This window comes from Budorcas taxicolor, chromosome 12 (genome assembly GCF_023091745.1).
Source record: "Budorcas taxicolor isolate Tak-1 chromosome 12, Takin1.1, whole genome shotgun sequence".
Lineage (NCBI taxonomy): Eukaryota > Metazoa > Chordata > Mammalia > Artiodactyla > Bovidae > Budorcas > Budorcas taxicolor.
Window position 1 is genome coordinate 33069667 of NC_068921.1, and position 136133 is coordinate 33205799.

Sequence of the window (136133 nt, forward strand, 5' to 3'; positions counted from 1 at the left end):
AGGCGGCCGTCTGCAACCCAGGAGAGAGGCCTCAGGAGAAACTCACTCTGCCCACACCTTGATCATGGACGTCCAACCTCCAGAACTGTGTTTAAATGTCTGCTACTCTGCATGTTCCACTAAAGCAGGTAGGTGGTGGGTGGAGGCACCTGGTTTCAGCTGTCTCCAAGGACAGAACACTAACCCAGCCACAGCAGGCCTGCTGCGCTTGCCCCAGTAAAAGCAATTTCAACCTAAAAAAAAAAAGAAAAAAAGGCTGCTGTTTCAGCCACCCAGCCTGTGGTATTTGTTACAGCAGCCCTCGCTGACTCACACAACCAGCACTTGCGAACAAGCATCCCCACTGACAAGGAGGTTAAACGTCTGGATACCGCTGAGCATCTCTTCTCTACCCGTGCATCCCGCCTCCCACAGGGCTGACGGCCGTCTAACTTCCGTGAAACCCTGCCAGGTGCCCCATGAGGCGGGTGGGCCCCTCGAAGAGCTACATGGTACCACCTGCTCTCACGCCAGCTGGCTTCCTCGTTGATGTCCACACACCCTATACGTGGGTGTATGACAAACATGTGTAACACTTGACATGGCAGAAAAAGAGGCAGATCCGCCAAGGGAAGCAAATGCGTCCAGTGCTTTCCAAAGTAAAACCTACATAAATGTGAATACTCTGTTTTATACCTCTGGGTGCACTTTCACTGGGGAATCTAACATGATTGATCGGTAATGGATGCATGTTCAGGCCATTTCCTCACCTGCCACCTTATCAGGGAAGCGCTATTTTCATGAACTGCCTTCCTTTCAGAAGGGTGATGCTTCCTGTATCAGAAACGAGCCATGACCCTGTGGGTGAAGCCAAAACAAGTGATGATAATGTGGGTCCCACGAACATTCCAAGGGGACTTTTCAAGCCACCTGTGCCAACAGCCGATTCACTTGTCCCTGGTCCCGGCTCCTCTCTGTGGTCACCCCTCTCAATGTCTCCTTTCCAGCCTCAGCATCCATCTGTGAACTCTGGTTGGGCAACACCTCACCCTCCCTCCAAATACACGTGCTGGACCCACTTCCCTGTGCAGGCCCTGCTCGCTCCTGGGGTTGGGCTCTGCCCAGGATCCAGGACACCTTGGCCTGGGAGGCTGGGGAGGCATGTTAACTGTGTGTAAACACAATCACAGAATTGAATTTGACCCTAGTCCAACTTTAGGAGATTGAAGTCCATTCTGAATCACTTTGCTTCCCAAGTGGCTCAGCGGTAAAGAACCTACCTGCAAAGTAGCAGAAGGGGCAGGAAATGTGGGTTTGATCCCTGGGTAGAGAAGATTCCCTGGGGAAGGGAGTTGCTACCCACTCCAGTATTGTTGCCTGGAGAATCCCATGGACAGAGGAGCTTGGCGGACTACAGTCTATGGGGTCACAAAGAGTCAGATACGACTGAGCACACACACGCCTGAAACACTGTAATTCAACAATACTTAAAAAATTAAAAATAAAAGTCAAAAAATTTTAAAAAGCATTCTGTTTAGATTATCAAGGAAATATGAACAAGTAAGTCTGGTGTCTCTGGCCTGAATGCTGGGTGAATCTGATGGGGATGGGGGAGCTGTTGATCAGAATGAGCCCCACTGAGTCCTGAGACGCCAACCCTGGGCCAGACATTGGGAAGCATTGAGTGACAAATGGCCCCTTTGACAATAGTCTTTCCTGCAGCAAAGGCCTGGGACCACCAAAGGGAGTAATAGGGGCTCCGCTCATGCAGAGGGAGTGCCCTCTCTGAGTTCTAACCTTTTCTGGTGACAGCCCCTCCTTCTGACCCCCAGCTCTGACCTGGGAAATATAACCACCCGACCAGACCTGGCAGAGGGACCGTTCCAATGTGCTGAGTAGCCAACCGAGAATAACTCTGTGTCTCTTTCACTATTACTTCACTGTCTAAACTCCCCCGGAATTTTCTTGAATACGTAAGTATTTCAACAAATGTGTTGCCCTCTCTTCCTCAAAAGGACACTGTAAGAGCCTAGCTTCATTTAGTTCAGCCAGAAGGAAATGGCAACCCACTCCAGTATCCTTGCCTGGAGAACCCCATGGACAGAAGAGTCTGGCGTGCTGCAGTCCATGGGATCACAAACAGTTGGACATGACTTAGCGACTTAACAACCAGGTGCTTATGTGAGGAATCATCTAAGGGATCTGTCTGTCTGTCTGTCTCTGTTTACAATGCTTCCCCCAGGCCTGGAGACTCCATCCTTGAAGTACAAAAAATGTAAAATGTCTCATCAGTAATTTGAACATATACTAAAATAATAATATTTCAGATACACTGGGTTAAATAAAATACATTAAAGTTAATTTCATCTTTTTTTTTTTTTTTTCTCTTTTTAGTACCACTACTGGAATATAGAGAAGTCCACACGAAGGGGATGTTTCTATAGGTCAGCACTGGTCTGCAGGGCCCTGCATGGTCTGACCCTGCTGGCTCTCCTGGCTTCACCTCCTCTGCCTCACCTGCTTGTCCCCACCATACTGGGCTCCTTGATGCTTCTTCAAGGCACCCAGCAGGTTCCTGCCCCAGGACCTTGGCACGTACTGCTCTATTCCATACCCACCCACATGGCTGTTCCCTTTCCTCCCATTTCTACTCCACGGTCACCTGCATGACAGTGGTGACTGTCTGAAGTGCCTCCCTCTCTAAAAGGTCACCACCACCTCCCAAATTCCTATCTCTCTCTCCTGCTTTACTGTTCATGCTTAATATATATATCTAGCCAAAGTCGTGCTCATCTATCTTGTTTATGATCTGTGTCCCCATCAACAAGAAAGCTGATAAAGGTGGGGCTTTTGTCTGTTTTGTTCCCAGCTGTACACTCTGTACCCAGAAAGAAGAACAGTGCTTTGAACAGAGTAACATGCGATAACTATTTATTGAATGAGTGACTACAGAATGCAGGCTTTTAGCCTCAGCGTTCTCACTCCAAATGTGAGAAGTCAAATATATATAACAGATTAAAGACGGTACCAAGGTGCAGGGAGGGGGGAAGCAAAGGAGAGAGGCGGGGGCAGGGGTGAGAACTTAGCCAGCTGACGAGGCCTGGCCCCAGCCAAGAGACTCTCATATCCACTCAGTCCTGCTGTCCGATGGCGGTGGGGGTGGGTGGAGGGCGGAGCTGGCTAGAAAGGGGGAAATGAAGAATTTATATTTCTCAAAAACTTTCTATAAGATTTGTGGGGCTCACTCACTGAGACCAGCCCTTGGGGCGTTGGCTTGTCTTTACAGTGTGATGGAACACAGTGGAGGAAGAATGGCCTGGCTCATAGGGCAAGTGGCCCAGAACTTGCTGCAAAGCCCACTGCAGAAACGCCGATTACAATTTGTGTTGAATCCCATCCCCAGCGAACCCTGCTCATATAGCACCTCAGAATGCATTCAGCTGAATCCGTGAATGAATGAACAGACAAAATGTGACCCATCCATACAGTGGAATATTATTCAGTCTTGGAAAGGCAGGAAAGTCTGACATCTGCTACAACAGGGATGAACTCTGAAGACGTTTCACTCGGTGAGAGAAACCAGACACAGAAGGACAGACACCGTACAGTTCCACTTACTTGAGGGACTAAAGCAGGTAAATTCACGGAGACAGAAAGCAGAAGGGTGGCTGCCAGGGGCTGGGGGCGGGGAGGATGGGGACTTGGTGTTTAATGGGGACGGAGTCTCCATTTGGGAAGATGAAGTTTCATGCATGGATGGCGGTGACGGCTGCACAAGTATGAATGTGTTTAATGCCACTGCATGTACACTTAAAAGCAGTTAAGATGGGAAATTTTTTTGTCTGTATATTTCACCAAATCTTACAAGTGCTTATGGGCTTCCCTGGTGGCTCAGACAGTAAAGAATTTGCCTGCAATGCAGGAGACCCATGTACGATCCCTGGGTCAGGAAGATCTCCTGGAGAAGGGAACAGGAACCTACTTCAGGATTCTTGCCTGGAGAATCCCATGGACAGGGGAGCCTGGTGGGCTACTGTCCATGGGGTCACAAAGAGTTGGACACGATTGAGCAAATAACACTTTCACTTTCACGAGTGATTACAAGTCTCTTGGCCTGGGGCCTGAGAATCTGCATTCCTAAGGAGGCCTCTGAGCAATGCTGACGTTGCCTTCCCCGGGGGAACCTCCAGCGAAGCCGACAAAAGTGAGTTCAGCAACACTGAATTCCTCGCCTCACAGCTTCTGGGTCCAGTGTCCAACCAGGGACCAACGTCGTGTCTGCTACACACAAGCTTAGTCCTCTTGGTTAGCACCAGTTTCAATAGTTCACACAAGGAGCGCCCCCCAGCTCCCCTCCCTGCCTTCAGGGAGGGACCTCTCTCCTTTAAAGACCCTCAGGAAGGAACCTGACTTCAACAGCATTTTCACGAAAGCATTCACTTAGGAACTTCTCACATGTGTTAAGGGGAGTGTTCTCTGGGTAGAGGTGTGTGAGAACTGATTGTAGAAAGCTTGAACAAATCAACAAAAAATGAGTAACACCCTCACGGGAAAAAGGCCAAGAGTAGTCTTAAAGAGGCATTTGATGAAATATTAATAAGAAATACAGATGGCCAGTACGTGTCAAAAGTGATAAATCTCATGGCTAATCAAACAAATGGAAGGAAACATTACAAGAATGCATTTTTCAAACGCTGGTTTGGAAAAAAATTAAAAGAATAATAACCAGTATTGGCATGGGTATGAGGAAAATGACCGCCTTTTCAGATTGAAGGGACCAGAAACAGGTACACTGAAGGAACAATCCGGCGAGATGCAGCAAAAGTCCCTGTAAGGAACACGATCTTTATAGTATTCTCTTTCTGGGAGTTGTTTCTGGGGAAGCAAGCAAACCTGTGCACCAAGATATACGCACAAGGTTGTTCAGCGTAGCAAAAATAATGCACGCCTCCTAAATAAGTGGTAAAATACACTCATCTGTCTATGGTTGTAAAGGGGTACTCCACAGCCATCCTAAAAGATACCGTGGATTCTAGTTCTCTCCTACTGGGAAGGATGTTCAGCAGACATGTGTTGGAAAAGCAGTTTAGAGAGCTACATGTATAATGAGAATGAAATTTGTTTTTAAAAAACATTCATATTTACATTAAGGTCAGGAATCCGGGTTACTGTGCTTGTCTCTGGGTGGAAAGATTTGGATTATTTTAATCAAACCTCTGGCTGTTGCTTATCTGTAATATCTAATTTTTCTACAATGATTATGTATTACAAGAGTTTGTTGTTTTTTTCATCTCCCATTTTGGCACATGAAGAGGAGCCCACAAAAGAAACCAGTTGCAAAGATGAAAGGTGTTTAACAAACTGAGTTCTCGTGTATCGTGTATCGTGGAGGGCGGGGATGTCACTGCGGGGGAACTGAAAGGCGGTAATTAGGCTGAACCTCAAGGGATGGGGCATTCAGGGCAGACGCAGAGTCGCCAGCGGCCAACGAATGCCACGGGGACCCCAGGAACCACAAACGCGGGATGCTGCGGGGGAGAGGCAGCCCGCCTCCTGCCCCCCCCCGCCCCACCCGCGGGCATCTCCGGGCGCGCAGCGCCCTCGGGTCCAGGCGGGGACCTGGGCCCCCGGGGACGCTGCCCCCGCGTGCGCTGGGTGTCCCAGCCTCGCCCGCCCCGAGGCCGCCTCTGCGCGCGCCCCCACCCCGCGCGTGACACCTCAGGGTGCGCTCCCGCCACAGGCGCAGGACTTCCCGCCCCCCGCCCCCGCCCTCCCTCCCGTGCACAGCCGGGTTTGGTTCCCACGGCAACCTGGACACCGCCCCGCGCCGCGCCGCGGGAGCCGCAGCCCAGCTGGGGGCAAGGTCACGGTGACGCTCCGCGCGGGGGGAGGGGAGGGGCCAGCAGCCGGCCCCACCCAGCGGCCTCTCCCCAGCCCCCAGCCCCGGGGAGGGGCGCGGGCGCGGGGGCGGGGGCGAGTCCGGACCCTCCCGGGCCCGCGGAGGCCACGCGGGGACTGCCACCCGCCTCCCAGGGGCGCGCGGTCCGCGCTGACCAAGGCGGGACTCGCGCCACGGCGGCCCCCGCTCCCCCGTGACGACCCCGCACCCTAAAACAGGAACGGCCTGCTGGGGACCCAAACTGCAGCTGGGTTACCCAGAACTCACCTTTTCAGCAAACTCCACCGAACCGAACACAACCAAGAACTGGTTGGGAAGCAGAAAAACCTGTCGTGGGAACAGGGATTTCTAAAGCCAGGCATGAAAAGCGGTGGTGAGCCAGGGAGCGGGGGCCCTTGGGGAGGGCCACCCCCCTGCTCCCCGACGTCCCCTGTTTGCTGAGACCCGCAGCTTCTCAGCAGCAGAAATTGACTTCTGCTGGCTGGGAACGCTGGACGTCTGGGATCCACGCGCAGCTGGGGGGGTTCTCATGAGGATCTCTTTTGGGTTGCAGGCCACAGACTCCTGTGTCCTCCCATGGGTGGTGGTGGGGCTCTCTCAGTTCAGTTCAGTCGCTCAGTAGTGTCTGACTGCGACCCCATGGGCTGCAGCACGCCAAGCCTCTCTGTCCATCACCAACTCTCGGAGCTTGATCAAACTCATGTCCATCCAGTCCGTGATTCCATCCAGCCATCTCAGCATATTGGGCACCTACCGACCTGGGGAGTTCATCTCGCTGTGTCCTGTCTTTTCACCTTTTCATACTCTTCATGGGGTTCTCATGGCAAGAATACTGAAGTGGTTTGCCATTCCCTTCTCCAGTGGACCACATTTTGTCAGAACTCTCCACCATGGCCTGTCCATCTTGGGTGGCCCTACACGGCACGGCTTGTGGTTTCATTGAGTTAAACAAGGCTGTGGTCTGTGTGATAAGTTTGGTTAGTTTTCTGTGATTATGGTTTTCATCCTGGGGTCCCTTTAATGAGACCGCGCCTCCCATTCACAAGGGCTCCACTCTCCTGACCTAATAACCTCCCAAAGGTCCCACCACATCAGACCATTACCTTGGAGGTCAGGATGTGAACATATAGATTTGCGGGGACACAAGAATTTGTGCATGACATCCCCCAAGCCAGTTTGGTTATCTGGCTTCCTGGCCAACACAAGAGCCAGGGGGCAAAGTGGAGCCCCTCCCAGACTCCCCTTATTGGGCTACACCCTGCCCCTAGCCTCCAGGAATATTGGCTGTTATGGACTCACAGGTGTCCCCTTCCTTGGAGACTTGTCTTTGGTCAAGCCAGATCTGACTCACCCTGGGGGTGGTTAGAAGCATCTGCCGCCCCCACCCCCAGGCAGCCCACAGCCAGTAACTGACAGAGGAGTGCCAAGGTTGGCTGCTTTGCGTCCGGGTGCAAGCTACTAGATGCAGTCCTGCTTCAGGGCTCCCAGCCGAGACTGCACCCTTCACAGTCCCCACAGCCCAGCCCTGCTCCTTTTCTGCCATCTCCTGAAAGCTGGAAATGAGAGCTTGGAAGAGACTGTCCAAGCCAGTGTCCCCAAATCTGTTGAAATGCAGCTTGTTGAAATGCAGATTCCAGGGCCCACTCTAGACCTTTGGTGGTGTTCGTTGCTAAGTCTTTGAGACCTCATGGACTGCAGCACGCCAGGCTTCCCTGTCCTCTGCTATCTCCTGGAGTGTGCTCAGATTCATGTCCACTGAGTCGGCGATGCCATCCAACCATCTCACTCTTTGTCGTCCCCATCTCCTCCTGCCTTCAATCTTTCCTAGCATCAGGGTCTCTTCCAATGAGACGGCTCTTCGCATAAGGTGGCCGAAGGATTGGAGCTTCCGCTTCAGCATCAGTTGCTCCAGATCTACCATGTCAGAGTTCAGTGTGGGAGGTTGGAATCTGTATTCTCAGCAAGTTTACCAGTTTATATGCTGCAGGTGGTCCTGAAACTGGCATCTGAATGAGAGGATCTCACCTCTGAAGGGAGGACCACACATGTGCTTTTTCAAAACGATGCCTCTGAGAGATCAAGACACTGTTCGAAACGTCAGAGCTTCAGAGACTGCCTTTCAGGGCTGCTTGTCCCTCAGTACAGCCAGCAGAGTCAGCCCTGCTGGGCCTCACATTCAAAGATGCTGCTGCTGCTGGGGGTTATTTCCTGCTCTTGCTCCTGAAAGGTCAAGTGCATGGGTGCTGGACCCTGGCAAAAGCTGCACTGCCGGAGTTCAGGGGGAGTCTCCTGGGGCCTGGCATGGCCTCACCTTGTGAGCACAGCCCTGGCCAGGGCCTGCCTCTGCCAGTGCTGGGGACAGCCCTGAACATCTGCTTCGCTCTTGAACTGATGAGGCTCTGGGTGCATCCTCAGTGCCAGTGCTAGGGCCGGGGGCCAGCGCATGACAACTGTTCCTAACTGTGAAGGAGCTCAGACCCCACCTCCACTGGGAGAATGGCATAGCCTCCTCTGCCTCACAGCCTGGGTTTGCCTTCCTTAAAGAAAAAGGAGTTTTGACCTCCCGTCATTAAGTACTTGAGAACAGCACCTCTCTATAATTACATATGGGCTTCCCAGGTGGCTCATCGGTAAAGAACCCGCCTGCAATGTAGGAGACACAGAGACGTGGGTTTGATCCCTGCGTCGAGAAGATTCCCCTGGAGGAGGACATGGCAAGCCACTCTAGTATTCTTGCCTGGAGACTCCCATGGACAGAGGAGCCTGGCGGGCTATGGTCCATAGGGTCACAAAGAGTCAGACACTACTGAGCACATACACACACTCATAATTACATATATAGATGGATAGGTGATAGACATATAAAATGTGAGTGTAAGGTAGTTCTATCTATCTGTCTATCTATGTCTGACATTTATCTGGCCAATTCCTAACCCATCAAGAACGACCACTTTTTTTCAATCTATCACCTGATACAAATGAAAGTATTTTCCATATCCAGGAAGAGGCTAGTAGCAACAGCATCACCCAGAGGCACACAGACCAGTTTTACTTCTTAGCGTTTCATTTCATCGCATGATACACTGTGACTCAGAGAAACAGCTACAAATAAACATGGACAACATTTTACTGAAGGAGCGCATAACAACTGGAGCTAGAGCTGCGGCAACCTACGTGCTGGGGGCAGAGAGAGGGAGGCCTGAGGGGGAACATCCCAGGGCTTAGATGTCCCTGGAGCTCTTTGTGGGAAATGAACCAGCGTCCAAAAGTCAGAAATCCCACGACAGCTGCTCGGGGCACTGATGTCCATGAAATCCAGCCGCTGTAAATCCTGCTCGGGGTTGCAGGGGGAGCGGGGCGGGGGAGGGGGGGGGGCGCTGGATGCATGAATTTGGAGGCAGAAGGAGGATTTTCCGATATCAAAGCAACACACCCAGAGAGTCAGAGACTCCTTGGCGCTCTTGAAAAATCAAAGGCATGTGTAGGGCCCTGATCGCCCAGCACGTGCAGGGCCCTGAAGTGTGGATCCCACCCCTCCCTCCACCCGCAATGGCCCTGCCCTGGAGCCCTGGAGTCTCTGTGGGGCCCAGTCTTTGGCCTCAGAGGGCAGCGGGGAGGTGTGGGGACGGTACGGGGCATACGTCACGCTGTCAGAGGCGCCACCAGCTGAGGAGTCAGCCAGGCGGGATTCCTGCCTCCTGGTCACTGAGGCTCCTTGGCCAGCACCCTGAGGCTGGGTGAATTCCCAGCCCCACAGGGCTGTGGTCACTCCTGCTCATGTCACCGGTGTTACAAGCCTGGTGTGTGAGTCACCGCACATCCCATTATCAGATGGGTAAGAGGGCAGCAATGGGGCTTTCCTTGTCGCTACCTCCTGCTGCTAACCTCATGCTGAATGTTGGAGGCGGGGACGGTGTGTGGACTGGACCAGCCAGACAGGCTGCCGGTGCCCAGGAGGACTCTGAGAAAAGCCCCCTTGGTCCAACATATCTTTTTCATTAGGAAACCATGGTGCCTGAGTTCCTGCCAGGAGAGTTACTTATTCAATTAAGTTACTCCATAAAGTACGGCTGAACAAGGAGTACGGAGTTGATGTAGCAACTCAGTGACCGGTTGTCTAGTCTCAGGGAGTTCACAGGATGAGCTAAGCAGCAGGGCAGGTGAGCTTGGGCAGAGGGAGTCAGGACCGTGGGTGTGGCTGGGAGGACGATGAGAGAATGAGGCAACTGGGTGGGCAGAGAATGCTCCGGGCAACTGGATGAGAGGGGGCGGAGGAGGCAGGGAACAGAGCTGGAGGGGGTGGGCAGAGCTGGGGCTTCCCATGTGGCATGAGTGGTAAAGAACTCGCCTGCCAGTGCAGCAGACTTGGGAGGCACGGGTTCGTTCCCTGGGTGGGGAAGATCCCCTGGAGAAGGAAATGGCAACCCACTCCAGCATTTCTGCCTGGACAGTCCCATGGACAGAGGAGTCTGACGGGCTACAGTCCATGGGGTCACACAGAGTGGGACTCGACTGAGTGACTCAGCACGTGGGGGAGAGCTGGTGGGAGCAGGACAGGAGGAGTGAAATGGGCCCTTCTAGGCTTAGGGTCTTCTGCACACATAATTTTCATACAAAGGGGATGTCACCTTCTGTCTGCAATTTCTGGCTATTAAAATGGGGTGGAAGAAATGCAAGCAGAACTGATCCAAAAAGCAGCACAAAATCACCCTGAAAAACAACTTGTTTTCATCCCCAGAAATCATCGGTTGATTGTTATGCTCAGGATCTGGACAAAAGAGTACTTTAAAGCTTGCCAATCAAAGACGGCTAAGTAGGACACAGACAGCAGGCGGAACACGGGCGGCGAGGCCACAGCAGCACGCGTAACTCTGGAATGCACAGCTGCACTGCGCAGCACGGCTGGGAAGGGCCGGGGCTGGCCCAGTCAGCCCAGCCTGCCCTCAGTCCTGGCGCCTTCAGCACTGGCCGGCTGCCGAGCCCTGCACCTGGAGTCTTGAGGTGTATGAAGATGAAGATCTGGTCCTTCTCAGGAAGGTCACCGTCCAGAGGAGGTTAAGGAATACACGCTATGGAGTAGAAAGAGCCCCGATGTGAAGGCTGCTATCAGCATTCAATTTCATAGCACCACTCTGAGCAACTGTTTCATTTTCTGTAACAAAGAGTAATAATATATACCTCCCGGGGTTGCATAAACCTTGAAGGAGCTAATAAAAAGTCTTAATGCAATGATCGATCTAATAAATGTTAGCTTTCCTCCTTCTTTCCACAAATGTGTCTAATACATGACAGAATGTGATGTATCACAAAAGAAATGTGTTCTGAGGATTCAGAGAATAGAGGTGTAATTACCTATAGCTGGGGAAGCTCAGAGCAGAGTTCATGTACTTGGTTTTGAAGATGAGTAGATTTAGAGATGGAGGAACAGGGGAGGAGGACTTCCAGGCAGAGCGACCGGCATCCAGGGACAAAGACCAGGAGCAGGTGACCACTGCGTGGGAGACAAAGTTGGAAGCTTACCAGGGTCATGCCATCGAGGGTCTTGATGCAAGGCTAAACCTTGGGGGTAACCAAAAGTATTTGAGCAGGGAGCTGAGTTTGGTCAAAGCTCTGCTTTATAATTATGACTGTTACAGCTGTTTCTTGTCAACTGGAAGGGAGACTGTTGAGGACAAGATGCTGGAAGCATGATCTTGTAGTCTTAGATGGGATAAAGGAGTGAATACATCCCCTAATCCGCCTGACTTAGCTAATGAGCTAATAAGCTTCGACTCCATAGCTCGGCGAAGAATAAGATTAGGTCAAACAGGAAAAACAAAAAAAATTATGCTTGGAGAAAAAAATACCTTTACTGAAGCTTGAAAATCATGCCTTCTCTATGGAAGGGCAAATCATTGAGTTGTGTCTATTGCTTAGAAAAGGCGTCATAGCCAGTATGAAGGCTCGTGGTGGATTCTCTGAGCTCATAGGAGCCCTTGGTCCCATCGCCAGGGGAGAAGCTCAAGCATCTGAACTCAGAAGAACTGGACAGGAAGGCTCCTTACTGTTTGGGTGAGCATGACCCCACATTTAACATGCTTTGCATTTTCTTACTCGGGGAAAATGGGCCATCCGTCAATCTTCAGAATGGGAGGTTCTGTGGAGACAGGAACCCTAAGGCCAGACTGGAAGCAGCTTTTCTCAGATACGATGTTTGAGGTTTGCTCTTTTTCTTATCGTTTAATTGGACGGGGTTTGCTCTTTCCTCATACACCTATGACACATTCCTTGACCTTTCAGAATTTTTATTTAATTTTAAAAGGAGTTATGATAAAAGTACATTTTATCCTAAACATGGTGGGTTTTATTAAAACGTTGGTCATACACACACATACACACACACACAGATACACACGCACACATGAAAAGGGGTTCAGAGAAAGAAGCAGAGAGATATAGAGAAGCACAGAACAGAACGCTCTTGGCAGCTCTCAGGCCAGGACCCAGTTGTGATTTAAGAGGTGCCTGTGGGATTTCCCTCGTGGTCCAGTGGTTAAGATCCACACTCCCTATGCAGGATCATGGGTTCTATTCCTAGTCAGGGGATTAAGATTCTGCAAGCTGCATGATGCAGCCCAAAAAAAAAAAAGGAGCTTTCTGTTTGTAAGGACATCGAGTCTCTCAGGTCCCCGCGTGGGCTGTTGAAAACAAAGGAATTTCACAACATTTCAGGGCTGAGTGGAGGAGAGGGCAACCAGCTGCTTCCTCACTTAATACGGAGTCCCACTGGCTCTGTTGCAAACGGCAGAAATGTCAGACCAACTCGCAGACAAATATCTGCAGAAAGACGTCCTCAGGGCAGCTGAGGACACTGGGCTCTGCTCTCCCCACGTCAGTGGTGTCTGTGACCAGCATGCTTGGCCCTCCAATGCTGAGCTCTCCATCGGGGAGTCTTCAGAACTCCACGTGACACGTCGTCTGGCCCATAAGGGAAAACCTGCTTTTCTCTCCTTTGAGGATAAACAGTGTCATCAGTGGGCCGGGGAGGGACTTCAGTTCCCATAGTAAGACAGAGCCCGAGATCCTGGGCTCAAAGCTCAAGGATGGACGGGTCATCCTCTTTGATTGAAAGTTTACATTAGGGAGAATTTGTGCCACCAGCTCAATGTGAATGAACTTGACATGTGACACGGTGTGAAAAGAAGTCAGAATGATATTGCAAAGAGGGGAATAACAGTCATAACAGAATCTGAAAAGACTCGAGGTGGGTGAGGAGAGTGGCACTGTTCCCAGGGAGGAGGCAGGGAGGGTGACACGTTGTCTGATCTCCTTGGCATTCTTACTGGTGTTGGTGTTTCGTGGATTTCACTGGCTGTAAATCAAAGCTTCCCACAACCCCCTCCATGGGTTCGATTTATTTGCTAGAGTGGCTCATAGAACTCAGGAAACCTGTTTACTCTTGAGATTACTGGTTTATTTCAAAGGATATTAAAGGATGCAAACCAACAGCCAGACATATGGCTGCAGAAGGGCGAGCTCCCAAACAAGGTGGCACATGGCAGGGTTTGGGCTCCCCAACTGAGAAGCTCTCCGAACCTCATCATTTGGGGTTTATGTGGAATCTTTGTTACACAGGCATGACTGATCAAATCATGATTAAATCATCTGCAACTGAGTCAACCTCCAGCCCTTCCTCTCCCTGGAGATCAGGGGGTGGGGCTGTAAGTTCCACCCCTTTCCTGGTTTGTTCCCCTGGCAACCAGAGCCCCCACTTCCAAGAGTCACCTCATCAAACCCAGCTGTGGTAGAAAGGGTCTCACTATGTACAAGATATCCATTTCACCTTGATGGCTCTGAAGCAATTTCAGGAACTGAGGACAAAAGACCAAATAGTATTATAACAAAAGATGCTCCCACGGCTCTTACTGATCTGGAAATTCCAAGGTTGTCAGAGCTGTGAGCTGGAAATAGATGAAGACCAAAATACATTTTTTTTTCTTTTGGTTTGTTTGTTTTAAATAAACCGCAGTATCACAGCAAGTAATGGAAGCAGGAGAGAGTTTGGGGGAGCAGAGCAGAGGGAGCCCCCAGGGGTGCCTGGCAGAGCCAGAAACTGTGGAACAGAATCAGGTTTGGCTTTGCCCGGAGGTGAGATCCTGCCTTTGAGTGAGAGGAGTGTGCAGGGTGATAGAACGAGCTGGACAAGTCTGCAGAGGCATGAGGGTCAGAGACGGCTGAAGGGCCATGGGGCAGTGGAGGGGGCCAGCTCGGGGGAGAAGGGTCTGAGCAGGGACCACAGATGTACACCTGAGGGTGGCCCTGAGGGTCCACTATTCCCCAAGGAACAGACGAGCCCAGCTCTGTTCCCATCAGCAAAGCAAACATCTATCAAGAGACCCGAAAGCATCACTTTGCTCTTTAAAGAGCCTGCAGGTAAAATCTTTGTCCGAGTCTTTTTGCCTTCCATCCTCTCCCGCAGCACCCTCGGACACCTTCTGTCCAGTTCCACTCCCTCCGGGCCTCTCATAAATCTCCCCTCTGCATCATGCTGCTCCACAGAACAAAATTCCTGGTTTATCTTATCTGGATGACGACAGTAGTCTTTGTTAAATACAAATTTTTTAAAAGGTTACTTTCCATTTACAGCTATTACAAAATACCGGAATTACAAAAGACTCCCCAGACATCCTTGAGCCCATCTTACATCCAACAGTTTGTACCTTCCCCTCCCCCACTCTGTTACCCCTCCCTCCCCTCCCCACCGTAACCTTAGTCTATTCTCAGTATCTGTGAGGCTTCTTCTTCTTCTTCTGTCTTATTAATGTTTTAATCAGTTTCTCAGCTTTTTTTATCTTGCTGTCCCCTCCAATCTGTCTTCCTCCCTGCCTCCAGAGTAATATTTGCAAAACCCAAAGCAGAATGTGTCTATTGCAGCTTAAAAGTATTCAGCGAGCTCTCTTTGCTAACAGGATAAAGCCTATGTGCTTTAGTACGGGGTACGAGACCCTACATGGTTAACTGCCAACCACACTGTCACCTCCGGACATGCTCTTCCTGGAACCTCAGGTTTTAACTAACCACTTGCATTTCCTAGAATCTGTCTGGCTATTTCCAGCTTGCGAGGTGTTGTTCTTCTGCCCTTGCTGCCTGGCATTGCTTTCCCTCCTTTAGTGTTTTTTAGTGTTATGTGACTCCATGGACTGCAGCCCACCAGGCTCCTCTGTCCATGGGATTCTCCAGGGAAGAATACTGGAGTGGGTAGCCATTCCCTTCTCCAAGGGATCTTGCTGACCTAGGGATTGAACCCAGGTCCCCTGCACTGCTGGCAGATTCTTTACCATCTGAGTCACCAAGGAAGCCCTTTATTACTTGGCAAATAGCTACATATCCATCTTTCAAGACTTGGCTCAAATACCCTTTAACCTGCTCTCCCTTCTCTGGTTAGAACCAGCCTCTCCATCCTTATACAGATCTCTATCTGCTGCACAGGGGAAAAGACTGCATTTCCTTCGGTCAGCTTTCTTGAAATATAACTTTCAGACAATGAAGTTCACCATCTTTATTGAAATAATTCAATGAGTATTGAGAAATACACAGTTGTATACCAGCAACACAATCATGAGAATATTTCCATCTCTCTTAAAGTGCCCTCAGACCCCTCTGTATTCATTCCTTCCTCCTAACAGCCTGGCCCTTGGCAAACCCTAAACTGCTAACACTATAGTTTTGCCTTTTGTAGAAGTTCATGTAAGTGAAATAAAATAGTCCATAACCTTTGTGTCCAACTTCTTTCACTTAATATATTTTAAGGATTCATTCATGCTAGTGCATATGAATCTAATCTATCCTTTTTCCTCTCTGAGTAGTATTCCATTGTACAGATATACTGTTCATTCATTCACAGGTTAATGAACATTGAAGGTATTGGGACAGTTATGAACAAAGCTGACCATATTTGAATGCGATTTGTTGTGGAGATATGGTGGGAGTGGAGATGCTGGATCCCATGGAAAGTGTATGTTTAACTTTATAAGAAATAGCCAGACTATTTTCCCAAGTGACTAAAACATTTTTCATTCTGACCATTGGTTCACAGGAGTTCCAGTCACTCTAGAACCTTTCCACGGACTTTACTCTTAGCTCTTCTAGTGGGTATCTCATTGATTAACAAGGTTACAGCATCTTCTCACATGCTTATTTGGCATACACATAGCTTTACCACTAAATATATTTTAAATCTTTTGTCTATTTTATTAAAATATTGGGTTATTTGTTTTCCTTTCCTTTAGTTGTATGTGTTATCTATTATGGATGTTGAGTCCTTTGTCATATACATGCTTTAGAAATGTTTTCTTCCAGCCTGTGGCTTGTTTTTAAGTCCTTTAGCACTTTTCTTTGAAGGAGCAAATGTTTTAAATGTTAACAAAATCTAATTTATTCATTTCTGCTTTCTGTGTACTATTTAATAGATCATTGCTTACCTTAAGTCACTAAGGTTTTTCTCCTTTGTATTCTAGTCAGTTTATAGTTTCAGCTCTTTTATTTATGTCTATGTTCCATTTCAAGTGAATCTCTGTAAATGGTACGAGGTAAAGGTATATATATATATACGTGGGCTTCCCAGGTGGCGTCAGTGGTAAACAACCTGCCTACCAATACAGGAGACAAAATGTCACACACGACTGAGCAACTAAGCACAACGCAAGAGGCTCGGGTTTGATTCCTGGGCTGGGAAGATCCCCTGGAGGAGGGCATGGCACCCCACTCCAGGATTCTTGCCTGGAGAATCCCACGGACAGAGGAGCCTGCCAGGCTACAATCTATAGGGTCACAAAGGGTTGAACATGCCTAAAGTGACTTAGCACATACACGCGTGCACACACACAAACATACATATATATATATATATATATATTGCTGTCTGCTTGTTCTAGCATCGTTTGTTGAAAGAGTATCCTTTATCCATTAAACTGCTTTGGCAATTTTATCAAAAACCCACTGGCCAGATATCTGTAGATCTGTTTGGGGGTTCACTACTCTGTTTCACTAAACTGTTTGCCTGTCTCTACGCCGATACTTTTTTACTATTGCTCACAACCTGGGGATGTGAGCTCTCTAAGTTGGTTCTTTTTCAGAACTGTTTTGACTATTCAAGGTCTTTTGCACTTCCATGCAAATTCTAGAATCTGCTTATTGATCTATTTTAAAAAACTTAAAAAAAAAACTTGCTGGGATTTTGGTTTTGCTATTGCATTGAATACATACGTAAGTCAATATGGGAAGAAATGACAAAACTTTAGTTGACTATGTGAACCCCTTCTACATACAAGGTGCTTAAACCCATTTGATTTTTATAGCCCTTGATAGTTTCCAAAGCCAGTTCACACACATTTTCCCATTTGATCTACTGAATAACCAGAGGGAAATGTGGGCCTCACTTTGCAAATGAGAAAAATGAACCCCAGGAGACTTGACTTGGTCAACTGGTGGATAGCGGTGGCGCCAGTTGGCCTGGTGTTTCATTTCATGTCTACGGTCTATTTAATACTTGATCTTGTAAATATTGATCTGGTGTATCTAAAAACGTTGGCATGTCGGCCAAGGCAAGAAGCCCTGGCAACACTGCCGATTCAGCCTTATACACTTTCACTCCCCCTTACTTGGGTAAAGACGTAGCTGGAGACCCAGTCACCCCTGCTTTCAGACCAGCCCTGGGGAGCTGGCTCCACCCTGTGAATCTCAAACACTCAAGGAGCTTTAAAAACACATGCCTCAGCCTCACCTCAAGGTTTTAATTCAATTGTGGGGACTAGGGCCCAAGCATACAAAAGCTTCCCAGGTGACCCTCATATACAGCAGGTTTGAAAACAGCAATTCCGATGTTTCCAGGGAAAGAGAGCAGGAAAGTCAGATTTCTGAGACTTGAGCAAAGCCTGAGGGTCAGGGGTCACCAGCATAACCGCCACTCCACTCAGAAGGGAAGAGAAATGAGAGAGCCAGACAGAGGATTTGCCAAATTCCTGAGCAGAATCAGAATGAGATATTAAACACATGACAACTTCCCTCAGGGACTGACCACCCCCTGCCATTCCTTTAAAAATATCCTTAATTCTCGGTGAATAATAAGAAATTCGGATCTCATGGGAATCAGATAAATTCATAACAGGAAACAGTTCGGGATTATTTCGTCCAATTTCTTATCTCTAGATCGGAAAACTGAAGTCCTCTGAGGCCGATGACTGCGTCACCACTGTTCCCTGCTCTCCACCCCCAGATGGGGCAGAGCCAGGGCTGGACTCCCCTCAAGGCTCTTTCCACTGCTTTGTGCAGCCTGAGCCATTCACTCACTTGTTTATGGGGCCTGCTGGGGTAAGGGGTTGATTTCTGGGGTGTTAGGACCACTGGCTGGGAAGAGTTGACTCATTAGAAAAGAACCTGATGCTGGGAAAGATTGAGGGCAGGAGGAGAAGGGGACAGAGCATGAGATGGTTAGATGGCATCACCAACTCAATGGACATGAGTTTGAGCAAACTCCGGGAGATGGTGAAGGACAGGGAAGCCTGGTGTGCTGCAGTGCATGGGGTTGCAGAGAGTCGGGCCTGACTGAGTGGCTGAACAACAACAACAAAGGGCCACTGGCTCCCAAGCCTTGGTGCATCTAATCACCGGGGAAGTTAAAATAGAGATTCCTGATAGGGGCGAGACTAGGAATCTGAGTCACACTGTCCCCCACTCTTTCTTTGCTCTTTCTGGGTCTGTTTTAAGTGTTTGTGAATTCCAAGGTCTGGAGGGTCTGACACTGCAGTCCTTGGCAACCCCTGGGTTTAGTGATTACCTGTGAATTCATTTCCCTGGTGGCTCAGACAGAAAAGAGTCCACCTGCAATGCGGGAGACCTGGGTTTGATCCCTGGGATGGGAAGATACTTTGGAGGAGGGCATAGCAATCCATTCCAGTATTCCTACCTGCAGAATCCCCATGGACAGAGGAGCCTGGCAGGCTACAGTCCATGGGGTCACAAAGAGTCAGACATGATTGAGCAACTAAGCACAGCACTGCCGCCACTGCCATTCAGTCAGTTCAGTCACTCAGTCATGTCTGACTCTGCGCCCCCAAGCACTGCAGCACGCCAGGCTTCCCTGTCCATCACCAACTCTCTGAGCTTACTCAAACTCATGTCTGTCTAGTTGGTGATAGTCGAGTCACTATCTGCAGTGATCTTAGAGCCCCCCAAAATAAAGTCTGTCACTGTTTTCATTGTTTCCCTATCTATTTCCCATGAAGTGATGGGACTGGATGCCAAGATTTTAGTTTTCTGAATGTTGAGTTTTCAACCAACTTTTTCACTCTCCTCTTTCATTTTCATCAAGAGGCCATTGTCATTAGAAGTGAACAACACTAGATTTACAGCCTGATGCAACCAGGATTTTCCCCTCATTTTCACAAGAGCTAAAATACAAACTGAACATGGCAATCATTTTAAGGCCACACAGAAGCTGATGCTGTGACTAGAACTTTGGGCAGCCACAGAAAGGGCAGGCCCTGCCCAGCGCTGTGTATCTGTTTTGCAAGGGGGACGGGTACTTCCCAGATGGTGGGCACCCCCTGCTTCCCACCTTGAGACTTCTGGGACCACCAACCCCCTTCCAGGCCCCTTGCAGGACACCCAGCTGGGGCCTGTGGGTGTTCACCCTGGGTTCAAGTCCCCACACTGCAGCTGGTCAGTGGCACCTCTCAGGTCCCCATCTGTGGGGGCCTCGCCTGTAAAAGGGGTGTTGAACTATAGCTGAGCTGTCAGGCTCGGCCATCACAGTGTCCTTGGAGCCTGCTCTTGAAGCCACCTGGCTGAAGGCCCCAGGGCCACAGAAGCAACGCATGCCTCCCTCCTCACACCAGGCCTGACCATGGTAGGTCTGAACCCACGTTCTACCCACAGTGTGGGGGGAGACACCATGTTCTACCCACAGTCTGGGGGGAGACAGGAGGGAGTACGGTCCACTATAATCCAGTGACCTGGTGCCAAACTAACAGGTTCGAAGATCAACACGTGAGGGGTGGGCATGCTGGGCAGGGGGGCCACATGTGACCCAGGACAGGTTCCTAAGGCGTGGGGGTTGAGAACGCGCAGTCCTGGGGCTCATGGTCCCTGCAGGCTCCGCCGGACCCAACGAGGGCGGCTGGAGAGTGTGCGTACCCGGCAGGCGGTGCTCTGTCATCCCCAGAAAACCAAACAGACAAACGGTTTAGCGGCGGGGCTGGGGGGTGGGGGCGGGCGCGGGGTGAGAGACGCTGCGGACTCGGAGGTTAACCAGGGCTGAAACATCACGGGAGCTCTGACTGGGACCTGTTGGTTCGTGGACGTGGATCTTGCCCTGTAACCCCCAGAGTTACAAGAAAGGGTGCTCTTGACAACCAGGTTAACCTAAGGGAAGGCCACCTACACAAGGAAAGCATCCCAAGTGGTTAAAATGGTAACTCTACTGTTCCATATGTTTTACCACAATGAAAAGGCGCGGGAAGGAGGTGCAGTCCGAGGGAGGCGGAGGCTGGTTCCCGGGCAGGACAGAGGGGAAGGCAGCTGCTTCCAGCCGGCCTGACTCACTGCTGCTCACCCTCCACACTTTCTCAGGGTCACCAGCAAAGCACCCGCAAAGAGGTACTGCCTGGGACGTGATGGTGAAAAGCCTCGGGTTATTTCCTTGATTCTGCGAGGTTCCTTCCTAGCCTAGAGCCTCATCTATGGGGGAAGAGACCTGTGTGCAGCAGCTGAGTCTGGCCCGCCCAGCGGGGTCCTTGCTGTCACGTCCCAGGTGGCACCTCTGTGGGTGCTTTGCTGGTGACCCTGAGCGCGCTGGGCTTTTGGAAGAGAAAATGAAGGGTGAGCAGCAGTGAGTCAGGCCGGCCAGAGGGAGCTGCCTTCCCCTTTGTCCTGCCCACGGACTGCACCTCCTTCCTGTGCCTTTTCATTGTGGTAAAACATACATAACAGAAAAGTTACCATCTTAACCACTCGGGATGCTTTCCTTGGGTAACCATCACCCCCTCCGTCCCCAGGACTCTCGCCAAACTGTAACTCCATCCCCAATCTCCAGCCCCTGGTGACCACCACCCTACTCTCTGTCTCTACATTTGACTTCTAACACAAGAAAGAAAGCAAATTTCCAATAAGTTTTTATTGACAAAATTTACAACGTCCCAGGGTAAACTGGGTATGTATACTCAATATACGAAGTATAATTTCTCAGTGAATGGGGCAGGAGTGACTGGATCTAGGACCCCAGCTCTCCATGGCCTTGTCTTTCTCCGGTGGGGGTGGGGGCTCTCACCCCTTCACCCCAAACAGCGAGCACTCAAAGGGAGTTGCCACTGAGTCCAGACAGGATCTCTTTGAAGTTCAAAAAGGCCAAACCCGTTTCCTTTCTTTTTTTTTAAATTAAATCACCTGATATATATTTTTAAAATGAGGAATGTCAAAACAGTTACAAAAATATTGGCATATTTTAGCATCTCACAGTTTAACAAATTAACGAGTTTGTCATGCCTGCACACATACAATGCATTTAACTGTGCCAGTCATAAAATAATTACTGCATTAAAGAGGGAAGAAAAAAACATTAATTCCTAGGGTCTGGTAGATGTGAGGAGTGGGGACAGAAGCAATTTTAAGATTGCAGGATGAGCAGTTTCTATCCTTCATCAGTTTCTTCTGGGGCTGAACTTGTGACTTCACTGGGAGAAGGGTGGAAGGGTCTGCACTGGACGCTCCTTGGGCACCAGGGAGCCTGGGGGGTGGGGGTTGCTGCAGGAGCCTGTGCACACCCTTGGTGAGCGAGGCCAAGAGACCAGAGGCCTGGCTTTCTAGCTGCCCTGGTTCACATACTAGTATCCCCATTTGGAAGCATCTGGAGGCCCTTGTGACCATCACATGTCATGTCTACTTCCTCCAGGAGGTCCTGGCCCTCTTTCACCTGCAGGGGTGTGGGCTGACTCTGGCTTCCGCTGGATGTGGCGGGACTTGGCACAGAGAGCAGGATTCACACTGAAGCCACCAGAGGGGCCAGGGGCCCGTGTGGGTCTGGCCCACACCTGCCGCTCTAGGCAGCCCCTCTGTGGGCCTGTTTCTCAAGCCCCCAGTGTTTAAAAACAGGATGAGTTTGCATCACAAAATTTCTCATTTTAGAAAGATGAATTATGACAACATTTCTATGAGTAAGAAGTTGGTTTAGAAAAACTTGAAGTATTATTCAACTTGCAACACAGACCATTTCCCCTCCACCCCCAGATACACACAGGTATTTGCCTTCATCCCGGGAACCTAACTCAATGTCTGGGTGGTCTCAAGGAAAGAATGGGGTTTCAAGAGCAGACCAAGGAGACTCGAACATTATGGATTTTGGCCATCTTCCATCTTCACCCTGCCAACTTCGTGGGAACCGGACCCTCTGAAACCCTCAGGGTGCGGGCACGTCGGGGCCATGGGCAGAGTCATCTCTCCTGGTCAAGACTCCATCAGGATGTCTGCCCCCTGAGCACACCTGTCCAGTTCACTGGCTGTCCTTGTCGCTTGACGAAATCTAAGCCACAGCTTGAGGGGACTTGGTCTTCTGTGTGCCCTGGGGCCTGAGGCACTCCACCCGCAGAACCCGAGGGTGCTGTGAGAACCTTTGTTCACCATCATCTGTAGGTCTGTCTTCTCCAGGCCGCCTGCACCCTGGGCACTACCCCCTCACGACTGTCCCCCCTCGCCCACAAGGACAATTAGAGCCACCTCGAGTGTCCCCTTCTGCAAGTGTCCAAGCCCTTTCCTGCCTGCACATGCAGTTTCCCAAGCAGGGTTGAGCAGCCTCCTCAGGAACAGGCTGGCCGGATACCAAAGCTTTTCAGCATTCAAGCCCACCCTCTCCCCAGCCACAGCTCACCTGGCTGTGTGACCACCCTCCGAGGGTGGCTGCCTCCGATCCTCGGGGAGGGGACACAAATCAAGTGCTTCCTGGTGGGCTGAGAAAGCGGGTTGTGTGTGAGGATAACAGCATCATTGAGATGTAATCAGGGATGCAGGGGAGACTTCGGCTGGGAAAAAGACAGACCTTTCTAACCCATCGATGCTATCTGGAGTGGCGGACTCTCCCCACAAGGCTGCGATTGTACAGCTTGAGAAGAAATAAATTACTTGGAAGGGACTGTGAGAGGGCTTTGTAACCAGAGAGCACGCTTGTGAGGCACCACCAAGAAATAAACGTTACCTCTTTCTCCACATAGAGCAGGACAGTCTCATAAACACCCAGGGGCAAGAGAGAAACACGGAAGTTAAAAGAGGGGAAAGAAAATATATATTCAAGAAAACAAAAGCGAGTGAACATTTAATCATCTACTGATATAGTTTGATTTTCAACTCGTACATGATAAATATCAGTGAACACTTCATTCATGTATATAACCCTGCAGAAATGAAGCACATCTGTAAATAATTAGTGAATGGAAGAGGTAGGATGGTAGGAGGGTCCCACACCCAGCTTGCCGGAGGACCCCACATGTGGCTTGCTGGTGTATTCAGAGTCCTTTCCGCTGCAAATAGCCAAAAACCAACTCAGAAATGGCTTCAGGAGTATATCTGTTTACTGTTTACACATGAACCTCTTTACGAAACAGAAACAGACTCACGGACATAGAGAACAGGCTTGTGGTTGCCCAGGAGGAGGGGGATGAAGGAGGGACGGACTGGGAGGCTGGGGTTCGCAGATGCAAGCTTTTATCTACAGGATGGATAAGCAACAAGGCCCTACTGCATAGAGCAGGGAACTATATTCAGTATCCTGTGGTAAATATAATGGAAAAGTGTATTTTAAGCAGTGTATATGTATGTATAACTGAATCACGTTGCTGTACAGCAGAAATTAACATACTGAAAATCAACTATACTTCAATTAAAATATAAATAAAATTTTTTAAAAAGCAGGAAAGCAAGAAAGAATTTCCTTGACTCAAAGGGAGAAGAATACTTTTGTTTTCCAACATGAAGGGACACAACATTTTTCTAGGATCAGAGACCAAAGCGACCACACCTAGATCAAGCCCTGAGAACCTGTGTGCTGTGGGGCCTTGTGAGGCGACAGGAGCAGGGGGAGTTGTGTCCCTAGTTATCTATTTTGAATGACGTGAGGGAAAATTCTTAACTGTGCTTGGAAATGTCCAATGTTTTTAGTAGATAGCGACAATAGAAAGATTTTTGATATCGAAGCAACGTCCCCCAGGAAGAGTAAAAGCAGTCAAAATCTATTTCAAATGACTGTAGAAGTGAAGACACTTGACCTCTCAGAATTTTTAGTTGCGTCTGCTACTCCCTGCTGCTTGTGGGGGGAACAGTCAACCAGAAACTAGCTGTCAGCACTGCCGTCACAGATGAACTCGGTTCACTGACAGGTAATCACCCAGTGCCTCTCTTGGCCCGCTGCCATGCGGGTCCCACCCCTCGGGGAGGCACACCAGGCTGGGTTCCTGCTCCGGTGAAACTCCAGGAGGTAGGCTGGTGATGTGGACTGGGGGTGCTGTGAGCTCGGGAGGGAGACCCGCTCCAGACCCTCTGGAGGCTCGGTTCACCCACACAGATGGTACCAGGGCTCTGGGGAGGTGCCAGCCGCAGCCTGGGGTTCGCCCGGCAGCCCTGGAGTTGCGGTGCATGTCTGTCACTCCCCACGCTCCCTGCTTCACACGGGGAAACCTGAGCCCCTCACCACCCACCCCCCAACACTGCCCCAAGAGCCCAGCACAGGTCAGAACACAGTTCCACGTTTCTTCCTCTAGAACGTGCCATTCCCTCAGGCACAGAGCCGATGTCCCATTTTCAGCCTGACTCTGGACCACGGGTCATCCCTCAGTATAAAACACTGTGAAAGAAATTAAGTTACAAAGGAGAGAGCCCCGGGCATCGTTTCAGGTTGGGTTGATAGTTACTGGATGAGAGGGGACGCTGTGAACACATCGGCCCTGGGCGCACTTTCCCTTAAGGACGGAGAAACCAGAGCCCAAGAAAATGCCATTTGTTAATGTTTCAAAAAATTATTTAAGAATGCTTGGCTCAGCACACATGAAATCTCCTTCCGTATAAAAATGAGTAACTGGTGTGGGAGAGGGTGACAAGGCTGGTTGAGCTCTGGTTAACGTCAGTTTTCTGGCCAGTAGGGAAAGAATTGTGCTGGAGAGGAGAGCAGGGATGTGCTTTAGGGACAGGAATGCGTTGGCAGAAATAACTTTTTAAGCCAGGGCATGAAGACATTCCTGGACCAAGCGCTTGACTGCCCCCACCTTGCACTAGCCTCCAAGGCAGGGAGCTCTCTCAACTTTTCCTCAGGACCAGAGGTGTCCTCTGCCAACAAGACCAGCGGCTGCTTTTCTACATTAAAAGGAGGAGGAGGAAGGGAAGGGGAAGAAGAGAGCAAACAGGGAAGCGAGAGAAGAAACACTGAATTACAGAAGGTGGTGGATATTTTCATAGTGTGGAGAGGATATTTCCAGCACATCTGGGCAAGATCTTAAACTCACAGACTGGTTAATCTAAGATTCTCATGCTTCCTAGGGATGCCTTATTGCATTACTTCCAAGTTTCATCACTTTATTTCCAATTTGTATCCTTGGGGAATGGAACAAAAAAGATCTTCTGAATCACAGGAAATGATTCCAGCTGGGTACAATTTGATATTAACGGAGGGTATCCAGGAGCCACAGATGAACTTGGCACTTTTTCGTGGATTCTAAAACAGGATTCAAAGTGGCAAGCATTATTCTTCCCCCCGCTAATTCAATAAAGTGACAGAATGAGTTAAGTTATTAAAGATCTGACACCCTGCCAGGATTCCACAGTGCTGAGGTGAATTGAATTACTCTTTCTAAATAATATAGTGAGGGGAAATGAAGGCATCATTGTTACCATGCCCAAGAAAAGAGCGAAGGAAACAAGTTTAGTTTTATGAAGAAATTCAGCCCTCAAGACTTCTGTTTTTGTAAATAAATAAATTTACAAAACTAAAACCCCATCAATTTCATTAAACAGATACTTTAATCCTACATTTCTTCTTGGATCCTAGGACTGCCATTTAAATTGTCTCACAAGCAGGTGTAGCTTAGGAAGGACCTGTACTCTGTGGGGTCAGGATGCTGGTGATAAAAATGACATTTGCCTCTGAAAAATGTAGGTGTGCCAAAGACTCAGGGAAAATGAAGCTGAAAATATGAAAAGAAAAATGAACATACTCACCCAGTCCAAACCCATGTTAAGCACATAATGTTTTTATGGGTTCTGGTAGCATATTCAGAGAACTGGTGAATTGAGTCTTCTCAAATTTTATTCTCTGAATTAATTTCCACCTTCCAATGAAGGAAAATGCTTGGAAATACATTTAAGAGGGTTTATGGTTCTATATACTCAGGAAGAAAATGATGGAGGAAATTAAAGCCGAAATATAAAGTCAAACTGTCTCTCAGTCTTATCCCTCAAAATAGAAGGAATCATCTGAAAAGATTAGTTGAGGCAGGCACTGTTCTCAGATAGGGTTGTCAGAGTTAACAAAGAAAAATCGGTATTCTTATTTTAACTGGGCATTTTGTATGCTCAGATAAATCTAAATTTCAGATATACAATATTTTTTTTAGTATGTTTCAAACAATATTTGGGGCATTATTACATTAAAATTTATTGGTTATTTGAAATTCAAGTTTAAGTGGACACCCTATAATTTATCTTGCAAGTCGAGTCTAAAATGACCTTAAAATGATAGTTTCGGATGGTTATAGAGGTCATTTGATGGAATGATTTTTAAAAACAGAGACAAAGAAATTGAACAGGTTTAGTATTTAGTAATTATTCTTGGGGTTGTAACACACTTGATTACAGTTGTCAGGTATACATATTGTAAACAAGCCTTATATAAATCACTTATGACCCTGTGGACTGCAGCCCATCAGGCTTCTCTGTCCATGGGATTGCCCAGGCAAGATTACTGCAGTGGGTTGCCATTTCTTTCTCCAGGGGATCTTCCCAGATTAGGGATTGAATCCATGTCTTCGGCACTGGCAGGCAGATTCTTTACCAGTGAGCCACCAGGGAAGCCCCGAGGATATCTATATCAATGTCTGAATCTCCATCTATATATCATCTATCTGTGCATCTAAGCTCTTCCTTTTGTAACCTTCTCACTCACTGGGAAACTAGAGGATCACATTATATACCAGGTTGCTTTATGTGGCACAAAGTACACAAGTTCTAGGAAAATGTATGGACTGTCTTATCAAGGCCAAACTCACTTATATCACAATACCAATAAATCCAGTCAATCTGCCTAATGTTCTACCTGCCCAACCATCTCCGCGTGCAGACCATGCTTCCAGCCGAGATGGAGTAATGGGACCAGATTTCTCCTTCTCCTTTACACACTCCAAAAATTGGACAAAATACATTTTAAAACTGGTTTTCAGACATCAGTGGACAGCACGGTACTGTTTCCCTGAGAAACAGAAGAGTTTTGCTGGTGCGTGAGAAGCTCCTAGTACAGGAAAGAAGAATCCATGTGAAGTCCAGTGGTCTTGGGGTTCTGAGCAGATAACAGCTACAGTGCATGGAAGCGGAGGAGGAGGGGATTTAAGAGCAATGGACTGGAGAGTGGGAGGGGCAAGGAGAGGGGGCTTTGGAGATCTGCATGGAGGGCCACTCAAGCCAGTGCGGGCCTGAGAGGCCTCCGCCAGCTGAGACTTGCACAGGCTGGAAATCGTCTGTGTTCTCACCAGTCAGAGCGGCAGCTGGGCCTCTGGCAGAATTCTCAGAAGGACATTTCTTTAGTAGTGGGGCCTAATTTGCTCTAGACTGAAAGGCATGCTAGACTTGATATACAAGCTTAGAAACAAGTGTCCAAAAGATACAGTTAATTTAACAGTGTGCCAAAACAAAATTTAACCCTAAGCAAATATAACCCTAGCAACCAACAGAGCAAAATTCAAAACATCCAGCATCCAATGTAAAAAACTACTAGGTTGAGAAATTAAGAAGAAAATTCCATTACAGTGCACCAAAAAGAATAAAACACCTAGGAATAAAGTTAACCAAGGAAGTGAAGGATCTGTATACTGAAAACTATACACAATTTGATGAAAGAAAGTTAAGAAAAAAAATAAATGGAAAGATACTGCATGCTCATGGTTTGAAAGGATTACTATTGTTAAAATGTTCATATTACGTGAGGAATCTGCAATCCCTGTCAAAATACCAAAGGCATTTTTTCCACAGAAACAGTAAAAAATAATCCCCAAATTTGTATGGAACCACAAAAGATCCCGAATTGCCAAAGCAATCTTGAGAAAGAAGAGCAAAGCTAAAGGCATCATACATTCTGATACATTGCAAAGCTACAATAATGACAGCAATATGGTGCTGGCATGAAAACAGACATAGAAGTAAATGTAACAGAACTCAGCAATAAACCCGTGCACAGTCAACTGATCTACCACACGGGAGCCCAGAATACAGAATGAACGCGGGAAGGACTGTCTCAACAAATGGGGTCAGGAAAGCTGGACAACCACATGCAAAAGAATGAAACTGGATCCCTACTGCCCACCAGACACAAATGATCTTGGTGATCATTTTTTGGATTTGACACCCACCAAAAGCAAAGACAACAAAAGAAAATGAAAGTGGACGTATACCACACTAAATAGCTGAAGCTCTGGTATTCTGCCCACCTGATGTGAGGAGCCAACTCATTGGAAAAGACCCTGATGCTGGGGAAGATTGAGGGCAGGAAGAGAAGGGGACAACAGAAGATGAGATGGTTGGATGGCATCACTGACTCAATGGACATGGGTTTGAGCAAGCTCCAGGAGACAGTAAAGGACAGGGAAGCCTGGTGTGTTGCAGTCCGTGGGGTTGCAGAGTCAGACATGACTGAGCGACTGAACAAAAACAAACCCTGTAAGCGTCAGCTGCCCCTCCCGAGTTTGGAGGGGGTCCTATGAGCGTTCTGTGCCGATGCATCAGAGAATTCATGGCAGGGAGGGAAGGGGGTCCCAACAGAGCACCTGTCCAAAATGTGGCTGCAGCCCATGTGGCCAGTCACTGTCGCAGCGGCTGGAGGAAGCAGCAGCCCACAGGGGCACAGGGAGTCCAGTATAACTTGGTGCAGTGAGAGCCTCTGACTGCATCAGAGACAAATTGTATTTGTCTGTTTTTGCCTATGTGGAGCCTCTTTTTGCCAATGCAGAAACTCAACTGGAAAAGCAATTACTGCTTATTAATCAAGCTGATTTTAGGGCCTATTAATTAAACCTGCCTCAGTTTTTAAAATCCATTATATTGTTGAGTATGCTTTCAAGAGACATTATCAGTAACTAGTAAAATACAAATCCTTTTTGTACTTCGTAATTTAAATGGGAAAGAACACTGAGAAATGACTTTATTTGAGAAAGCTCATTAATTTCATCTCTGGCTCCATGCCACAGGACATGTTCTGTGCTCTGGACGGAGTGGACACTTCAGCAGCATCCTGGGCTCATTCCTTTCTCTGAGGCCTGGAAGCTGAGAAAAAGCAAATCTGACTTTGTCACATAGTTGACTAGGAGCAGGGCATGGTCTCTCCAAACTTCATTTTTCTTATTTGCAAAATGGGGGAAATGATACTTAACTCACAAAACTTCTGTGAGTATATAATAGGCTTCACGCAGCACCTGGTACAGGGTGGGCACTGAGTGTTACTTTAGGGTCCAGCTGCAATAATAGAGATAATCGTGCAACTCTGAAGAAGTAGATGTAGTTTGCTTTACACGCTGCCTTCCAGCATTTCTATGACAGTGAAAGCATCGCTGTTTCTATGACTATTCTTATTATTGACAGGGGCTTGGGGAAGCTGAATGACTTGACCAAAGCCAGAGCCAAGACCTAGGTCTTCTGACCCCAAGCCCTCTGTTCTGCTGCTTCACACCAATCCTCGCCGCCCAGGACACCCCTCCCGCACGCTGCTTCCCCTCCTTAGGCGAGGACAGTTCGTTCTCGACCCTCCGTGCAGCCACTAACGGCTCCCACTGCCGAGTATTCTGACTCCTTGACTAAGGTGAGTTCCCTGAGGATTTGACGACGTTGACTACAGCCTGTTTCAGTTGTTTGGCTCTAAGTCCTTCCAGGCTACCAAACGTTCAAAAAATGTCTAATGAGTTCCATACTTCTGACCCCTCAAAGAACATCTGGTTATGAGAGAGCACACAGCTGTCCCCACATGAGAGAAAGACTATTAACTGTTCAGTGACATTTTTTAGCGTTTGGGCTGCGCTGTGTGGCATGTGGGATCTTAGTTCCCTGACCAGGGATGGAACCTGTGCCCCTGCATTGCAAGTGTAGAGTCTTAACCACTGGACCGCCAGGTAAGTCCTGTTCAGTAGTATTTCAGAAAAGTTGGAGCCCTAGCCTTTGCAGACTTGAAAAAGAAAACCTAATAAAAATTGAATTCAGGGAGATCTTTATATAATTTTGGCCTTGGGATTGTTCATGCACTAACTCCACATCTGCTCATTTAAACACTCTACTCTGATCATGAGAGGTGAGGAAATGATTGGTCATGAAAGGACTTCAGATTTAACTTACCTGTGAGAACTAGGTCATATTATAAGTCTTAAGAAAAAAATATTTCCATATGGAGAGGACACTAATAATAATTAACATTTAACGTATGCTTATAAATTTGGTATGTGTTAAAAGGTTTACAAATACTGGGTTTTAAGTCAAGTTTAAGGTGCAATTGATATACAAATCACCAATTTAAACTGTATTTTGAAGTGTTTTGAAAAATGTATAATGTGTACACAGAATCACCATACAGTCAAGATTCTACCAAATGCTCACTTTTATTGCTCAATATTTTATTTCACTGAATTTATCTTGTTGTTGTTCAGTCGCTAAATCGTGTCTAACTCTTTGCAACCTCATGGACTGCAGCGCACCAGGCTTCCCTATCCTTCACTATCTCCTGGAGTTTACTCGGATTCATGTCTATTGAGTTGCTGATGTTACCTAACCATTTTATCCTCTGCCACCCCGTTCTTCTCCTGCCCTCAATCTTTGCCAGCATCAGAGTCTTTTCCAATGAGTCGGTTCTTTGCATGAGGTGGCCAGAGTATTAAAGCTTCAGCACCAGTCCTTCCAACGAATATTCAGGGTTGATTTCCTTTAGGATTGGCTGGTTTTTTTCTCCTTGGTGTCCAAGGGACTCTCAAGAGTCTTCTCCAGCACTATAATTCAAAAGCATCAATTCTTCTGTACTCAGCCTTCTTTATGGTCCAGCTCTCACATCTGTACACAACTACTGGCAAAGCCACAGCTTTCACTATGTGGACCTTTGCAGGCAACGTGATGTCTCTGCTTTTGAATACACTGTCTAGGTCAGTCGTAGTTTTCCTTCCAAGGAGCAAGTGTCTTTTAATTTCATGGCTGCAGTCACTGTCTGCAGTGATTTTGGAGGCCAAGAAAATAAAATCTGTCAGTGTTTATACTTTACCCCCATTTATTTATCTATTCCTCTATAAACAGACATCCATTTGTGGGCTATAATATAAAGGTGTTTTGAACATGTATCTACAGGCTACTGTGGACATGCTTTGATTTCTGTTGGTTAAATTACTAAAGTGCGACTCCAAGGTCATATGGTAAGTATATGTTTAACTTTATAAGGAACCATCGAATTGTTTTCCAGAGTGACTGTTCTAGTTTATATTCCCACCAGTAATGTATGAGAATTCCAGTTGTTTCTTATCCTTGCCAACACTAGATTTGTTGGTCTTTTTTTCCCTCTTCTATTTAATTTTTATTAAGGAAAAATTTAGAACCACTAAGATGCACCTGCTCAGTTCTGCAGGTTTTCACATTCACTTGTGCTGCAGAAATCAGGACACAGAACAGTTTCATCACCCAAAGAAACCCCCACATGTCCTTTTGTGGTCCATCCCAATCTTGCCTGGTGGTCCTGTGGTTAAGACTCGTGCTTCCAAGGCAGGGATTGTGGGTTCAATCCCTAGTTGGGGAACTGAGATCCCACATGTGGCAGCCAAAAGTTAAACGAAAAAACCCCCAAAAAACAAATCCCTTTCTCACTCTTGTCCCTGCTAACCAGTTTTGTTTTCTGACCTCGTGCTTCTGCCTCTTCCATTATGTCATACAGGCGGGCTCATGGGCATCCAATCAAAAGACTGTACACTTCAATTTTACAGTGTGTGTGTTGATTATACTTCTATTGAAAAAAAAAAGCTGTCTTTGTAGAGTTTATCTTCAAGGAGTAGAAAAAGCATGACACAAGTATGTGTTGGTGACAATAAGTGCTATGCAGGAAAACAAAGCCACGCCAAGGGGTTGGGATGCTGGCTGGTGGGGAAGGCAGAGACAGGCTGAGTTTTACACAGAGAGCAAGTTGGGGGGGGTGTTGGGGGTGGGGGAGAGGGGAACCTCTGATAAGGTACAATTCGAGCTGACCTCAGAGAGGTGAGGGAGAAAGCCAAGAGGCTGGGGAAAGACAGATGCAGTGGAACAGGTGTCAAAGTCTCGAGATGACCCCTGTGAGGCAGGCTCCAGGGACAGCCAGGACTGCACTGGAGCTGAAGCAGGCAGGTGAGAGGCAGGGGGCACGCGGGAGGACGTGCAGGGCCTGGTGGGGAGTTAGGGGTCTGGCTGTCTGGAGGCGGTGAGCAGAGAAGACGGGGTGCAGGGAAGGGGAGGAGGTGTTGGCTAGGAGTCCCTTCAGGAAAAGTCACATGTGGGGTGGACAGGGCTCACAAGCGGGCACGTGTGTGTGTGAAGATGCGCCAAGGCTGCCGTGCTGCCCAGACAACTGGGCGGGGGGATGTGTCATGGAGGTGCAGGCGGGACAGTTGGAGGCGGAAGTCTGCACTTGGATGTGCTCAGTCCAAAGAGAACCTAGTAACAGCTCAGATGTGCTGGTGAGGTCTAGGGTGGAAACCTGGGCATCACAGCCAGGGAGCAAGTGTGAAGAGGGGAGGCCTGGGATGGAGGGGAAAGGGACAGAAAACAGCTATGTGTCAGAGGTGCTCTACAGAGACACGGGGCCAGGGGGCCAGCCAGAGAACCACGGCAGGCGTGTGTGTGTGTCATCTGTCACAGATGCAACGAAGTACAGGAATCTGCAGCCTGGGCAGCACCACCCAGAGAACCGAGGTTGATAAAGGAATAATGGCATCTGAGAACCGTGTCCACAGAGTTTCCAGCACCCAGAGAGGAACCTGTTGTCATGGGTTTGGCTTTTTGAAGTTCATGCAGGAGGAAAAGATAGCGGAGCTGCCTTCTCTCCGAGTCACTTAGCCGCTACATTTGCTCAGGCTTTAGGGCAGTCTGGGGGCATTCTTCTTCCTGTGCAACCCTCAACAAGGGCATCAGAACCAACTGGGGTCCTGGTTAAAATCAAAGACTCCGTGTTCCACCCAAGCCTACCGAATCAACCTCGGATACCAGCCCTGAGAAGACAGAAAGCTCTCGATGATTCTCGTGTGCATGAGTTTCAAAAGCACGGCACTGAGGGCAGGGAGAAAAAAACAGACCATCAGAGTAGAAGGGAAATTCAGGTACAAGGTCTATGGAAGTGACCCAGAGAAGGGGGCCCTGCTCTCAGATCTGTGGCTTGTGTGAGTGAAGAACTAACAGGGAAACACAAACTTAGCTTCCAAAAATTATCCATTCTGTGAGAGTCAGGCCACTCAGTTTTAGGATCCCTCAGTTCTTAAAATGTTCTAGAATGTTTTTATTTCAATGCATTGAGTTTTAAAGAAAAGAATATGTTAGTTTTTTAATCTTCTGTGTTTTGTGAAGGAGGTACTCCCTCTCAAATAATTATCTGGGATAAAACAAAATGGGCTCAGCGTAACATAGATTCTGGCATTATTCTAGAAAGGGAAGGCTCATGGTAATATCTTTCAGTTAGAAAAGTGTCTGTCTCATCTTATATCATTGCACCAAGTGTATAGAGAAACTAATTTGTATCTAAACCTTAGGCCACCACTTCATTGCGGAGGCAGAAGATACTATCAATGAAAACACCTGAAAAGGTTTCCTCAGAGGCCACTTGTTAGGGCACATTTTAAAATAAAACACCTGTGTGTACATAAAAATACTTGACTCCATATTTTGATTTATGAAAAATAAATTTATTACATAACACCTTGTTTTTAACAATGTTCAATTTTTTTAAATTCAGAATACTTGTGTCATTCATGTAAAATAGTTTGATACAGTACATTGTATGTTATAGGTTTTCTTTTTTCCTCAGAAACTCTAAGGCTCTCCTACTCCTTCTCCTTTGCTGAAGTAAGGGCACCCTAAACAACGTGCGAACAAGTTTTAAAAAAAAGAAAATGAACTGAACGAAATTTTAGTAGCACTACACCAACCAGCTTTAAAATCAGGACAAAATATCTGAATCGGATGCCGCACCTTTTTAAGGAAGTTATCACTCATGCTTTTTTCATCTTAAAGCATGCTCACAAATCAGCAACACCAACAGGAAAAATAAAACACTGTCTATGACAATCATTTTAGTTTGTTTGCTGAACCAAACAGGTTTATATCAATGACAACATATTTCATTACTATCAATAGCAGCTTTAATACCAGTCAAGTCATAGACTGAAAATAAAAACAAACTCAGAAGTTGGAAATTAATCTTTGGGAGTTTTGAAACCTTCCTGGAAAAACTATGTGGCTTCTTGTACTTTCCAAAACAATCCAAGCAATATTCTTGGTCAAAGAACACTGATTAATGTAGAAAATGAATCAACCCACTGATAAGACATTGAAATGAAAGGTGTACCGAAATAATCTCATGTTGAGTCTTGGTTACTTCGTTAATGTATACTGCATGTTTCAAGTACCAGTTAAACTTCTGTGTGTGTGTGTGTGTGTGTGTACTATTGGTCAGATAATGTTGTTACACTGGAAGAATTCACCACATACGACGACAAATGCTTGCCCCTAGCACGTTTCACAGCTTCAACTGCTACAGACTGTCACTGAAAAAAATGCATTGGTCAGTCTGAACCATGTCAAGTAAACTATGGAAGTAGCAAACCCACAACACAAACTGTGCTAGCACTTTCTTCTCAAGCCTAACTCCAGACAGCGACAACGTGGAAGCCACTACCCCAATCTGTGAAAAGCGGTGGAACTCGGCTACCGGACATCTGACTGCGTGGCTGCACAGTACATTCTCATGGCCCATCCCAGGCTCCCGCCGAGAGCTGCAGGCGGCCTGCGGCACCGCGACAGTGCATGGACGGTGTCCGACGCAGCTCAGTACCGATGTGTCTGGTGGGAGTACTGTGGAGGCTGCTGGGAGGTAGTTGAGTACCCCATGCTGCTCTGCGGCTGTGATGTGCTTGGTCCGGGGTTGGGGTAGGCAGCATGCGGATTGGAACGCTGCAAAAGCAGAGGAAGAGGAGACGTGACTTGGCATTGCTGTGGGCTGGCTGCACCCCAGGCCAGCAAGGTTTCTGTGTGTTTGAAATGTCACATATTTTATGGCAGTAATGTTACTTATTTTACGGTAATAAGAACTTTAAAGGTCTTGTGCTAGGTATTGGCTTTAGAATTAAAATGACAAAACCCTTAAAATTTTTTAGTGTCAGTCTTTCTTTGTGAAGGTCAGAAGTCCTGCTGATAAAATAACACTAAAGTGAGTCTTACTCCTGTGCTGTGTGGTTCATTCTATTCACAGGAACGCCCTTTCATGCTATTTGTATCTACCTCATAAATAAGTTGTCTGGGACACTTACTCTTGAACTCAATGATATATACATAGAAGAAATTCAAAGCTAATCTACATACTTGTTTTTTCAGTAGAAAACTCCCAACACCCATGCATGACTGAGGAATAAAAAATGAATAAGACAAGAAACTATAGAACTATTTCTTCAGCATTAGATATTTTTATGCTCTATAAATTAATGAACCTTGTTTTTCAGCTACAAGCGATACACAAAGGTAAAGCTACAGTCATTGAAATGTAGGAAGAGCGGTATTCTCAATTCTAGAAGCAGCACAAGAGGTAGGGTCAAATACCTCTAGTTTCAATCAGTTATATTCTTATTCTCAGCCCTGCACGTCTCTCTCATGCTATTAGCTCCCCAAAACACACACTATGGAAGATTAACTATAATTTAATACTTTCCTCTTTCAAAGATATCTAATAAATCATATAACTCGAAATTCCGCCAACCCTAGCAAAAACAACATTTTAAAGAGAGTGGACATGTAAAACTAGTCAGAAATACTGTTTTTGAAATCACTCATAAAAACCACCACAATAACGTCAACAGACAGACACACAGCAGCATTTCCTTGGTTTCAGTGGCAAAGGTTAGAGCCTGCCTGCCCCGCCCCGCTCAGGACGCATACCTTGTGTGCAAACACACCCATGTGCCAGAGATGTGCTCGTGTGCCAGAGATGTGCTCGTGTCCCAGGTGGGGAGGGAAGCAGCAACCATGAGCTCGCAAGACGCCTGCCTTGGAGCCCCTGCTCGCTGAGCTCACCGCAGGACAGCCACCACGCAGCAGTGATCCCCAGAGCTTGCTAGGCTGCACCCGCCATGAACCATGCAAAGAGTTCTGATCTAATTCCTGACGTGGAGTCACAGGCTCTGGAAGCCTTATCCATTTATTAAAATCTCTCTCTTTCAGTAGGCAAATAATTCTCATGGGTCAAGTTTTCAGGACACTTCCTCAGTGAATCCAGACCACACGGGAACAGGATCAGAACAAGGTATAGTTATCAGAACGGGTCTGTCTGTGAAGGAACTGCTGTTGTCACTGGAGAGAATGCACAGGGAGCCGCCTAGCAGGTCTGAGTCTGAGTCCTGAGTCCACCCTGGCTTGAGGGGTGAACAAGGGAAGGGGTTCAACCTCCATGAACCCCCATTTCCTGCCAATAGCGCTTACCTCACAGCTATCATACTGCCTGGAGAAAGGAAGGTCTGTCCCACACTGACAGAAGAGCTGGCACACGTAAGTCTTGACAAGCTCTTCCTATGATCGCATCACCCCCAGCACCACCACTGACACTCAGCAAGTACTCACTGCGCACTGTGAACGCTACTAAGAGTTTTAAGGAAGATAATAATGAACACAGTGACTGGTGTCATCTATCAAACGACTGTCGGTCCGGCTGGCCATTGCCATTAGCTCACACTGTCTCATTTCATCCTGACTGCAGCCTCACACTGACCATCACCCACACCCGACAAATGAAGACACTGAGAAGATCTGAACCACCCCCTTGAGGCTGGATGGGGTTGCAGAAATGAGACCCACCACTTCCTGAGCACCCCCGTGGGCCAGATGCTGAGGGTCACCACAGCTGCCCCAAGGCAGCGGCAGGGTAGGTGTGCCCGGCTCATGATACAGATGAGAAACTCGAGCTGTGTCCAGGGTCACAGAGCCAACCAACGGCACAATTTAGGTCCAATCACCCCAAGTCTGGCTAAGCCCCCCTACTGTACCACCGGGCACCTTCCACGCCCATAGCTCTTCCCGTCAATGTGTTGGCATACACGGGCAGGTCTTTTCTTAGCTACGTCGCATTTCCCAGTGCTCACAAGCCCACAGGCAGTACTGACACGCAGGTCACTGAGAGACAGCCTGAGTACCTGATAGTCTGAGGTCATGATCAGTCCACCTGAGGTAGTGGTAGGAGGGACGACTCTCACTTTCTTCAACGGGGGTCCCTGGGTGTGACTGCTGTCTTGGTTCCCTGGGTGGCCGGTCCCATTCGTGTGGTTATTGCCCGGCTGCTGCTGCTGGTTCTTCTCAATTGGTTAAACAGAGAGACACAGCTCAACTCAGAGGGAGAACCAAAGATGTCCATGCCAGAAGTCATGGGAGCACCAAACAAAGCCAGATGCCAAGTGTACTTTAACACTTACTTTGTCTCCTTTGTCATCAGGTTCTTCTTCTGTTAAAAATTCTCGTTTGGGGTAAGGGATCTGACAACCGGCAAAAACACTGATCACAAGAAAAAAGAAAAAGAAAAATGATTCCTGGTATACTAACCAGTATTTCAAACGCTGTGTGTAAGTAGTTTCTTGCTTTCCTCTTTTAGTCTGGACTCTACCCCCCATCTGTGATGTAATAAGCATCTTTCGTGCAACCGTGACACAGCAAGTCCCTTCTTCTAACCACTGCCATGAGGGCAGGCCATGGAGGGCGGCTCCCTGTATAAATAATAACACTCCGATAGGACTCTGATTTCTTCTTTGATCACAGTGGTCCTTTTTTATCACAAACAAGAGATAGATTCTGGCAGGAATGTGATTAGTCAAACAAAAATTTCTCTTTTACTCTCCATGCTACATTTAAAAGGAAAGAAAGAATGGAAACATAAATGTACTTGGGGATGGAGTTTGCAACCGTAACTGCAAGCAGTGAGGCAGACAGTGTGTGGAACCAACCCATCACTAACCAAATGACAGAGGCAAATGATGCCAGCACCATGCCAGCTGTAAAACCTGAGGACACTTCCGTCATCAGAGCTCACTTTCTGCCTCTCATAAGGATTCCCCTGGGTCCCCATAAGAGCGATGGTGACTTAGAGCTGACAATTAGAGGAAAGCGGGCACCAGAAATGTCTATAGAGCTGGTGAGTGAACAAACTGATCACTTACTCTGATGTAGGAAGTGGGTCTTCTAGGAAATAGGGATCCTGCATAGCCTGTTCTGAGGTAATTCGCTTTATCGGGTCCATGGTAAGCAACTTCTGAAGCTGAAACCACAAGTCATAAACACATCACTGTTTTACTTCTTATAGTCACACCTGTGGCACATTGTGGGATGCATTTTTTTAAATTAATAATACCTCAAAATAGGGAGAGCATTTATTACCCCAAATTACTCCCCCCTCCAAGCTCCCCAATTATTCCACTTAATGTAATAATTCACATTTTAGTCATTCTAATATTCATTATCTCAGTTGGTTCTCCTGTAAGAACTAACTAAACTCATGTCTTCTTATTCTAAACCAACAATCTTTTCCCTCCGTTATCTAAATTGCTATATCCAATTTAGAACAGGACTAAAATTCTTCGAGTTATTATTTTTCTATTAAAGGGAAAACTTGTAATATAAATACACTAGTCACATGTGGCTATTTAGATGTAAATCCAAATGAATCAAAACTATATTAAATTTTAAAAGTCAGTTTCTCAGTCCTACCAGGTCCATTTCTAGAGCTTGGCAGCCGCAGACGGCTCAGGACTGCGCTACTGGACAGCACGGATGGTCGGACAGCGCTCTCCTGCAGTACACACCAGTCTACAGACAGACGCGGGGACTGGCACAGAGCCACAGAGTACAGGGGTGTGCTTATGAGTGGGGCCCCTAAGGAGACCGTATGGCTTCAAATCCTGACCTTACGTTTATTAGCTGAGTGACTCTGAAACAAGTTACTTAACCGCTTTGTAGCCCGGTTTGTCAAAGAGGGGTTAAAAACAGTAACTTTTATCGATTAGTTTATTTTCAGAATTAAATGGGTTAACATGTAGAAAGCAACTATAATGGTGCTGGGCACAAAGAAAGCACTATATAAGTCTTAGCCATTACTATCATCATCATCATAACTAATATTACTTATAGAAATGTCACACTAATGTGAAAATTCAGTATCTTCTGGTTGAAAAATAATTTACTGAAGGCTCTATGAAGTAGAATCTTTGATGTAACATGTTATTTAAGATAGTATCTAAATGGTGGTCTCTTGGCTTATAATCTCTGACCTCACACCATGATTTCCAGGCTTCAGAGCACTCCAGAATCAGCCCGAGAGCACTTCCTAACAGCCCCAGATGACTCTGGTGCTGCTGGACTAGGACACACTCTGAAAACCATGGAACATGTGGAGACGGTGGGAGATGAGACAATCGAGAACAAAATGGCAGAAGGTATGTTTAAATGCAGATGAAATGCTGGGATGGTGAGAGTTTAATTTCAATGAGCTGATATTTCAGTAGAAGCATAATTTTATTTTGAGACTGAAAGGAAAAGCATGGATTTGCTACTTAACACACTCAACAGGTTTAAAGAAATTACATTAGAGCTTTCAGATGGGACTATGCAAGACAGTTACCCTAGTAAAGACAAGCAGGTGACTGGAAAAGAAAGCTGGTCTCCGGAGTGTCAGTGGTGGGGGTGGTGAGAGTCCTCAGGCTAGAAGGAGCAGCAGTGAGCAGGGGGGTGGTAAGGCAATCCCCCTGAAGCGGGACTTCTGCTCTACCACTGTCACCACTATTTTGTTAGAATAAATAAGGCCGTAACTTTGAAGGATCTAACTTACCTTCCAATTTGGGCACTAATATGGTCAGTTGAGCACTGTCTTTTAAGTTGCTGATTAGATATGAAATGTATGATACAGGACATGATAAAACATTACTGCAGAAGTAGAACAGTAGAAGGAGAAGAAAAAGCAGAAATGGAAGAAATATTTGCCAAGTGGCCTGGTACTAAAGGAAATTTTAATCCTTTCAAAGTAGAAATTCCTGTTTAATGAACTCACTTAAATATACTGGGAAAAAAAGGATTAAAAGAATTTTAAGCCAAGCAAAATACAACTTGCTTCCCTCAATCCTCCTTTATATTACTTTCTTTTGAAAAACATAAAACTGAAAAACATTTTTAATTGCTATAATGTAAAAATGGAAATGTCATTGTAAACAAATTTGACAACAGTTGACTATAATGTCAAAAGTCACCTTGAGAGTGCACAGCTAGATCCTAGCTCAAATCATGTTTCTACTATGCACTATCTACACATGCATCTCTCACACTCTTCCAGAAAACGCACACGATGCACAGCGTCCCTGAAGGACCTTTAACAGCCAAGTTTATACGTGGCACCTTGGGAATTAAAATTCTATAAACAACCTTTCAAAGGACTGAAATAAAAAATAATCTCTAAACCTTATTTCTGAACAGTAAGACCATTTTCATTTTGATTCTTTAAAATTTTAAAATAACTGATGAAAACCAATAAACAGAATTTTTAAAAAGTGACAGACTTGGTTCAATGACTGTCTATAGAAAATTAAATGTAACCAAACATTAAGGCTGTCAAACCTGGGTTTGGAAAAACCTGGGTTTTGATATCATTACTAGTAGGCACCGACAAGAACTCTCCATTAGTATTACTATTAAAGAACTCTAAGAATACTGAGTAACCACAGAAATTGAGTCAAAAAAGTCAGGTTGGGTTAAACAGGTGGGAAAAATATAATTCATTAGTGCTGTTCTCTAAAACTTACCAAGTGGAATGCTTTACTATCCGGTTTAACTTTATGTTTTTCCATATACTTGATAAGGCTGCAGTTGGTATACCTGAAAGAGAAACACTATGAAATATCTATATAAGATTTGAGATTGATTTTACATTGGGTGATATTCTCTGAACAGAATTATTTTAATCATAACCAACACAGAACATACACTGAAAATGGTATTAAATCAATTTTACACTCCATTCAGGACTCCCACGAGTCACTTTTAAGTGGACACCACTGATTAAATGCCAAGATAATTTCATGAATAACATACAGACTGCTTAGCTTTTGTTCACATGAATGCTATCGCAACAATGATCTTAAATAACATATGGGTCAAGAGTTGAACTCAGCCTTACTAGAAGGCTTAAAATAAATACAAAATTTTAAAACACTGTCATATGTCATATAGGTCTGTAAACTGCATGTCCCAATCCCTGATCCTGCTGTAAAAATAGATGAACTATTCCTTCTTCTCTATTAAAAAACGTGTTTAAATTTACAACCCAACCCAGGAGGAGGCGGCAGGTGGCTACTAGCAAAGGTTGGTTTCTTTCAGTCTCTTACTGCTTCAGTTGTGATACCCTTCACAGATGCAGAGCTTCCAGAAAGAAACAAATATGCAAAGAAACGAACTGACTTTTTTCCTCATAGCCAGATCAGCTGCTGATATTAGATATTCACCTTCTTGTATCACCATTCAAACATCTTAAGAAATGAAGACTACCACAATGCAAAAATATTTATTACAGTAAATAAGTAAAATTATTTAGCAGACTAGTCTTCTGTCAAGTATTCTATCATGCTGAGTATTCAATCTTATCCTGAGTATTCTAGAAAAGCAAAAATCAACAGTCTATATTCTTGCCAACTTACGTATTTCTTCTGAAATCTTTCATTAATGTTGAATGTTCAGGCATCTTTTTTATATCTTCCCAATCTTTATCTGTGAAACACATTGATACAATTTTATATTGTCTAGGTTCCTATTATTAAGAACTTTATTTAATAAAGGTGACTTCCCTTCTCATTACATATCCTACATTTTAACCTCCCTGAAAGCACAGACTTCGAATAAATGGTGAGCTGCAGTAAACATCTTTAACTGTAAATGCATTCTCCATACACTGTGTTCTCTCTTATTTTGTCTAAAATTTTTAAATGTCTATTTTCTCTATGTTTTACTATAAGTTATCTCAGTTTCTATACTAAGACACCAACAAGTTATAAACAAATATTTCCATTATTAAATACTTCTATTTTTATCTGTAAAACCACTTTTGTCCCACCATGTCTTGGTTAATCCAGCAACCGATCTTTTCAACAATAAATGCAGTATCTTCACCCTCAGCAGCTGTAAGCTGTCCTTTTTATACGGCCCTCCTTACGCTCCCCTTATTAAATACACTGCTTTACATGGTAATCAAGGTAAGCAGTTACAGCTGTCTGAAACACAGAGTCGGATGTACAAGCATACGAACAAGTCAGCTAGTATCTGGGCTAGTTTCAATAATAATAACAAAAGCAATCTCAGCTACCGGACCCATCAGGTGGAAACATCTTGGTCAGTTTTGCTGACATTAGAGTTACTCAAACACCACACGCGGTTTGAGAAGCCTGCTGTGCCCATTGGAGGAGTTACTGAGAGTCCACAGGTGCCCACATTCTACCAGGTAGCTTCATGGCACCTCAGCTTTTAAATGACCTCTAGAGGTTAGCTTCTATCTCAACTGGCTTATAAAAATATCTGCTATCTAGCCTCCAGATACCACATATTGTAAACTAAATACATACTTTAAACTCCTAAGAGAAATTTTCTCCTTGACTACTTCCTTGTTCCAATTTCTTTATTTCTGTCAATTTCTCAAGTAGAAATCCTGAGATAATCTTTTATTTTTTTCTTCCAATTACAGGCTTACTCTAAAAAATTATACCTTTATCCTTTCTTCTCCATCCAAATCACTTTACACGTAGAGTACTGCTGCAGGTAAAAGCTGGTTTCCTGACTTCAGCTACCCCTCTTAAATTTTTACATACCCCTGCCACAGAAACCGTTCTAAAGTAGAACACAAATCACAGCACTAGTTCTCAAGAACTTATCACAGATTCTCCTTCTTTAGCACATCAAATCTAAATTCTATTGCCTGGTTTTCAGATTCCCTATAAGCAGATCCCAAATGTGGAACCACACCCTAAGAACCATTTCAGAACCATCTCCTGTGGAGGCCACCCCTCCTCCAAGCCCCTGTAAGTCAGGCTCCTTCCCCGGGGGACCCCTGAATTGATGAGTGCATTCAGAAGTGGGAAGAACAGGCCATTCTTCTCCATCTACTCAAACTACTCCTATTCTTTCAACATTCTACTTAGAGCAGCTCAGTGTCAACTCCAAGAGGGCAAGAATCACGTCTGTTATATCAACAATATTTTACACTTAACACAGTGCCTGAAACATGGCAGGTGCTCAATAAATCTTTAGTGAATAAATGAAACTCCCATCTCAACAAAGCAATCTTTGTAGAAATGTTGGTCAATTCTGGACAAAGGTAGCTACTTTGCACTTACTGATAATTAAAGGGAATGTGGAATTATAACTCCCAGATATTTCTGTATTAGTTTTGAGCCACTGATCTGAGAAAAATTCCTAATAAGAAACAACGTATTATTTCTTATTATTATTTCAATAAGTTATTGATATTTTAAATTATTAACATATATTTATTAATAATAAACTTATTGTTTATCATTTCAATAATAAGTACTTGACTAGCCAAAACTATGCAGACGTTTCAAATGGAGAGTAATGGACTTCTGTTCTGCGGCACAAGGACTGGGCTGGGGCTAGAGCTCTAAAGCCCGTTGACGAAATGCCCCAACTACCACCTCCCAGCGGCAGTCAGAGCAGGCTCACTTGCTGTGCAGGGCTGGGCCTTCACTCATATCCTGCCTGTTCTAACTGGAAAGGATGTTCTTACTGACAAGGGTTATAGAGCAAAAAATGCTACGATTCAATACAATGTGTTTCAAGTAGAAACAGTCTTCAAAATCTGTATTCAAATACCAAACAATGACATTATTATTAAGTGCTATCAGACAAAAAGACATGCTCCTGAATTCTATTCAGTTGCCAATGGTGAGAACTAAAGGCACTTTTTAAACACAGATATTGCAAATATTTTATCATTTTAAATATTAAACAAAACAAAACCAAAAACCAAAATGAAACAAAAATACACTCCTCAAATTCAAGAAACCCATAAATATTTTTATGCTAATATGTGAACTCTACAAATTTTGCTATTTCTAAGGGTCTTTGATTAATGCAAGTCATAAATATAAAGAATTGAGTAAGAGTAGCTTTCATCAGCTAAAAATACACATCCTTTCAATGAAGACATCTAAGTTCAAACAACAGTGATTTAAAAACAAAAACAAAAATATAATGTGTACCTGCAGGAAATCCCATTACATTGAATATTCTGTCCAGCTGGTCATGGTGATAAGGATTACTAGTTTTGATGTCCTCTTGTCGACAGTGAAATATTGGTTCTGACGTTAGTAGTTCTGCAAATATACACCCTATAGCCCAAATATCTTTAAAACAAAAACGAACAAAAAAAAAAAAAGAAAAGAAAAGAAAAAAAAAAGAAAGGAAAAAAGAAAAAGAAAGGAGGAAAATAAAGTGGTTCTTTCCAAAAGAAAATGCATCTTTATCTTGGCAGGGAGTGTTTTTTCATTCTTTTTCTCCCCTAATAAGTCATATTAAATCCTAAGCAATTATAAATACAAAAAATATTGTTTGTAAATATATATTCCCACCCCATCCACCCGTATTTCATTCCTTGTTATACCTCCATCCCACCCAGTGGTTTCATTCCAAGTTCAATCAAATTTATTATCTAAAATTTTTGGTGAGTTTAAGTGCTTCAAACATTACCTTATCTGTGAAATACATACAAAGCTGCACACAGAGCATAGGAACCATAAATAAATAAAACTAAACAAACAAACAAAAAAACAAACAGAAAACCCAAACAGCCTTGGAAATCGGGCATACTTGCTGAAAACAATCAGCACCGTTTTTTGAGGTAAAAAACATTTTTTATTTTTTATCTAGTTTATGGACTTATTAGCTTGTAAAGTTTAATAATTATCCTCCTGTGTTAGCACTAGTTAGCAAGGTGCTGTTCCAACAGGAAAAAGATGACGCCTGACCTCAAATATTCTAACAAAATAGCATTTCTCCTGAAAGGACTTTCCGTTCAAAGGGTTTCTTCATGCTATAGCAATGTCAGACTTGGCAAGTTTAGGTGTTTAAAAGACAAGAAAATATGGGGCAAAATACTACCTTTCAACAGGCACAGAGGCTATAACTTCATAAGAATTATTTAAGAGCCAGGCAAATGGATTCCTCTGTATACAACAATTTTCCTTCACTTACTTTAAGATACAGGCTAACTTTCATTCATATTAAATTCCTACTAACAGAACTATTAGAAGATAAATATGCCAATTTATAATCTGAAGCTGCAGATACTCCATCTCTACCCTCAACAAATCCCTAAACCAGCAATGGCAACTTCCCTACACTCAGGACAGTGCTATGCACACAGCAGACAGTAAACGGTGTCTCACTGATGTAACCAATACCTGTGACAAACATAAAAACTATGTGCAGTGAAAGTTGCTCAGCCGTGTCCGACTCTTTGTGACTCCATGGGCTTTACAGTCCTTGGAATTCTCCAGGCCAGAATCCTGGAGTGGGTAGCCTTTCCCTTCTCCAAGGGATGTTCCCAACCCAGGGATCAAACCCAGGTCTCCCACATTGCAGGTGGACTCTTTACCAGCTGAACCACAAGAGAAGCCCTAAATAACTATAGGAGGACAGTTAAAACCACTGTTAAAGCTGATTATTCAGACCTGTTAATAATGGTCACTTAAATAGAAAGTGAAGAAAAAAATGTCAATTAATAAATAACTTGGAATTCCTAAAATCTAAAACTGGAATATACATATTTCATCTAAAATTGCCACACATATTTCAAAATAACTAGTTAAACCTCTATTTACTTTAAGATTACAAGCAAGACTATAAGCAAGTGATTTAAAAAATGACGCTGTCTGCTCATCAGTTTGCTCCCCCATCAGAGAACCAAATCAGGCCAACACCACCTTATGAAAAAGTCTCCTCAAGAAATATAAGCCAGGATATCTTCGTTTTACCATCAGAAAGTAAATGGGAAAGTTAATTATTTTGTGATAATTCTTTTTATGCGGGAACCCCACAGAAAGCTGACCTTTGATCATCTCAATCCAAGGGAAGAAGGTAGGCAAGCTAAGGGGGGGGTCACCAAGGGGGCCTGTGGGTCAGTGTGCATCTTTAAAACCCTACTCATGGCGCCCAAGAGACACTGTGTCCACTCAGCCTGGTAATGAAAACCCCAACAAAGAAAATAAAACACGTAAAGGAAGATGAACAGTAAGTAAATAGTTTAGCCACCCTCACTCGACATTGCTTTAAAAGAAAAATCAAGAAAGCAGGAAAAATACTGAAACCTGTTTAACTTTACCCTATATAACTTCTCTCTTCAGGTCTTTTCTATTATTTTTCACCTGTTATCAATTTTACCATCCTTCCCTCCTTCAAATCCTGACCCAGTCAATAATCATGAATTTGAGTTCGCTGATCAGGCTGTTTACTTCAGATAAATTTCTGAATCTTTGTCAACAAGTCTCTCCTACCTTGCCTATTTTTTCAGATTGTGCTGAATTCATAAGAAAGTCCTTTCTTGCTCACCTACCTGTCAAATTTCTTCTAGAAAAACTTTTCAAATTAAAAACACACAAACCCCATATACTTCTCAAATTCTGTAATGCTTGTGTGTAGCTACGGAGCTAACCAGGCAAAGTAGACACCAACTGGCAGGCTACGCAGACCCAAATGGGGGAAAGCAGAGATATAGATTAAATTTGTTTTAATCAGTAATTATAAGCCTCTACCTTAATGCAAGAGTAAATTCTCATTCTCCCCGTTTTATTGAAGTTTATATAAGAACTTTTAAGACTGCCCTAGTGACAGTTAATTAAAGAGTTGATTCCCCTCTTTCACCCTTCTCCACAAAGTCAATCAAACAAAACCCTCAACACTCAAAACTGAATTAAACTTTGTCCCCATGAGTAACGAGCCTATCTCCATTGACTAATCTATCATTTTCTCTTGGGTTTAATGACTCGGCTGGCAGTCTCTTACAAGGGAGTGAATGACCGTGGCACTAAGACCTATTTGCAGCAAGGCTGGGAACAGGCGGGCTCATATGCTCAGATTTCCCCCACGCTCTCCTGCTGCCTGTTAGTACCTTAGTATTAACACGACCCACCTAACTCCACTGGCAGGTTTAAGCCTTCTCAGTGATGTCACTAAAATGAACATATTCAGCTAATAATATGTAAGTTCAACCACAAAGGTTTCTCTATCTGCTTCAGGAAGTCCAAGTGCTAGGGAAGTGCATTGACAGTGGTCTGGAGGCCCTGCTGAGAACCTCACTGCACCCCTAGGCTACCCACCTGGGGAGCAGGAGGAACGTAATGGTGCAGGAGAGACTGGAAGCAAGGTAGAAGTTTCTTTTTTCACTTGTGGATTCTAGTCTTTATCCTTAAAATGTATATAAAAGTGATTTATGTATGATTTCTGTCTCTCAAATGAAAAAGCAATCTGTAAGATCTTACATCATTACTTTTTTGATCCAATTTTTTTTAATGCAGTTATCACTTTAGTTTTTTATATTACTACTAAAATTTTTTTTATTAAAGGATAATTGCTTTACAGAATTTTGTTGTTTTCTGTCAAACTTCATTGGAAGAAAGCATCCTCTAGAACTGCTCTGGGCCAGGCCAGGTGCTCGTGGGGACTGGCATGGACCTTGGTCTCAGTTACCTGCCCCACGTTAGTCCCCTGTGCTCTTCCCACCCCTGAAGGCAGTGGAGTCTATCCAAGGGCACAGAATGCTTAGAGTTAAAGGGACCCGAGAGATGATATAGTCTAAATCCTTGTCTTCAGAAAACGAGTCTGTGAAGGATACATTGTCCTCGGACCCCCAGAGTGGCAGAGCTAAGGTGACAAGTCAGAGGGGCTAGGCTTCTGCTGTTCAAAGATGGCAACATATTTCCCACACATATTCAGTTTCTCAAATGGATGGAGATCCCTTAAGAGTAAACGACATAATTTCCATTCATTTTGGTTTTTCTTAAGTTTTAAAAAGCCTAATAGCTATCCAATAACTTTTGATGTTAATGAGGAGGAAGGCCTCTTACAACCCAAAATAGGCACCCATTTGAACAAGGGAATCCATCTAATAGCTGGTGAGTCCAGCTCTGTGATGAATAGCCCTGACCTAGAACTGGTAAACTGCTCTGGAGGGTAACAGCTTGTTCAGATCTCAATGCTCACAATGAAAAATGGGTTTTTTAAGAAAAAAGAAAAAGATAAATGATGAGCCAGAGTCACAAACCTATGTGATAGTTTATTTTTTCTTCAATTTATATCAATTCAGTCTCAAGTTTTCCATTAATAGCAGCTACAAGTTGGTAATTACTTTCTTGTTTGTATCGTCTTTAAATATGTCTTACCAAAAGACATTAAAATATTCATTTTCTAAGTGGAAAAAATATTTAAATATTCATTTTCTAGGTGGAAAAAAAGCTATGTATGATATTAGTTTACATGCTTAAGCATTTAGAATACACTTGTAAAAAAGATAATCAAATGTATGTTTAGGTAGTAATATACATTGAAAAACAAGACTAGCTTCAGTAATCTTTACTTTTCCTCCTAACAAGGCTGTGTATTGTCACCCTGCTTATTTAACTTATATGCAGAGTACATCATGAGAAACGCTGGACTGGAAGAAACACAAGCTGGAATCAAGATTGCCGGGAGAAATATTAATAACCTCATATATGCAGATGACACCACCCTTATGGCAGAAAGTGAAGAGGAACTAAAAAGCTCTTGATAAAAGTGAAAGTGGAGAGTGAAAAAGTTGGCTTAAAGCTCAACATTCAGAAAACGAAGATCATGGCATCTGGTCCCATCACTTCATGGCAAATAGATGGGGAAACAGTGTCAGACTTTATTTTGGGGGGCTTCAAAATCACTGCAGATGGTGATTGCAGCCACAAAATTAAAAGACACTTACTCCTTGGAAGAAAAGTTATGACCAACCTAGATAGCATATTCAAAAGCAGAGACATTACTTTGCCGACTAAGGTCCGTCCAGTTAAGGCTATGGTTTTTCCTGTGGTCATATATGGATGTGAGAGTTGGACTGTGAAGAAGGCTGAGCGCCGAAGAATTGATGCTTTTGAACTGTGGTGTTGGAGAAGACTCTTGAGAATCCCTTGGACTGCAAGGAGATCCAACCAGTCCATTCTGAAGGAGATCAGCCCTCGGATTTCTTTGGAGGGAATGATGCTGAAGCTGAAACTCCAGTACTTTGGCCACCTCATGCGAAGAGTTGACTCATTAGAAAAAACTCTGACGCTGGGAGGGAGTGGGGGCAGGAGGAGAAGGGGACGACCGAGGATGAGATGGCTGGATGGCATCACTGACATCATGACTGGCATCATGGACGTGAGTCTGAGTGAACTCCGGGAGTTGGTGATGGACAGGGAGGCCTGGCGTGCTGCGATTCATGGTGTTGCAAAGAGTCGGACACGACTGAGCGACTGAACTGAACTGAACTGACTTTTTAGAAAATAAAATATTTTATTTTGGAATAATTTTAGATTTGTAGAAAGGTTGCAATAATAGCACAGAAAAGTCCCATATCTAATAATCTACCTTTATTTTTCTATACAGTAAAATGTGATCTCAAAGCAGATACAAAGATTAGTGAACATAAAAGTTTTTATGAAAGACAACACATTGACTTCAAGATTGCTACGAGGGAAAGAGTACAACCATCACTCCTTTCCCCTCTGAATACACACTGAAGTGACAGTAAAGCCCCAGTAACACAAAGCACAGAAAGAGACCATCAGGGATTCCCTTGGCAAGGAACCCCTTCTCACCCGGGCCATGCAGGCTCCAGTGGTGACAGCTGGGCACGGCCCACCGAGTTAGGGTATTTCAGACACTGCATACAGCTACTACCAGGACGGGGAAGGTGGATAGTGTGACCAAGGAAGTTCTCCCTGAAGAGGGAGAATTGTGACTAAGACCTGGATGAAGACACGTGTGCAGACCTGATTGAGCAGAGATACAGATAAAAACATTTCTGGAAACAGTTCAGAGAAGGCCCCAGTCCACAGTATTATTGTTGGATGGGAAGCAGATGTGTCCTGCACAACTCAGGGAAGATTCTGTACTTGGAAATGTCAAATACAAAGACTGTATTTTGAACTGCGGACCACACACACCGCCCCTCCCTTCCCAAATGCCCTGAGACTACCAGGTATACAAAGATTGGGCTGAAGGTTGGAGGATTCTTCCTAAAGAATCTGGAAGTCCTCAGGGCAAAGACTCGCACATGCTGGCATTTAGGGTTCTCCATTAATGGCTGCTCTTGGCTGGATCACTCTAAAGTAAAGCCTGCCAGCCTCGGAGCTCTCTGATCCATGCATACTAAGTTCCCAAGCAGCATTCTGTAACCTGAGTCTTCAATGCAAAGAGACATCAAGGGTCAACAAACAGTTGAAGAATACTAGCCACATGAAAGGGAGACTAAGACAAATCAATGAAGAGAGTGACTACAAAGAAAACACAGAGAACAAGAAAGGGTTCTTAGAAATTAAAAAGACAAAGGTAGAAAAACATGAACAGGAAAGTGGTATAAAGGATACCAGTCCAAGAAATCCGACATCTGCCTACACTCAGCTTCGGAAAGAGAGAAGTAAAACACAGAGGAGGAAGTCAAGTCTATTTCAAGAGAATCTTTCACAGACAGGGGATATAAACTTCGAACTGAGCGGGCCTGTAGGTGGCCAGCAAATCAGTGTGAAACACAAGGATGAGAAATCCTCTGTTTTCAGGAAACACAAAACCCCACAGAATCCACCACCATGTGAGACCTTCCATTAGCAACACTGATGCCAGAGCACAGTTGAGGAGCCTCACCAAACTCTGAGGGAAAATCTCTTTGTACCTGTAACTTTAGTCCCTGCCAAACTGTAAAGTATGACAAATGCTTTTTTTTCCAGAAATACAGAACTAGAAAATTTACCTCTAAGACAGGTTACTTGAGAATATTCCGCAGCAAAGTAAGGGATGAAATACTGAAATCCAGACAGAAACAGATCCAACCCAGATGAACAAAAAAGGGAAAAAACAACACGAAAATCGATCCAGAATAGAGCAAAGTATAAGAGTTGGGGATGGAGTTATCCAATAAAATAAAAATGGGTTTAATACCATTCTGGAGAACGTAGAACAAGTAAGCAATAAAGGCATACAAAAAGAGAGGCACGAAAAAATACATAAGAAAAAAACTACTTGATGATAAAATTCTACCAAATAAAATGAAGCAGAATAAAGATGTCATAAAAGGATTGTGATATAGCTGTGATAAAAGGTGGTAACTGCATATCAAGTCCATTACAATATGTAGTTAAGTATAAACAACAGTGGGCATTATGGTTTGCAAACAGAAAATAAACGCTGTAAACATCAACAAAGTGGTAACGATGATGATGATGATGACTGACATTATTAAGAGAGCTTATAAATTGAGAGGCTGCTGGGGGAACAAGCAGAAGAGCACTCATTTCCTAATTCTTCATACAGGGAGACAATCAATCCTAATGAAAACTGAAAAGTGAATGACCATGTCCTCAGCTCCTACTTATTTTCATAATCTTCTTTTCCTTTATTTTAAGGGAAATCTTTTAGAAGCTAGTATTTCTTTTGGCAAAAGAAATATTTGTCTGAAGTTCAATGATTCAGAAATTTTATTGTGTTTATTCCTTTTTCACCTAAAATTAAACTTAAAATAGTTTTTACTTAGAATTCATAGTATGGGCCCATATATTTAAAAACCTTTTTAGCATCTGTTTATTTATCAGAAATAGATGTCTGGAATGGTATACCCCTAATGCCAATGACAGTATTTCTAGACAGTAGAATTTTATGTTAGTTTTTGCTTTTACTTTTATAATTTTCTGTATCACTTGACCTAAAAAACAGACAGACATATATATATTTCACAACAACAAGGCCACTTTAAAAATGTCATGGAACTTTAATTAGTTCTACTCACCAATAGCTTTGGTATAATGTCTTGCTCCAAGAAGTAATTCTGGGGCTCGGTACCAGAATGTAACTACTACTGGATCCAAATCTGCTAAAGGCTTCAAAGGTGAATTAAATAATCGGGCAAAGCCCATATCAGCTGTAAAAAATAATAATAATAATAATAATAACAATGCTAAGTAAATAAATTTTTACAAATGTAACTGATGACTCTAATTTTACTATCAAGATAAGAAAAACGTGAATTCTGTGGGGAGAAAAACCAATAAAACATCTCACCCCTTTCAGAAGTCTAAATATAAGCCAAGGTTGAGATCTTCATTCATTGCAAACTACTGCCACTGGGTTACAGACTCACTCTGCTGCCTGAGGTCCAGGGTGACCCTACTCCTCCAGGCAGATTTCTTTCCATCTGTCTTACCACCGGGGGACAGGGCTGTGCAGCCAGCCGCACATTCATTCTTTTCACTGGTCACAAGTACCAGGGAACTACATCAGTTAGGGTGAGGCTTCCCGTTATCTGCATCAGTAAGCATGCTCACTGGTATAAGCTGATGTACAGTATGACAATACCACTATTTCCCCCCATTTATTTGGGTTGCATTTTTTCTTTAATTTTAAAGAATTGTGTTTGTTTTTTTTGAAGCCGGAAAAGACTTTAAAGATCATATAATTCAATCACCTCCTTTTTCAAATGAGGAAACTGAGGGCAGAAGAAACTGCTTTGACAAATGTCAACAACTCGTATCTCAGAGCTGGAGCTGTGCTGAGATACAGTTCACAGCATTTCGCACAGTTTACTATGTAATGCAGTTATTCAGGCATAGCTGTTTGTCCTAACGAACCATGATCTTACAGATAAAAACGTTTTTGTCTCACTATCCCTTGGAACATCAAGTACAGTGTCATTACACAGAGCTGCCAAATACACATTGAATGAACAATCACTAGTCATACCACCTATTCAAAAATTTCAAGATTCATCCACCATTTGTTTGATTTTGCTCTCCTAATACACATTCTTAATGAAGCAGGCCTTAATCGATCTACTTATAGAGGTTAAAAAAACCAACAAAGAAATGTGGCAAAGAACTAAAACCATGAGTCGGATTACTAAATACTGACTTACAGAAGAATGTACCTTAAGTGTGACTACTTTAAGCTACTGATATCCCCCAAGCCTGTCAACATCATACATGTGACACAGAAATAATTCCAAACGAGATTATTTTTAATATATAAATTTTCCCCGAGTCTTACAGTAGTGAACACATCTGTAAATACTGTCTGGCTGGGTCTTTTAGATTGTGCATGCTTTGAACTTACATTTGAATTTGATGCCACCACACTGGTTGGATGAAATCTGCTAAATGTACACCTAAGGACCTAACAGGCATTTGACGCTACATAAGGACTGACAGGGCCTGGTTCTTAAAGCAAGCCAATTGACTAGGAGCATTCTGAGATGCATCAAATGTTTGTCAAGAATTTTGCAGTTTATATCAAGGGTATTTTCCAAGTCTAATTAGAAGGAGAAAATGGGATTGGAGGATTTAAAGGGGAGGGTAGAAAGAAGGGTTGGGGACACCTGGGTTTTTCTTTGCTGGTGAAGTGGTACAAATCAGTTGATAATCCCAATTTATACTAAATTTGGCAATCAGAAATTTCTATTTATTCTGTTATATACTCCCATAATCCTGCTGCTTTAAAATTAAGATAATTTGGTTACTACATTTCTTCTATCCACACACAAACTAAATAAATATCACAAACACAACTTGGAAATGACAATGAAAAAACAGGATAAATAAATCTAGCTCTATCCTTATAAGTTATCAGACCAGAAATGGGTAAAACTTTGCACTGATACATAAGAAAACAGAACTATTAGAAAACATGCAGAGGTACAGAAAGCTCGTTAATTCTTTTCCCTTCAGGCAAAGGCTCGTTAGAACCTACCCAGCCTCAGTGGTATTCTTAGCTTGTAATCCCTGACCTAGATGAGGCTAACAGAAGGATATGTTCGGATTGACCTGGCTCAGGGAAACAGAACTGATGGTATGATTAGTAGTTTGCTGTACGCCCTTAGGACTAAAGGTGAGGTTGGCTTCTAACAGGGATAGAAGCCACTCACCTCTACAGGCTATTTTTAATGAAGGCAAAAAATTTCTAAGAAACTCACATGGCTTATTTTATAATTAGAACACTTCAGTCTCTAAAGATTGTCTGACACCTTTTGAGAGTGTGAAACATTTTTCACTTTTAATGTACACTCTTTAGAAATGGCTTCGATCACATGGAACTATATGAATAAATGCATATTATTACAGCAAAAATTAGAAGTGATAAAGCTGCCTGCAAAAGTTTTAAAAGAGTGCTACGCTGTGACTTATCAAAGATATAACATACCAATTTTTACTCTTCCTCGCTCAGGACCTTCACCCATAACTAAAATATTAGCAGGTTTCTGTGGAAACAAAATAGTGTTTTTTTTCAGTAGACAGTAGTGGTTTCTTTTAAATAGACAATACGCCAATATAACATAAATCCACCTTTGAAAAAACCACATTTACTCAAAAATTAAAATCAAACACAGGAAGTCACCGAAGAAGCTTTATGTGTGTGTGTGTGTGTGTGTGTGTGTGTGTGTGTGTATGCCAAGTAATATGCAACTTCATGAAGGCCAAATACGGTAGTGCTTTCTCCAGGCAGAGCGAGGGCTTTTCTTGGCGCTGTTATCAGTCTGCTTCACTACTGTGGAACATCTGGCAGAAAGTTACAATGCTCTGCTTCCTTCTAACTCTTTCAATTATATAAAACACCCTGCAACTTTAAGGGGAAATGCATCTTCAAATATGATATAATACTATAGTATTAAAATAGCAAGGAAATTACAGGGAAGGGGCCACCTGATAGCTTTTTTTGTGGGGAGGGAACCACATAGTATATATCTATGTTTCAAACAAATTATAGAGAAATCAATGTAAGAGCCTTTTCTAAATGAGTTAGCAGAGTAGTAGAAATTTTCCATGACCTGAACAGTTCCCATTTTTAAATAAAAAAGGAAACTAACATAATAAAATGAGATTTTACAAAAGTAATACTTCAAACAGTTTTTAAATGTCTAAAAACAGCAAGATTAACTGTCATCTAAAACCCGTTATGGTGGTGTATCTACCACACTAACATGCAATGTAAGGGCTGCCCCTCTTGAGGAAAAAGGGAGAAGGGAAGAAGGCAGAGGAGGAGGGAAGGCAGCGGCCACAATCTCTCTCAGCCGCCAGCCTGCTGTCCGCCTGACCTGACTGCAGTTCTATCAGTCTGCCAAATAAGAGCGAAACCCGAGCTCAATCCCTTTCAAACACGGATCAAAGCAATCTTGAAGATCAAATCAAAGATCTTAATGAAGGCTGTGTACAGTGGGAACCAGGTCACAGGCTCCCCTGACCATATTTAACAGCAGCCTCTATGCTATTACTGACAAAATGTGACTTCCAGGACATTACTCTACTAACTACCAAAGATCAAAATTATTTCTTTATCCTCAGCAAAAAGACACTGCTAAAAAGGCAGTGCACACATTTCAAAGGTTGAAAATTCTGCCGCTTTTCAGGTGAGGAAACACAGCACCAGAGAGAGTGACTGGCCTGCTCTGAGTGCGACGGATGAGCTGGGGCAGCAGCAAGGATCCAGCCTGTCCCTGAGCAGAGCCGCCCCCTTCCCAACACGCCCTGCTCAGAGTGATTTATACAGCCAGCTTTAAACAGATGTGTATCACCACAGTCATGATCATTATGTTTTGCTCAAGAAAACGTTTCCAGAACCTCTTTCATCACACCCACTCCTGCCCCGAGACAGCAGGGCAAGCACAAGGAAGTGCAGGGCCGATAACACTCCCCATGAGCCACGTGGAACTGCCAACCACAAAGAGCACTGCCCATCGCTGACACCAGATGAGGCCCTGCTCCAGAGCAAACCAGGGCTCAGGGACGCTTGTGGAATGTGACAGCACGGGTGGGCCCTCCCAGAGGCACAGGCAGCCTGTCCACCTGACTGGGGGTGGGGCTCAGGAGGCGACCTGACGTCTGAGCTAGAACTCTCTCCTCATGGGCCATCAGGGCAGGAGCCCTGAGACATCTCTTGAACCCCATTTTGATTCTCCTCCCATCAACTCTGCCTTCTCTACCATCACGAGGGCTCACTTCCTAAGAGACAAAGCTGATCATGTCACCCCCTTGCTTAAAATCTTCCAGAGTAACAGGGGAAAATTATTACGAAAACAGTGGAACAGAAAACGATAGACACACTGATTACAACTGGGTTAAAAAAAAAAGTGCCACGAGTAAGGACTGGAAGAACAAAAAAGGTTAGTGACAGGTAGGGATGAACTTTTTCACAAGTTTCTTTGAACCCTTTTCTTGTGCTTTATTATTACTTAAACGCTTCACCTTTCACGGCCCCTCCCCACCTGTGCTGTGAATAGGGAGAAGTCTTCAAGGTGGGACGCCAGGTGCCTGCAAGCTCCACTCGAGGACGACTCCCCCTACCCCAGGGCTCTGTGCCTAGTCAGACCTTTTTCACAACTACGTCAGTGCTGGCCCTGTATTTCTGTCACAACAACTTTCCTTTCCTCTGTGTTACTTGGCAACGTCTGGTTCTCCACTCACCTTTTAAAGATATAATACACAAATACACCCTGATTATAAACGGGCCACATACAGTTAAAAGAGTCTAAACAGTCAGAGACTCTTCCACCACCCGTCACTCCTCCACCACATCCCCAACACCACTCCCTCCTCCAGAGTTACCAGCTGATTATCTGGCTTGCTGTGATGGATTCTGCTAGCACTCAAGTGCTCCTAAAAGATTACTTCCATTTCTGGCAAAAGCACAAGCACAAAGGGGCATCTCTTTCTTCCTTCTATTCTAGATAGAGTGAAAGAACTCCCTCTTTTGATTTCTTACTCATTCAGCAGCTGGGTTCAGATCTGAGAAGCCCTGAGGTGGGTGGTACTGGTTAGCCTGCTACTAGGCAAAGGGAGGGAAAAAAAACCCTCTCTTGGTCTTCATTTTATTATACACTCATTGGACTGGCCATATCCCAAGCAGCTTGGTTCTGAGCCTTGGTTCGGAACAGTTTCTCTGTCAAAGTCTTGCCTGGTAGGTATTACGGTTTGGGGCCAAAGCTCCAGCTAATAATTAGAACTTTTTCTACTAGACAACTCACTGCCTACTGCACGATCTGAAGTAGATCTCAGGGCTGAGGCACTAAGCAGACTTAAATTAGTGGATTTAAGTTCAGCTTTGGCATGCTATATAGTCAGAAACAAAAGAGAACGATGTTCAGTGCTGTTTTAATAACACTATTTATAAGCAGTGAGTCGTTCCCCATGGGATCTCCCATGGTGCCATTCCACAGGCCCCAGAGAGTGACAGTCTGATTTAGGAGACAAATTCACACTACATTTCTTTTGAGAATGTAACCTAATGGAAAGTTCAAGAGAAAATGGCAGAAAAACCACAGAGATCATGAATACTCTTGTATTTGTTCAATCAGTATTAAGGAAGACTTCAAAAGACTTGATTTTTGTTTTAGTACTTAATGCCACAGAGACAATACTATATTCTCCAAAAGGCTAATCCCTTTCATCTTTGTCTATCAGTGGGAGAACCTGATAGCCCTAGGGCCAAACCATCCAAGTCACTGATGATCAAACACAACAACAATCATGACTTTAGTAAACTGCAATCAAACGTAATCATCTTAAAGGAACATACAGAACTTTGCTGGTGACATTTTGATGAGGCACATCCCCTCATGAAACTATCTGCTACTACATACAGCAAAGGTCCAATGGGACTTGAAAGTATTATAGCATCATGACAACATCTTCAAGAATAGCTACCTTACTCACAGAAGTGACTACAGGACACCTTTATTGCCTGCTGAACAATGAAACAGACGGATGAAATACTTTTCGAAGTCTACTTATTTGATTATTTGAAACTATGCCTTAAAACAAGCTTTTCTCTTGTTTTCTTTCTCCCAGAAGAAAAACTAGTTTTGTATTAGGTTGGTATGGAAAAACTTAAATGAACTTTTTGGCCAACAGGAAATTAAAGAGTGTGCCCTTGTTTTACAGTCTCATGGCTTCTCTTCTTGTTTTATGTTGTTGTGCTCCAAAGAAGTCTCCACTGCCATTTCCTAAAAAAAGATGTCTGTGTTACAGAGATAACCATTCCTGGTGAGACTTTCTGCTCTCCAGACTCTGTCACATTAGGAAACATCACACTGATGACTCTGGCAAACAGCAGAGATGGTAAACTGGTTTCATTTAAGGGCCCAACTGTGGAAGAAAACTAAGGGCTGCCGGAACTGCATCTTGAGAAAGACAGGACCTGGGCTAGTCAGGAAACTGCCATTATCAATTAGAGGTATCTCACACAGGTACACAACTGCATAACGCTGGCATCTCTGTCAAGCTAACTGCAAAAACTTTTTATTCTAGGGATGAAGCCAGGGTCTTCATGTGTTCACTGACTTTATCAAGGCAAAACAGAGACTCTGAGTCCGTAAGAAAAGCTGATTTTTAATGGATCTATGAAAAGGAGACAGTGATACACAAGTAACCACTGTCAAGTGCTGCTCTCCAAGATCTGTTTGGAACTAAACTTACACACTGTAAACAACACAGCCTGGTGGCACACTTTCTGGACACTTGATAACTCTCAGTTTGGTTGTTAATCAGTGTGTGCCATAATACACACCGATGTGTATTTCAAATTACACTTTTCAATTGATGATGTCTAACTGTTCAGAAAATATTTCTGCTTTTACTTCTAGTTTTGTATTCTGAGAGACTAACGCAGAATCTGTATCTTTATGAATACTTATTATGTATATCTTTAACTTATACTACACACTGAATTTTTCTAGACATACATTTTTATTGAATGTTTATTTATATATATATTTTATTTCTAGGCTGTGCTGTGCACATTTTGGGATCTTAGTTCCCCAACCAGATGTTGATTCTGGGCCCTAGGCAGTGGAAGTGCAGAATTCTAAGAACTGGACCACCATGGATTCCTAGGTCATGCATATTTTAAAATATATTCTTTTATATGTCCCTAAATGCCAAGCAATTCTACTGTATCACATTGCTTCATTCTATAGTTTTTGCTTATTTTTTAGTTAAACAAATCTGTCACAATCTGATTTAAAGTATATCAAGGTATATAATTATATATTCCTAATTCCTTCTATACAACTGCCAAATTGAACAAGCCAAGCTTTTCGGTGTATATTTCATTATTTCAATCATTCTGCTGTTATAAAATGTTTCAATCTTTTGAAATAAAACATACTTTTTTTTGCCACACCCCATAGCATGTGGGATCTTAGTTCCCTGATCAGAGATTAAACCTGCATCCCCTGTGCTGGAAGGCAGGGTCTTAATCTCTGGACCACCACGGAAGTCCCTTTAAATAAAATATATTTTATCTGACACTCTAATTTTTTTTCTATATTTGAACAGACACAGACTCTAAACCAGAGTTCTCAACTTTTTTTCTTCCCCTAAACATCTGAGGAATATAACAGACTTCTGAAGATGAGGAATTATGATTAAATGCTTAAGAATAGGCTAAAAAAAAAAAAAAGATCCCATCAACTATTAGTTCTGTGACCTTCACCTCCATTTTCTCACTTATAAAATATGGTTAAAAATAATGACAAGTTAGTATTGCAAAGATTGCTAACGTACATAAAAGACAATATAATGCTTGATACATTAAAAGTCCAAAATATAATGATAGCTAACACTATAATCTGTTAACAGTGACTCACAACTGAAGTGATTTAAGTAGAAACTCCTGGGGGCAGGGTACCCATGTATGATTGGATAAGACCACCAAGATGATTTTCCTGTATCACCCTAAGAGATGCCCCTAATTTGTTTTTATCTAGATGTCAGTCACTTATGCCTTTTACAGATCAAAAAAACTGTTTATTATTAGTAATAGCCTCTTAAGAATTAAAGCAATAAAAATACAGATTCCTATAGGAGATTAAAATACAAAGAAGTACAACGAAAGTAAAATTTACCTGAAACTTCACCTCACAGAGTTAGGTCATTACAAACATTTTGGTGGACATAATTCCAGATTTCTCTAAATCTACATTATTACATGTATATAAATATCTTAGAAAAGCCCTTTTGATTCCTGTATTCACTTAACAGTGAACAAATAATAAATAAACGCACAGCACTACTATATTGATCCTACTTTATTTAGCCTTCCCTACCATAGCTCCTTAGGTTATTTTTAGACCAGAAGAGCTCTAGGACATTGTCAGGTAACAGTGAAGTCAGAACGATAACAGCTGCTGACTTGCTTACACACTTAGAGGTTTCCTTCCTTCCTTATTTTTATAAAGAACTTCAATCAGAAATGAATATTAAATTTTGTCAAACACTGAATTTTGCAAAAGTTTTACATTTACAACTACTGAGATAACCACAGCATTATTCTCCTAGCATTATTAATGTGAATTCTGTCAACAGGTTTCCAAATACTGTATGATCTTCACATTCTTGAAATGAACTTCATTTACTTGGGGTATAGTAATCTTTTAATGTTCCTCTGGATCCTATTTGCTAATATTTTATCTAAGATATAAGCAAAAATGTTTATGCGTGACACTGACCGGCTGTATTTATTAGGTTTGTGTTTAGGATAGATTCTGAGTTACCTGTCTCACAGGTTAGAAGGCTGTTGAGGAACTGCAGGAAGGGGAATGACATGGTGTGCTTTGCTTTCTAGAGGTCATTCTGATTGCTATGTAGATACTGGACCACAGAAACGTAAGACTGCAAGGAGGGACGATCACGGGCTTGTTTTTTCAGTAATCCAAGTACCCTGGATTAGAATAGCAGCGATAGAAACGATAAGAAGCGAAGTCAAGAGGCAGGAAATGGACTGCAAAAAACTCAACTGTGTGCACTGGGAGGTCAGGCTACTGTAGGATCAATGAACAGGAATGAGTGAAATGAATGAGCAGACGTGGAAGTTCACTGGGGAAGTCCAAACCCATATCCTGAAAGCAAGGGGGTCTGAAATCTTCCTGTCAGTTTGCACCTGTCCACTGGGCAGACCCAGGGAGACTGAGCTAGGAGGACTGCATCATCGCTGCTCATCTGCCCTTCCCTCCCTGGCTAACTCTTCCCACAGCGTCTCCTCCCTGAAAACAAGCACTACAGTTGACTCTTCTTTGAGAAAAGATGCCGGTCAGATGACTGGGACCAATGGCCAGCTGTGCTACTTCAAATTAGAGTTACAGGAGAGTCTTACTGTACTTCAATCTGAAATGTGTTCTGAAGGGAGCACTGATAAGAATCCAGCTATTCAATCAATATTTATCATGCAACTAATATGTGCTATCCTGGGTGCTAAAGATATACTAGTAAGTGAAATGGATAAAGTTTCTACACCGAAGGTACTTATTCGCAGTCCTAGGGCAACCTAATGATGGACTGGAACTAAAATGCACTGACCGAACATTTATTATGCACCAGACAATCTAATATTTCACTCTCTATCAAAGAGACAAAAATATGGGTCTGGCTCCATTTTATGTTAAAAAAAAAAAAAAGAGAAAAGATATATGTGACTTAAAACTCAGATAATCTTCTATTTCTAGCCAATTTTCAGGATTACTCAAAAATATAATCTTCACTCTATTTTTTTTAAAGCTCAATTAAATTATTTAGAATATCTGTCTTGTCTGGTGAGAAATGGGACTTTAAAAAGATTTTAGCATCTTGCTGATCAAGGGTCTGAAAAAATTCATCGAGAATCTGAAAGAAGATGAGAAGCCACATGCAAACTAAGTAACATAGTGTTTTTATAATCTGCCCACATAAGTAGGTACAGTGTCTGGAGCTGCACTATTTAGTAAAACAAAGTGGGCCACTTTTTCATTATTTACAAACAATAGAACACGGTTCATTGTGTGTGCTCAATATCTAAATTACACAAATGTGGCATATATTAAGAAACTAAAGGGACTGTTTATAATCAAACACTTCCAAGAAAGAAAACTGTCCAACTGTCATTTAAGTCAACATACTACAGAATCAACACAATATTCGTGATGTTAACCAAAAGTAATGCAAACCTCATTTTAGTTTGCCTTAACTCATTCTTATCAATAAAACCTATGTTTCATCTTCAAGCCTAAATTTTATGGATACAATTTTGTATGTTTTCCTAGTTATACAATTAGACAAATAAGAAAATTGGAGTAAATCCTTGGAGATTCCGTTTATTCCCAGTAAATGAAGCAAATCTCAAGTAATAAGCACTGATTGATCCTGACAATCACAAAGCATTTTTCTTCAAAAAAGCTCTGTTTTAAAGAAACATGCTTAATATATTCCCAACACTCATTTCTAGGAAGCTAAGCACAGAGAAGGAGCAACAACAGCAGTCAGAACAGAGGCCTTGAACACAGTCTCCTTTCTTCCCAGCTGGCCAATCAATTTGTTTCTTTGCTTCTTTCAGCATTTGGACAGTGTCAAGGTCCTTTCTGCTTCCCCTGTTCCCTCAAGAATGTACTGCCCCCTCCTTTTAGGCAGACAAAAAAGTGTATGCATGGCTTTTTTTCCCTTAATAGCAACCATCCTCTACTGACATAAAACAAATACACTAAACAACACTGAATATTATGTGTGAACTTTACTAAAAGACTAAATAAGGTATTTTCTTCTGTTTCCTTCTATATGATTATAACATGTTAACTGCAAACTATTAGAAAATTCAGGATGGTATTAAAAGAGGAAAGTGAAACTTGCCTGAAATTCTCCCACCTATAATAAACCCTACTTAGAAAAACATATTCCCTACAGGGCTACTGCTATTCAACATGATTTTATTATCAATGTCAATACATTTGCATAAAATATTAGAGTACTTATAATTAGAACAAAGTATTTTCTACAGACTTGATCTTCTCTTTTCCTAAACATATAAAGTAACTTTCGGGCAACAGTCTAAGACCAGTGGCTTTCAAACCTTCTTGAACACAACCCACAGGAAGAAGATCACTCATTATGGCCATAGTTAAACACATACATACATACACACATACAACTGAAACAAAAGTTTCATGAAGCAACAACCTGCCTCAAGACATATGATGTACTCTGATATTTGCTCTGTTCCACTCTATTCCATTAAAAAATTTTTTAAAAAGGCTGGTTGTGTTGTGTGATTTCCCAACTCACAGCTTACAACCTGCAATTTAAAAATCACTGACCTAGAGGGGAAAATCCCTAAAGTCAGTGATCCAGCTTTGAAAATAATTAGCTAAGTAACCAGAATCAGGCCATTTAATCTCTTTTCTTCTGAGTTTTCCACTTCCTTGTACAGAGCTCACCAGTCAATAAGAAAATGAATCTAAAAATCCCAAGCAAACCAACTAATTATATTACTGTTTGAAGACTTTAGTATTAGTAAGCAAATCTAATAAACCAGGTGATCTTTTACTCAAATAAGAAGAATCAGATCAAAAACACCCCAATAGTTCATCATGTTATAATCAGTAATTAGGTGCCTTCATAAAGGAGGCCCTATGATACTGAGTCTGAGTCAATGGCTCACTCCGAGATTTTGATCGTACTGAACAGTTGCTAGGAAACCAACTCATCCTTCACCAAGCACAGTTAAACTCTCCCCCAACCACCAAGTGATTCCAAGTCATCCAATATAATCAAAATAAACTTCAAGGCAACAGCACTATCAGATTTTTTTTTTTAATAAGCCAGATTAAATAGCTCTGAAATAGCTCGAGCATTTTACAAACATGTTTATGCAATGGCTCACTGGGCTATTTCACCTCACATACTACACATGACAAGACATCCCCCTGGGATACTTCCAAAGGAAATCTCTGCAGACATTTATTTTCTAGGAAATTTTACTATGGCAAAAAACTGCAAAAAACAAAGAACCTATTTTGCAGTGAATGCTCTGTCACTGAGCTATACCCACCCCCCTCCATGCCAAAAGAAAATATTCTGAATTGTTTTAGGGCAGGAATGACCAACTTCAGATAGCTGTAATACTCCAAAACACTCCAAATTTCATATACAGCCTTGTAATTCAGCTTAAAGGAAAAAAATTACAAAGGAAAATACAAAAGTTATACTATATCTTACATTATCCATTTGGTGCAAGAGGAGGAAAGTATAGCCTATGTGCCGGGGAGCTCCAAGTTAATTATCACTATGATAAAATCATTAAAGTAGTAATTAAAATGAAATTTGCGGGGATACTATATTTTTTTTTAAATGGAACACATTAATGACCATATGAGGACTATATACACCTAATGAAAGTTAACGGCAAACAGGTAAGTCATAGTAACTACTTCTCTACTCTTTATTGAATTCCTTAGGAAACAAGTCAAAAGCACAAATCTTTAATACTTACTTAAATACAAGTAAATCATTTGATTGACTGTAAATCATTTCTGTTAAGTCTGATATAGCTGAATGAATATTTTCAACAAAAAGCACAAAATTCAGCCAACAATGAATTCACTAGAAAATTTTAAAAGAACAACTATCAGCTAGAAATTAAAATACTGACATTGTGATTAGAAATGACCTGGTCTGCTAAATGTAGGATTAAAGTGAAACATTGGCGATGCAAGTTCAGAATAGTTGGAACATACAGAAGAGAGGCATGCCCACCCTCACCCCATTAATGATTAAAGAATAATTCACACAGAAGGGACTTCCAGAAGTTCTGGAAAGAAAAAATTTGAGGGATGTAAATCAACAATGATGAAAACTGTCCACCCTTAATATTAAAGGAGAAAAATTGGAAAAAATAAATGACATAAAGTGAACATCAGAACAAACAAAGGGCCAAGAAATAGGTCTCCTTGGGAGGAACAAAAATCTGGGGGAGAGGAAGGGAGCAATGGATGAGATCAACAGATCACTGTCATTAGCTGAATGGTCTCTGAACTAACTGATAAGAGCTGAGTTCTTTTCAGTGGAAAGAAGGCTGCTGAAAGGACTTAAAATGTGGTATGAATAGAAAAGAATTTCTTCTGCACTGTTTCACGGCACTAAATCATAGCAGAGATAAGAGGGAGTGAAGGGAAGAAGTGCAGCAGAGTCTGTGTGCGTCCCTAGATACAGAGAAGTGTCAGGTAACATCGGAGATAAGCTATGGGGAATAACCTTGGAGACCACTTTGCTTCTGTTACAGACGGGCTAGTTCGTTCATTCACCCCGTGTAAGCAATACTGTATACATTACTGTGTATTCCACAGGCACTGGGAAGTCTACAAAGATACAATAAGTCCCAGTCTTTGCCCTCAGGAACTTACCATCAGACAGAGGAGTATAATTACCCAACTAGTAAGCACCCCAGGGGTAGTTCAAAATAATGCTTCAGGGTTTAGAAGTAAACAATCTCACTCTCAGCTAGTGTGACTGGGGTGGTGGGTGCTAGGGGCTTTTCTGATGAGGTAGCAGAGCAGAGCTTTAAAGGATGAGTAGATTTCAAATGCAGGAGATGAAGGGAGGAAGGCATTTAGACAGGCAGGACAACCTCTGGGTTGACTGGAAAATAAATATAAAGAATGAGATAAAAGAAAAACAGGAGACTGGAGCCAGACCATAGTGGTGTTTTTAATCTTCAATTTGGCAGCATGCATACTAGTGAGAAGTGTTTTTCAAATTCCTAATCTATCACAGAATTTTTCCTAGGAAGAGAAAAATTACTGAGTTTGAAATTTCACAATTGCACAAGAAAACGATGACAAAATTTAGAAAGTTTTATTAAAAAAAAAATCATTTCCACTGATAGACCCTAGACAGTGAACTGGCTGGACATCCTCAAATAGGTCACAATGGAGTCACTGGTGGTCACACCCTTGCCCATGTGCTCTAACTCAAACGGGAGTTCAGTCACCACTGCTGGATCAAGCCTGGCTTCTACACAAAAAGGATCGAATATGACTTTGGTGCTTCAAGTTTTTTACTGGGCTCAGGAAAAAACCACCAACCAATCAGGCTAATGGACTTCAAACTTGTCCTTATTTTGAGTTACTAAAACATATCTTTACTTGAAGCTTTCCTACTATTTCACACTTAGTTTCTCTTTATAGTACATATGGCAAAAAAAAAAACACCACACCTTAATATTCCTTAACTCAACAAAACCCTCCTATTTTATGTAAGCAGATAATTGGGGGGCTGGGGCGGGGGAGAATATGGACAACACAACCCTGAAATTCCTTTTCCCACGTTGCATGTGTCTCAGTCGACCTGTTTAAATAGGATGGCTATTCTGGGTGTCACCTTGGCTGGACCATAGTGCTCAGAGTATTCTGGATGTTTCTATCAAGGTGTTTTTGAGTGAGATTAACATTTAAATTTGTGGACTCTGAGTTAAGTGGGATCACCCTCCATAACATCGGTGGGCCTCACTCCGAAACAAGAAGGAATTCTGCCAGTGGACTGACTCTGGACTCAACTGCAACTCTTGCCTTGGGTCTGCCAAACCTGCCAGCCTGACCTGCAGCTTCTGGACTGACCCTGCCTCCACAACGGCAGGAGGGAAGTGCTTAGGAGAAACCTTACTCTCTCCACACAGACCCAACTCTCTCTACACAGACCCATTCTCTCTCTCTGGAGAACAATGATTAATACAGGTGGTAATGCCAGAACCAGGACTATAGACTGCTAGTCAAACAACTTTCATTTCCAAGGAGAGGAGAATACAAGAAGAGAGGGGAAGGATGTAGTCCCAAAGAAAGAGTAAAGTTACCTTACACACACCACTGTTTTTATTTCTCTCTCTAGTTTACTTTGAATTCATAAATTATCTCATAAATACTGCATAGCTTTCCTTTCCAGCCCATTTCTTAGAACATCTGCACATGTGTACTTATTACTACATTCAGCCCAACAAGAGTTCCAGAATTATCAAGTCTCTATTTCCTGTGGAGGATGACAGACCTCAGTTACTGATTTGCTACTACATAATAGAACTGGACATGGAACAACAGACTGGTTCCAAATAGGAAAAGGAGTATGTCAAGGTTGTATATTGTCACCCTGCTTATTTAACTTATATGCAGAGTACATCATGAGAAACACTGGGCTGGAAGAAGCACAAGCTGGAATCAAGATTGCCAGGAGAAATATCAATAACCTCAGATATGCAGATGACACCACCCTTATGGCAGAAAGTGAAGAGGAATTAAAAAGCCTCTTGATGAAAGTGAAAGAGGAAAGCGAAAAAGTTGGCTTAAAGCTCAACATTCAGAAAACGAAGATCATGGCATCCGGTCCCATCACTTCATGGGAAATAGATGGGGAAACAGTGGAAACAGTGTCAGACTTTATCTTTTTGGGCTCCAAAATCACTGCAGATGGTGACTGCAGCCATGTAATTAAAAGATGCTTACTCCTGGAAGAAAAGTTATGACCAACCTAGAATAGCATATTAAAAAGCAGAGATATTACTTTGTCAACAAAGGTCTGTTTAGTCAAGGCTATGGTTTTTCCAGTGGTCATGTATGGATGCGAGAGTTGGACTGTGAAGAAGGCTGAGCACTGAAGAATTGATGCTTTTGACCTGTGGTGTTGGAGAAGACTCTTGAGAGTCCCTTGGACTGCAAGGAGATCCAACCAGTCCATTCTAAAGGAGATCAGCCCTAGTTTTCTTTGGAAGGAATGATGCTAAAGCTGAAACTCCAGTACTTTGGCCACCTCATGCAAAGAGTTGACTCACTGGAAAAGACGCTGATGCTGGGAGGGATTGAGAGCAGGGGGAAAAGGGGACGACAGAGGATGAGATGGCTGGATGGCATCACCAACTCGATGGACGTGAGTTTGAGTGAACTCCGGGAGATGGTGATGGACAGGGACGCCTTGCGTGCTACGATTCATGGGGTCGCAAAGAGTCGGACATGACTGAGCGACTAAACTGAACTGAACTGAATGATCAGTAGTGACAAAATTAACTTTTATTTATTAAATGGTAAAGTTAACTATACATATCAACCAATGAACTCCATAACTCTATCAACTGAAATCAGTATTTCTATTAACAATAAAGCCAATTTTATTAAGCAGAAGCTTCAGTAACACTCTGGACTATTTTCAAATGGTGTTTTTAGGAGGTCTATGTTAATTTTCTACTTTGATATGAAGCTTCATGTGGCAAGTCAGCACCTAAACCAACTGATGCAATTCTTAACATTAGAAATCTACACAGATCGGCTAAGGTTGGTATCACCTCATTTTGTCTAAACCTGACTGAAAAGGAGCAAAGAACATAATTAACTAGTAATTATACTGCAAATAATAATAATTGCTTGAGGTAAGATTTTTAAAAAAGGTCATGTCATACAGCTTCTAAAGAATAGTTTTCAGAGTAAATACTTAATACTACATATATGAATATCTTGTGTAGCTGTAGTTGAAAAATTATATACTATCAAACTCCAAAATTTGATTTTCAGTTGGCAGGAAGGTAGGCACAATTTTAATAAAAACCATAATTATGAATCTTTCCTTCAAGAACTGAAGAATAATTCAAGAGGCAGGGACCTGAACCAGTAAGATCCAGCCTAGGGGAGGAGTTTATCACTTCAATGAGAGAATGGTTCAGTGGGCCTGCGATGCACAGAAGGGTCAGGCGTTTGGAAAGAGCACTAAGAAGCCAAGCACAGACATTACAGGAAATCATGCTTCAGACGAGAAAGTCAAAGGAGGCAGCAGCAAATAATCGATTACAGTTTAGAGAAGGTTGTGGATGAACACACTTCTCAACAGATGGCAGTGGCCTAGCAAGAGGGGTACAGCACCAGGAGGGATTTGCTTCGGTGAACAGGAATATTTTACCCCGATACTGTTCAGAATTGCCAGTATCTGGTAATAATAAAGTGTCACTACTTTTAGTTTGTTTCAGTATTATTTTTAAGTCAGCTGCAGACAGTGCGTTCCTTTGTTACCTGCACCTGGGTACACTGCTCCACGCCCCCTGTCTCCCAGGGCACCACCAACACAGACTTCTGAAATGACCTGCTTGACAGTGTCTCTATGCTAACGACAACTGTTTAGGCTGTGTCAACAGAAAGAACTCTCCCCAAAGAAATCACACTTCAAAACTATTTTCATTACTTTCATTATTTCATAGTGTAGTTAACGCTAATGTAAGCAGTTCAGGTATATTTTGGGGCTTTCCTGGTGGCTCAGATGGTAAAGAATCCACCTGCCAATGCAGGAGACCCAGGTTTGATCCCTGGATTGAGAAGATACCCTGGAGAAGGGAATGGCAACCCACTCCAGTGTTCTTGCCTGGAGAATCCCATGAACAGAGAAGGTACATTATACATTAGATTCTTGCATAGAGAATTCCATGGACAGAGGAGGTATATTACATATTAATATAAAAATTAAATACTGGTTTAAAAATCAGTTTGTGTTCATCTAATGAACTAATATTTTAGTGATGAGAAAATATTTAAATTAAAAATAAAACATTATCTTAGCATAATTAACTCTACATGAGAAAAATACCCTTTAACCAGATTCTATTCTTTTAAAATCATGAAAAATGCCAGGAGCTCAAAAGTAGTAACAGTTTTCCCCTAAGCTGACTCTTCTAAAAGCTGAAATTTATTTTCATTTTCATAAAGAGACAAAGGATTTTCACATTTATGTTCTGTAAATTCACTGCTTGTAAATATCCTAATTCTATTAAAAATAAAGTTTGCATAAGAGAAAAAGTTATTTCAACCAAACTTCTGATGTGTTACTGGTCCTACTGTAAATGCTTTTTCTAGGCTTGAGAACTGGAGGTAAAATAACTGCCACCAAATGTATTTCAAGGAGATTTACGGAAGACAGATGGAAGAACCAGAAGCTAAAACACCTGACTGAAGACAGAGACGAATGCATTAAACACAGAGCACCCGGCAAAGAGCACGCACGTGAGGGCAGAGCGGCTCCACCTTATCAGGATGGAGACTTCGCCTATGTACACATGTGATCAGAGACCATGCCACAGCTCCCAGCACTGTGTCTATAACTGCTTGAAATGAAGGCACTGCTACAAACCTCACTAGAGTCACTACATTTACAAAGAAAAGAATAAAAGCACAGTGTAATTATGCAATATGAAAGGGGTAAACAGGAATCTGAAATTTAAATGAATTAAATATATAAAGCTTTCATGAACAAGTACAATTTAATCAACAATTTAATGCTATACATTTTTTTAAGGGCATACACTATTCTGCGATGTAAAATAAAAATAAAGTCAATTTCTGAAGTCTTAAGAATTTAGTGTACCTTAATATGGCAAGGCTTCTTAATAATGTATTCAATCGTGATTAATAAAGGCTATTGGCTGAGAGACTTCTACTAATATAGTGCGTTCAAAAAATAAGTAGTTGAACACTCCTCTTCTAATATTCAATATAATATGCAGTAGGCTCCAAAGGTTGTATTTTCAAGTTATTCATAAATACACCAACTTCCAGAGTTTGTCTGGCATCTAATAATCAATGTAAAGCAAGCGAACGCTTTATTTACAGACTTAAAAGCTTAGCAAAACCAGTGTGGCCTCTTTTACCTCTTAAGCACCAGCTAGTGTATGTCCCGAAGCAGGAGCCATCACACAGAAGTACAAGGCTGGGCTAGTTTTGAGACCGTGGCATTCCTGCTTCCCCTGTAAGGTCTGCAGGCCTGTACAGCACTAACATCTAGATATATCACCCAACTCTTAAGTGCATCTTTCTAGCTTACACCTAACTACATTTCAACTTACCAAATCCCTGTGCAACACCCAGTTAGCATGCAGGTAGTGGATCCCATCTAGAATCTGATATAATAGTGACTTCACCATCCCCCGAGGTAACTGAACTGGCTTCTTGTTTGCTTTAGAAGCTCTGTGAAACTTGATTATATGCTGAAAGAAAGAAAAATATCACCAGAAGCTTAAAAAAGAAAAGAAGGAAAGACAGTTTGATAAATAATATTTTACTAACTGAAAAAAAAAAAAAAACAACCACTCAGGGATTTCCAAAGATACTGAAAATATCATTTCACATTCTGCTGGATAGCATAAATAACCTTAAATAACTACAGCTAAAATGTCATTTCCTGAGCATGGGATAGGGCCTCAGAAAATAAATGACAACAAAGAAGTAGAAAGTAATGTGATTTCATTTTTAAAGTATAATTAAAAAATTACTTTCACAGTTACTTGACCTGTTTATCTAGTGAAAAATTTCAAGAAACAAATATCTGTTATTCAGCAGTGAATAAAATGTGTATTAAATGAAAGAAAGAAAAAAAGAACAGAGAGTTTTGGCTGGTTAACATAACATAGGTGTGGTACCTATTTACCACAACTGGGTTATAAAGAAAGCAGATGGAAAAATATTTCAATTAAGTACACAGAAGCACAAAGGAATAATATGTAAATAACCAGTACATATCTCTGGTCATAAATAATATTTAGAAATATGAATGCTTCAGACGAGGGGGTAAAAAACAGCCTTGAAACATCCAGCAAAGCTTTCTAGGTATAATGTTAGTGGACATCCAGTAAACAAAATACCACTTTATAAATAGAAAAATCATTTTACAAATAAATGTACCTCAACAGAAACAAGATCCAATGTTTCAAACTCTCGACAGATGTCTTCATTGTAATGAAAGCACTCAAACTGCAAGAAAATCTAGAAATCGGCTGCAGCCAACTCTGCTGTGCATACCACTGGGCACAGGCCTGAATGTAACACGCGCAAGAGCAGATTCCTGGCCAGTATCTGACTGCATATTAGGTGTATTCTTGAACTTAGTAAAAATAATTAAAACAGGAGTGATTATTTTAATAGTATAGCTTTTAACAGTATAGCTATTATTTAACAGTATAATGTAACCTTTTCATTTTCTTAAGATATAGAAGTAGAAAATGGGTAAGAAATAACTAATGACTAATGAGTGAAGGAGTTTTATTTTCCAAAGAAAAAATATAGAGCAAAGGCCTATATTTGGGAAGGTAAAGGGTATCAGTTAGTGCCTTTAGTAGTATGTAGTATGATTAATGTAGTATGTAGCATGATTAATCAATTTAGCATGATTAATCTATCCTTTAGTAGCAGCATGATATTATTTTAATTTTCTTCTCAGTCATTTTTTTGAAGTACTTAAGAACAGGCAAATAAAACAGAGCTATAGTAAGTCTTAATAATCTAGACTGTTTTGTCACCTATCCAAAGAAATGACAATCAAGTCACATCACCTTAAGAAGAACCAGCAGCTCTCAGAGCTTAAAAAAAAAAAAATTAAAATACATTAAAAAAAGAAAATCAAAACCTACCACAGTAAGAATGAAAGGAACAAACACGCAGGGGAGGTAAGATAATCAGTTGATGCCGTATACGTTTCTTTAGGCAGTATTTTCATTAAGGTATTACAAATTACTTTTTTACCAATATTTTATAGCTACCAAAACTAAAGTGGAGAAATTTCTTACCTTCACCTTTATTCCTGGGCTATATAACAAATATGTAATATGCATACCATAAGATTTCACCAACACCTAAGTAATTTTTTAAAATGACTTTTTATTCTTTTTGCCCTTTGCTGCCTTACCCCAGCTAATTCAATATTCCAATTAAAATAAGAAAATAAAATGGATAAAGAGTAGTTTTAGTAAACTGAATCATCATTTGGTTTTTATTAAAATGAGCACTAGAAGTGCTTATTTGGCTTAAATGAGTTGATAAAGCCAGTGGTGACTCTATGCACACATTCTGCTGTGCTGCTAAGTCGCGTCAGTCGTGTCCGACTCTGTGCGACCCCATAGATGGCAGCCCACCAGGCTCCTCTGACCCTGGGATTCCCCAGGCAAGAATACTAGAGTGGGTTGCCATTTCTTTCTCCATATACACACATTACATGCAGCTTAATTTATTAAAGTATGATTATTATACCTACACATAAAATTAAATATTACATACCAGTTTTGCTAGAGACCATGTTGAATACAATACTATCTCCTATGCTCAACTATGTCTTATTACATATCATGCTAATCAACTAGCCTGGAAATTTTCTCATAAATTTGGATTATATAATTTGATTTTATATTACATTTGAATATGATAAGTGTTCAATACTGGCCACTCCAATTTAATGAACTTTTATTAACAGAATCCAAATTTGATTTGATTAGATTTCTTTCACAATAACAGAAGCCAACAAAAACTATCACAAACCTTGGGCAATAGTCTCATAAAAGAGGGAAAATCTATTTTGTTTGAAAATAGTGCTTTCCAGGTAACTTATATAAAAATAAATGGAATCAAATCACATTTAGTCATGTTAAATAGCAATCTACAAACAATATGAAAAAACTTTTTAAAAAAAATAAATCTAAAAACATATGAAACCAAAATAAGTTTCAATTTCTGGAGTCTGTTAAAGTTAAAATGATGGAAATGAGGATTCACCTGGAAATTAGCAAAAGAGTTCGAAACTTTCACTATTTTCAGAAGGTGAATTTCCTTTTACACAGTTTTACTGGGATTTGTGCTAGCTTTATTTCAAAATTTTGTACTTCCATTTATGAACTACAGCTGAATGAAAAGATATATTTTGAAGATTCTGAAATTGAGCCAGGATACTGTAATCCCTTGCATATATTTTCTCTTTTTATTTAGTTCAATAAACACACAGCCATGCTAATTCAGTTAAGTATAGACGAGATGTAAAACATAGCAAAATATTTAAAGACCTTATTACGTATTAAATAGCAGAAAAATATATTTCACAATAGTGAAGTAGTTGTTAATTAATTAACAACACAATACTGGATATTATTTACTTGCAAAAAAGAGCAGTAAAAGTATTATATTTTACAGATGGGGGAAGCTACCCCTTCAGAGTCATTAAGAGATTTGCCCTACATCATATGACAAATAGGCCCACTAAATCTCAATCTGAGTGAGTGAATCTAAGTTGCTCAATTGTGTGCGACTCTTTGAGACCCCAAGGACTATATCTATCTATCTATCTATCTATCTATCTATCTATCTATCTATCTAGTCCATGGAATTTTCCAGGCCAGAATACTGGAGTGGGTAGCCTTCCCCTTCTTCAGGGGATCTTCCCAACCCAGGGATCAAACTCAGGTCTCCTGCATTGCAGGCAGATTCTTTACCAGCTGAGCCACAAGGGAAGCCCAAATCTCAATCTAGTTCTCCAAATAAATACAACATACGTAGGTCCCTACACAAGGTATTATCACCTTCTCATCTTAGATTCTCTTTGCTGCAGAAAAGGAAATACGCTGCTTTTAAATCTTACAACAAAACAGTTATTACTTTTTTTTATGTTGTCAAAATCCACAGCTAGGAAACAATATTGAAGAGCTGTTTATACTCTTCAGATTCTTTTGTTCTCTGCAGCATGTCAAACTGATAAGAACAAAAGTAAAACTACAAAGCAATACTCTAGCCTTCATACTTTCTCAACCACATTCTGAGATCCCTTTTATCTTAAAATAAAAACTCTAATACTACAATGAGCTCCCCAAATTGTCTCCAGTTAGTCCTGTTGATACCCAACTGAAACCATGGCCCACATCCATCATGGCGCGCCTTACCCAGAGGTCATGTTCGGCATAGTCAAACAGAAGCCACACTTTCCTGTCTGCATGAGACAGAAACACCTTTTGAAGAGAGATGACATTTGGGTGCTTAAGTTCCCGAAGTAGCTGCAAAACAAAGGGGAGTCATTAAAAATCTGTCATAAAAGTAACATGAAAAACCCCACACTGTTTGTAACTCAAAGGCAATACAAACCCAATAGTACTCAATCCTAAAAATCTAATAAATACCCATACAATTTTGAGATGCCCATAAAAATGAATACAAATCTGTGGGCAAAAGATACTGAAAAGATATAATTGTGTAAATCTGTCAGTTTTGTTGTTATTGTTCAGTCAGCTTCCTTCTTTAATGTTTTTATTATGGTAAAATACATACCATGTAAAAATTACCATTTTATGTTACTGATGAACCTATCTGCAGGGCAGGAATAGACTCAGACATAGAGAACAGATTTATGGACACACTGGGGGCAGGAGAGGGTGGGCGAATTGAAACAGCAGGACTGAAATATATGTTACCATATGTAAAATAGATAGCTAATGAGAAGCTGCTATACAACACAGGGAATTCAACCTGGTGCTCCCTGATAACCTAGCGGGGTGGGACAGGGTAGGAGTCGGGTTCAAGAGGGAGGGAGCATATGGATACCTATGGTTGATTCACGTTGATCTATGGCAGAAACCAACATAACGGTGTAAAGCAATTATCCTTCAATTAAAAATAAATATAATGTTAAAAGATGTAAAAGATGTTGTAAACATTTTTTAAATAAGTAAATTTTAAAGAAATTACCATTTTAACCATTTTTAAGGGTATAATTCAGTAGCATAAGCACACTCACAATGCTATGCAGCCATCCCCACCATCCATTTTAGAACTGTTTTATCGTCCTAAACAGAAATTCTGTACCTGTTAAACGATAACTCCCCACTTTTCTCTCCCTGTGAGCCCCTGGTAACCTCTATTCTGCTTTCTGTCTCTATGAATTTTCCTGTTCTAGGTGCCTCACATAAGCAGAATCACTCAGTATTCGTCCTTTTGTGTCTGGCTTATTTCACTAAGCATAACTTAGTCTTTAAGGTTTATCCATGGTGTAACATATACCAAAATTTCATTGCTTTTTATGGCTGAGTACATTCCATTCCATATATACACATTTTGCTTATTCATTCATCAGCTAACAGTCACTGGTTATTTCCACATTTTGGCTACTGTGAATAATGCTGCTATGAACACTGGTGTATGAGTACTCAAATTCCTCCTTTCAGTTCTATGAGTAAATACCTAGGAGGGGAATGGCGAGATCATATGATGACTCTATGTTCAACTTTTCCAGAAACCACCAAACTGGTTTTGACAGTAGTTTCACCGTTTACATTCCCATCAGCAATGTCATCAACGTTTATTTACCTTCTAAAATTTTTTATAATAGCCACGTCCTAATAGGTATGATGTGGTATCTGCTGTGGCTTTGATTTGTACTCCCGAATGACTCATGGTGTTAAGTATCTTTTCATGAGCTTATTGGTAAATCTTCTTTGGAGAAATGTCTATTCAAGTCTTTTTCATAAATGTCTATTCAAGTCCACTGCCTATATTTGAACTGGGTCTTTTGATGTTGTTATTGAGTTGTATTTTTAATTTAAATTTATTTTAATTGGGGGCTAACTACTTTACAATATTGTATTGGTTTTGCCATACATCAACATGAATCCACCATGAGTGTACACGTGTTCCCCATCCTGAACCCCCCTCCCACCTCCCTCCCCGTACCATCCCTCTGGGTCATCCCAGTGGACTAGCCCCAAGCATCCTGTATCCTGCATCGAACCTGGACTGGTGATTCGTTTCTCGTATGATATTATACATGTTTCAATGCCATTCTCCCAAATCATCCCACCCTCTCCCTTTCCCACAGAGTTCAAGACTATTCTATACATCCGTGTCTCTTTTGCTGTCTCGCATACAGGGTTATCGTTGCCTTCTTTCTAAATTCCATATATATGCGTTAGTATACTGTATTGGTGGAGAAGGCAATGGCACCCCACTCCAGTACTCTTGCCAGGAAAATCCCATGGACGGAGCAGCCTGGTGGGCTGCAGTCCATGGGGTCGCTAAGAATCGGACACGACTGAGCGACTTCACTTTCACTTTTCACTTTCATGCATTGGAGAAGGAAATGGCAACCCACTCCAGTGTTCTTGCCTGGAGAATCCCAGGGACGGGGGAGCCTGGTGGGCTGCCATCTATGGAGTCGCACAGAGTCGGACACGACTGAAGCGACTTAGCAGCAGCAGCATACTGTATTGGTGTTTTTCTTTCTGGCTTACTTCACTCTGTATAAATAGGCTCCAGTTTCATCCATCTTATTAGAACTGATTCAAATGTATTCTTTTTAATGGCTGAGTAATACTCCTTTGTGTATATGTACCACAGCTTTCTTATCCATTCATCTGCTGATGGACATCTAGGTTGCTTCCATGTCCTGGCTATTATAAACAGTGTCGCGATGAACATTGGGGTACATGTGTCTCTTTCAATTCTGGTTTCCTAGGTGTGTATGCCCAGAAGTGGGATTGCTGGGTCATAAGGCAGTTCTATTCATTCTTGTAAAAGAATGAAACTAGAACACTTTCTAACACCATTCACAAAAATAAACTCAAAATGGATTAAAGATCTAAATGTAAGACCAGAAACTATAAAACTCCTAGAGGAGAACAGAGGCAAAACACTCTCCGACATAAATCACAGCAAGATCCTCTATGACCCACCTCCCAGAATACTGGAAATAAAAGCAAAAATAAACAAATGGGACCTAATTAAAATTAAAAGCTTCTGCACAATAAAGGAAACTATAAGCAAGGTGAAAAGACAGCCTTCAGGATGGGAGAAAATAATAGCAAATGAAGCAACTGACAAACAACTAATCTCAAAAATATACAAGCAACTCCTGCATCTCAATTCCAGAAAAATAAACGACCCAATCAAAAAATGGGCCAAAGAACTAAATGGACATTTCTCCAAAGACATACAGATAGCTAACAAACACATGAAAAGATGCTCAACGTCACTCATTATCAGAGAAATGCAAATCAAAACCACAATGAGGTACCATTTCACACCAGTCAGAATGGCTGCTATCCAAAAGTCTACAAGCAATAAATGCTGGAGAGGGTGTGGAGAAAAGGAAACCCTCTTACACTGTTGGTGGGAATGCAAACTAGTACAGCCACTATGGAGAACAGTGTGAGTTGAATTTCTTTATATAGTGTAGACATTAATCCTTCAGCAGCATATGATTTACAAATATTTTCTCCCATTCCACTAGTTGTCTATGTTTTGACATCACACAACAATACACTTAAATCTGTAGTTTGTAATTCTTTGAAAAACTAACTATAGTTTTCCCTCAGTATCAGAGGAGGTCTGATTCCAGGACATCCCAATACCCCACCCCACATGGGTACCCAAATCCCCCAGTGCTCAAGTTCCTTATGTAGAATGGTACAATATCTGCATATAACCTATGTACATCCTCCCATATACTTAAAATCATCTTTAGATTACTTAAAATATCTAACACAATATAAACACTACACAAATAGTTGCTGGAGCATGGTAGATTCAAATTTTGCTTTTTGGAACTTTCTGGAAATTTCTTCCCCCAAATATTTCCTATTTGCAGTTGGTTGAATCCATGGATATAAAGGGACAACTGTAACAGCAACATTAGAAAATACAACAAAACAACATTCATCACCACTGAATACCAGATGAGAATTAAGATCTGTAATTCTGTGAGATACAGTACCTATTTACATTACAAAGTTGATTAAAATTTTATAAACATTTCATAAAATAATAAAGAGCTTATACAAACAGAAACAACCAAGTAGAACACACTTTCAAGGGCTTATTAACCCTTGTCATCTCCTAGAAGGACATTCTTCTATTTAAAACCTTTTATCTCCTTATTTTATCTCCATTTAGCAACCCAAGTGGCCCTAATAAACCATCAGCATTCTCCCTCCACCAAGTAAAAACAAAACAGCAACAATAAGAAAAAACTTCTCATGAAGCGTGATATTCTGTCTTTATCAGGGAGAAATGATTTACACCATGCCCTGCAAATGTGTTCCAAAGACATGACAGATCTGTGAGAAAGTTAAGGTCTTAGAACTTAGGACTTCAATATCTTTTATAAGAATACTGTCACCAAAACAGGTATCAAGTGAATGTAATGTTAATAATGTATCAGGGGCTCTGAAATGCATTCACAAAAGACAGACTATGAATGGACTATATACGAAGTCATTTAAATGAACAATTATTCTTTGGAAAATGATGATTATTCTATTTAGGAACAAGATTAAATTCAAGTTATATATTTCTACTTTTAGAACAAAACTTCAAACTTATGAAACTCTAGAGATTAAATACAAATTCTCTGAAACTTAAGGCCAATATCTAAAACTACTTGCTAATTAACAAACAAGGCCAAGAATCTGATACAGGAAAGCCAGGACTTTGGGGTCACTAGGGACCAGTCAGCTGGCTGCAAGAGGGGACCTAGCGCTAAGTTCATCTCAGTTCTGGGTCAGAGTTTTCTCCATTACCTCACAACTGGAACACACTTCTCAGCTGGGCAGCTATTTCAAATCCTCTCTGGAAACCAGCAGGGTGGAAATTATAACAAACAAACTCCAAAGCTTTGGCAAAAGCTCTCTCAAATTATTACAAACCTACATATAAGTAGGTTATTCTTAGGTGTCGCCTGAATCTCACCTCTGAGATGAGGTTGAGTTCCTGTACTAAAAAGACAACAGCAGCAACCATTTTACTGAGCTCTTCTCAGGTGCCAAGAATGGGACTAAGTATGTGGCATGCACTATCTCACTCTATCATGAATTACCCTATGAAATATTTATACTGCTCCTGTTTTACAAAGAGGAAATGGTGGTGTAAGGAGATTAAATAATTTGCTCAAGGTCACATTCATAAGTAGTGGTTAGAATCAGGATTTAAATGCTTTCAAAGTTAATTAATTAATTTCTAAAATACAAATCCAACACTCTGTGGTCTAATACCAACACCTCCTAAGACCTAGCCCCCAGAGGCAGTAATTCTCCTTCATCCAGAGACACAGATATTTTAAATATATACTACGCTGTGAACTGGACAGTGGCAGGCACTGTGTTTTGATTATCATGGGACTGCTAGTTTCAAGCACACTGCCTGGTACTTGAAAGGTACTCATTAAACACCTGGTGAATATATGAATATATGAGTAACTGAATTCATGAATAAACAAAATATATCAGCTAAAGGCATTGTCAACACACCCTTTGGCTTCTGAACAGTGCTTTCATCAAAAAAATCAATTCACTTCTATTTTTAAGAAAATCCATCTGATTGGTCAAATATTAAGTCTTTGAGGGCAATGATTTTACTAGTGAGTAAGTATCATTATTATAGTAGTAATAAAAGTGTTAAAGACTTAACTGAGTTTGTGTCTGCAAATTCTTGTGTTGAAGCCCTAATCCCCGGGCCCTCAGAATGACTCTATTTGGAGATAAGACCCTTAAAGAGGCAATTAAGGTAAAACGAGGTCAGTAGGATGGGCCCTAATCGAATCAGAATGGTGACCTTATAAGAAAAGGAGATCAGAATGCAGAAAGAGATGACCTCGTGAAGAGGCCACAAGAGGGTGGCCGTTTGCAAACCAAGGAGAGGTCTCACAGGAAGCCAATTCTGCAGGCACCCTCCACCACTAAGAAAATAAGGTTCTGTTGTTGAAGTCCCCCAGTCTGCAGCATTCTGTTGTGGCAAACAGTACAGTAAATAGCTATCACTACTGAGTACGTACAACACGCTCTCCTGGGAGCTGGGTCACTGAGGGATTGGAGCTGGCTGGAGCTGAGTCTCTGTGAGGAGCTGCCTCTAAGTAAATATTTACACTCACGCACTTCCAGGGAGCTGCACTCCATTTAGCAGGGCTCATTTACCCAACACCTGCCACACACCAGGCCCTGTGATAGGTGCTACACAAGATCCCGGGATATAAAATGTGCTGAGACCTTCCACGCAAGTCCTATGGCAGCAGATAAATTCAAATGGGCAGGCCATCTGCGCGCTGTGGCTGCTGCAGTGATGACTGGCATCTACTGAGGAGCCAACAGGTACCCAGAGCTCACCGTGCCCTAAGAAGTGACCAATGCTCCTCATGCACAGAAACCCTATGAGATACCACTGCTCTCATTTTACAAAGAGGAAACTAAAACAGGGAAATCAGGTAACCTGCTTTGGGTCCTACAAGCCAGGTAAGTGGTAAAGCCAGGGTAACAAATGAAGTGAAAGTCTCTCAGTTGTGTCCAACTCTTTGCGACCCCATGGACTATACAGTCCATGGAATTCTCCAGGCCGGAATACTGGAGTGGGTAGCCAAACCTTTCTTCAGTGGATCCTCCCAACCCAGGGACTGAACCCAGGTCTCCTGCATTACAGGCGGATTCTTTACCAACTGAGCTATCAGGGAAGTCCAAAGCTAAGATAAGAGCCTGGGTAATCTGGGTAGGGTCTTAACCACCCTCTGCAACCCTGCGAGGCGGTGAGCTACGAGAGGAACAAGGAGACCAGTAGTGGGGGAAAAAACTAGTCGTCAACAATAAACTATCTGGAAAGCCTCACATATTTAAAAATTAAACCATATATTTCTAAATAACCCATGAATAAAAGAAAAAACTCACAAAGAAAATGGAAATTGTACTAAGTGATGATAATAATACAATGTGACAAAATTTGTCAAGAAAAAATGAAGAAAAACATAGCTTAGGGGCAAATTTATAGTCTTAATCACCTTATTAGAAAACAATAGTTTTTTAAAAAATCAATGACCTAATGGTCCACCTTAAGAAGAAGAAAGGCAGGCCAAAAGAAATAATAAAGTTTAAGAGCAAAAATCAATGACACAGAGAACACAAATTACCAAGTCCACAATGAAACAGGGACACCACTATAGAAGCTACATTTATGAAAGACAGTAAGAGGATATTCTTAACCTTGTGCCAGTAAACTCAATAACTTAAACAAAATGAAAAATTACATAAAATATACAACTTAAACACAAAATACTAAATGTGAAGATATATGGTTTGTGAATTTTGTCAAGCATCTAAGGAAAAATAACTGCTAACTGCACGGAAACTATCAGAATACAGAGGATGAAGAAAGGCTGCCTGACTTGCTCTGTGAGGACGGCACCACTTCAATACCGAAGACAAAGGCAGTACAAGAACAATCATCAGAGACTAACATTCTTCAGAAGACCTAACACTCCTTAACAGCACACTGGTAAATCAAATCAAGTGATATATATAATCAAGCAGGGGTTATTTCAAAACTGTAAAATTGGATAAATATTAGGAAAGCAATCAATGTAGTCAGCCAACATAACAGTAAGAGAAGAACTATACAGTCATTTCAGGACATGCAGAAAAAAAGCATTTGACAAAATTCATTACCATTTACAAAAAAAAAAAAAAGGGAACTTCCTAAAGCTTGGCTGATGATATCTATAAAAAGCCTATAGCTAGCATTTAACTTGATGGTGAAACACTGAAAACACTTTTTCCCAAGACTGGGAACAAGTAGTAAGATGCTGGCTCTTACCACTATTCAACATCTTCTGAGAGGTTCTAGCCAATGCAACAGGAAAGGAAAAAAATAAAAGCATATAGACAGAAAGAAGTAAAACTATTCCTATTTATAGATGACATAATTATTTATGTAGGAGATTCCAAGATATCACCAAACCTACCAGTGAATTCAGAAATATAATTTATATAATATATAGCATTTTAGGGCTTTCTTTGTGACTCGGTGGTAAAGAACCCGCCTACCAATGCAGGAGACGTGGGTTTGATCCCTAGCCTGGGAAGATCCCACATGCCGCAGAGCAATTAAACTCGTGCACCACAACTACGGAGCCTATGCTCTAGAGCCCGAGAGACACAACTATTGAGGCTGCGTGATGCATCTACTGAAGCCTGTGTGCCCTAGAGCCTGTGCTGCACAACAAGAGAAGCCACTGAAGTGAGAAGCCCATATACCACAACTAGAGAAAAAGTCCACGCAGCAACGAAGACCCAGCACAACCAAAAGTAAATAAACAAAACTATATATACAAAAAGGATGAAGGAAATACTCAGAAGAGATATACCTAAGTGGGTAAGTCAGATAAATCTAAATAAATTTGATTTAAAAAACTTATAACATTTGAAAAATCAATTCTAAGTACAGAAGCAAAGAGGTAGAAAATATTTTTAAATAATACATATATAGTACAGAAAACATAAAATCCTTAGGAATGAATTTAACAACTATGTAAAGCCTCCACACTAAAAAACTATAAAACATTGTTGACAGAAAATTTTTAAAAACCTTAAAAATGGAAAATACACCTTCTTAAGATTCATGGCTTGGAAGTTTCAGTATTATTAAGATATCAGTTCTCCCTGAACTCATGTAAACCATAATCTCAGCAGGCATTTTTTAGAAATAAAGATGACTAGCCAGTTCAACAATGTATATGCTAATTCGGAGAACCTAAAATAGCCCAAACAATCCTGAATCAAAAGAATAAAGCCGGTGGCATTATACCACCTCACTTCAAGTCTTGATGTGTGTGATGCAGAGTGATCTGGAATCAGCCATGGAGAGACAAAGAGATCAATGGAACAGAATAGAGCCTAGAAATAGTCCTACACTTACAGTCATTTCATTTTTTACAAATATGCCAAAGGAATTCAATGGGAAAGAGTCTTTTCAAAAAATGAGGCTACAATTGTACATTCACATGGAGAGAGGGGAGGAGGCATTCAAGCATTACATCAGACTACAAATAGAAATGAAGTGAACAGATCACAGACTTACAATAAAAGCTAAAATTGCAAGGCTTTAGAAGAAAACAAAGGGAAATATCTTCACAATCAGCAAACACATGAAGATTTCTTCAGCCAGACACAGAAAACAAGTCATAAAAGGAAAAAACTAGCAAATGAGACATCATCAAAATTAAAAATTTCTGCTCACCTTAGGTAGAAGAACCACAATCAAGTACAATAAAAATAAGGAGTATTCCTTATTGTGCTTAACTGCATTTACAGTTATCAACACAGATAAAAAACTAAGAATGTTTCTGAAATGAATGGAGTGTTGATTTTAAAACTTTTTGTTGACGAATAATAAAGACAGAGGAAAGCACATGAATGGTAAATGCACAGCTCAGTGAGTTTTCACATGTGAAACCCGCATGACCAGACCCAGGGCAAAACCAAGAAACAGAACATCACTAGCATCCTGAAAGCTCCCTTGTCTGTCCTTCTGCTCCCTCTCTGCCCCTGCGAAGGTCATCACTATCCTGACGTCCAACACCACTCACCATATTGCAATGGATTTTAATTCTTTACAACTGACTGGAACACCGAGAATAGTAGAAGTTGCAGAACTGACAGTTAATGAACAGGTATCTTACCTCAAGATTCAAGAGTACAAGAATTTTATCAATGAAATGAAATACAGTTTTCATTACAGCATACCTTTGGTTAAGAAGCCCTCCATCTCACTCCTATTCTTTCCTTGTGGGGATAATACTTACATGGCCTCCAAAATCTGAAACCCTCCTCGATTCTCTAGTTATGTATATATACCCTTTTCCCAGTCACTTCTATCATAGTGCCTGTTATATTGTTCCTATAAGAGTTATGAGTGCCCTTTCTCATCAGTGTGTAAACACTTAAGGCCAGGGTTCTTGACTTTTCTAAGTTTCTATACTTTACCTTGGTCTAGTTGCTGTCAACATGACACAAAATAATTGACTATTAGTTGAAAACCCAATGGTATAGAAGCTGTTAAATGAGTAAAATTATTTAAATTAATACCTCCAGGCCATAACAGCCTATATCTGTAGAAAGAGGGCTGAAAGCAATAAAAGTGAAGACTATTATAATACATATTTTAGAATATTCTGACTAGAGACTGAAAAGATAAGTCTGGACCCATAGTTTCCCAATAGTAAAAACTGAAGTAAAATCTCACTTTAAATGTCTGAATAATTATTTGGTAATGCATTAACATGAAGAATATTTTCCTTTGGAATCAAAATGAGATTTTAATTACCATATGGCAATGATATGCTTCCAAAAAAGGGGGTATATAATTTTACATATGCAAAAGAACAGACAGAAACAATGAAAATCAAATAATCTCATTTTAAGTTCATAAGTAACGTCAATAATTTCATCTTATTAAAATAGAAACATGAATTTTATGTGAATTAACATATAACAAATACTTTTATTACACACAATGAAATAAGAATAACTGGATCCTTATCTATTTAGTGACATTTTTGGAAAAATATATATATATATTTAGATAAACAACTGAGACTTAATCCCAAATCAATTAATTTATGTAGCAATTTTTGCTAGAACTACATACCATCTTTACACTTTTCTATAAATAGTTGATATGAAAAATACTTCTCAACTTTCAATTAATGTGTGTGACTAATACAATTCAGTGACTTTTATAATTGATATGCATAAGTCAGTTGATAATAATGATGATAAAAAAGAGCTTTACTTACTGCTATTTCTCTACATGCCGACATAGAGATCCCAGTTCCTTCTATTTGTTTTAAAGCATAGTCTTTATCATCTTTCCTGTGAAAACAAAGTAATTTTAATATATAAATAAATCTAAATGTACATGCATTTTAATATATATAAAGAAATAGGAATCACATACACTTTGACACTCTTCATATATAATCACATAATTTCACATGGGAAAAACTTTTTAGATAATCTAGCACAATTACATTATTTGATGAGGGAAGTTATATTCAAAGGAATAAAAAGACCTGTCCAAGGGTCTATGCTTATTTGCACAGAAGAAAAAGAAGATTCCAAAATGAAGCTCCTGACTTCCAACAAGTAAGGTTCTTTCTGCTCTAATATGTATATGCTTACCTGTGTGTGTGTGTGTGTGTGTGTGCACACGTGTGTACATGTACACAATGCATATAAAGTAAAACTTGCTTTCTTAAAACCCACTCAGATATTAAGGGGTCAAAAAAGTTAAGAAATGAATGCATCTCTCATGAAGTACAAAATGGTTATGATTTTAAACATGTTATAAGTTCATATCCCCAAATACCTTCAAAGAGATTCACTCAGCTTGTGTTTGCTTAGCACTCACTGTCTCCAGAACTGGGGACTGACTGGGGTTCCTACCTCCATGGTGGAGCTTTCTGTGTACCAGCGGTGAGAGGTAACTAACCGACCCACCACAGGATATGTGCTAAGGCGCAACCTGCAGAGGTGACCCAAAAGTCACGCTATGGAGACCCAAGCCAAGTCTCCTCACAGGAAATCCCAACTAACCAAGGCCTGAAAGACAGTCCTCAGACCTTCTGGACTCGGGACCCTTTTTCTCTCTTGGGTGTCACTGAAGACCCTGAAGAGGTTCTATCAATATTAACCCTCTTAGAATTTAAAAATGGGAACTGTTAAAAACACAGCCTACAAAAGCACATACCCACTGGCCACCAGAGCAACAGCATCATCACCTGCCTCGTCACCTTTGAGAAAAAGCCACTGTACACTCGTGAGAATCAGAGCGAGGAAAAGCACAGAATACAGCACTGTTATGAAAACGGTGTTGGCCATGCAGATCCTCTGAAAGGGTTTTGGGGACACCTAGGGCTTCCCAGATCACATTCTGAGAACCGTGCTGTGCATGTTAAGGGGGAAACACAGTGTGCCTTATCATCTGAAGGGAGGGAAAAGCATTTGAAAAACAGTCACATTAAATAACCGGAGATGAAGCTGGGGATATAATTAGGAACCCGATCATACGAGTCTTTTTACTCCAAGAACAAGAGGAGGTGCTCCATTCAAGATTTTTAAACAGGAGAATAGCAATCCTCCTTTGGGGAAAACATCTTTGCCTACCTTTTTTGAATGCTAGGGAGGTGTGTGTTGGGGCAGCTGGTGGGGGGGAGAAGGACAGGAGGCTGAGAGATCAGTTAAGTCAACAGTGTCAGAATGACTCAGGTGAGGGGTGATGCTGGCTGCCGCAGAGGAGAAGGCTAGAGCCGCATAAGCAGCACCGCAGCCTCCAGGATAGAATCCTGGGGGTGAGAAAGGAGGAGACCTCACAGATGATGGCTCCCGCCTCAGGGAACAGGCTAACAGCAGCATTCACAGGAGGTCAGAGGGAACAGGAAGATGAGCGCTCCGACGCATGCAGGCTGAATCTGATACTTGTGAGACACCTACGTGGGTAGGGCAAGCTGAACAGACCCAACCAAAGAGAAAACTGAAGATACCATCATCCAAGTCAGGAGAGTACATGAGGGAAGATCAGAGACTAGGAACGGCAAGAAAAAGAATTTCAGAAACGGGCAGAAGAGTAAACAGTATCCAAAGCTGCAGAGAAGCCTAGTAAGGTGAGGACTGAGCAGCATCCACTGAATTTAGCAATGATGAAGTCACCGAGGGATGCTGGACTAGGCGAAAACAGCTGTGGTGACGCAGCAGCAGAGTCTACACCGCAGAAGGCTGAGCAATGACTTGGGCATTAAGTCAACCGAGACGTAGGTGATTCTTTGAAGGTGATAAAATAAGGCAGCAGCTGGAATAGCACACAAGATTAACCATGTTTTAAGATGCCAGAGACTCGAGTATGCTAAGCGCTGAGAGGAAGGACCCAGAGGAGAGGAAATGAGAGGGCAAAACGAGAAAAGCAGAGACTGAAATGCTGGGGGTGCGGCGGGGGGGAGGGGAGGAACTAGACTGCAAGCGAGGTCAAAAGCTTCTCCATCGTATCTCCAACAGGAAGACCAAGGAGGACACAGGGGCAGAGGGGTGGGTTCAGAGGCAAGGGCCAGGGAGTTCTCATTCTGATGGCTTTCCTATTTTTCTGATGTTGGAAATGAGGTCAAATACTAAAAGAAAGGGTAGGGTGATAGAGCTGGTGAAAAGCCTGAAGGTTTCACTGAACAAAAGGGTAACTCCTTAGAAAATCAATTAATTTTATTTAACACTTTATTATTTTAAATTATTAAGTTTGCTTGGCTTTATCTTTGCTTACATATTTACACCTTATCTTTAGTTACAAAAACAAATCCCAATGACATTATTTTTCTGAAAAGAGATTTGTTTTATGACAATCAGATCTACAAGTACTTTCTGGCAAAGCACACAAATGGGCACACATTATATTAAAAATACATTAAGAATATCTGTACTTAATGTTCACCAAGTCGGAAGGATGTCTGAAAACTTAAAGGGGGCATTAAAGAGAGTGACACAGAAACAAAATGAAATTGGGGTCAGAATAAATCCACCAGGGATGAGACAGTTCATGTGCAAGGTACTAATTTACACAGATGGTCAACCCAGGAGTGTAACCGGTTGTTATATCTACTGCTGAGGATGACTTCTAAACTAGAGCCCTCTGTGGAGAGAATGAGCAGCGGGGAAGGAAAAAAAAACAAAGACTAACTCATTCACCCCCTTAACAACCACCTCTGGACTTTCTCGTCTTTAAAAACCGCGCTGTGAAAACTTCTTCAAAATGAACTAAAAATTTTGAATCTGCAATCAGTTCTCTCCCTCACCCCAAGTAGTTACATGTTTTATCTTTTAAAAAAGTTATCAGAAAGAAAGGTAAATGGGAGAATTAAAAAAAAAAAAAAACCTTAAAAGATATGTGATTATCAAAAACGCAACAACCTCTTAAAACTCACCTAATTACCATGATAACATAACAGTACTTGGTGATGTGCGGGGCACACTTCTCTAACCACAAAGGCACACTAGAGAGGAAAAGGAGCCACAATCTGGTCGTAGTAGTCAGACTGTCAATAATAGCTGCAGTGCAGAGCTCTACACACAGTACTAGAAACACAGGGGATGTTCAGCTACACCTGAAGGGGTGAAGGAAAGCTTCTGCAAGAGTATACTTAACCAGAAGGTCTTAAGACTAAAGAAGCTTGTCAGGAAAGGAAAGAGGGGTTGGGGAAAGAAATGAGTAGTTACATGAGACACCCCAGGAAGGCAGAACAGCATGAACAAGAATACTGGCTGGCTGCTTGGAGAAGAGCAAAGATGAGCAGCAGCTGCGTAAAATCATGGAAACACGCGGACAGCCCTGAGGTCTGCCTGCTTTCAGAGGCGGGGTGGGAGCAGAACTTTCATGTCAGCTGTCTCCAAAGGGTGCAGAGTATGTGTGCCTCACCTCAAGGAGTGTACAAAACAAATGAGGATGACAAGAAAACATTATTACATTTAAAGATAAGCAAACAAAGCTAGAGAAAGTGTGTCATGTGACATGACCAAAAAGAGGAGGGTACAGCCATGATGAACACTCGCCTTTAACAGATTAGGTGGGGTGGGGGTGGGGGGGTAAGTTAATGGCTGCAAAGGAGTGCTTACAAAAATGAGCAGTGTTTTGGTAAAATAGAGTACTTAACACACATATCAAACTTGACTCCCCTCCTACGCCCTACTAAAACTATGGAAAAGGCACAAACTTATAAGGAAGAAAAATGGGAGAGAAGATGGCACAGAAGTTTGGAAACTAAAACGAAAGTGGACAAACAGTAAAGGATGACAAGGATCCAAAAAAACGGAAGAAGCTGATAGAAAGCTGAGCACCAACTGGATTTTCAGAGTCAAATCCTCAAAGCTGAGACCTGAGAGGACAATATCCCTCTGGAAGCAGAGCTGGCTAGGCAGAAGATAAACTGAGGAGAGAGCCTAAGAAACAGCAGTAAAACACAGAGAAATGCGAAAGAAAAACAGAAATCAGAGAACCAGTCCAGGGAATCTAAATAATTAGGAGTTTCAGAAAAAAAGAACAGAAAAGAGAGGCAGAAAACTTACAAAGTAATTCAAGAAAACTCGGCAACTGAAGGACAGGATTTGTAACACTGCAAGGGTTCAATGAGTTCCCATCACAAATGAATGAAAGCCCACCCACATCAAGACACGATATTTAGGTATTTCAGAAAAGTGGAGACAAGTGGCAGATTTTACAAGCATCCAGTGAAGACAGGTAATGGGCCACCTAAAAAGGATCAATGTTATTCAGCCACAAGAAAGAAGGAAATCCTGCCACTTGTGATAACTCGGATTACGTGTGGATCTTGAAGACACTATGCTGCTGCTGCTGCTGCTGCTGAGTCGTTTCAGTCATGTCCAACTCTGTGCTACCCCAGAGACGGCAGCCCACCAGGCTCCCCCGTCCCTGAGATTCTCCAGGCAAGAACGCTGGAGTGAGTTGCCATTTCCTTCTCCAATGCATGAAAGTGAAAAGTGAAAGTGAAGTTGCTCAGTCGTGTCCGACTCCTAGCGACCCCATGGGCTGCAGCCTACCAGGCTCCTCCGTCCATGGGATTTGCCAGGCAAGAGTCCTGGAGTGGGGTGCCATTGCCTTCTCCAGACACTGCTAGGTGAGATAAATCAGACAGAGAATATCACTTACATGTGCAGTCTCTTACATGTGTAAATAGAGAAAGCAGAAGAGTGGTTACCAGGGGCTCAGGGACTGGGCAGGTATTGTTTAAGGGTAAAACTTGCAACCAGCATATAAAAAAAATCCTGGAGATCTATGCACAGCACAGTGTACTATAAACTTCAAAGTTGCTAAGAGACTATATCTTAATTATTTCCATCACAAAAAAAGAAATTATGTGATGTAATAATTCTGGTTAACAATAATTTTCCAGAGCTGTTCAACCTTATCACTGATGTAAACAACTATCTTCCCTTGCCAGATACTTAACCAGCTCTACATGCTCTCAGATTAAATGTTTGGCTATTTCTGAAGCAACATTAGGGACAGACTGCACTTGAGCTCCCGTGGAAATGGCCTTGCCATGTTCTGCAGTAAAACTTCTTGGCTCCACAGCTCTCAATAACAATGACAGACCACTTCCTCAAATTACTAGAAGACTGTCCAGCTAGAGACCCCAAATTGAGGATTCCTAAGAATTGTCAAGAAGACAATCTCAAAATGAGAAAACTTCTGCCTGAGACCTTTAGATCAAGTGGCCTGAGAGAGACAGCTTCCACCCTCACGAATTACAGAACAAAATTTAAATAGTTAGAACCAAAGATTGTCAGGCTTTAATCTGCATGCTCTCTTTTTTCAGTTCTTTCCCTTCCTCTCTGCTGCTTTAAACTTCTGAATTGTTAACAGACACTTACTGTTTCTAACAATGATAACCATAATATTGCTCTTTGCACCCCGAGTCACTCCTTGCATGAGTCTTATTCCTGGCTACAATTTGCTCAGAAGTTCACTAAAATTTGCAAATAGGCCAACTGTTGAAATTGTAGCCATTCTTTTGGGTGCAACTCAGCTCACTCTAGTTCTTGGGTACTCAAGTACTAAGCAATTCTTTCAAATAGCCAACTAAACACAGTAAACAAGACAAACAGCCACTATGATGTCAAACCTAGGATAGTTTGTCTATGCCCAAACCACACTTGGGACCCTGGTGCTTGGATTACAAACGGTTAACAATCTCTCAGCATTTGCCAGTGCGCTAGCACTCAGATGCCATCTCCAGAGTCTTCCAGTGCACAGCCACTTAAGCTTCAGAGGGCTCAATAACTAACCTTACAACAGAAAGTATTCATAAAATACTGACTTCGGTTAACAGTAACTGAGGCTTTCCGAACAGTCTCCTGGTCAGCAGAATCCCAGCACAGAGGAGAGCTGGATTTCACAGAACAATATCCCCTGGGGCTGAATCTAGCCAAAAAGAAGGCCTGAGAAAGTGAAAATAAACCCCACTGATAATCAATCTCTGATATCCCTCAGAAATTAGTGGCAAGGCCAGTAGAAAAGGCAAGCAGGAAATGGAGTTTTGCCCAAGGCTACAGCAGAATGGCCAAAGGACTAGAACGGCCCTTTTCTGAGCGATGACTGCTGACTGATGATGCCCAGCTCTGCTTCACTCCTCCTGCCTTGAGCAAGATATCGAGGCACCCAATTACCAAACAACCCGCCCCACGACAGGACCCAGCCCATAGTGGTCTCCTCCTCAGTTCTTCCTTAGAATCATTCCACCCACATTCACCTAGGAAGACCCCTGCTCTGGAAGCCAAGTGTGCGCCCACCCTTGCTGCAGCAGACCAATAAACTCTAGCACTGGTGCATTCCTGCGGCCTGTATCATACAGGATGCCCAATTATCTTACATGAAGTTACAATGCATTAAAGCAAACTGAAACAACAGTCCCTTTCATTTAAATCGGGTCAGCTCTCAGAGAACACATTCTAGCTAGCCATGCTAAGTTTTGCTTAAAATTCCTTTTCAGGTTAACATGTTGGCTCTTTCAATCATTCTGACAAATGGAATCTGCAACTTTTTGCTTAATTACATTAGTTTAAGATTATCAGAACTACTAACTTGATTTGGGGGTGGGGGGGCGTTCCTGTGCTTGGCACTGTTATAGTTCCTAAGATACACCAGTGAACAAGACAGACCCAACAGGAGTTACTTCCACGTTTCTTGGCAGCTCCAGATGCCAAGCTCCAGGAAGTTACAAAGCTTCTTGTAAACTGAGCTATGAATCTCTCTCCTCTGCATTATCGTGAGCGATTCAAGCTCAGTTTGTTAGCTCTCATACTTCGAATGCATTTTTATCTTGTTTGGAAAAAAGCTACGTAAACTTTAAAAAGTATTTCTAAGCTTGGAGACTAGAAAGAAACTCCTGGTCCTTTCTGTCTGTTTAGTTACGAGATTACAGTAAAAGGATCAGATACCACTAAATGCATACTTGCAGTACAACAGGTGACTATTTTTTAAATGTTCAGGTGTATTCATATGCCTGATGTGATGCTACTTTTAAGAAGAAAATCTTTAGGGCCAAGCAGAAATAAATTGGGCAGATATGCAAAATAGCAGGAAAGACCAGTCATTAGGGAGGAAAGGATTACACATTAATTTCTCTTTTCAGTGTTGCTCATTTCTTCTAGGATGAATATTAAGGAGAAAAAGAATGATTATAAATTACCAGTGCCAAAATATAGTTCTTGAAGTTAAGATGCCATGATTATAACTTTATTCTTCACAGAGCTGTGTTCAAAAAAATGACTCTGGGAAGAGGATTTAAGAAACATGGGTTGGTTGTTTACTTTGATGGAAACCCCCACATTTAGTGATATCTGATCACATTACTGTCGATATATTTAAAACGCGTATTTAAACACATGCACATATATATACATGTGCACTACATAGATAAAAACTTTCACGTACATGAGACAGATAGACATATATACATCCCAAAATACATGTGTCTATGTATACGCAGAGGAAGAAGAAAATCATTTTTTAGTTAAGTTACTGACTGGCCATAGTACTGTTTTAGCTTAAACAACTATGAGAACAATTATACAGGTGCTTCATGAAGAAAAAATGCATTGTGGTTATTATATAGTTTACATAGCTATGACAGATTATCCTTTATATGGCAAGTGCTGTTTAATAATGACTCAAGCTGTTGTTACATACTCTATGAACAACCAAGAAAACAGGTGATACCTTAAAACAAAAGACTACTTCAACTTTCAAGCTTTATTTGTAGCATTCACAGATCTACAACCTTTTAATTATGCAAAACTGAAATAGAGTGAAAAGGTAAAAAAATTTAACGGTGTGTAAAAACTATGATTTAACAAATTAACATTCTGAGTGGCTGGAAATCAAGAGAAAAGGCACAATCAACTTCAGGAAAGGAGGAAGGCTATCATAAAAAAATCCACGAACAAAAAATGCTGGAGAGGGTGTGGAGAAAAGGGAGCCCTCTGCACTGCTGGTGGGAATCTAAGTTGGTACAGCCACCATGGAGAACAGTAAGGAAGTTCCCCCAAAATTAAAAATAGAGCTACCATATGACCTAGCAATCCTACTCCTGGGCATATACCTGGAGAAAAGAATAATTCAAAAAGATACACGCACCCCAACATTCACTGCAGCACTGTTTAGCCAGGACACAGAAGCAACCTAAATGCTCATCAACAGATGGACGGATAAAGAAGATACGGTACATATATACAATGGACTATAACTCAGCCATGAAAAGGAACAAACTTGGGTCATTTACAGTGATGTGGATGAACCTATATTTTGTCATACAGAGTGAAGTAAGTCAAAAAGAGAAAAACAAATATTGGATATTAATGTATATATATGGAATCTAGAAAAACAGTTCTGATGAACCTACAGGGCAGGAATAGAGGTGCAGACGTAGAGAACAGGCTTGTGGACACAGGGCGGAGAGGAGGGGGTGGGATGGACTGAAAGTAGCATTAACATATATATACTATAATGTGCAAAACAGGTAGGGGAAGCAGCTTTATACCACAGGGAGCTCGGCTCAAAGCTCTGTGATGACCTAGAGGGTGGGAAGGGGGAGCGGGAGGGAGGCGCGAGAGGGAGGGGATATGTGTATACACAGCTGATTCACCCTGCCGTACAGTAAAACCTAATGTAACATTGTAAAGCAATTATATTCCAGTTAAAAAATAAAGTATATGGGACGATATGCGTAGTTCATGTATGTGTGAATACTACATCATTCTATTTATTTATTTAAAATTTTCATCACACCAAGTGGCATGTGATTGATCTCAGTTCCCCAACCAGAGATTAAACCCCTCACCCTCCACAGCAGAAGCATGGAGTTTTAACCACTTCCCATCATGGAAGTCCCAAAAAGGAAAAGAGTACCCTCGACTTTTTACATCCAAAGGGTCCTAGAAACAATGCCCCTGACCTTCCACTCTGTGCCCAGGGCTGACTATACTTCAAATCTATCCCTTCAATTTCCAAGTTGAAAGACCCAAATCCTTTCAGACCCCAAATCCTATATATTTATATATATATATACTATGGTACTTTTCTCTCAATCATTTTATCATATTTGCCTTTCTCCCGAGCTATTCTAGTCCTGTCTTCCTACAACATGATGATGCTTGTCAAAAGCAAAAAGGTCTCATGATTTTGTACAATGGTAGGATTACATTTTCCACTTTGTTTTCAACACACGGTCTAATGATACAGTGAACACAGTAGTCCCCCCCTTACCAGCGTTTTCAGTTACTCGTGGTCAACCACAGTCTGAAAATATTAAACGGAAAATAAACAATTTGTAAGTTTTAAACTGCATGCCGTCCTGAGCAGCATGATGAAGTCTTGCATCTCGCCAAGAATGAGGATCACTTCTCTGTCCAGTGTACCATGCTATGTACATTTAGAACATGAGAGAACACAGGAAATATGCTACTATCCCAGGTTTCGGGCATCCGCCAGGAAGCTTGGAGTGTATCCCGTCTGGATAAGGAGGGGACTACTATTTCATCTGCTCAACTCCCTGACACGTGTTTTTCTAGAGATAACTTCCCCCTGCAATTCTTTGGAACCCACTCAAACACCTTCAACAAGAACAAATGTATTGGTACAAGCAGATCCTATCAATAAGCACTGTATGCTGAGCTGAGCATCAACACAGCACCGAGTTAGAGCAATGACAAATATCTCAATCTACAGAACGGGTCATCTGGTCACCTGAAATCAACAAATATTTACAGTACTTACTATCTACCCTGTACTGGCAAATACAGGCAACTCTCTTACAGCATGAGTTTTTACAACACAATATGGTTATAACATCACCAATTAATTAGGGGGGAAAAGTCTCCACACAAAGGCATTATTATGATGCAAACTGGAATCAGCACAGAGTAAACAGGAAAAATAATAGTTGCATGCAAAGAACAGGCACACACAGATGCACTGTTTGACTGTCTGGGTGTTCTTCTGGAATGGAATTGCTTTGTTTACCCAAGCATTCTTTTATTCTTTTACCACTGGCAATGGTAGCAGTATTACCAGCAAGACTGCTCAATCAGGGACAAAGGTTGGGGAACCTCAACCTTCTGAGTAGACTAAATGGTAAAGAAGCAAAGTTTATTTCTGTCTTGTTTAGTCAACAGATGCACTCCTCGTAGAATGCAACTATAAAAATACTTATATCGCAACCAAGTCCAGCAAAAGCCCTCTAGCACCCATACCCCAGTGAAAAAGCTGTTTTTATAAGAGATTTTTTGTAAGAGATTTCTCAGAAACACAATCATGACATCGTAGGCAGAAGTATTGTAAGTTACTATCTGCAAAAAGACATATTTAGGAAAACTGCCTACTAATAAACATCACAAATTCTTCCTGAAAAATACAAATTAGCATAATTGGGCACTGGAGAAATAGTGCAACCACAAACAATAGAACCAGTGAGATTAATTTAACAAATACGTTAAAATATGTATAATTTACATGGCCCTATGAGAGGCCTGAAAACTTTCTTTATATGCTTTATCATATACTATACAAAGGATCTCTGTGGGATGAATCTATTTTTATAGACAAGAAATCCACAGTGCTCAGAAAGATTAAATGATCCAGCTGGTATACTGCACGTCAATCTCATATCTAATACTGCTATAAGAATAAAAATTAGTCAAGTGTTCTCACCCATAAAGATAGCTATATTAAAAAAAAAGGTTGGTGTGGGAAGAAAGTGTTAACAAAGATGTGGAGAAACTGGAACCCTTATGGGCTGCTAGTGGGAATGTAAAATGGTGTGCCCACTGAGGACAGTCTGGCGGTTACTCACAAGGCCAGCGCTCAGCCACCATGTGATCCAGAAATTCCACTCCTAAGTGTATATCCAAATTCCACATTTGTATGTATATCTTAGGCACATGTATATCCAAGGAACTGAAAGAAGGGACTCAGATGCACACCAATGTTCATAGCTGCCTTACTCATAATAACCAAAAAGTGGAAATGACCCAACTATCCAACAACTGATGAATGACAAACAAAACGTGATACATGCTAAATCATGGATGGGCCTTAAAACCATTACATTAAGTGAAAGAAGCCAGTCACAAAAAACCACATATTGTATGATTTCATTTCAATGAAATGTCCGGAACAGGCAAATCCAGACAGAAAGCAGATTAGCGGTTGCCTAAGACTGGAGGGTTGGAGGGTAAGTGGAACGACTGCTAATGGGTCCAGGGTTTCTTTTGGGGGGATGAAAATATTCTAAATTAGAGTGTGGTGACAACCACACAACTCTGTGAATATACTTAAAATAGTGAACTGTACACTTAAAATAGGCGAGCTGTATGGTATGTGAATCATACCTCACTAAAGCTATTAGAAAGCTTTATGAACTAAAAATGTATAACTTCTTGACAGGTTTCACTAATATTTTCTGCATGAAGGCAACTAGTATTGAATTTCTCTACTTAATACATTACAACTAAATCAAAAGTACTTTTTAAACACTTAAAAATGAGTCACTATTTTAACAAATGTTATCTTACATTCCAAAACATTTCAGGGATAATCACAGTACAGAATTTCACCAAGGAAAAATGTAATTGTGCTGCATTCTGATTTGAAAATCAGCAAGCATACTTAAATTCGGTGAGTTCAGTTTTACAAAGTGCAACGGAAATAGAGCAAATGCTACATGATCCAAATCAAATAAAGGCTAAAAAGTGGTAAGGTTGGTTAGTATTTCTGGCTTGCATTGAAAACTTCAAGCATTTAAAGTTAATGTAAGGTTGAATCACCTTTCAGAACTGAATGGTCCCATCCCTTCAAAAAAAAAAAACCCAAAGTGCAGAAGAGCACCCGGTGAAGTAGGAGATGGGTGTGCTACTCTGACAGGCTTCTTTATGTTGTTCACGTATGCATATGCACATCCAAGCACATGTCAAGGCTCTGCGGAGGTGAGCTAGTCTTGGCTAAAAACAGGACAATAGTAACTTTCGGTTCCAGGGTATTTGGTTTAAACTCTCAAGAAGTGCTGGACGCATCTGTACTAAAATAGGTTTTCAGATAAAAAGATGAAATGTTTGCATACTATTTCAGCTTCTTATCTGTCTGTAAGAAGTAAGCACTTTCCAATTTCTGTTGAGCAGATATTATGTACATGAAGAAAATGTTTAGCTGAACTTAAGACTTAAAAAAAAAATCACTTCCAAATTCATAAAACACATCAGAACTGTCTTATAGATAATCAGCTACCTGCCTACCGACATAAACAATTACCACTGCTGACTACACAAAGTTAAGCAATTCCACTGGCAAGAGAAGAGGTTCCAGCTTTCTGTCTACAGAGGCAAGCCCAGAGGGCAATACGACTGAGACAGGACAAGGAACAAGGTCAAAGTCAAAATCAGTACAAAACAGAAAAAAGGCAAGCCAAACAGGGGTGAAAAGGAAAAGACTGGGTCAGTGCTGGTCAGGGAGTGAAAAGACGACCAAAGTCAAGCAACAGAAAACAGAGAGAAAGATCATTCGACCAAGAGAGAAGTACATGCGGTCAGGCTGAACAGGTGGCTGGAGGGAGACGCTCCATCGGGAGCTCCAGTCACATGCGACAGGAACAGAGTCCAGCAGCAGTGTTCAGCTGGAACAGAGACATCTCAGGAACGTGAACAAAAGGTAACATGTGAACTTCATAATGACTGCAATTTTAAATGTCCACAGGTCTTAATTTGGAGAAGGAAATGGCAACCCACTCCAGCGTTCTTGCCTGGAGAATCCCAGGGACGGGGGAGCCTGGTGGGCCGCCATCTATGGGGTTGCACAGAGTCGGACACGACTGAAGTGACTTAGCAGTAGCAAGTCTTAATTTCTTTATGCCAACCAGCAATCTAAAATACCTAGGACTACGCAGGGAAAGAAAACGTACAGCAAAGTTTCCAAAAGAACAATTCAAACAATTCTGACTCTACAATGCATTTAACCCCCATGATTCAAGCAAGTTATTATTGTATTTATTCCCATTTCTTCCTTCCACATTAAGTTTTGTTTTGGGAGTTTGGATGACAGTGTAATTGGTGCAAACTTTCTTGAGGACATAAGACTGGATTTCAGGAGAGCCTGAAGCTCAGGCCTGTTAAAGAGATACTCCTGGGAAACTGACCTACACTGCAGCAGTCCAACAGTGACGTGCCGGGGTTATGTATCACTTGCGCTCGGCACAGTGATCAGTCTCTGAAACAGTGGACAGAAGCCAGGAGGGAGCTTCCCTTGCTTCATGCACACTTTGCTCCTTGCCAATGGTATCCTCCACAGCAAACCTCCCTTTGGGGAAGGCTCTGGAGACCTGGGCAGTTCTATCTCCACCTGAGAGAATGCTGTATGCAAAGACTGATATAAAGAACATTTACTGCAGTACTGTTTAAGAGCATTAAAACAAAAAAGAAAACATTCTAAACATCCTCAATTGGATCTGTGTATCACTAATACAGTATGTTCATAAAACAGAATGAATGACAAGCTGCTGAAGTGAACTGTATTATTATGGCTGTTGTGTGCAAGCTCAATCGCTCAGTCATGACCAGCTCTGTGCGACCCCATGGACTGTAGCCATCTTCAAAACATAAAAACTGAGAAAAGCAAGGAACAAAACATACATATACGCCATCCAACAATTTGTGTTTAATGATGACATACAGACCTTTCTAATTCCTACATATAACCCAGCAGCCACTGATAAACGTGACTTCATAAAAATAAGAATTACACATAAAAAATAATACCATAAATAAGTCCAAAGATGTTTGCGTCCACAAGTTGGACAGCATACACAAGAAACACATCTAAGTGGACAGCTCTGAAAGAACGGGTGACTGGAGGAGAAAGAGGTGAAAGGACTTAAGTTTTCACTTCCTCAGTATACTCACATTTTGTACATACGCATGTATTATCTGCTCAAATGAATGAAGTATTAAATTTTAAAGTTGACCCAGGCATACACCTGCTTCCACCTGCACACACACAGAAGGCTGACAACGACTGTCCCTAAAGAGGGGAACTGCTGTCTTCCCGCATAGCCTTACATTCGGCTTGATTATCTATCCTGAGAGCTTATTAATTTTATAATCTAATCTTATAACAGAAATATAGCTGTTGAAAGCATACAGTCTTTGACCCTAAAATTCCACTGCAAGAACTTGATACTATATTGAAGAACTGTAGTCATACTTTCTAGGAGCTTCTTTGCTCACCACAATGGCCAAAATTTAGAGACTACTTAAATTTCATCTATCACTAGAGAACTGGTTAACTGGATACATATTTACATATAAATCTGTGTGTATGTCAAAACAATGTGATGCCCGCAGTAATTAAAACTAAGGATTTAGAGCTATACTCACAGACACGGAAAGATGCATAATACTCTGGAGTGAAAAAATGTAAAGTCACAGTAGATGTCATTCACTGTTTTCTCCACAACAGCCCTATCCCACTTACTACAAGTAACTGTTTACTTGCTTGTGCCCTTCAAAGTCTTTAAGTTCCCCCAAGGACTTCCAACTGTGGCCTGTCCACTGCTGAATCACCTATATCTGGCACAGAACCTGGAACCTGGCATATTACAGACATTCAGTGAATAGCTACCAAATGAACTATAAATACACAAATTTGCCTCCCCCCCATTACAGCTAAAGAGAAACTATAATGGAATGTCAAATATTTAAATGATTTAATTTTAAATTTAAAAGAACCTTCAATGTTAAGTCAGCAGTAGAAAACAAATATTAGTACTCCTTACTGTGTGTTTAACACTTTCTTGGGAACTGGGTATAAATTGAATATTTTTTGCAAACTGAGTCCCAGGATAAGTATGTTAGGATAGATCCCTTACTTAAAGGGTTTCTTTCATAAAGTGAAAAAACTCCAAACAAATCTATTTATCCTATATGAGCTTAAAATTTTCATTGGATTTATTGGCTTTCCTTAAAACAAGCCACACAAAAATAATTTTTCAATACCTACCTCTTTTCCCCAAAATAATGACTTGTTTAATATAAACTATGATACCACTGTTTGACAAGTTTGGGTTATTTTTTTTAATCCCTTAGTTCTCTGCTGCTGCTGCTGCTGCTAAGTCGCTTCAGTCGTGACTGACTCTGTGCGACCCCATAGACGGCAGCCCACCAGGCTCCTCCGTCCCTGGGATTCTCCAGGCAAGAACACTGGAGTGGATTGCCATTTCCTTCTCCAATGCAGGAAAGTGAAAAGTGAAAGTGAAGTCATTCAGTCGTGCCCGACTCACAGCGACCCCATGGACTACAGCCCACCAGGCTCCTCTGTCCATGGGATTTTCCAGGCAAGAGTACTGGAGTGGGTTGCCACTGCCTTCTCAGCTTAGTTCTCTAGACAACCTATAAAATTCAGGTGTATTGAAACACTCACAGCAGGCATCCTGATATGAGGAATTCCTCTCCTTAGGATGACTGTTTATTAGAACTCAGGGGTTATAATAAAGTTATAGATTTTAAAGAGCTTGTCTAGAAAGATGAGTAACTTGAGTTACCTCGAGTAGTTGTTAAACTACATAATTTTTTATTCACATAACAAAAGAAAATCTCAAATATGAAACAATCACAGAGCTTAAATGAAATTAAATGCCAACTTTAGTTAAGAGACTAATTATATTTTCCTTAAGTTTAGAAATAAAGGTTTGATCCCCATTTAAACTGATACATTGGCAAGGTATACTTTAGAAAATACTTTATTCTTTGTAGTGGCTCAATTTTTAAAATACCTTTTTTCAACTAACAAAGCTTGCATCTGGCTTTTGGTTTTGTTCAAGTTTGTTCCTGGTATCAATTTAGCCAGCCCATCAAACTTAGCTTCTGTGGGTATTTTCACAAGACACTACTTTTTTATTTTGAAATATGCTCAAGTTTTTAAGTTTAGCAACTTTAAAAAGGAAAATTTTCAGATATCAATTTTAGGTACACCAAAAATAAAATATTAAAATACCTGTCAACATTTGGCAATATGCCAGGAAGTAAGGGGAACACAATTACTGCCCTAGAGGAAATCTATAATATCTAACCCATGAATATTCACCAGAAAGACCCCAAGGACATGTAAACAGTAATCACATATACACTGAAGTAGTTACAGAATATATCTATGAAAAGCTAACTATGTATTGTGGGGTGATGAGTGAAGAGAGGATTATTGGAGTTGTACTTTAAGAAAAAGTAGTTAGGATTTCTGAAGCGATACGACAGAACTGATTTCAGCTGAGGGAAAACAATGCCCAGCAACAGGTGCTGCTTGAGAATAAGTTCAGAAAGGCAGTCTGATTTAATGGAGGAGGAGCAGTTGCATTAATCTGAATTTCAGAATCACTATGATATAGACTAGTGTGTCAACAATGTCCTGAGAATAAGGTGTCCTGGAAACTAAGGTGGTCTTGCGGACAAAGGACAAATCCTGGTTCTAAACCAAAGTCAAGGTAGAGTCATTCAAAGTGGTTCTCAGCTGCTTTCAAACATTTGGCAGTTTCTCAAAAAGCTAAACAGTTACCATATGACTCTGGGTATATGTCTAAGAGAACCCAAAACATGTATCTACACAATAATTCGCACATGGTTTCACAGCAGCATTATTCATAACAGCCAAGAAGTAGAAACAATCCAGATGTCCACCAAGTAATAAACGGATACACAAAACGTGGACTATCCATATAAGGCAATAGTTTTCAACCATGAAAAGGAATGAGATACTGATACATGCACAACACAGATGAATACTGAAAACACTAGGCTAAGTAAAAGACACAAATGGCCACATACTGTGTGCTTTCATTTACATGGAATGTTCAGAATAGGCAAATCCATGGAGAAAGGAAGTAGATGAGTGGTTGCCAGGGCCTGGGAAGAAGGGGAACTGTGGAGCGACTATTAACCGATGTGGAGTTCCTTCTAACGGGAGAAAAATGTTCTGGCATAGACAGCAGTGATGATGGCACAGCTTTCTGAACAGACTAAAAGCCAGTGGGCTGCACACTTTGAAAGGGTGAATTTTATGATATGTGATATATCTCAGTTTTAAAAAGGGGATTCTCAGCATTTTTTCTGCGATGACACACCGGAACGACATGACATAACCCTATCAGTAAAAGCAGCTTACTGCAGCAGGGGCTGGATTTGTGACTTTGACAATCACTAAAGAATCTAGAGAAAATCACACTAAAGGGTCTTTAAGTATTAAGATCAAAATAACGAGCGAAAGTCACTTTTCAGTGACAACTTCAAGAACTGCCTTGGGGTGACAAGAGATATTTAAAGACAAAAAATATCACAGTAGTTTCAAAGAGATGGCCTAGGCCTACTTAAGCTGCTGTGAAGGAAAGCATATACAAACTGTTTTGAAGGAGCTCAGGACAGTAGGATTCCCATTCTCTAGCAGCAGCTAAGAACAGAAAAAGCATAAGAAAAAGAAAACCCAGACAACGAGGATTCATTCAACAATGCAAGACTTGACAAGAAAGGGGACACCAGCCCCAGGGAAAAATATAAATATTTATAATCAACACTGATTTGGCATATGCAGTGCCCTTACATATGTATATTTCAGGTGTTTGTAAATCGTAATTCTGGACACAGTTGTCAAGAGAACAAATTTCTGAAAAAGCAGGTAAGTTTGCAAATGACCAACAATAACTTATAATAATACATCATCATTTCTGTTTTCCTGGCTGATATTCAGTATGCCGGAAGCCCCCTCCCTACCACCTCTTCACATGACCAAGAGTCCCAGTTAGAGGAATTCCCCCTCCAATCTACTGCCACCACCATCTCAGCAGCTAGAAAATTCTGGTTCCCTGCTCTTAACAGAGGTGAGGCCAAAGGAAGATCATCTCCTATTGGGAGCCGTAAGCCAAAGGTTGTCCAGCCGTGGCAGTTCACACGTGAGAGCTACTCCTAAGCCAGACACTTGGACTTCAGAGGCTGCTTGTGCTCTGATACACCAATGTTCTTGTGAGGGCAAACTGCCTCAGAGACAATTAAAGTGCTCAGTGTGCACGTGTGCTTAGGTGCTCAGTCGTGTCCGACTCTTTGCAACCCCATGGACTGTAGCCGGCCAGGCCCCTCTGTCCATGGGACTTTTTCATATTGGGGTGAGTGGCCACTTCCTGCTCCAGGGGATCTTCCCGAGCCAGGCGGGGTTATTTACCGAGCCAGGCGGAAGTTCTTTACCACTGCACCACCTACGTGCTGGCAAAGTTATCCCTGTGCTGAAACGGGGGCCTCATCAGGTTCAATGCGGACAAGGGAACCTGTGCAGCGCATGCGTGGAGCACTACGCATGCAGCAGGAGCTTGAAGACGCTGGCAACAGACAGATACGAGGAGGAAAGGCATGGGAGGAAAAAATTCAAACCCACAGCCTGTGCCGGGGTCTGTAAGAGCACAACAGAAAGCACTCTTGTTGTCCTCTTGAAATGTCCTTTCTGAGGAGACCTTCCCTGTCCTTTCACAGTCAAGAGAGTGCTGCCCTCTGTGAGGGGCTTCCCTGAAAGCAGAGAAGTTGGGAGCTCCATGTCTGTGTCCCAAGAGCACCTGGTATTGATTATTATAGAGCTTATTAAATTGCTACAGCTTATTTATATGTTTGTTTCCTCAGCAGCTATCTTCTCAAACAACGGAGTATTTTATTCCTCTTTGCACTGTCAATACCTTGGACAGTGCTCGGCAGATGGAAGGATCCAGTAAATATTTGCTTAATGAATGAGGGGATGGATTTCTTCCAATGTTAGAAGAAACTGTAAAACAATCAAACAAATCCATAATGAATTAATTTGCCAGTCTTGCTATTAAGAAACTGGGATCCAAGAATGACACCTCAGAGTGGCCTAACCTGTGGATCTGAATTCACTGAGTATCTAAGGCAGGTAAGTTCAACAGCCAGCAGGTAAGAAGCGCACAGTCAATGTTCTGCCTGTCCCTTTCCATCACAGGTTTTAAATGTTACGAGGAACAGTACTTACTGGACATGCAAAATCCCCAGTGACAAGGATTCTTACATGCTGGATTTGCCACGTCTGACATCTAAAGAAATACTTAAATCAAATGCAAGCTAGATACTGGGTTCAGTGACATTCAGAAGAAAACTATCAGAATCCTTCAGGGGAAGATAAGGTTCCAACCAAGTTCTGATCACAGTTAAGGAATTAAAGCCGACTCACAGTGTCAGTGCAGATCAGATGAGTCCCTCACGCTAGCCACCAAACGAGTGGTGCACGAGAGCGGGAGAGCTACACGAACGCAGCACCTTCACAGGTAAACAGAGGGGATGCTATGGCAGGATAAAAGACATGTTAGGTGTGGGAGCTGACAAGTCTTTGGAAGTTACCTGTCTTCTCACTGGCGGTTGATGAGAATCCACATTAAAGCGTGAGACTAAGAAATATGGAAGTATATTACTGCCTAAAGTAAAATTTTTGTCTTAGTAGTTGTTTACCTGATCTTGCAAAAGTATTTATGGTCATGATTTTTACTTCTTCAAACCGCAGTACTAGGAAGTCCCAAAAAATTATCAGCTGAAATCCTGTAATCTTAGAAATAAGGAAACAAAGGTCTACAAGGACAAATGACTTGCCCAGGGTCACATTGGTGATCAGAGGCAGAGTCTGAACTCACACTCAATTCTCCAGTCTCCCCAACTTAACAGTTCATCCTAACACACATACACACACAGTAAGTAGAAACACCCACATCGTTATATACTTACTTTTGCAGCACTAGAAAAAACTAAGATTGTTCAGAAACATACTAAGAAAGTATAAGTTAAATGAAAAGACTAGCCCAGGGATAAGGCACTCATGTCTTCTGAAATGACTCCCTAAAACACCAAAGCCCCATGCCTATGCTTATATTTATCTTAATACAAAGCATGATGGTTAAGAGCATGGGTCTGGAGTGAGAGACTTGCTTGTAACCCCACAATTCCAGCTCTGAGACTTAATTAGTCATGCAATCATGGACAAATTTCCTTCACCTTTAAACCTCCGTTTCCTCAACTGTAAATCTGAAAAAACACTACTGACTGGTGTGGTACCTATGAGGATTCAACAGATGATGGCTGTCAAGGCTTTGCCCACGTCCTAAGATTCACTCAGTAATTTAGCTATTACTGTTACTATTTCTGCCTACTAACCTCTGTGCTGTCTATAAAAGTCCCCCAACAAATGTGTTCTGTGTATTTCCCTCCTCCCTTCTACCTTTCTCTCTCTCTCTCTCACACACACACACACAAAATCCCAATTATCCAACCCCTAAATCCCAAGCCCAGTTTTTGTTCTTTTGAACATAGAGTACAGAAGACTAAGAACTCTATTCAAGAAATTCTTTTTGCTTTTCTTTTTTGGAGATCAAACTCTTACTCCAAATCAATTTTTAAATTCTACAGTGTCCAGTGCCAATAATGAGAATTTGGAATTTAAACACACAAATTGTTTTCTGGTTCTCACACTTTTCTATTCCTTTGAACAAGACAGGTTTGGTTACCTAAATTCTGCAAAGAGGAAAAGCAATTGACTCAGAAAGAAAACGAATCCCCCTGCTTGCCACTGACTATCCTTTTGGTGTTAAGGCACAAAGGACACGCTCAATCTCATTTATGGTGACAGTGAGAGCAAATTATTCCCAAGATTTATTGTACATTTATGTTTTAACTCTACTAGAACCTAAAATTAACAGAACATAAAAGGTCCCTTTTCCCTGTATGTAATCATGCTTCAAAGGACTCCCCCCTTCCCCACACTCTTTAAAATGCCTTGGTATACTTAGTATACTGGCAGGAGAGTGTTACTACTTCTTAATATCAAAGAACTGATCAAGTTGTTTATTTCCTGAAACAATAGTATACGAAGCTAGCTCCTCTGATATAAATTCCTTTACTAATTAATCATGTCTTAGGATGCTCGCTGGACAACATTAAAGATATATTTACATACGTTCATTTTAATAGCTAAATGACAAAGAGGACACAAGAGATGAAATGGTTGGATGGCATCACCGACTCATGGACATGAATTTGAGCAAACTCCGGGAGATAGTGAAGGACAGGAAAGCCTGGCATGCTGCAGTCCATGGCATCTAAAAGTCGGACACAACTGAGTGACTGAAATGAACTGACATCAAAACAAAATTTGTTTCATTTTATTTAAATCTGAGTACTCTCTTTGAAGGTGTTACTGTCTAGGATCCTAGAGTTCTCTGAAATCTCGGCTGCAGAATATATAACTTCATTTAAAAATAAATCAATACTAGAACCAAATTATCTGATCATCTTTTTATACAAGATTAAATAGCCACAAATTTTATTTTACCTGGACTTAAATGCATTAAATTACAGTTCATTGACATAAGATCAAAAAAGCTTCATAAATATAATACTGCATTTTACCAGAGTGAGGTGATAAGAAGCCAAACTGAAAAATATTCCCTCTGGAACACAGAAACGGTTGAAAGTAAGTTTAAAACTCTCTTGACATTTGATCCATTTTTTAAAAAACACTTCTATGAACAAAATCATTAATGACTACTGAAAAACAAGCCCAAGGAATTATAAACAAGTAAATGTTCCCAAATGCAAGGCTACCTGGCTATCATGAATGACAAAGATATGTTCATATACCATACATCCATCTATTTTTAAATTGTATAGATTAAATTTAAATCTCCTAAAATTATTCTTAGCCTAAATGAGAACTTGACCATGAGATATAAAATGTGGTCAAAAGCACCTCCTGCCAATAAACAATATTACAGTTTTTAATAAAAATGTTAAGTCAAAGTTAATAAAATTTAGATGTTTTATTAAAATAGTAATTTATGAAAATAGAACTGTTTTTTTCAGAGAGATCAAAAAGAATTTAAGGTCACCAGAATTTTATAGAACAGATGACAGACTGGTCAAATGCCCTACAATGTCTAAGCTCATTTTTTAAATATGTACTTTATTACAGAGTAATACTTCAATGAGAAACGTAATTAAACAAGAGTCAGCAGTATCTCCAGACACTGATTTCTCAAATGTCACCCAACTATCCATCCCACTTAAAAGTACTTGTGAATACATGCAGCACACACAGGATCAAGTTCTCAATTCCCTATCTTTGCTGATACCAGTACTGCTTTACTGCTGCATATAAGCACTGAAACATTTCAAATTAGTTAGAATTACTATCTTCTTCCTTAGAGTTCATTTTAAGTTATTTTAGAAAGATACCTCAGCAAATCTAAGAAAAATATTGAATATATAGCTCCTTCCTTTTCCAATATTGAGGATACTGAAGTATTTATAAATATGGCTTCCCCCCAACCCAGGTAACTTCAGCTTTATGAATGGTTTCATTTTTTTAAGCACTAATACAGTTCTGAACATATCCTCCCATCTAAATTGTTGAAAAAAGCAATTATTTTAAACGTTAAACAGCAGCTTAACCAAACTAAGAGTGACGTTCAAGTAAACCTACTTGTTTATAATAAAATCTAAAGATTATATAAGCTTTGACGTCCTTTCCAGCCTTTTCCTATAGTGTCAAAGGTGAGAAAGACAACATCCGTTTTTACAAGAGGAAAACTAAGAGTTAATAGATAATATTTCTCATCCAAGAAATGTCTTCTCTTTTGTCAACATTACAAGACATTCATCTAGTGACAAAGGAAAAATGAACAGTTCACTTGCCGGTTTAGGAAACTAAATTGGGAGCATTACCAGTCATAGACTTAATTAAGTTATTTCTAGGTAAGAACATTTAAAGCAAAGAGACTATTTAAAGTTCCTTGCCAACTGCTAAAGTGGGGGGGAGGGGGGTCTGAATAAGACACCCCTATTTTTCATTCGCCTTTCTCCCCACCACCTACCCTGCACCAAACCCCCATTGTTCTAGGTAAAACTCGCAACTAATGATAGCAAAACAGCAACTGCTACGTTTCTGCCGCAGGTGATCGATCACCGGGAGGAACTCTTCACAACCACCCTGACTTGCTGCTTTCTTCCCCACAAATAAAACCCAAATGGGGTCTTAAATCCATCACCAACCTGTGCGGGGGAAAGGATCCCAGCTTCCCTTTCGGGCTGATGGATGTCAGTCCGGAGGCGGGTGAAGGGTCCCCTAATAAATCGACCCCTCCCTCCAAGATCATTTAAGCTGACGTTTTATAAGGAACATTTAAAGAAATCTGGCACCGAAGCCCTTGAAAAGTACAGAGCCCGTGGATCAGACGCTCCTCCTCCTGACGAGCGGCGCCCGGAGACCACAGGAGCGGCTCGCGGGGTGGGGGTAGGGGTCTCGAGCGGGCACGGTCCCCCTCGGGCACCACGTCCTCCCGGAGCCCGGCCCGCGGGGGCTGCCCACCTGCCTGCCGACACTCACCCATCCTTCCGCTTGGCTTTGTAGACGTGACCGTAAGTGCCTCGGCCAACTTTGCAGCCCTCGTATTCAAACAGGTCCTCGACCCGCTCCCGCTCGCTGCTCAGCTTCACTTTAAAGTCATAGTCCATTGTCACGGCCGGCGGGGCCGGGGAGCTGGGGTCGCGGCGCCGCGGCGCGGGGGCGGGGGCCCTCCGGGAGGCTCCGGCAGCCGCGGCCCCCGGGAAGCCGCCCGCTCTACGCCCGGCGGCCGCAGCGCCGGCTCGGCCGCGGCGGCAGGAGCAAGAGGAGGCCCCGCGAGGGCGCCGGGGACATCCAGCGGGGCGGCGGGGCGGGGGCCGGCCGGGGTGGGGTGGGGGGACACACGCCGAGGAACCCGGGGGCGCAGGAGGGCGAGGGACGAGGGCTGGGGGTGGGGAGCGCGGTCGCTGCCCTTGTCCCCGCGGGCTCCGGGGCTCTGGCTCCTGCGCTCCGGCCGCGCGCTCGGCCCCCGCGGCGGGCGGCGGCGGCGGCGGCGCGGCGGGCTCTCCCTCGGGCGCTCGCGCCTAGCCGCGGTAACACACGCTCACGCTCGCTCCCTCACTCCCTCGCTCGCTCTCCCGTCCACTCAGACAGAAAGGCAGCGCCGCACAACAGCCGGCACCTCCTCAGAGAGCGGAGGGCGGGGACTCGCGGAACGCGGCCGCGCTGTCGCAAAAACGTCGCGAAGACCCTGGCCACTCGGCTTTCCCCGCCGCCCGCGCCGCGCGCCGCTCCAACCGAGCCTCGCTCCCCTGGGGGGCGCGTGAACCCAGCGCCGTAGGCGCTTCCCAGAGCAGCCGCCACCAGCACCACGTGGGCCGTCCCGGCGGCAGCCGGGGCTCCAGACTACAGCACCCAGAATGCACCGGCCGCCGCGGTGGCCGCCCCGCCTTCGGCTCCGCCCCCCGCGAGGTGGGGAGGTGGGAGCGATGCACTATGGGATTCGTAGTCCAGAAAGAGGGGAGTCCTTTCGATGACCAGTTGGGAAATTTGTTTTTTTTTTAACGACGTTGTCGCTAAAGTCAGATTTGGGCCAGAAACTTAACTAGAGAAATTTAAGCGTGAGGGAGTCTATTCTGTGTTAGAATCACATTTTGTGCCACTTCCGAACTCCAGAGTTTAAAGGGCACTATCGTTATCGAAAAACATAAATCTAATTATTGATCAACGGCTCACAGACTATCACTCGGGGAATCTTGTAGGTCACGGTCTAATAAGGGCTGCACAGTGACAGCAACGTGCTAACACGCATTACAAATATCAGTGAAAGGGAGTCAGTTGGGAGTGGCCACGCCGCCTCTAGAGAGTGGCACTCTTGTGACAGAGGACTATCCTTTCAGAGGAGATGTTACTTTGAGTGCGGCCTTTTGCACCACTGCTCCTAAGAATTGCCATTTTTAGCCATGATTACAGCAATGGGTCTAAATCCATAAAAACTGTTCATAATTTTAAGGGAGGAAAGGTGTCTGCTGGAGGAGTCTTGGTATCTTTATCGTTTTTTAAAAAAATATTTGGCTGCGCCAGGTCTTAGTTGTGGCACTCAGGATCTTTAGTTGCAACATATGGGGTCTAATTCCCTGACCAGGGATGGAACCTCCGACCCCTGCATTGGGAGTGTGGAGTCTTAGCCACTGGACCAACAAGGAAGTCCCAGTGCTGATATATTGATAATAATACCTCATTTTGTTTTATCCCCCTTATTTAGATGACTATTTTTCATTTTTTTATTTTATATTAATTTTATGTTTATATTTATTTTACTTTTCCCAACTGCTACCATTTTCATGAAAGTTCCCCACGTTGTCTCTCCACTGTTAACATCCTACCAATTTTTTCACCTTTCCCATGGTATTCATCAAATCGTGTTCTTTTATTTCCTCTTCCTTGCTAGATTATTAATTCCTATAGGAAGTCATATTTGCATCTTCCCTGATGCCTAGTATCATGGCTTGATTTTGGTGTGCAGCAATGGCACCCCACTCCAGTAATCTTGCCTGGAAAATCCCATGGACAGAGGAGCCTGGTAGGCTGCAGTCCATGGGGTTGCTAAGAGTCAGACACGACTGAACAACTTCACTTTCGCTTTTCACTTTCATGCGTTGGAGAAGGAAATGGCAACCCACTCCAGTGTTCTTGCCTGGAGAATCCCAGGGACGGGGGAGCCTGGTGGGCTGCCGTCTATGGGGTCGCACAGAGTCGGACATGACTGAAGGGATTTTGCAGCAAACGTGTTGAGTTAATAAGTAAGGACGTTTGTGTCAAAAACATCTATGTTCATGGGATTCTCCAGCCCAGAATACTAGAGTGGGTAGCTTGTCCCTTCTTCAGCGTATCTTCCCGACCCAGGAATCAAACAGAGGTCTCCTGCATTGCAGGCAGATTCTTTACCAACTGAGCTATCAGGGAAACCAGAAACGTGTTGAATTAATGAGTAAGGACATTTGAATCAACAATATCTATGTACAAATGATGACCATGATACCATTTTATGAAAAATTCTCAGAAGGGCTCTGAAACAAATTTCCCAGGAGAAAAGAGTGACTTCCCCATTGGTTTAAACAAAGTTGTTTTTCCTAGCACGTCAAATACTATTTAGCGTTTAAGTATACTGACTGGTCAGGGGGCCTGGGTTTGAATCTTGATGTACCATTTATTAGCAGTGTATCCTTGGTCCCTGAATTCCTTTCTTTGCAAAATGGAGATATGAGAAACCTCAGTAACTTCCCTAGTGGTCCAGTGGTTAAGACTCGAGCTTTCACTGCAGGGGGCTCAGGTTCAATCCTTGAATGGGGCATTAAGATCTCACATGACTCACAGCGTGGCCAAAAAGTTAAAAAAAGACCTCAGCTTAGAGTGAGTGCTCCAGAAAGGTAAGCATTCATGAGTGGGATGTTAAATGTTTCTATTCAGTGATGTAAATTGGAGGATTTCTAGCAGGACTGTTCCTTTGCATAAAGAATTTAATTTTTTTCCAAAATACAAATTTAGAATAGACTCTTCCTGAAGCTTATACATTTTGTATTTCTCGAATGATGTGGTTTTTTGTCCAAGTATTTACTCATAGATCCTGAGAAACCAAACCACGATGCTAGAGAAAAGGTTGTGAAGACGCTTGGGACTGGGCTTGCCCCCACCCTTGCCCTGTACCCACTTCCCACATCCCCTGCACATGATATTCCTGAATCCTGAAGGTCCCCAACTTCTTCAAATGACTTTTGACTACTGTTATGACTTCATCCACTTTATGGATGAAGATAAGATAGACCTCCCTGTGAAGAAACTGAATTTGTTTTTTTAAATAATTTTATTTATATATTTTACTTTTGGCTGTGTGGGTTCTCCATTGCTGTGCCATCTTTTCTCTGGTTGTGGTGAACAGGGGTTGCTCACTAGTTGTGGTACCCGGGCTGCTCATTGCAGTGGCTTCTCTTGTTGTGGAGCACGGGCTCTCAAGTTGGAGCTTCAGTAGTTTCTATGCACGGGCTTAGTTGCTCCTTCGATCCCCTGGGATCTTATCAGATCAGGGATCGAACCAACATTGGTAGGTGGATTCTTTACCACTGAGCCACCAGGGAAGCTCCTGAGTTTTGTTTTGTTTCGTTTTCATAAAAATAGTTTAGATTTAAGAGGTATAGCATGATGTTTTGATATACATGTACATGGTGAAATGACTCCTGTAGTCAAGCTAGCCATGTTTCTACTGTGAGTAATCCCAGGGTAGAAAAGGAAGGCCGCCTTGGACCAGGAAAGAGAAAGGCTTGCTTTTCTCTTTGCAACTATGGTGTGAGTTAAAGGTCTGGACTCTAGGCTGGGGGCACACGGGTGTGAAGTGAGCTGGCCCCTTAGCAGAGCCTCAGGATAGGGAGCAAAGGAAGAGAGAGTCACTAGGGCCTCTGAGGGGAGCTTGGCTAATGTGTCAGGAGCAGTAATAGCTAATATCCAGCTTGAGTTTTTTCTTTTCTGTGTGGTAATTCCCTTCTATCATCCCTAAGACATAAGCCGGTCTTACCTCTGGAGCCTGTGTCCAGGCTTGGAGGAAAGGAAGAGGCAGCAGCTGGAACCTCAATTACAGGAGTGAAGAAGTGACCCACAGAGCCAAAGCAGTGCGCTGGGAAGCCCTTAGGGCTCATGCTTGTATTCCAAAAACTTGAGGGAGGGATCAGAGGAATCAGCTTCAGACTTAACTGTTGTTTGACTGAATTGAACATATCAGGGACCTAAGGGCTCCCATTTCGGTTTGATTTCAGCCTTGGGTCATCCTGATGTCACGTCTCATGGCACCATGATGACTTCCAGTGACACTAGAGCATCTGTGGCCCTCGTGGGTCCATGTTCCAGACAACACACAAACCGCACTCGTGCTTCTTGTCTTAAAATGTGGTTCTTTATATTCTAAATTTAACATCTCCAGTCTAAACATGCCTCTCAAACACCAGCCCCACATTTCTTCTGCCTCCTGTTCAGCCTCAGGGGATAATGTGCTGTCATCTCAAACTTAGAATTTCTGAAACTGAGCATACCATACGATGCCGTGAACCTCCCAATTCCCCACCACGGCGGTGCCCATAGACAGACGTTCTGTTGTTTTCCTGCCAACCCTCTGAGCTCAGGCCTTCATTTGCTGTTCACTGTCCTTCGTGCTCATGCCAAGTATGCTTTTGTCTCATTCTCAAAGGCTGGATGCTTCCTCATACCATCTCTGACCTTTGCAGGCCTACCCATCCTCCAAGGTACAGCTCAAATGCCTAAGTCAGTCATGCAGCCTTTCCTGGTTCGGGCAACTAAATATGACCTTTCTCTCCCATGAACTCCTACCCCAGCCCTGGTACGATAGCACTTGTTTTGTAACTCACATAGAAACATCATGGCTTCCTCATATGCGTGCATGCTAAGTTGCATCAGTCATGTCTGATTCTTTGCGACCCCATGGACTGTAGCCCACTAGGCTCCTCTATCCATGCAATTCTCCAGGCAAGAATACTAGAGTGGGTTGTTCTGTTCTGTAAGATCTGGGGGATCTTACAGACGCAAAGATTGAACCTGGGTTTCCTGCATTGTAGGCAGACTCTTTACTGCCTGAACCAGCAGGAAAGCCCGGCTACCTTATATGGTAGTAATTTATTTTGCTGTTGTTGTTTAGTCCCTCAGTTGTGTCTGACTCATGCAACCCCATGGATTGTATAGCCCACCAGACTTCTCTGTCCATTGAATTTCCCAGCCAAGAATACAGGAGTGGGTTGCCATTTTCTTCTCCGGGGATCTTCCTGACCCAGGGATTAAACTCGAGTCTCCTGCTTGACAGGCACATTCTTTACCACTGAGCCACCAGAAAAGCCCAGCCATTTATTTGATGTACTTAAAATAAAAAAAATCTTTCCTTTAATGAACACCTTAATGACCAAGTCACTAACTTATCTTAGGCCTCCACACAGTGCCCAGGACATACTTTGCATAATTATAAAGAATTAGAATGTGTGCTGCATTGGCTTGGTTTCTATAAAGATTTAAATGAACCTTAATAATAATATAAAGGGGGGGCAAGTCATTTTAAAATGTTTGACATTTTTCCCAGCCTTTCCTCTGAGTATGTGCTTTTTGCAGCAAAAGGATTTGGTGCTTTATGATATATGAACGTAAAAGTCTTACTAAGTCTTCTCAGCATTGATCACTTGTCTCTGCAGCTTTTAATTCCATTTTCTCAGTCAGTATCTCAATTCCAGTTCTAAGTGATTTAAATGTAAAATATCTACTCTCCCATTCTACAGGCTGAGTGTTCGTTACCTTTATCATCAAAAAGCACAAATTAAGCATCTATATTTGAGTGTAATGTTAGACATGAGAAATAGGTTCAATCTGTCTAGTCTTTTATAATTTTTCAAAGAAAATACTGATGCAAAAAGTTTCTCAACTCTATAAGCATCTCGAATTTAATCTAGACCCTAGAAACCACCAGAAAAAAACAAAAAAGAAAACTTTCAAAAATAACTTTCTTCCCTTAATCATGTGAGTGTCATTTGCTCTTACAGAGTCATTTCCTCCACATGACTGGACACATGATCACTAACAGTCCCTGAATTTGATGTAAGATGCCTGTCATTAGAGAAGAATCAGCTCTGCTTCTCAATTCCAGTTCTAAAAATCCCAGGAAAGACACTGGACCAGCTGGTTCAGGAGCCCGCTTTGGACCAGTGAAGTGTGGCCATGGAGGCACGCTTATATAAGAATTCAGTGCTCCTTCATTCAGAGGGATGAGGAAGATGGGGGAAAAGAGCTCACAGGAGAAGGGGGCACGCTGTAAGTAAGTACCATGAAGAAATGGAATAGGGCAATAAGGTGGAAAGTGGGCCCAGGAGGAGATTGCTTAGATCAGGTCAATGGCCAGAGACTCTCTGAGGTGATGCTTAAGGGGAGACCTGAGTGACGAGGAGCAAAAGCTGCCAAGGGGAGGGAGGCAGAGTGGCCCAGATGGATGGATCTGAGGGACAGCAAGTGCAAAAACCTTGAGCCAGGAGCCAAGGAACAGAAAGAAGGCTGTGTGATAGGAGTGTCATGAGGGGAGAGGTTGTGTGAGATGAGGACAATGAGGTAGGCAGGGGCAAGCCTATACAGAACCTTTGGTAGTCGCTCAGTCGTGTCCGACTCAACTCTTTGTAACCCCATGAACTGTAGCTCGCCAGGCTCCTCTGTCCATGGGATTCCCCAGGCAAGAATCCTGAGTGAGTTGCCATTTCCTTCTCCAGGGAACCTTCCTGACCCAGGGATGGAACTTGGGTCTACCTGTATTGCAGGCAGATTCTTTACAAACTGAGCCACCAGGGAGGCCTTTTAGGCCATAGGTTTTATTTTGGAGCAACTGGAAGGCTGCAAGCAGGATAGTGACCAGGTGTCTTTACTTTGGAAAGAACAACTTGGCTGCTATGTTAAGAATGGATTGTAGAAGGGAAGACTGAGAGACAGATATATGGATAGATAGGCAGGCAAGTAGATAGATAGATAGAGAGAGAGAGAGAGAGAGAGAGAGAGAGAGAGAGATAGGGGACTTGCTGATCGTTGGAAGGGATGTAAAGAAAAAGGAATCAAGATGACTCCTGAAGATGTTGCCGCTTACTGGGATGGGGGAAGACTTTGAAAGAGACACGTTTAGAAGAAAAATTAAGAACTCCATTTTTGGACATGTCAAATAGGAGATGTTGCAGAAATATAAGTGAACATTCCTAGTGGGAAGGGGGATATGGGAGACTAACGCTAAAAAGAGATCATAGCTGGAGATAAAAGTTTGGAAATCATCAGCTGTACAAATTGACTCGATCACCTGCGAAGTGTTACACTGAGAACAGAGCAGATCCCTGAGCACCTCCAACATTCCACGGCTGGGTAGAGGAGGAGCCAGAAAGAGAGACTGAGAGGAGGCAGCCAGAGGGTTATTTGGGGGAATCAAGGGGAGTGATGTCACAAAAGACAAAGGAAGAACAAGTTTTGGAAAGAAGGGAATGATCGATAGTGTTGGATGTTGCCAAGAAGTAAAGCAAGGTAAGGAGTATAATGTTTAATTTACACAGTGTTTCTCAACCTCTTTTAAAATTATCACCCCCCTCCAAGGAATATTTTTAGACATTTTGCTTCCTAACTGTCCACCCTTATGAAATGTTAATACCACAGATACACTGTATATCTGTTTACCATGGCACTTTGAGGACCACAAGCCATTGTAATAGCTAAGAATTTTGGGGCCTCTTAAGAGCCAATTTTTTGGGGGGTCCCCACTACAAGCATGTGACTTATCTATATAGATTGTTTTGGATAATAAGTGCAGTTTTGGTGGTAAGGTGGGGGCAAAGCCGGTCTACATTGAGTAGAAGAGTTAAGTTTGGAGTAAGGAAATGGAACAGAGTGTAGATGCTTTTATAGCAGAATGGTTAGGAGAACTGACTTTAGCCACGAAATCCGGCTTTCATATTCAGACCTGAAACAGGGCACCTTGTTTTTCACTTCCTTGTGCCTTTGTTTTCTCAGCTGAGAAATTGGAATTATAGTAGTAACTACCTCCTGAGGCAGTTGTCATGGTTAAGGCACTCAGTAATATATGTATTTAGAATGGTGCCTAGCTATGGTAAGTGTCCGTGTATGTCAGCTATTATTAGTCTCGTTCAGGAGGTTAGGTGTGAAAGGGAGATGAATAGAGCCTACTGCATCAGGGCTAAAACTGGGAGTGAACGTAAGATTGAAGGAAGCTTTGTTAGTTGCAAGAGGCTGGAGGTATTTCCTTAATTCAATGGAACCAGTTATAAGGGATTAATGAGAATGATGAATAGTTGTGGACCCCTAAACTAGCGAAAGAGACTGGACCAGAGAGGGGAGACTTGTGCTTGAACATTTCCTCTGTGGTTAAAAGGTAGGAGGAGAAAAGGACACAAACTATTGTCACAGATCTCCTGCTGCCCTACAGTCAACCCCAAAACACAGTGGTGTGAAACAGAAATTGATTGTTTCTCGCCTTTCGGGGGGTTGGCTGGGCTCAGCAGTCCAGTCTCACACTTTCCTACATCATCTGGGAGAGCTCTTAAATGGCAGAGGTTAAAGTGTTAAGGTCTCTTGAGGCTGGGGCTCTGGAACTTACATGGCATCACTTCTACCACATTCTGTTGGTGAAAGCAAGACTCAAGATCAGCCCAGTTTCAAGGACTGGGCAAGGAGACCTCACCTCTTGTGAGTAGGAAGTGCAAAAATCATCCATGCCTTTCTGTCTACCCAGTTCAGTTCAGTTGCTCAGTCGTGTCTGACTCTTTGCAACCCCATGAATCGCAGCACGCCAGGCCTCCCTGTCCATCACCAACTCCCGGAGTCCACCCAAACTCGTGTCCATCGAGTCGGTGATGCCATCCAGCCGTCCCATCCTCTGTCATCCCCTTCTCCTCCTGCCCGCAATCCCTCCCAGCATCAGGGTCTTTTCCAATGAGTCAAATCTTCGCATGAGGTGGCCAAAGTATTGGAGTCTCAGCTTCAGCATCAGTCCTTCCAATGAATATCCAGGACTGATCCCCTTCAGGATGGACTGGTTGGATCTCCTTGCAGTCCAAGGGACTCTCAGGAGTCTTCTCCAACCAGGCATGGATATATATGACTCTGTAGATTTGGTGAAAGTAGTTCTGTTTCAGATGGCTTTGGTTTTCTCTATATGGTAAAAGTTTGCCTGCTGTGAATGAGCAGACAGGTGTGGAAGGAGAGAAAGCAATGATTTCATACCTGAAAAGACTGCAGGTTGAAAACAACCTTTGGGCGGAATCAGAGAGATAGCTGGCAGACCGTCCTAGGACTTCCAGCCAATGTCAAGGGCCCATCTGCAGGTGTAGCCATGCAGCGTATCAGTATCCGTCTGCCCTGCTGTGAGGTTTTTGACACCAGCACTCAACAGCCCAGGTGGAGACCAGACAAAGACAGATGTTGGATTCACTGGATTAGGGCCCTGCCAGCTGGGTAGGATGAAAAGATGAGGGGTGGCAAGTGAGGATTATTGGCAGCAGTGAGTGAAAAGGACAGACCATGACATTTAAGCTGGGTCAGGAGGGAAATGAAGACAGGATTTCCCCTGTTTATAACATTAGCTTGATGTTTTTAATTTAATGTTTTGCAAAATAATTTTTAAAATGCCTACACTCATCCCTTGCTTCATTAATGTCTATGTATGGTGCCAAGACCCTTCCATCAAATACCTACTAAGTAAAAGAGACAGCTGAAAAAATACATATAACAGGTTAAAAAATTACTTTTCTTAGCTAAGAGATTCCCAATACAGTGACCAGTAAGAATGTCCCAAACTGAAAATTTCTCCCATTTGTTGATGATGAATTCTGCTCTCATGTTCTGTAACTATTAAAGAAAATTTACCTCTTTAAATTGATATTCAGGAATATAATATTGTCCTTTTATCCCTCTGCTGGACACCTTTTTTCTTGAATAAGCATATGACTTTAATTTTCATTTCAAAGTATATTTTGCTACACCACAGTGTAGCAAGTAATCTATAGGAACACCATTTAGTTTCATGTCAGTTTTTCAAGGTTTACCATCTTACACTGACTTTTCATTCCAATATGTTTCACCCTCCACATAGCTGGACTATGCTACTCAGAAAAGCCCAGTCATTTCTGGCTGGTTCCTGTCTAATCATGAGTCTCCTGTGAGCCACAGAGCTCTCTTTCTATCGAACACAAACATGATTAGGTCACCTTTGCAACCACCTGATACTTGATATGTAAGGTTATTTGTTTCCATGCAGCTCCATGCTCAGAAACTCTGGGGCTTTTTCACCCTTCATAACCCTTCCCCTTACTAGCCCAAGGTCAAGTAAGTTCCATCAGATGATTGTCCTTCTTGCTCTGAAAACCTACATTCTTTTTTAAAACGCTGTTTTATTTACATCATTACTCGGCTCAGAAATCTTCAAGGATCCTGTGTGACCTTTCACCGCCTACAGCCTAGCTCCTTTATCTAATATTCCAGCCTTTATTTACTTTAGCCTGACATGATGAAAACACCTTAAGGCAGCTTTCAGTGGATACGTTAGAATTAGATGCATTAGCTCCACATAGCTACATTTCCCACAGTCTGAGTTCTTCCAAGTCTCCACTATGGTTCCTAACCAGTTTCTCCTATGCTGCTTTCCATCCAGTTAAACAGTGGTTTTTGACCTTGGGTGTCCATTGAAAATACCTGGTGAATCACTCTAGCAATTCTGGTGTAATTGATCTGGGCTGCAACTGAGCACTGGGATTTTTAAAGCTCCCTGGTGATACTAATGGGCATTCAAGGCTGAGAATTGCTACATAGGACAGTTTATTGATTCTCTCTAAAACAATCACCATTCCCCTCCTTCCCTCATCCACACTCCCCTTCCTTCTTTACTTCTCTAAATCCTGTCACCTCTTTGAGATTCAACTCAGGTATTGCTGGGATCTTAACTCATTATCCAAAGCCAATACCTTCCCAAAGTAATGCCCTTTTATTGTTGTTGTTTAGTTGCTAATTCATGTCTGACTCTTTGTGACCCCATGAACTGGATTTTAAATTTCAATTAAGGTTGTCATTGTAAGAAGCCAAAATCATTTAAACATTGTCAGTACATAAAACATACAGAAGATCCTTTTAATGATACGGTTTTAATTTTTTTATACCTTTTTATTCCTAATTGTAAAAAGTCTTGGAGTTAAGAGACACACACAACCTAGATGCCCATCGACAGATGAATGGATAAAGAAAGAGGCTGTGGTACATATACACAATGGAATATTACTCATCCATTAAAAGGAACACATTTGAGTCAGTTCTGATGAGGTGGATGAACCTAGAACCTATTATACAGAGTGAAGTGAGCCAGAAACAAAGATAAATATCGTATTCTAACGCACATATACGGAATCTAGAAAAATGGTTCTGAAGAATTTATTTACAGGGCAGCAATGGAGAAACAGACATAGAGAATAGACTTATGGACATGGGGAGGGGGGAGGAGAAGGTAAGATATATGGAAAGAGTACCATGGAAACTTACATTACCATATGTAAAATAGCCAATGGGAATTTGCTGTATGACTCCAGAAACTCAAACAGGGGCTCTGTATCAACTTAGAGGGGTGGAATGGGGAGGGAAATGGGAGGGAGATTCAAAAGGGAGGGGATATATGTATACCTATGGCTGATTCATGTTGACATTTGACAGAAAACAACAAAATTCTGTAAAGCAATTATCCTTCAATAAAAAAATAAAAAAAAAGACAAAAAAGGCCAGGTACTACTACAGTAAATGAGATTAATTAGGGTTAGGGTTTTGGCATGTTATGAGACCTAGAAATACAGATATCCAGAGTGATCCATCTCTCTGTCCCAGTTATCATAACTAGAACCCTTGAGGAGTCACTTTATCTTGGGCTACAAAACTGAAGCAAGATACTAGATTCAGGTTCGGTACATTACCTGACTATCTGTCCACAGAAATCTGTAGAAATTTCCACATGGTAAATTACATGGTTAGACTTTATATTTTTTTATTCCTTGGGTAGGGAGTATTATACTCATTAAAACTCATATAGATACTAGAAATGATTTCTGCTTGAATTTTAGATGTCTCACGTGTGATTTTCTCAAACTTGTACTCACAGTTCTTGAGGTCATTGCACTAACATGCATTAATCCTGTTTGTAAAAAGTTTGCATTCTGTTTTTAGTCATGCTGCACAGCATGCAGAATTGTAGTTCCCCAAGAAGGGATCGAACCTGTGCACCCTACAGTGGAAGCGTGGAGATCTAACCACTGGTCTCCCAGGGAAGTCTCAAAAGTGCATTTTTCTCTGCTCATTCATGCAGTTGTCTGGGGGGCATGTTGTGCCAGGCCCTGTGCTGAGTTCTGGGACTATAAAAATGAATGAAACCATTTGTTCAAATGGAAGGAGTTTGGACCTTAGATAGAAGAGACCTATAAATGAACAGAAAATCACATCATTGTAGGAACTTGCTCAGTGGCTGTCTTTTTCAATTGAAAAGGAGGGCAAGAGGCCTGGTTGGTCTCATTTTCTGCTGTTATCACTAGCACCTAATTCCTAGTGGCACCCAGTAAATATTTGTTATCCTTGGAGAAGGAAATGGCAACCAACTTCGTATTCTTGCTTGGAAATCCCCACGGACAGAGGAGCCTGGTGGGCTACAGTCCATGGGGTGCCAAAGATTCCGATGAGACTTAGGGATTGAACAGCAAAATGAGTAAATACTAACACAGAGGAAGCTATGGGTGCCCCCATAGAAAGGACGTGGGCCTAGTTTTATGTGTGTCTGGAGGTTGGCATTACAGTGTCAAGTCAGAGGTATCAGAGAAAAAACCCTTTGACCATGAGATATGAAATGAGTCCTGGGAGATAAAGGAAATTAGGTAAAAGTAGGGTTGGGGTTGCCTAGGAGTTCCCAGATACCAGGAAGAGTCCAGTCTGTAGCAGTACGCGGCAGAGATGACAGTGAAGGGGCTTGCAGGCGGCATCATTTATACATTTCCATTTTTAGTCTCTATAACTATGCCAATTAAAAAGCAAACCAACAAACGTCCGTAGACCCCTACGACACTGATAGCTCATGGATTCCCAAGCTCACACCGGCTTGTTACCCAGGAGCTCAGCGTGATGGCGGGGATCGACTAGTGGCTTCCCAGTTAAGGCCATGAATGAATGAATGAAGAATCACAGTACTGTGAGCACCCGCGCAATGACTGAGTCTTCTGGACCATAGAGAAGTCAGGGAGCCCCTACCAGACTGAGCGGGGACTCAAGGGTTTAACGAGTGGTGTGAGACGAGTCTGGAAAGCGTCACATCTCAGAAATAAAACCAGAGGTACGACTGTGGGGAGAGTTTCAACGCACTTTCCTAGCGGAAGGTGAAGCAACAGGAGTAAAAGCACTCGAGAGTTGACGTGGGCTGGCAATTTCCGACGAGCGATACGGGAAAGCGGCTGGGTGTTGAGCTACGCGGTACCCAGGCGATCCAGGGACAGGAGCCGACAGCTGGGCTTCACGCCAACCGGGGACGGCGGCCCGGAGACCGCCAGCGCCGAGGGCCGGAACGCTGGGCGCCGCCTCCCGGGCCCCGCCGGACACGGTTTCCGGTAGCACCGGCGTGCGCCCGGCAGCGGTGGACGAGCATCTCCAGTCGCGCAGGGGGCGCGGCCCGGCCGTCCCGCCTCCAGAGCCTTGCTGGACTGTCCCGCGGCACAGCAGGAGGCCTCTCCTCAGCACACGCCCACAGAGGGCAGCGGCCTCCAGAGGCGCGGATGCGAACCCCGCCCGTCGTCGGGGTCACTGCCTCCGGGACGCACGCTTCTCCTCTCCTGGCAGCTGGAGGGAAGCGGACCGAACGCGGGCGAGGTAAGGTCCTAGGAACTCTCCAGGCCTCCCGCGAACTTCCGGGAGACGCGGCCCGCCCCCCACTCTCGCCCCCCTGCGGCACCGCCCCCAGCCCCGCCTCTTCTCTGATTGGCTACCCGCGCGTCCGCTGCACCGCGCTGGCCGGTGATTGGCGCTGAGGCGCAGTCTGTCAGCCGCCTCCCTTGGGAATCTGGGTCGCTATGGGAAGCGTTCGTTACTCGGGGGCGGCTTGGGAAGAGGTTGGTCGGGCCGCCTGAGCTCGTTTGTTTATTGTTCTGGAGATCCTACCCCCGTCGCGCGCTTCCGTCGCAACGGCCAGGAGAGGAGCCGGTATCGGAGGCGGAGGGCAGGGGTGGCGAGAAAGTGAAGGTTGAGAAGTGAGCCTGAGGCCGACTGTCTCCGAAAGCGAGCGGGGTGGGAAGGAAGGGCCCTGAGAGAGGAACTGTCACTCTGGGAGAGGCCTAGTTTCTGCTACGGGGGAGGGTGGCGGGGGGTTCATGACCTAGTTGTCCGGGCATCTCGTTTTCTAGATGAGTCTGTCCACAGAATTCACTAGAGATTTTTGCTTCGGCTTTGCAGCCGAGTTTGGAGACGGGTAGCCCGTTTCCTCGCCTTCCCAGAAGCCATTGACTGAATTCATTCACTGTTTTATCGCTTCAGATGGGCAGCCGTCAAAAAAAGCACAGACAATGGAAGGACGGATACCACTGCGTATGTTGTTAAAAGCATGTTGAAAGGAAAATAAGGTATTCACTTGGATTTAATTGTGTTTAATTGTACGAATTACCTTTTTGAGGAGAAGCTCAAAAGTTTTGACTAATACTAATTTAGTTTGGTCTTGTGACAGGTTTGAAATTTTTAAAATCTTTTACTATACAAAAGTCACATTACTGCCGTTCCTACCAAATACGCTCTTTGCTAATGATGGGCTAGTCCTGACCATGCTGAACATGAAAAGAAATCGGGAACGTTTGATAATGTTTATTTGCATATGATTACATAGTGCTACAGATCTTTTAAAAATAACGTTATCCCTGTTAAAAAAAAAAAAAACCCTTGTAATTTAATGTTGGACTGTGTGTGAGATTGGATAGTAGCTAACTCATACAATAAGTTACACTCCTGGGCTAATTTCACTTTGTTTTTAAAGTACCAATTCGTGGTTTGTTACTCAGTTGCTTGGTCATGTCGGACTCTTCTGCGACCCCATGGACTGTAGCTCACCAGGCTCCTCTGTCCATGAGATTTCCCAGGCTAGAATACTGGAGTGGCTTGCCATTTCCTTCTCCAGGGGATCTTCTCGACCCTGGGATCGGACTGGAGTGTCCTGCATTGGCAGGCAGTTCTTTACCACTGAGCCACTGGGGAAGCCCAAAATATCAATAGTTTGCCTGTTAAATACTGAGTCATAGTCATAACAGTTGCTTCATTGGCCACCTAGTCATTTGACCCTCTAGCTTCTATTAAGTTATATGCTGTCTTATACATATCTGTTAGTGACATACTGGAAATTGTCAAGGAATGGTTTATTGCAGCCACATGTATGCATGCTGAGTTGCTTCAGTGATGTCTGACTCTGTGTGACCCTATGGACTGTAGCCCACCAGGCTCTTCTGTCCATGGGATTCTCCAGAACCCACACTCAAGAATACTGGAGTGGGTTGCCATGCCCTCCTCCAGGAGCCTTCCTGACCCAGAGATTGAACCTGTGTCTCCTACATCTCCTGCATTGGCAGGCAGATTCTTTACCACTGGCACCACTCAGGAAGCCCCATTTCAGCCACAGAACACCCAAATTAGCTCTTGCAGTTAGACCTGAGCCCTACCCTGGAAAATTCTGACCTGGATTGGGGGTGAACTCTGGACATCTGTATTCTGGAAAATTTCCTCAAGTGAGTTTGGTATGCATTCCCAGTTGAGAACTGAAGCTTTAATGACTTAGATATGTTTAAGAAATTTTAAGATATTTATGAAATAAATAGTTCTTCCCTTGATTTCCTTATGGCTTAAAAGTAAATTTCTCAGGAATAACATTTCAGGATAATCCAAAAGCAGTGTTTGCCTCAGCAAGGTCAGGAAGTTTCACTGGCACTCAGCAGCCTCTGGACTAACCACTCCAGTCTTAGAAACAGGGTTCTTATAGAGAGGTACAAGAGTTCTGATGTGCTTGCAGGATCCCCAGAGTTGTGCATGTAGTATTGTCTCCTGTGAGGTGTAAGAGAGGTCAACTTCAGGTCTGTTCAGCTAACTTATTTTTACTTCAACAAAATGCAAACAGGGTAATATTACATTTATGAACTTTATTTTGGGAAGAAAACTCCTACTGGGAATAAATGTAAACAATACCCTCCCAATGCTTATTAAGTAAAGAATGTGCATAATTCAAGGTTAAAATCTGTATGCTAACATAAAGTATTCAGATATTTGGAATATATTAAACCAACTTTACAGGAGAGTCAAAGAGGTAAAAGTGAGATAATCACTTTGGTTTTCAAGTATGAGAAATGTGTGGTGAAACCAAATCCATTTTGACTTCAAGAGCAGCTTTCAGCAAAGCAGTAGGCCCAGTTGTGTTGTATTGCCTAGGAGCTGTTAGTATTGATATTTATTTTACATGTAAGTTTTTCACTGCAAGACTTGGCATACGAAGTATTTGAGTAGTGGGCAGATTTTTAAAATGAAAATGAAAAAAACAAACATGAAGCCATGAGTTTAGTCAGTCCATGACTAATACCTTGAATTTGTGTTTGTTGTTTGAACAGAAAGCCGGGAGTCTCAGCATGAATCGATCTAGATCTCAATCAGTTGACGGTGGTGAAGAAACTTCATCCCAAGACCAGCATCACCAAGAAAATGAGAGAAGGTGGCAGCAAGAGCGTCTCCACAGAGAAGAAGCCTATTACCAGTTTATAAACAACCTCAATGATGAAGATTACCGGCTGATGAGAGACCATAATCTTTTAGGCACTCCTGGTAAGGGATAGGTAAAAGAGAAAATACCTTTTTCAGCATTATTAAAAGTTTCAGCATTAGGAGGGGTTTTTACCCCCATCTTCCCTGTTCCAAAATACATTGTACTGTTTTGGTGACTTCAAGAGCTTTGTAACATAACAACATAGAAAAATCACTGGTGTACTTCTTTATGTCATAAGTAGGTTAATATTGGGGCTTCCCTGGTGGCTCAGCAGTAAAGATTCCACCTGCCAATGCAGGAGATTCGCTTTGATCGCTGGTCAGGAAGATCCCCTGGAGGAGGAAATGGCAGCCCACTCCAGTATTCTTTCCTGGGAAATCTCAAGAACAGAGGAGTCTCGTGGGCTACAGTCCACAGGCTTACAAGAGTCAGACATGACTTAGCGACCAAACAAGAATATTGAATATATAGCACTGTTATACAAGTGTCAAAAAAACCAAGTGGTTCATGTACATGATAGTGTCCAATATTTACATATGTGGTCCTATTTCTCTTAAGTAATATTTGTACAAATACTATTCATTTCAAACCTGATTCTAACTCATGTTACTGTTTATTTATTTACTTGAACTAATAAGTCCTCCAGAGTCAGACTTGCTCCATAATTTTTTTACAAATCAAATTTCACAATGAACTGGTTGAAACTTGGAGGTTTGTATGTAATATATTTCTATGTTGCATATTTGCATACTATATAGTGGATTACCCATGTAATGAACTAGGTAAAATTCAAGTAAAGATTTGAAGTTTTCTCTAGAAATATTCCCCTCTTAATTTCTTTTTAACTCTGACAAAAATCCATAGAATTATAGCCTATGGGTTCCTAAGTATATCAACTGGGAGCACTTTATTAATGATTCAAATTAAATCTTATTTTAATTTAAATAAAACATTAATAAATGAAACAACCAAAATGATGTGTATTTGCATCAAGTAAATAGTTTTTACTGTCTTCAGTTTACAGAAATGAAAACAGAATGTCTTTCACAGATTGCTGAAGATTAGTCTGACCATAAGTTTTCATAAAACTTAGTAATTTAAAAATTTGAATTTCAGTGAGCATTTTTCTGTTTTTTAGGAGAAATAACATCAGAAGAATTACAACAGCGGTTAGATGGTGTCAAGGAACAAATAGCATCTCAGCCTGACTTGAGGAATGGGACAAACACCAGAGGTACTATGGACTCCTTTCTATAAGGAACAGGTTTGATTGGAGTAATAGCAGACATGAGCTTCCAGGACCTTGTCTGACGTTGGTTTTTAGTGTTTTTCAGATTTAATGTGATACTCATTCAGGGAGTATTTATGAATTATATGCAAAGCAGTACAGTTTGGCAGTACAGGACAGAGGTTGCATATAAAGATGTCTTATACACCCGTTGCCTTCAGGAGCTCCTGTGTATGAAATAGTATATTAATTGCCAGCAGAATTCTTTTTAATTTTAGAATGTACAGACTAGTTTTTATTTTTAAATTAATATAACTAAGCTTGGCTTTTAAAAAGTTATACAGAGCAACACAGAAAGACTGAGTCAGAGAAACCTGTTTGTTGCTTTGCTGTGTTGTTTTTATGTTTGTTGTATCATTTTACTGAACAAACACTAAGTCATAAGTTCTTACAAAAAACAAATTGCTTAAAAAAAATTTCAAACTAAACAGAAGTGTATAGAATTAAAAGTAGAGCCAGCATTAAGGTCTGCCCTACCACTTCCTTCCCCACAAGTATTTGTTAGTAGAAGTTTCACATATTATATCAAGATCATGGTATAAATTAGGGTGTAGACTATTAAAAACCCCAATTGCATTGGCTCGGGAAGATATAAGTTTACTCCTCTTTCATGTTACCAGTCCAGGGCAGACACACTTTACTCCATAAAGCCTACTGGGACCTGCCCAGCCAGCAGAGTGGTTCTACAACTGTGCTGTCCAGTGCAGTAGCTACTGGCCACATGGGCCTATTTAAATTTAATACAATTGAAAACTCAGTTCCTCAGTCATATTAGCCACATTCAGGCATTTAATAGTCCCATGTGGCCAGTAGCTTCTGTATCAGACAGCACAGAGACAGAGCACCTCCACTGTTGCAGAAAGGTTTACTGGACGTTGACTGCTGCTGCTCCGTGGTGCGGCCTTCATGATCAAGCTAAGTCACCACCACATCTAGGTTCCAACTGACAGTTCTAGGTCCAGAGGGAGGCGCAGGCACCTGCCTGAAAATGAGCTCTCTCACTTCCACTCCAGTTCCATTGATGAGAACTCAGTCCTGTGAACGCCCTGCTTGCCAGGCTGTGCCCAGGACCATCACAGTGCATTTACAGTGGAAGAAGGGACCACAGATTTTGTGAGATATGAGTTGACCTCTTTCATGCATCATCATCACTGCATCCTAGTAATTAAAGCAGTGGCATTTAGAATGAGTTAATGTTTACCTGCTGTTTACTCATATCTCTTTGCAAATTAAAATGGAAAGTGGAAATTAACTCTTGTTTTTTTTACATTGATATAGACAGATTGTACTATATGAGTATAGCTGGTAAGACTGGTCCTTTGAGATATGTTTTAATGGAAAATGTACCCATTACAAATGAAATAGCTTATATTTTTAGAATATGGCTAAAGTTGCTTATTTTACTGATAATCAGCAGCTGATTAATAGGTTTAACTTTAATAAAGAACATTTTTTTATGAGAGATTGCAGTAATGAAATAAAATCAAAGCAGTCCCATTTAATAGCTGTTTTTGAGTAGAACAGACTTTAAGGGTAAAATCTGTGTAGTTAATACACATTACAATGCCTTTCATTGAGTTTTGTACTTTAATAACCCACTGGTTAAAAACAGAAAATGTAAGCTTCCCACAGTAGCACTGTCATAGTCAAAGAAGTCTGTCAGGGGTACAGTTACTTCTAAATTGATTCATTCAGAAGTATTAATTGAGAGTCTGATTTGTACCAAATAGAATAGAGGTTGGGGATTTAACAGTGAACAAAATAAGACAAAACTTGTTTGTCTTCATGCAGCTCACATTCTAAATGAACAGAAAATGTATTTTATTGTATTATATATAATGGCTAACATTTATTGAGTGCTTTCTCACATATTATATCTTGCCAGATGTTATGTTAATCATATACCATGTCTTCTTTTATCCTCATGATAATCCCCTGACATCTATCCTATTATTATATCAAATTTACAGGTAAGGATATAGTCATAGAGAACTGAATTAAATGCTTAAAATTTCCTTTCTTTACATAAAGACATATTATGGTTCTAATATTGTACTCATAAAGCCACAGTTCTTAAGCTACATGTTTTTGGCAGTTTCTAAGAAACAAGATTCTTAAGGTTACCAAAATACCTAGTTGCAAAAAACACTGTTAACTTTCCCAAAAGGATTCTACAAATTCAAGTGAATTATGTATGTTTTCTTGCCATGTTTTATTAATATTACCATATGAATAAAGCAATTTAAATGTACAGTTTTGGTAATGGTTATATTTTTCATTTGCCTTAATATTTTGCCAATAATAGGCCTATAGAAAGCAAGAGTGAAGATTTCTTCACACCTCTGCACAAACAGTATTTAAGATTTTATAATGTTAATTCACACTGTGTATTATAGTACACTTGTAGTATACACCTTTCTTTTAGAAAGTTCATTTTCTTTTTGGCTGTTTTTCATTCATTCAAATGCACAGATGTTCTTAAATATAATTTAATTTAATAAAAACTTTATCTTACAAGCTTTCAATGAAAATCCAAAGATGGATTTCAGGAATTGATGTTAAGTTGATTTGGTTTGCTTTCCAGACTCAGGAATCCCTGAAGAGGGTTCGAATGAAGATTCTCTGCTGGAATGGCTGAACACCTTTCTTCGCACAGGAAACGCAACTCGAAGTGGGCAGAATGGGAACCAGACCTGGAGAGCTGTGAGTCGAACCAACCCTCACAGTGGAGAGTTTCGGTTTAGTCTGGAAATCCACATCAACCACGAGAATAGAGGATTTGAAATGGATGGCGAAGACTCTGTGGGCATGCCCTTCTCAGATGTCAGTCAAGATCAGGCTGCAGATGGGCCCCAGAGACCAAGCAGTCCTGTGGCCAGGCGAACCAGGAGCCAGGCTGCAGGGAATCTCAGCCGTGGTGCCCGCATTCCCAGGACACGCCTTGGCTCCGGAGGGCAGAGCTCAGTTGAAGGCTCTCTGTCTCCATTGGGAAGACTAAGAAATAGAATTGGGGGTGCATCTGGCAGTCCTGGACCTGGTGCCCCCCTCACTCATCTCAGCACCCCATCAGGTGGGAGTGAACTCAGGCAGAGGGAGGGGCAGCGGTTTGGAGCAGCCCATGTCTGGGAAAATGGGGCCAGAACCAATGTCACAGTGAGGAATACAAACCAAAGACTAGAGCCCATAAGACTACGGTCTACTTTCAGGAGTCGGAGCCGGTCGCCGATTCAGCGACCGAATGGCACAGTTTACCATAATTCACAGAGAGAGAGCCGGCCTTTCCAGCAGAGCACCAGGCGGTCTGTCAGGAGGAGAGGGGTAACCCGGGTCTTCCTGGAGCAGGACCCAGAAGGCAGAGGGGCTGCGTCCTCACTCTTCTCCAACTCCAGGCTTGTGTCCAGAATCACGGTGGAAGAGGAGGAGGAGGAGCCCAGCAGGCTGCCCACAGCCATGCGGCGACACCCGACCATCACCCTGGACCTGCAGGTGAGGAGGATTCGTCCCGGAGAGAGCAGCGACCGCGACAGCATCGCCAACAGGACTCGGTCTCGGGTGGGGCTGGCGGAGAACCAGATCTCCTTGGAGAGAAACAGTGGAGGCTTCCACCGCAGCATCTCACGCCAGGAGCGCTCGGGGATGCGCACCTATGTGAGCACCATCACCGTGCCGCTGCGCAGGGTGTCTGAGCATGAGCTCGCCGAGCCGTCCTCCACGGCGCTGCGATCAATTCTAAGGCAGATCATGACTGGCTTTGGTGAGCTGAGTTCTCTCATGGAGGCCGAGTCAGAGTCAGAGGCGCAGAGCGATGGCCCGCACGGGCCGGCGCTGCGCTCAGACGCGGGTCCCCCGGGTGGGGCCGCCGGCCCTCCCGCGGGAGGAGCACCCCGGGGCCGACTGGCCCGCGTGGAGCTCACCCCACTTCATACCCTAGCCAGCGACCCCGTGGTGGGCCGTCCTGCGCGGAATTCAGGTAACTTAGTGGAGACGGGAACACTACCCATTCTTCGCCTCGCTCACTTCTTCCTGCTTAACGAGGGGGACGATGACGACCCCACGCGTGGTTTAACCAAAGAGCAGATCGACAATCTCTCCACCCGGAACTACGAGCACAGCGGTGCGGACGGTGAGCCGGGCAAGGCCTGCAGTGTGTGCATCAGCGACTACGTGGCCGGAAACAAGCTCAGGCAGTTACCCTGCATGCACGAGTTCCACATCCACTGCATCGACCGGTGGCTCTCAGAGAACTGCACCTGCCCCGTCTGCCGGCAGCCTGTCTTAGGGTCCGGCCTAGCCAACAGCGGGTGATGCCCGGAGTCCCTCAGACGCACACCACCGGGGAGCTGTGTTCAGGCATTGTTTTCTTGAATCATTTGTGATGCGCTTACCAGGATGAAAAATCGCAGATGATTATAGTTTGAACTATTTTTTGTGTGTGCTTTTTTAACTTGTTAAAAAGAGTAAATTTATAGCAAGTTTAAAATGCAAATATTGAATTATTCTAAAGTACAGAATAGTTATTTCTGGAACCAAATAACCTTCAAAATATTTTTATTTTGGTAACTTTGTTCATGCTAAGCACTTTTGTATCTGCACAGTTTGGTAGGTTACAAGTCAATATTTGTCCGAAAAGTCCTGCAGGGTTTTGCTTGGACTTTCAGGTCCCATAGGCTTCATACTGTGTCCAGACATTGGTATCTAAATAAGCCTTCCTTTAACTTTTCATTCTAAGGAAAGTGTCTTCATGAAAGAGTCCCTGGCTGAATGTTTGCTTAATGCACTTAAGTTACTTGAAATGTTAAATTTATTATGCAGTACTTAAATTTAATATGTGTATATATAGGTATATAATTTTAAGGTTAAAATATTCAGTCTGAAAACTACTGGTTTGGTTCTTATCTTAAGCTGTTGGGCTATTACTGCATATGGCACAATATTTAATATTTGCAGGATCATCTCGGGGAGGAAGTGGATTAAGATATTTTAAAATAGAGATAATTTATGAAGCGTTTCTGACAATCTGACTTACTAGACAGCAAGCAATATATAACACTGAACAAGTATTTCTTTTTTCAGAAATGGAACATGGACATTTTAGAGCATAGAGGTTATTTGAGTTCTGCCTTTTCGTGACTTTTTTGAAAGTGCAAACCATTTTTTGGATTAAATTAAGTAAAATGTACAACATGCATGGTTTCTCAAATTTAGTTTAAAATCCAAAAAAAAAAAAAATCTGTAAAGAATCAAATGCATAGATACTATGTTAAGTTCACTTGGAGGCCAAAAAACTCCAAATAAAACGATGACAACAAAAGTAAGAGAATGTAGAATTTATACAAACACAAAGTATGCATTGAAGATCTGTTTCTACCAATAAATATTAAAACATGTCAACTATTTTCTGTTGGTCCACTGTGGTTTATTCACTGAAAGAAATAAATATTTCACATCAGCTGGATGCCAGGCAGTGTTATAGGTGTCAAGGATTCCATAGAGGAGAGACAGAGTCCCTCTCCCCATGGGAAAGACATTTGCTCTTAGAAATGGAAACTCGGTTAATGAGTTACTGTTTGGACTTTCATGTTTGTTCATGTCATTAATAAATGACAGTTTCCTGTGATGACACTGCTTGGACAAAATCACAAGAACAAGCACCTCAAGACCAGTTCTGTGAAATTGAGGTATATCTCAAGACTTAGTTTTTCTTTCCAGTTAGTGAATAAATGCATTTTGTTCAGTAGAATATATGAACAGACGTTGTTAGGGAGAGTATTTCACTCCTGGAGTGAAAGGTTTATGTAAAGGTGGTAACTTTGGAGTAAATGGTTTACGTAGGGCTCGAACGCAACGGAAATGGGACTCGGAAATTGGATCTGAAGACTTTAAATACTAGACTTAAGGACTTTTTACTTTACAGACTTGAGGTGTCTCTTACTAAATTATATTGGTGAAGGGTGAGATCATTTTTCATGTTTTGGGAAAATTGGTGTGCAGAGTGCAGTGGAGTGGGAAAAAATTGGAAGCAAAAAGTCAATAAAGGAACAATTGCTGTAAAATTTTACTATCACTTATCATCATCATCACCAGTTATTATCTAACCCAGGGTAATGGCAGTGATACTGGAAAGAAAGGGTAGAAAAACACTGGGGGAAAAAAGACATTATTTTGTTGTTTCTTGTTCACTGTGAAGAGGTGGGAGGTAAAGTATCTCTGAGGGCAGGAGGGAGGACAGGTTATAAGCTTGGCCAGTGTAGACATTTACCAAAAACAAAACTTCACGTATCTGTCCCACTCATTTGAGTGTGATCATTTGACCCCAGTATGACAATAGACTATGGGCTTCCTAGGTGATGATAGGGGTAAATAATCTGCCTGCCAAAGCAGGAGACTCAAGACTCAGGTTCGATCCCTGGGTCAGGAAGATCCCCTGGAGAAGAAAATGGCAACCCACTCCAGTATTCTTGCCTGGGGAATCCCATGGACAGAGGAGCCTGGTGGACTACAGTCCAGGGGCCGCAAAGAGACAACTGAGCACGCACACACACATAACAAGAGACTAAATCCAGCAGTTACCGCTCAGATGAAATTTTCCTCAGGAAGTTCTAGCTCCCAAGAGCAGAACAAAGAAATGGGGAAATAAACAAAGTAGGGGTCAGGGAGAAATGAGGGCGCGTAGATCTCGGTGCTTGGTGCAAGTTGTGGGAAGACCTGCATACAGAGAGATCCCAGGTAGGCACTGGGTGTGAAATTCGATGGTGGGCAGTATGGAAAATTCCATGAAAGCAGCAGGAATGCCTAATGAGTTTGGTAAATTGGTATCCTGGTTGAGAACAAAGAAGTGTTTTCTTTGATAATTTCATTTATCTTCCAGTAAACAAACCCCATGACAAATACAAAGGCTCATTATCTATTTGTAGCATCTACTCAGCAAGGATTGTACCCTTTGTGCTTCCAATGTAGAAAGGAACAGATCATTTAAAATCTTCCATTTGAATATTAGCTTCCCTGACATGTCCTTAGAGCCTTTTCTGTGGAGTGTGGCTGTCTTGCAAACTTCTGTCAGCTTTCCAGCCAGCTACCCTGGTGGCTCAGACGGTAAAGAATCTGCCTGCAATGCAGAAGAGCTGAGATCAATCCCTGGGTCGGGAAGACCCCCTGGAGGAGGAAATGGCAACCCACTCCAGTATTCTTGCCTGGAAAATTCCACTGATAGAAAAGACTGGCAGGCTACAGTCCATGGGATCATAGAGTTGGACATTACTGAGTGACTTTCACTTTCCTACACATTACATCCTTTTCCCCTCTTGTATCGCAGAGTTTTATAATTTCAACTAGCATTGTTGTGACTTGGTTACCTTTCATCCACTCTTAGGTCATTTTTTAAAAAAATCTTTAATGTGACTTCACAATTTAAATCTCCCGTGAGCCCCTTGAAGTATTATTGCCACTTAACAGGGATTCCCAATCTCCGGGATCTAATGCCTGATGATCTGAGGTGGAGCTGATGATAATAATAATAGGAATAAAGTGCACAATACATGTAATGCTCTTGAATCATCCTGAAAGCATTGCCCCCCTCACCCTGGTCTGTGGAAAAATCTTCTATGAAAGCAGTCCCCCATGCCAAAAAGGATGGGGACCTCTGACTTAACACAGTAGATGGCAGAGTTACAGGACTATTTGTTTGCCTCCAAACCGGTGCTTTTCCCACACACTGCATTCACAGAAGCAGAAATGCCTTGAGACATTTTCTGTCTAACTCCTTCCTAAAGACATTTTCTTTCCTTTGTGTGTGTGTGTGTGGGGGGGGGGGGGTGGGCCACACCCCATGTGTGACACGTGGGCTCTTACTTTCCTCGACCAGGGATCGAATACATGCTCCCTGCACTGGAAGCTCTGAGTCTGAACCACTGGAACACCAAGGAGCTCCCCTGAAAAAATATTTTTCTATTTTTGTAACTATTATGTCATGTTTCCATGTGCAAATACATCTTTTCTGTCTCAAGGATGAGAGAAGAACTGCTCCAGAAAGATATCAAGCATAATCTATATTATAAGGATGAATCCAGAAAAGAGATGAATCAGTTCAGTTCAGTCGCTCAGTTGTGTCCGACTCTTTGCAACCCTATGCCATAGTACGCCAGGCCTCCCTGTCCATCACTAACTCCCAGAGTCCACCCAAACCCATGTCCATTGAGTCGGTGATGCCATCCAATCATCTCATCATCTCATCATCTGTCATCCCCTTCTCCTCCTGCCCACAATCTTTCCCAGTATCAGGGTCTTTTCAAATGAGTCAGCTCTTCACATCAGGTGGCCAAAGTATTGGAGTTTCAGCTTCAGTATCAGTCCTTCCAATGAACACCCAGGACTGATCTCCTTTAGGATAGACTGGTTGGATCTCCTTGCAGTCCAAGGGATTCTCAAAAGTCTCCAACACCACAGTTCAAAAGCATCAATTCTTCAGTGCTCAGCTTTTTTTTATAGTCCAACTCTCACATCCATACATGAC

The 136133-nt window shown here is 42.3% G+C and overlaps 2 protein-coding genes across 5 annotated transcripts; one reads left to right on the forward strand and one right to left on the reverse strand.

Annotated features, from left to right (window-relative positions):
- Positions 1–34108: 34108 nt before the first annotated feature.
- Positions 34109–109645, reverse strand: CDK8 (cyclin dependent kinase 8). 3 transcript variants are annotated; one of them, XM_052650058.1, is made up of 13 exons: positions 109506–109645; positions 85795–85870; positions 75140–75250; positions 71291–71431; positions 54836–54893; positions 52434–52565; positions 44632–44775; positions 42061–42130; positions 41170–41242; positions 38542–38639; positions 37804–37882; positions 37528–37683; positions 34109–35302 (listed from the first exon to the last, which is right to left on the reverse strand). In XM_052650058.1, the coding sequence occupies exons 1-13, from the start codon at positions 109631–109633 to the stop codon at positions 35177–35179; spliced, it is 1392 nt and encodes a 463-aa protein (XP_052506018.1). In that variant the 5' UTR covers positions 109634–109645; the 3' UTR covers positions 34109–35176. The 3 variants fall into 3 exon arrangements, with proteins under 3 accessions (XP_052506018.1, XP_052506017.1, XP_052506020.1); XM_052650057.1 differs by having other exon boundaries at positions 37528–37686; XM_052650060.1 differs by lacking the exon at positions 37528–37683.
- Positions 109646–123661: 14016 nt separating this feature from the next.
- On the forward strand, positions 123662–132098 carry RNF6 (ring finger protein 6). Of its 2 annotated transcripts, none has more exons than XM_052650215.1 (5): positions 123662–123752; positions 124083–124168; positions 126185–126395; positions 127475–127570; positions 130209–132098. In XM_052650215.1, exons 3-5 carry the CDS (start codon positions 126203–126205, stop codon positions 131927–131929), a joined length of 2010 nt encoding a protein of 669 aa, XP_052506175.1. In that variant the 5' UTR covers positions 123662–123752; positions 124083–124168; positions 126185–126202; the 3' UTR covers positions 131930–132098. The 2 variants fall into 2 exon arrangements, with proteins under 2 accessions (XP_052506175.1, XP_052506176.1); XM_052650216.1 differs by having other exon boundaries at positions 123698–123799.
- The last annotated feature ends 4035 nt before the right edge of the window (positions 132099–136133 follow it).

Coding starts and splice junctions, on each gene's coding strand:
- RNF6 (XM_052650215.1), top strand. CDS start 126,203: ATGAATCGATCTAGATCTCAATCAGTTGACGGTGGTGAAGAAACTTCA. Junction 126,396..127,474: donor TAATCTTTTAGGCACTCCTG/GTAAGGGATAGG, acceptor TCTGTTTTTTAG/GAGAAATAACATCAGAAGAA. Junction 127,571..130,208: donor GAATGGGACAAACACCAGAG/GTACTATGGACT, acceptor TTTGCTTTCCAG/ACTCAGGAATCCCTGAAGAG.
- CDK8 (XM_052650057.1), bottom strand. CDS start 109,633: ATGGACTATGACTTTAAAGTGAAGCTGAGCAGCGAGCGGGAGCGGGTC. Junction 71,432..75,139: donor ATGCCGAACATGACCTCTGG/GTAAGGCGCGCC, acceptor TCTTTCTTTCAG/CATATAATCAAGTTTCACAG. Junction 52,566..54,835: donor GCGAGGAAGAGTAAAAATTG/GTATGTTATATC, acceptor TATTTTTTACAG/CTGATATGGGCTTTGCCCGA.